The sequence below is a fragment of the Haematobia irritans genome, chromosome 5 (assembly GCF_050003625.1).
Source record: "Haematobia irritans isolate KBUSLIRL chromosome 5, ASM5000362v1, whole genome shotgun sequence".
Taxonomy (NCBI): Eukaryota; Metazoa; Arthropoda; class Insecta; order Diptera; family Muscidae; genus Haematobia; species Haematobia irritans.
Window position 1 is genome coordinate 118,267,208 of NC_134401.1, and position 135,804 is coordinate 118,403,011.

The 135,804-nt window shown below is 32.2% G+C and overlaps 6 protein-coding genes and 3 long non-coding RNA genes across 9 annotated transcripts; 5 read left to right on the forward strand and 4 right to left on the reverse strand.

Annotated features, from left to right (window-relative positions):
- Positions 1-5,821: 5,821 nt before the first annotated feature.
- On the forward strand, positions 5,822-62,545 carry LOC142238801 (uncharacterized). Its single transcript, XM_075310523.1, has 4 exons — positions 5,822-6,123; positions 54,298-54,735; positions 60,931-61,270; positions 61,330-62,545. The coding sequence occupies exons 1-4, from the start codon at positions 6,119-6,121 to the stop codon at positions 61,801-61,803; spliced, it is 1,257 nt and encodes a 418-aa protein (XP_075166638.1). The 5' UTR covers positions 5,822-6,118; the 3' UTR covers positions 61,804-62,545.
- LOC142241396 (uncharacterized) lies at positions 22,194-23,114 on the reverse strand. The gene is made up of 3 exons (XR_012723615.1): positions 23,003-23,114; positions 22,568-22,939; positions 22,194-22,399 (listed from the first exon to the last, which is right to left on the reverse strand). It is a non-coding gene; the product is annotated as an uncharacterized LOC142241396 (long non-coding RNA).
- Positions 62,546-68,677: 6,132 nt separating the features above from the next.
- LOC142240654 (KH domain-containing, RNA-binding, signal transduction-associated protein 3-like) lies at positions 68,678-69,918 on the reverse strand. The gene is made up of 4 exons (XM_075312359.1): positions 69,707-69,918; positions 69,159-69,639; positions 69,032-69,085; positions 68,678-68,959 (listed from the first exon to the last, which is right to left on the reverse strand). The coding sequence occupies exons 1-4, from the start codon at positions 69,846-69,848 to the stop codon at positions 68,821-68,823; spliced, it is 816 nt and encodes a 271-aa protein (XP_075168474.1). The 5' UTR covers positions 69,849-69,918; the 3' UTR covers positions 68,678-68,820.
- A 1,218-nt stretch (positions 69,919-71,136) lies between these two features.
- LOC142241304 (uncharacterized) lies at positions 71,137-71,624 on the reverse strand. Its single transcript, XR_012723567.1, has 2 exons — positions 71,392-71,624; positions 71,137-71,334 (listed from the first exon to the last, which is right to left on the reverse strand). It is a non-coding gene; the product is annotated as an uncharacterized LOC142241304 (long non-coding RNA).
- A 1,028-nt stretch (positions 71,625-72,652) lies between these two features.
- Positions 72,653-73,024, forward strand: LOC142237664 (uncharacterized). Its single transcript, XR_012722541.1, has 2 exons — positions 72,653-72,745; positions 72,813-73,024. It is a non-coding gene; the product is annotated as an uncharacterized LOC142237664 (long non-coding RNA).
- Positions 73,025-74,055: 1,031 nt separating this feature from the next.
- On the forward strand, positions 74,056-80,252 carry LOC142237782 (KH domain-containing, RNA-binding, signal transduction-associated protein 2-like). Its single transcript, XM_075309193.1, has 5 exons — positions 74,056-74,276; positions 76,836-77,322; positions 77,402-77,449; positions 78,086-78,165; positions 79,833-80,252. Exons 1-5 carry the CDS (start codon positions 74,138-74,140, stop codon positions 79,928-79,930), a joined length of 852 nt encoding a protein of 283 aa, XP_075165308.1. The 5' UTR covers positions 74,056-74,137; the 3' UTR covers positions 79,931-80,252.
- A 3,191-nt stretch (positions 80,253-83,443) lies between these two features.
- On the forward strand, positions 83,444-85,783 carry eIF2Bgamma (eukaryotic translation initiation factor 2B subunit gamma). Its single transcript, XM_075309194.1, has 6 exons — positions 83,444-83,683; positions 83,744-84,252; positions 84,418-84,570; positions 84,641-84,817; positions 85,222-85,448; positions 85,515-85,783. The coding sequence occupies exons 1-6, from the start codon at positions 83,527-83,529 to the stop codon at positions 85,678-85,680; spliced, it is 1,389 nt and encodes a 462-aa protein (XP_075165309.1). The 5' UTR covers positions 83,444-83,526; the 3' UTR covers positions 85,681-85,783.
- Positions 85,784-86,539: 756 nt separating this feature from the next.
- On the forward strand, positions 86,540-111,478 carry Atg7 (Autophagy-related 7). The gene is made up of 11 exons (XM_075309470.1): positions 86,540-86,806; positions 90,194-90,389; positions 90,459-90,799; positions 90,886-91,098; positions 92,592-92,736; positions 94,676-94,834; positions 94,951-95,139; positions 95,210-95,389; positions 110,554-110,850; positions 110,911-111,027; positions 111,227-111,478. The coding sequence occupies exons 1-11, from the start codon at positions 86,607-86,609 to the stop codon at positions 111,269-111,271; spliced, it is 2,082 nt and encodes a 693-aa protein (XP_075165585.1). The 5' UTR covers positions 86,540-86,606; the 3' UTR covers positions 111,272-111,478.
- LOC142237987 (32 kDa beta-galactoside-binding lectin) lies at positions 95,391-100,348 on the reverse strand. Its single transcript, XM_075309471.1, has 3 exons — positions 99,626-100,348; positions 95,852-96,439; positions 95,391-95,783 (listed from the first exon to the last, which is right to left on the reverse strand). Exons 1-3 carry the CDS (start codon positions 99,715-99,717, stop codon positions 95,498-95,500), a joined length of 966 nt encoding a protein of 321 aa, XP_075165586.1. The 5' UTR covers positions 99,718-100,348; the 3' UTR covers positions 95,391-95,497.
- Positions 111,479-135,804: the final 24,326 nt, after the last annotated feature.

Below are 135,804 nucleotides of genomic sequence, written 5' to 3' on the forward strand. Positions count from 1 at the left end.
CTATTTTAGTTCTTGGAATTATTACGTTTGAAGAAAGTTTCTATGACTTTAATAATTGTTTGCGTACGTTAACTAAAACAAAAAAAAAATTACACAAATGAAGTATAAAGATTAACTAAACTCGTGTCTCTCACAAAATAGTTCAGAATTTCTGAAAAATTTGTAAATTTTACCAATAATGTACTCATCTTAAATTTCGTATGGAATTAAAGACATTTGTGCAATTTTGAGCTCAATTTTTTTGTCATCAAACTACGAAATTTTCTTTAAAAAATTAAAAATAATTTTGTCTAATAAAATTTCTTGAATTTGTCGAAAATTATTTACTTATTTTTGTGAAATCGGCATTAGCGTTTCTAATACAGTTTAGTTAAAATTTTCTAAAATTAATCTATTTTTTTTCTAAAATTAATAAAAAGGTTATATCAGGCTCACTTAGACTATTCAGTCCATTGTGATACCACATTGGTGAACTTCTCTCTTATCACTAAGTGCTACCGATTCCATGTTAAGCTCAATGACAAGGGAGCTCCTTTTTATAGTCCGAGTCCGAACGGCGTTCCACATTGCAGTGAAACCACTTAGAGAAGTTTCGAAACCCTCAGAAATGACACCAGCATTACTGAGGTGGGATAATCCACCGCTGAAAAACTTTTTGGTGTTCGGTCGAAGCAGGAATCGAACCCACGAACTTGTGTATGCAAGGCGAGCATGCTAACCATTGCACCACGGTAGCTCCACTGTTTTTTCAGTGTGAGTGATTTGAAAGCTTCTTCAAGTGGTTTCACCGGATTGTGAAATGAGGTTCAGACTCGTATATAAAATACAAGGACGCAATACATATATTGCGTCCTTGTTAATCATTGCCATTTTATTCATACTGTAGTTCATTCCCTACGGGAAATGGATCAACCACAGGTGCGGTACAGGACTAGTCCGTGGTGTGTAAAAACGTAAGGGAGGGACCGATCACTTTAACATGGGTTTGTCATTGATGGGATAGATTTACACTTTAGGACACGTCTTGGACTCATTCCAGAGGACACGGCCTGGGACAATTTAGCAGGAGTACCCTATATACAGGTCCTCACGAACCAGTTTCGGACAAACTCTTAGAAATCTGTTTCATTTTGGGCATCCGAATCGCACCCACAATAAAAAACTTTTGAAATATGTCGAACAATAGGTTAGTTTGATAATATTATTTCAGTCAATGTGTAGATCCAATAAGATTTTAATATCAAGCGAGTACGGAAATCAATAAATTTCGACTATTATTGGAGCACCGGTACCAGTTCTGTGATAGGTCCGTCAGTGGCAATTTGCATCAATTTCCCGTAGATTTCTTACTATTTTTGAGAATCGTACTAAAATTTTCTTTTGCTTTAGTTCATATTGAACTTATGTGTACGGCCATTGAACTTTATACCCACGTTTAGTTCATAAAATGTTTTAGACATACTTAAAAAAAGAAAATGTAATTGTCCACAGCCCAAATTTCGAAAATATAATAAAACTTGCGTAACCCGGCCCGTTTCGCTGCGCCTCTCGAAGCATATTTTCGTTAACTTAGTCAACCATATCCTACGTTCTGAAAACAAATTCGAAAATATTTGAACTCTTTTAAAGAGTAGGGTCAGGGGAAGTCTGACACAACAACTGAAGTACTGGTTTCCACACACGTTTCCCGTACATTTCAAAAAAATCTGACTACTTGCTTTTTCGTTTATATACAGAAATAGAGCGGTTATGCAGATGCAAAACGGACCGGCTTAACAAACGTCGGTTAGGGGGTGTTCCCTTTCAATCAATTCTTTTTTTATTGTTCTGTATTAATATCGTTGGACAATATTCTACATTTTCTGTGAATTTCAAGCAAGGTTTGTTAAGGGGAGGTATACTTCACCTCAACATACCATCCAATAAATCGGAAAAAGTAAAAGTACTTAAAAATTTACCATATTAATATTTGTTAATATGTTGGACACGGAGAACATGCCTTTCCCAAACATATGCCGGAAAATGAAGCAGCCTCTACGTTGCCTGTCGACTTCACGTAAATTTAAGTTTTTTTACTTAAAAAAGTCCGACAGAGGCCTGTGGAAAAGTCATAAAATTATGTACCGAGTTCCCATTTATCGACAATCCTCTACTTTCTATTTTCAAAAAATCAGGCAAAAGGGAATTCCCCTCCTTCGCTCCTGCCCGACCAGATATCGTAAACTCACCTACCCTATATTCACTTCACAAACTACCCAACTTCACTATTCCTCTTCCCCAACCAGACATCGAAAAATCATGTACCCTGTATAAATTTAATCATCTTCTCCCAATTTCAAGTAAACCGCAGAAGCTTAGAGCTTTGCTCTAGTAAACGGACGTCACTTTCCCTGCAAATTCCACGAAAATCTATAAACTTTCCTTCAAGTTTCATAATGTGTGGCAATGGGAAGGTTCCCGTCCAAATACCCAAAAACCAAAAACACCATATTAATTAGAGGAGGTTTCCCTCACCGTCCCAATATCGACAAATGATATAGCGTATATTGTGTAGACATCCCAGAAAATCTCAAGCAAATTATAAACCCAATTTTTATACAGCAGGGCAAGGGGAGGCTCCTCCTTCACTTCCGAATATCACAAAATCAGAAATATCGAAAAATAAAGTAGCTGTTCTTTGCCTAGACGCCCCCTTCAACCTTCCTTGAAAATGTCAAGCAAATCGTATAATTTTGTTCCAATCTTTAAAAAGTCGGGCAAAGGAGAGGTCCCCCTTTCCATCCAAATATTAAAAAATCAGGTACCCCATAATAAATTCATAACCTCATGGCGTGTTCTCTGTAAATTTCAAGTAAATCAGAGAACTTTTGTTTTTTTTACTATACTTTAAACAAAAATCGTATAAAGGGGTGGTCCACCTCCGCGATCAAATATCAAAAAAAAAAGTCTATACATAACCACTAACCTTCTTTGGAAATTTCACCCATATCGGAGAACTTTGCCCCAACTTTGAAAAAGTCGGGCAAGGGGGATGTCCCCCTCCCCCGCCAGATGTCAAAAAATGAGGTACCTTATTTTCCCCACATGATTACCCTCTACGTTCTCCGAACATTTTTCATGTAAAAAAAAAACAATATTTTATAACAAAAGCAACTGGAACACCCAAAAAAAAAGTGAACACACCATGAAAAATTTTGTAGGTTTATTTTAGAAAATTTTAACTAAAATAGTTTTCTAATTGCAACAAGTTACAAGTTTATAGTTTTTGTCAAATTGTAGAAAATTTATTAAAACTAATTAAATTTTTTCTGATGTTTAAGAAAATTTCATATGTTGAAAGAAAAAATTGGATTTAAAAATTGTTAAAATGTCTTTAGCGCTGTACGAAATTCAAGACAGGTATAATTTTAGTAAAATTTACTCATTTGAGAGACGTATGAACTCAATTTAAGCAAACTTCTGCCATTTTAGTAAAATATGAACTAATTTATTTTTTAGTAAAATTGTGCACTGTATACAACTTTTTTTCTTGTTTTTAGTTCACGTCATTAAAGTTAGAAAAAAATTATTCAAATAGGGAAATTTGCTCATATTGTGCAAAATCTAACTAAAATCAACTAATCTTCATGAACTAAAATAAAGTTCACTTGGCTTTAGCGCCCCTTTTTTTTTGGGTGAATGAATTCAAATTATAAATTTTTGTAATGTGCGCTGTATGCAAAAAAAAATATTTTTCCCTTTTTCGGGTGAAATTTTTCTTGAATTTTGCATAAATATAAACCTCATAGAGCCCGAGACATTTCCAATGAATGCAAAACCGTGGAAATCGGTTCGTGCGTTATGAAATTGCATCAGAGATGGCCCTGTATGTAAAATATAGGGCCATTGAACTTCCATTGAAACTTTTCTTGAATTTTATTTTCTATAAACCTCACGGAGCCTGAGACCTTTCCAACGAATGCGAAACCGTGAAAATCGGTTCGTGCGTTCTGGAGTTATTGCGTCAGGAAGGAAAACCCTACTTATTTTTATATATTAGATTTAATTAACTATGTTACAAACAAATAATATTCTTGCAATAAAAATAAATTAAATTTATCGTAAGTTTAAATACGGATTTTTTTCGGTACTGTACCCTTGGTACTCATGGACCTGGAAATTGCAAAGCGGCAAGACCACAAACAAGCTTAATAATTCCAATCCATGGTAGGCGGTACACGGAAAAAAATTTCCGTAGTTAAACTAACGCTAAATTTAACTTATTTTTATTGGAATAAAATTATTTACTAGTAATTAAATTTTATTATTTTTTTCGAAATTTTCTACAGCTTAATGAAATCTTACTTTTTTTAAGTATGTCTCAAAAATTTTATGAACTAAAAGTGGGTATAAAGTTCAATGACCGTACACATAAGTTCAATATGAACTTAAGCGAGCGAAGATTTTCGTACACAGAAAAAAATTCATGAAAATTTTTCCAATTAAAATTTTAATTGAGTTTTAAAAAATATTCAATTAAAAATTTAATTGATTCAACAAATTTTTTAATTGAAACAAAAATCAATCACAAAAATTAATAGTATCAATTAATTTTTTAATTGGATCAATTAAGTTTTTAATTGACCTTCAATTAATTTTTTAATTGATACTATCATTTCTGTGATTGAAGACATTTCAATTAAAAAATTAATTGGATCAACTAATTTCGTGATTGAACCAGAAAAAAATTTTTTTATGTGTACGATTCCCAAAAATAGTAAGAATGAACTACTGTATGGTTAAAATGGTGATGATTTGGCGCCAATGATTTTCTTCTTTACTTTTAGTTCACTTTTTCTTCTATGAGAGGATGGTTTTAACAACGCTTTGTGGAAATCTCAAAATGTGGAGTAGTTCATTCTTTCTATAAAACAATTCACTTTTTTCGGTGTATAGTGATTCGTATTTGCCCCGTTTCTACTAATTTCTCATGTACAAACAATTCCAACAAACATATTGATGGATCATTGAACATATTTGTTACACGAATGGCAATCAAAAGATTTAAGACACAAACAAATATGATGTACAAAGTTAAAAGCAACCAGATCACTCCACTATATAAAATCATGAGCCATAATACAATACATAAGGGAAAAAACATTGCGTTTCCTACAACTTCGGCAAAGAACTTCATTTCCAATGTTAGCAGATTCAATATGGAGCCACTTCAACTCAACATCCCTTGGAAGACAGTGAATTGTGGGAGAGACAAGCCAAATGCTGTTATACACTAAATTTGCCAACTTCACTCTCTTCTCTTTAACAAAGTGGAAACTTTTCTCTGAATAGCAGTGTAGAGAAAAACTCTCAATTTTCTTAAACAAAAGAGACAATAATCACAACTCTATTTTGATTTTCTTGAGTCGCCTATTCTCAGCTCTCTCCTGCTCTCTTTGTTATAAGTTGACTGTCAGCCATTGGTTTTGCATTTTGTCTTTGTACTTAATTGTTAAAAACAATTACAATTGTGACTAAAATATAATACATAAATTTTGTTTATGCCAAGCAGACAGATACACTAACAAGAAATCAAACAACAATAACATTAACTATGGGGGGGGGTATAGTAGTGGAGTCAATAGACCGACACACAAATGGACAAACAAATGTTGGGATTTTTCTTGGAGGTGTTTTCTTGTGTATGCGCGTGTGTGTGTGTGTATGGGTATTTTTCTTTTTCTCCACTAGCTTTTATGCTATGACTTTTGCGTTTTTGTATTTTCATAATGTTTTTGCAGTATAAAATACAATAAGTTTCAATGAAACCGTTTCATTTAAAGAGCAGAGCTCAATTGTTGAATATCAATTGGACATAAAGCGCGCGTTAGTTTGACAATCGAAAAAACCCCTATTTTCGAAAAAAAAACAATAATTGGGTTTTCAAAAAAAACTCATAATAAATAATAAAAAAAATTTAAGTGTTAAACAAAAAGTATAAAATAAAAAAACAGTGATTCTAGATATCTTAAAATCAAGAACTGAGATTTTTTAAATCTCCCCTTCAAATCAAATATTAAAGGATTAAAACTTAACCAACCACTTGTGGATTAACAACGAAAAGCGAAAAATACAAATCATGAAGTAAGTCAAACCAAAAAAAAGAAAAAACGTAAAACTCTGGACTCTTACAACTCTATCATTATGGACAATTAACGTGTGTTGCAATTCATTCTTAGTCTTTGTGGCTTTGGCCACAAAGGCATTTAGCTGACTCATGTTTTACTTAAACCTTAAGGGTCTCTAATGAGATGGTGTTTTGCAAATGGGTTCAAAAAGTGCACAAAGAAATATATCAAAGTGTTATTTTTACAAATTGCAGTGAAGACGACAGCCTTCCCATTTTTGTGGATTAAATGTTAACCATGACGTTAACTGGTATATGCAAATTCTGTACTGCAAACAAATGATTTTTTTGCTTTTGGTTCGCCTCAATGAGTTGCAAAACCAAAACAACCAAAATCGAAATCTTAAAACAGCTAACATCAAATCATATTGGAACTTTCTGTCTTGATTCCTTTGCAAGTATTTAATACAGTGGTATACATGGATAATAATATGAAATATTAGAAAAAAATTTTCTACTCATTATATTGATTTTTGAAATTTATTCAAGGGAAATAATAATGGCTGCAATTATGAACTTGATCTAATTAGATTGGAATTGAAGTTGCTCCTACAACGAAAATTATAATATCCATCACCGTTATCATTTAAAATATTAATTGATGCAAAAGATTTTTTTAAATATAATTTTATATAAATCTAATTGCTACAATTCTACACACAAAAAAAATTTTCTGATTCAATCACGAATTTAATTGATCCAATTAATTTTTAATTGAAATGTCTTCAATCACAGAAATGATAGTATCAATTAAAAAATTATTGAAGGTCAATTAAAAAGTTAATTGATCCAATTAAAAAATTAATTGATACTATTATTTTTGTGATTGATTTTTGTTTCAATTAAAAAAATTGTTGAATCAATTAAATTTTTAATTGAATATTTTTTAAAACTCAATTAAAATTTTAATTGGAAAAATTTTCGTGAAATTTTTTTTTGTGTGTATATTAACGACCATATTCATGTAGCTCCGTTAGGCTTTAACTGCCAGTTAACAGAAAGTAAATTGCAAATATCTTCTCTTCGGTTAACTTTAACTGAAAAATTTTCAGCAGTTAAATTCCTAACTGACATCTGACAGATATGTTCATTGTGCGGTTTAAAAGTTCGTTAGCTGACGTAGCACTAACGGAGCTTCATGAAAATGGATGTAAATATGTTTGTTTTGATTAAAAAACAAGTATATACAGCAGTAAGTTCGGCCGGGCCGAATCTTAAATACCCACCACCATGAACCAAATATTAGGGTTTCCTTTGAAATTTCAGGAGGGCTTGAGGACTTGAGGACACAACCCGAAGATAAATTTAAAGATTTCACCTATGAGGACTATATCAGATTCTGGATTTATAAGAACCATTTTTGTTTGAGGTTTAGAGGAATCATTAACATCTCTTGTAAGTGTGCAAGAAAATTATAAAATAACGTCTTGATTTGAAATCTTAAATCTGTAGAAGTAAAATCTGGAAATTTTACATTGAGTTTCAAACAATTTTCATGATCAGTGCGCCTTCTACACCCTCAAGAAGTGAAGTCGGTCTATATGGAGGCATTACCAAATGGACCGATAAAAACTTAATCCGATACACGTTTTTGTGAGCCTAAAATACCAGAATATTTACAATTTCAGGCATATCAGATAAAAACTACGGTTTCTAGAAACCCAAGGAGTTAAATCGGGAGATCGTTCTTATGGGGGCTATACTAAAATATGGACCGATACGCACCATTTTCGGCACACCTCTTTGTGACCCGAAAATACCTCTAGATTTCCAATTTCAGGCAAATTGAATAAAAACTGCGTTTTCTATAAGCCCAAGAAGTAAAATCGGGAGATCGGTCTATATGGAGGCTATACCAAAATATGGACCGATACTCACAATTTTTGGCACACGTATTTGTGGTCCTACAATACCTCTAGATTTCAAATTTCAGGTAAATTGAATAAAAACTGCGGTTTCTATAAGCCCAGGAAGTAAAATCAGGAGATCGGTCTATATGGGGGCTATACCAAAACGTGGACCGATACTCACCATTTTTGGCACATCTCTTTATGGTCATAAAATACCTCCAGATTTCAAATTTCAGGCAAATTGGATAAAAATTACGATTTCTATAAGCCCAAGACCCCAAATCGGGAGGTCGATTTATATGGGGACTATATCAAAACCTGGACCGATATAGCCCATCTTCGAACTTGACCTGCCTGCAGACAAAAGACGAGCTTGTGCAAAATTTCAGCACGATTGCTTCATTATTGAAGTCTGTAGCGTGATTACAACAGACAGACAGACAGACAGACAGACGGACAGACGGACATCGTTATATCGTCTTAGAATTTCTCTCTGATCAAGAATATATATACTTTATATAGTCGGAAATCGATATTTCGATGCGTTACAAACGGAATGACAAACTTATTATACCCCCGTCACCATTCTATGGTGGTGGGTATAATTAAAGCTTTAATTGAATATTTTTTTGTTTTTCAAATGCAGTTAAGATTAAAAAAAAATTTAAAAAAAATTATTGATTTGTTTTCTATGTGATATCGAAGAGAAGTGTAAAAAACTTAATTTTTAACTGATGATCTACTCTTATCGTAATTTTTTTATTCTTGTCTAAAACTAAACTTCAATTACTAAAAATCCTGACCATATTGGAAAAAACTTTTATTACAAAATTAAGGCTTTAATTGAATATTTTTTTTTTTTTTTTCAAATGCAGTTAAGATTAAAAAAAATATTGATTTGTTTTCTATGTGATATCGACGAGAAGTGTAAAAAATTTGATTTTTATCTGATGATCATAATTTTACTCTTATCGTAATTTTTTTATTCTTGTCTAAAACTAAACTTCAATTACTAAAAATCCTGACCATATTGGAAAAGTTTTATTTTTATAAATTAATATTCATAATTATTCTTTTGCTTTCCAACTCCCCAATCATTAAACATTTCTCGGTTATTTTTCTTTTAAATACACTCAAAAAAAGTGAACTCTCTATTTCACTAAAGCCAATTTAACTTTATTTTAGTTCATAGAATTATTATGTTTGGAGAAAGTTTCCTTTACTCTAATAATATTTTTTCGTACGATAGTTAAATTAATTAAAACCGAGGGAAAACATATACACAAATTAAGCATAAAGATTAACTAAATTCGTGTCTTCTACAAAATGGTTCATTATTTCTTTAAATTTGCAAATTTTAATACAAATGCGTTCATCATTAACTACGTATGTCCCTAAAGACATTCTTGCAATTTGTAACTCCAATTTTTTCCTTAAAACAAAAAATTTTTCTTTAACAAATGAAAAAACTTAATTACGTCTAATAAATTTTCTTGAATTTGTCGAAAAATATTTACTTATTTTAATGACATCGGCGTGATGCCAGCGTTTGTAATACTGTTTAGTTCAAATTTTCTAAAAATATTCAAAATTTTCTAAAATTAACCGAATGTTTTCTTCCTGGTGGGTTCACTGTTTTTTTTTCAGTGTATTATCAAAATAAATTTCAGCATATTTATTGCACCCACCATTACGATGTTTTTTTTTGAAAATTTATGATGTAAAATAGATATTTTATCCAAAATACCCAAAGATATTTTTATCCAAAATACCCAAAGATATTTTTTCAAAAAAATTTCCCATTAATTTTGAATTGAATTTAATTTTCACATTCTTTTCTATTCCGTCATTTTTTTTTTTTAGAAAATTGTACCAAAAATTAATATTTGAAGATTTTTTTCAAATACACTCAAAAAAAGTGAACCCTATATTTTACTAAAGCTGATTTAATTCTATTTTAGTTGACGTAATTATTACATTTTAAGAAAGTTTCCATGACTTTAATATTTTTTGCTTACTTTAGGTAAATTAACTAAAGCAGGGGGAAAAATTATACACAAAGGAAGCATAAAGATTAACTAAATTTGTAAATTTTATCAATAATGCGCCCATCATGAACTTCGTATGGCACTAGGTTAGATTAGGTTAGGTTAGGTAAGGTGGCAGCCCGATGTATCAGGCTCACTTAGACTATTAAGTCCATTGTGATACCACATTGGTGAACTTTTATCACTGAGTGCTGCCCGATTCCATGTTAAGCTCAATGACAAGGGACCTCGTATGGCACTAAAGACATTCTTGCAATTATGAACACTAATTTTTTCCTTCAAACTACAAAATTTTCTTTAAGAAGTGAAAAAAATTTATTATGTCTAATAAATTTTCTTGAATTTGTCGAAAAATATTAACTTATTTTTGTGATATCGGAGTGGTGTCAGCGTTTGTAATACTGTTCAGTTAAAAATTTCCAAAAAATATTCAAAATTTTCTAAAACTAACCAAATTTTTTCTTTATGATGGGTTCACTGTTTTTTCATTGTACCAAAATATACTTGCCAAATATTTTTCTTGAAGGGTATTTTTCCATTAAAAAAAAAACTTGCATAAATTTGGTTCCCTATGCAAATATTTGGAAAATGTGTTCCAATTATTATTATATTATTATTATTTACTTATTTATTGTTGTTTTATGCAAATTTTATTTCCTAGCTAACCTTGTGATGTTTGAAAGTTTTAAAAATTTTATTTCTATATAAATTGTCAAATATTTCATTAAAAATTTGTTAAATTTAAATAATTACTGACATTTTGATTTCAGGACAAAATAACAATCACAAAGTATCCTTCAATAGACATTTTTGTAAAAATTTTGTTGTCATGGAAAATTTGGCAAAATTTTATTCTATGAAAGATTCTCGCCAATATTGACTTTCTATAGAAAAAAATGTATAGAAATAGTTTCTTCAGAAAAATAATTTGTTGAAATTTCCTAAAATAGTTTATACCGAATATTTTTTAACCCTCTAATGCCCCAATTTTCCTGACCACCTGATTAAATTTTCAATGTTAACGACACAAAAGCAAGAAAACTAAACAAGATAAATTTATACGGTAAAATTCAGTATATGCTGCAAAGCCTCTTGAACAGTTTAAGTTTTCTCTTTATTTTACCCATTTTTGTTGTCTTAAGGTGCGTTTTACTAAAAGCTTCCTTATTAAATGAAGCCCGCCTAAAGGCGGGATTGGGCATTAGAGGGTTAAAATTATTGATTCCCTAAAAAACTGTAGTAAAAATGTCGTTATAGGAAATATTATGAAAATATCATTTCCAAAAATATGTTGGTCCAATTTTGGTTTTCAACAAAAAAAAATTAGAAAAAAATCTTTTTACCAAATTATGTCAAATTTGTTTTGCAATTTTATTTCTAAACATTTTTTTGTGATGGGCTGTTTTTGGTCAATTTTTTTAAGATGCAAATAGAACAAATTTATTTCATAATTTCCTGGACGTTTCGTCGACTTTTTTCCGACTTTTTCAACAGGGTTTTTTTAATCTGTTGAAAAAGTCGGAAAAACCCGACGAAACGTTCAGGAAATGATAAAATAAATTTGTTTTATTTGTTAAAAAAAATTCCTGTTGAAAAAGTTAAAATTGTTGATTCCCTAAAAAACTGTAGTAAAAATGTCTTATAGGAAATATTATCAAAATATCATTTCCAAAAAATGTTGGTCCAATTTTGGTTTTCAAAAAAAAAAAATTAGAAAAAAAATCTTTTTAACAAATTATGTCAAATTTGTTTGTAATATTTTGTTATTTCTAAACATTTTTTTTAAGTTTTTAATTCTTTGTGATGGGCTGTTTTTGGTCAATTTTTTGAAGATGCAAATAGAAAAAATTTATTTCATCATTTCCTGGACGTTTCGTCGGCTTTTTTCCGACTTTTTCAACAGGGTTTTTTAACCTTTTGAAAAAGTCGGAAAAACCGACAAAACGTCCAGGAAATGATAAAATAAATTTGTTTTATTTATTTATTAAAAAAACTCCTGTTTAAAAAGTTAAAATTATTGCTTCCCTCAAAAACTGTAGTAAAAATGTCGTTATAGGAAATATTATGAAAATATCATTTCCAAAAAAATGTTGGTCTAATTTTGGTTTTCAACAAAAAAAATTAGAAAAAAATCTTTTTAACAAATTATGTCAAATTTGATTTTAATATTTATTTCTAAACATTTTTTTAAGTTTTTAATTCTTTGGGCAGTTTTTGGTCAATTTTTTGAAGATGCAAATAGAATAAATTTATTTCATCATTTCCTGGACGTTTCGTCGGCTTTTTTCCAACTTTTTCAACAGGAGCTTTTTTTATAATAAATAAAACAAATTTATTTTATCTTATTCAACAGGTTAAAAAAAACCTGTTGAAAAAGTCGGAAAAAGGCCGACGAAACGTCCAGGAAATGATGAAATAAATTTGTTTTATTTGCATCTACAAAAAATTTACCAAAAATAGCCCATCACAAAGAATTCAAAACTTAAATCTTACATTGGTCATTACAGACAAATAATAATAATAATAATAATCGGAGGGCCAGCCGAAAAAGAAAGTCAGTAACATCTACGAATAAACTACGGAGGAACAATAACAAATACGAAGGATTTTTTTAAGATTTTGTTATAAATAATTTATAAACATTTTGTAATAATACAATTCCATAAATATTGTTCCCTAAAATTGTACTCCACAATTTGAGATTTCCACAAAGCATTATTAATAAAACCTGTAAAATATAATGTCCTGTAGTAGTTTTCAACTGTAGTTCACGAAATTAAATCTTCTCAATTTAGCTACAAACAAATAATTATTTTGCAATAAAAAATATGTTAAATTTAGCGTTAGGTTTTTTTTCTGTGTACGGACAACATTCCGTTTGTAATAAAATACTGACAATATGGTTTTTGCAAACTCCTCTGAACATTGAAAGTATTGAAATATTTTTATATAAAATAAAATGTTTATAAAAACAAGTTGTAACCAAATTTTCTGTCAAAGCAAATTTTTAAAATTTGTTTGAATAAAAATTCTACAAAAATATCACAAATATTCAATAGAGGAAAATATTCAAAATTTTTAAATATAAATTTTGGTAATTTTAAAAACTATGTTTCCTTATTAAATTATTTTCGATATTTTATCAGACTTGTTTTTGTACAGAATATTTTATCGAAATAATTTTCTCTGCGAATATAAACTTTTCTATCCAAAACAAACTTCCAAAATATTTTCGGTACCAGGGTAAAATTTTTCTCTACCCAATACCTTCACCGCTTTAAAGATATTTGTTGGATATATTTCTTAAACCTCTCTATGTATGTAACAAAAACAAACTATAAAATCATCTTTATTACAGTTTTATAGATTGTATGAGTAAATTCCATTTGCTAATTCTCAAGTGTTTTTCTTGGCTAATCACATCATAATTCAAAATGAGTTAAGTAGTCTAGACCCAGTCTCAGTGATGTCTAGCATGAGCTCCTCTTCAATTTCGATATTGAAGTGTCATTATAAGATAGATATTCAAGAGTATTATTGTTATTTTAATACATTCATGCATTTTATGAGTTGGTGTAAAGTTAGTCTTTTGCAGTCTCCTCTGCATCTGACAATGTCAATCAATTGTTCACATACAAAAACCACAATCATCGAAAAGTTTCCTTGTATATCATAGAAGACACAGTTTGTTTTTTTATTATAGATACAGATTGTGTCAAAATGTTAGATGTTAGTTGGAGACTTTGTGGCTGTCATGTGGGTTTATGTCTTAAGTCTTTTGTTTTGCTATCAGCAATACAGTAAATGTTCTGGGGGTTTCCTTCTTTTTTTTTGATATTTGTTTTTGTTTTATTAAGCCAGTGAAATCCTCTCAAAGAACATCTTTAATGACATATAATTATATGTATGGAGGCTATACGCCCCCTAAAGCCACCAGGGCAAGTGTTGTGCAAAGGAAGCAGAATAATTGTATTTTTTTTTTAGATAATATTTGTAATTCCCCCTATGACTATTGTGATAAATGTATTTCATTGGCAATTGTGATTTATTGAATAAAATCAGTAGCTGTTTCTAAATTATGTATCTATCTCAAACGGAAATGACAAATGCCTAACAAAAACGGATTTGTAAAATATAAAATTGTAATGTTGTGACATTTAGAACAATATGAAGTCATTACTTATTCCCAATGGGCAAAAGTGTAGGTGACTCACAGGCGTGGGCAAGAAATATATTACTTTAGTGATGGTGTCTTGTAACTACTGGTTTAAAATGACCACAAATTATAGTAGTTGGAATTACAAAATAGGGAAAGTAAAAGTCATCGATGATAATATCACAAATTTATGGTTTCATTCAAATTTACCGAAGTCCAACATTTAGAATATTTATCTGAATTTTTGAAGAAACATAGAAATCCAGCAAAAAAAAGCGTCACCAAAAAAGTAATGAAAATGTTCTTGTTGGATCCGGAAGTGGTGCAAAATTGACGCAGAAGCGATGAATTTAACATGGGTTTGTCATATGACGAAAATTCTCCATTTCAACAGCCGTTGCACTGAATTTGCATCACTTCTTTAGGTGTGATCCGAATTCAATGCTTTGGATGTAAATTAAAAAAATTATGATATTTTGTCAAATAAATAATTTTTATAATTTTGATGGATTCTAAAGCTAGTCAGAAACGTTTGACCTCAAATATTTCAAAAATTCAAAATTTTTCAGATTGGTTTTAGCATTTTTTCGACAAAATTTAAATAATTTGTACCATTTCATGAATTCTTACTCTGTTTTTAACCTCTTTGAAACAAAAAAGTTAATACAAAATTAAAAGAACTTCTTGTGAAGTTAAAATAAAGAACATCATTGGGAGTAAATCTACTGGAAGTGCATTTAGAGTTGTGCCTTTGGAAGAACTTCCATAGATTCCATGTCCTTAAAATACGAATACAAATTTAGCTTAGCATTAGAAGACGTATTTCTCTAATATAAAGTTTTTTCCCTTGTCCAAAAGTCGATAAACTTTTCACTAAAGTCGTATTGTCCTTATAATTAAGTGATTTCACTTAAAAATGGGTATCATAACATGAAACAGAAAACTTTTTTGGGGTAAGGTCAACTTGACTTTTAATAATTCAGAAAAATTCTTGAAATTTAATTAAATTGTCTTTAAATTTGTTGTCTTTTTGCATCTTGACTTCAAAGCAAAAAATCGTTCAAAAATAGGACATTTTTTCAACACTTTATTTTAAAGACGGCTTTTACTTGAAACATAGCATAATTTCTACTGAAATAATAATTTTCGACACTGAATTTGGAAAATAAAGTTGTCGTTAACTCGTTTTTAAAGTATTTTGATAGCATATGAAGAAAAAAATCTGAAAAACCCAAAAGTTCAAATTTGCTTCCTAGAAGCAAGTACACAAAACGAAAATTTTAAAGAGAATTGTGTCTTAAAAGTATCCTTACTTGTATTCTTCGCTTCTTTGGCTCGGAATCAATACCAAAAATGTTAAAGTAAAGACAAAATCTTTGGAACCGGGCATGCTTTTTTCAGTGTAGTTTTATAGGCCGATTTTCATTGCAATAGCTTGGAAATTTTAAGAATTGCCGACCGACTTCTCAAAATTTGATAAAAAAAATCAAACTTCGAATTTTTAAAGGTTGACTTTTGAAGTCTTTGAAATTTTAAGAGACGCCTTCTTGATTTTTAGGTTATTTATCATTAAGCTTTTACATACACTGGTCCTGACTTTTTTCATTGCGATATTGAAAGTCGTATTTGGCCAAAAATGAAAAGTAAATTTTTTGCAAATGATGAAAATTAGAAAAATCGAATTTGTAGCCGGCAAACTTTGAAAAGGCTTTAATGTACATAAATGGAAACCTTTTGTCTTCTTAAAAAATGAAATTATCCATCATTTACCGGCTGCAAGAAATTCTCTTCTTAACCGCTTTACTTCTATAATGTTTAGGAATTGCAGCTTCAATTGCTCTAAACTGCATTCTACATTGAAAATTGGTTACCATGGAGATTATAGTAAATTTTAGACCTATGAATAACAAACTTACTATGGATGTCAAATGGATTTGCGAAGGTGGTCCGATAATCGGCTACTGTAAGGATATCGGCGTTTTTCTCAACAACTGCCAGTTCTGACTCGAACATTATGTTTTTACGCAAATTCCAGAAAACTGATAAATGGATCCCATCAGACGCTGATTCCATTTTTGTTCTCGGAAGGTATATCGAACATCAAAATAAAACCGATAGAGTGTCGACAATGAAGACCATACATGGGTCCAATAGTAAATACCTGCTACAAAGAAAAAGTCGAAACAGTTGTATGCATCCTTTCCTGGCATACAACTCCGAATTGGAGAAACCGTGATGTTTCACCATTCTAGTGCCGTGACATTTATCTCACCAGAGATACGATGTTCGAAAATTCATACAACCCTTTTTGTGAAAACTTTTGTCGTATAATATTGTGAAAAATGTTTATGCCTTTTTGATAAGACTGTACCTTAAATTTCCAATATTTTCAGGTCAGGAGCCATTTTTTTTGTCACTATAGCATGTTTCACCATTCTAGTGCCGTGACATTTATCTCACCAGAGATACGATGTTCGAAAATTCGTACAACCCTTTTTGTGAAAACTTTTGTCGTATAATATTGTGAAAAATGTTTATGCCTTTTTGATAAGACTGTACCTTAAATTTCCAATATTTTCAGGTCAGGAGCCATTTTTTTTTGTCACTATAGCATGGATTTCGTGGAATTCAATTATTAAATCGCCAAATTATGTTTAATATTGCAGCAGTCTTATTTGGACCATAGCGTTTCGCTGCGCTACCACTCACTGAAAAAAATATTGTCGTGAGGTCCTTATAACATAATTAAGTGATTTCACTTAAAAATGGGTATCATAACATCAAAGAAAAAATGTTGGGCTAAGGTCAACTTGACTTTTAATAATTCAGAAAAATGCTTGAAATTTAATGAAATTGTCTTTAAATTTGTTGTCTTTTTGCATCTAGACTACAAAGCAAAATATCGTTCAAATATAGGATATGTCTTTCAACACTTTATTTTAAAGACTTTTTTACTTGAAACATAGCATAATTTCTACTGGAAGTCGAGTCTTAATTTGGAAAATAAAGTTGTCGTTAACTCGTTTTTAAAGGACTTTGATAGCATATGAAGAAAAAAAGCTGAAAAACGAAAAATTAAAATTTGCTTCCTAGTACACAAGTGCACAAAACCCAAATTTCAAAGAGAATTGTGTCTTAAAAGTATCCTTAATACTTTTATTCTCCGCTTCTTTGGCTCGGAATCAAAACCCAAAATTTTTAAAGTAAAGACAAAATCATTGGATTCGGGCATACTTTTTTTACAGTGCAATAATTTCTTTTTTGATACAAGAACATTTTGTTCACATTGAGATGCTTGAGATCTCCAAATCTTTCGAAAATCGATTTATCGTTTTATAATTATTTTTGATTTCAAAAGAATCAGATTCGTCGAAATTTAAGATCACCAAATTAAGGCTTCGATTCTTTTTCTAAAAATGTCGATTGGGTGAAATGTCAACTTTGAACTTTTTAATCCCTTATAATTCCAAAACATGGTACATAAATTACGATCCAACCGTACTTGGGGACATTGTCGCTTGTTTTGCTATGCGTTAAAATCATAGTTTTATATATAGTTTTACCTTCTGAATGTATTACATAATGTTTGATATAGTTTGATAGACAAGGCTATTATGTCTTGAGCGTAAGAAGACAAAACCCTTTATCACAGGCTTAACATTGAAATAATTTTTAGGCATCAAATTGGGATCAACTGTGTGATTCGTTTTAACTTCAATTCAAAGAGTTTTTTTCACAAAAATAAATACTTACATTATATATTATAAGACTATAAGGTCATGTCAGAATCTTAATAGAAATTAGATGACCTTATACCATCTTAGTTGTAGCTTTTGAAATAGAAACGCAAACTGAACACACCTATTTATGGCTATAGCTTAAATATGATATGAACTTCAGGGTGTAAAGCAAGTTGACTTTAAAAAATATGATTTAATTAATTGTTTTAGTTAGTTTTTTTTTTTGTAAGAATATATTAATCAAATAAAAAATTTATAAAAGCTAAATAAACTTTTGATGTGGATAATTTAGATAATCTTAGATTTTATATGATACATTATGGTACATCCCCATTATTTATTATTATTTTGTAGTTTTTTTTTTCTTCTGCTCCAATTTTAACCTTCTTCAAAGAATTATAATACTTTAATTTAATTTAAAATTTAAATGAATACATTAAACAATACAAATTGCTACATGATATTGTATATAGACATGAACAATGTAGCGAGAAAATTATTATTCGTCAGAAATAAAATTGTTGCAATTTAGACTGACAGACCGACAGACAAATAAACAAATTAATTAATGCTGTTTCATTCTCATTGCTTCACTCTATGGTTCTCCCCCAAAAAACAGCCAATAAATTTATCCAAAACTGAACACACCCTTGCCTTGTTTTAATTGTAAGAGTGTAAATGTTTATTCGTAAATATCTTTGCCATTTTTTTTTCTTTCGTCTTTTTTTTACTTTATTTTCATTGGCATATGTCAAGGTTAGATTGTCAGTTTATGAAATGAACACAATTCAGAAATAAATGCCTTATGTTCACGAACCAAAGTGTTGGCGTTTTTTTTTTGGCTAGATAGCCGGTCGTCTTTGAGTAAACATCAAAGCCAAAAATGTAGATTTTTTGGTCTATTGTTGCAAGTACCAGAAACGGAAAACACGTTTTTATTTAGCAGTAGCCACTTTGATTTTTTTCTGGGATGGTAATGGTTTTAATTGTTTTTTTGTTTGTTTTCTATATTGTTAAAAAGGTTTTTGGCTTTTTTAACCATGCAAGGGTATTACACATGAAAAATTTTCCACACAGTCATTTACCCAAGTAATAATTAATTAAATGAAAAAAAACGATCCTAAAAACTAACGCACATGCAAGACTAACATTGTTTTTGGTGTAACGGCTTGTAAAGCCCATTCAAGTATTTAATCGTGAAAAAAAACCAAGCAAAAAAATACACGCATTCAAAAAACCAAAAAATAATGCACACATAAAATAATTGTTCACATCGAATTATGGTGCTACAGGGTCGTTAATGTTATTTAATTTAATTAAATGGTGCAAACTATCTCAAAAATGGACAAAAAGTTGATGGTGTAATCTTAGAGTATTGCACTAATAAGCCCAGAAATAAAAAACTAAACAAAAGACTTAAGCAACAAACTTGTTTGTTGTCATTATTTCGGCTTGTCACATCTGATCAAATTTCTGTTAGAATCTCAACTGAATCATTCTCTCTCCTCTTATCTCTCTCTCTCTCTCTCTCTTTAGTTTCGACAAATGATTTCCACACATGTTACCGCCTTTTGGTTTTTGTCGTAATCGTATTAAGACGATTGCACATTGAGTAACTAAGATTTAAGATTCTATAAAGAACACCTACAGAGCATATCGGAAGTGTGTCTATTGTGTAAATATACAGCCACTGATATTTGATAGGTTACAGGTAATCTAAGAACTTTTGGAAAACTTTTATATTGTCTTTGCATATGATTACGCTTTGAAGCCATGGTTCAAGAAATTACAATTTGTGGTAAAGAATCCATGATATTTTTACAAACTTTACCATAGTTTATTAAATCAAATCATACAAATAAAATATATAAATAAAATATATTTCATAAAATTTATATAGTTTCATATTCACACGAGGTATTCCACTTTTCCATAATACAATTTTCTTCTTTCTGTTTATGGCATGCCGAGAGGTAAAAACTCTTGGAAATTTTGTCAAAATTTTATTTCTATAGAAATTTGTATCAAAATTTAATTTCTACACAAAATTTTGTCCCAATTTTATTTCAATAGAACATTTTGTCCATTTTTTATTACTTTAAAAAATTTTTTGTAAAATGTCATTTCTGTAAACAAGTTTGTCAAAATTTTATTCTGTAAAAAATTTTGTTAAAATTTTATTCTACAGAAAATTTTGTTACAATTTTATTTCTATAAAAATTTTGTCAAAATTTTATTTCTATAGAAAATATTGTCAAAATTTTCTTTCTTTAGAAAATTTTGTCAAAAAGATAGTTTTATAGAAAATTTTGTCAAAATTGTATTTCTATAGAAAATTTTGTCCAAATTTTATTTTTATTGAAAATTTTGCCAAAATTTTATTTCTATAGGAAATTTTATCAAAATTTTATTTCTATAGAAAATTTTGTCAACATTTTATTTCTATAGAAAATTTTGTCAAAATTTTATTTCTTTAGAAAATTTTGTCAAAATTTTTTTCTATAGAACAATTTTATTTCTATAGAAAATTTTGTCAAAATTTTCTTGCTTTAGAAAATTTTGTCAAAAAGATAGTTTTATAGAAAATTTTGTCCAAATTTTATTTTTATTGAAAATTTTGCCAAAATTTTATTTCTATAGGAAATTTTATCAAAATTTTATTTCTATAGAAAATTTTGTCAAAATTTTATTTCTATAGAAAATTTTGTCAAAATTTTATTTCTATAGAAAATTTTGTCAAAATTTTATTTCTTTAGAAAATTTTGTCAAAATTTTCTTCTATAGAAAATTTTATCAAAATTTTATTTCTATAGGAAATTTTGTTAAAATTTTAATTATATAGAAAATTTTGTTAAAATTTTATTTTTATAGAAAATTTTGTCAAAATTTTATTTCCATAGAAAATTTTGTCAAAATTTTATTTCTATAGAAAACTTTGTCAAAATTGCATTTCTATAGAAAATTTTGTCAAAATTGCATTTCTATAGAAAATTTTGTCAAAACATTATTTCTACACAATATTTTCCCAAATTTTATTTATATTGAAATATTTTGTCAAAATTTTATTTCTATCGAAAATTTTTAATTATATAGAAAATTTGTGAAGAACCTTTTCGTTGAAGAGGAACAATTTAAAACGTACCAAGACATCAAAAATTTTACCAATCTACCAAACAGTACAAATCTATCATTTTTGGTAGAATTCTACCAACTCTGGCAACCATGGGCGGAACCCTTCTATAAAAAAACTTGTGAATCAATAAAAACGATGGCGGTCGCATAGATGAAAACCCAACTTTTATCAAAATTTTATTTGTATAGAAAATTTTGTCAAAATTTTATTTCTATAGAAAATTTTGTCAAAATTTTATTTCTTTAGAAGATTTTTTCAAAATTTTATTTCTTTAAAAAAATTTTGTCAAAATTTTATTTCTTTAAAAAAATTTTTTCAATATTTTATTTTTATAAAAATTTTGTCAACATTGTATTTCTAAAGAAAATTTCGTCAAAATTGTATTTCTATAGAAAATTTTGTCAAAATTGTATTTCTATAGAAAATTTCGTCAAAATTTTATTTCTATAGAAAATTTTGTCAAAATTTTATTTCTATAGAAAATTTTGTCAATATTTTATTTCTATAGAAAATTTCGTCAAAATTGTATTTCTGTAGAAAATGTTGTCAAAATTGTATTTCTATAGAAAATGTTGTCAAAATTGTATTGAAAATTTTGTCCAAATTTTAATTCTGTAGAAAATTTTGTCAATATTTTATTTCTATAGAAAATTTTGTCAACATTTTATTTCTATAGAAAATTTTGTCAAAATTTTATTTCTATAGAAAATTTTGTCAAAATTTTATTTCTATAGAAAATTTTGCCAAAATTTTATTTCTATAGAAAATTTTGTCAAAATTTTATTTCTGTAGAAAATTTTGTCAAAATTTTATTTCTACAGAAAATTTTGTCAAAATTTTATATCTACCCGTGTAAAAATTGGGGGATCTGATTTGATATGGTTAAATCTGAGCCAAGATATGGTCAGATCTGAGCAGATCCGAAAAATGGTTATATCTGGTCAGATCTAAATACTATGAAATTGGATCTGATCAGATCTCAAAAATGAGACACATCTAATCAGATCTAATTTGATATAATTGTATATTATTTGATACAATTGTATATTATTTGATACAATTGTATCTTTCGAGATCTTTCAACACATAAAAGCCCATAATTTGTATATCAAATGAGATCAATTGTTTTATTTAATAATACAGACAAAAAGTATGTGCATAATAAATATGTTTAATTTAAATTGATCCATCAAAGCTATTTAAGAGTATTGACAGTTGAGTTAGAGTGTTGTCCAAGGGTTTTTTCTTTTGTTTCTTCTGCTTTGGACTTAGACACGCGAATAAAGTATTACAGCGTTAAGGCAATCTGCAATGAAATTAAGTAAAAAAAAAACAATTATTAAACAAATATATGAATAAACAAATATGGGAATATATTGAACTATGTAAGCAAGTATTAGTATTGTTTTGGATCATTCTTCTTTAAGTTGCAATAAAAATTGCCATATAATTTTATGTTGCTTTTAATACTCACATTTAAAGTGTATTCGGGATTAGGTTAGGTATAGCGATAGGCTGTTGTTTTAGGCTCATACATACTATTCAGACCATCATGACATCACAGTGATCAACATCTCACTTATCACTGACTGCTGCTCGATTCAATAATTAGCTCAATAACATGGGACCTCCTTGTTGTAATCGAGTCCTATCGGCATTTCACGTTGCGCTGAAACAACTTAGAGAATCTTTGAAGCAGAAATGTCACCAACATTACTGCGAGGAGATAATCCACCGCCGAAATAATTTTTGGTGTTGATCGGAACTGGGATTGAACCCGTGACCTTTTGAATGCAAGGCGGGCATGTTAACCAGTACACCACTGAGGTTTTCTTTTTTTCCAAATCTAGAAAATAGTAAAACAATATGAAAATGACTACTAAGGAAATAACAAATACAATCTACTTACCTACATAATCTCCGCAATAAAGGAAACGATATACACTTTATCAAAGGAACACATTTAAAACAAATATATTAAATTTATTAATTTTCTCAGCTAGTCTTGCGTTAAATTTGTTTAGAAGTGATGCCCCTGACGGCGTTGACATTTGACATAATGACATTGAGGTTGTTGTTAAAACTGATGGATCGTTCACACTAAAAACATGAAGCACTTTTATAATGTATAGAACCCATTTATTAGAACGTATGATAGATGAAACAAGAAGAAACTTTTGTTGTTTGAAATTTTAAATTAAATTTACTATATGAATATTAAAATCATCTTGACTAATGAGGCTCATTTCACTCGGTGCCTGCGTCACCTTCTTGCTTAGAAAACCAAGAAGGTATTGAAGCACCCATCCTCAAGGTACGACTTTTTGGTGATCTGGGCAACGTTTACTTTTTACAATTACGACAAGCAACAAAACCATTGCTCTTTTGAAGGAAACGTTTCCCGCGATTAAAAATGTTTTAAATAAAATGTAAATTACTATCTCCGAGTGGGACATATATTAAAAAGGGCGACTTGTTCAGAAATGTTATTGCATAATCAAAATCTACTAAACGTTTTTTTAATGTTTGAAGTTCTATTAATTAAGCAAACTACTAACTTTTGGGCAGTATGTCTGTTATTCCAAACTAACAGATTGTACTTTCGCAGAAAAACTGCGAAAACAGCACTTTTTTGTTTACCAAAAAAACAGCAGTCAATGTTTCCTACAGCAGTCTTTTTATATGAGTATATTTCAAAATAAAAATTCATTTTGTAATCTACTTAGGATACTAAATAATGCTTTGGATGAAAGGTTAATTAAACTCCAAGCGCATGGGAACGACAAATACTAAATGAGTGTTTTGATGAAACCCACATTTTTCTTACTACTCGAGGTGTCAAGTGGATAGAAATATCTACACATCCCTTTTATATAAAAATACCAAAACTAATATCTATACTGTACAATTAATAAAAAAAGGCGTTTCTTTGCGCATTTTCAACAATTTATTTTTATTACTCTTTTTGACGTCAACCAGCAGTATGCGATAAAACATTTAAAAACTGGCGCTGATTATTATATCCATTTCCAAAACTGACTGTTTTAGATTGTTAAACCATCTGAAGTGAAGGAGCTCAACCATGTTCTGAAACTCGAAAAACATGTTTATAAACTGCCAAATACTTTAAGATGTATTATGTAAGTTCGTTAAATAAACAAAAGTTATTTTTCCATCTGTAACTTTGTGTATATATCTCGAATAGTTTTTTAGACGTGTATTTCAAAAATCTTTTTAACTTATTCATGATTTTTTTTATTATATTTTGGACCGTATTTAACCCCATATATAGTCAGATATGATGTTATATCTACCATATCTTATTAGATATAGTGCTATATATGGTCCTATCTAAGCATATATTATTAGATATGCCAGATATAATTAGATATTATACTATACATGATGAGATCTGCAATTATATCTAACCAGATCTAGCACCATATATAGCATATCTGTGCATATCTATTTATGTCTGAACCAATATCTGAACAGATCCAATTAGATCCAATTTTATATTATTAGATAGGATTGGATCCTCCAATTTTTACACGGGTATAGAAAATTTTGTCAAAATTGTATTTCTATAGAAAATTTCGTCAAAATTTTATATCTATAGAAAATTTTGTTAAAATTTTAATTATATAGAAAATTTTGCTAAAATTTTATTTTTATAGGAAATTTTGTCAAAATTTTATTTCCATAGAAAATTTTGTCAAAATTTTATTTCTATAGAAAACTTTGTCAAAATTACATTTCTATAGAAAATTTTGTCAAAATTGCATTTCTATAGAAAATTTTGTCAAAACATTATTTCTACACAATATTTTCCCAAATTTTATTTATATTGAAATATTTTGTCAAAATTTTATTTCTATAGAAAATTTTGTAAAAATTTTAATTATATAGAACATTTTGTAAAAAGTTTAATTATATAGAAAATTTTGTTAAAATTTTAATTATATAGAAAATTTGTGAAGAACCTTTTAGTTGGAGAGGAACAATTTAAAACGTACCAAGACATCAAAAATTTTACCAATCTACCAAACAGTACAAATCTATCATTTTTGGTAGAATTCTACCAACTCTGGCAACCATGGGCGGAACCCTTCTATAAAAAAACTTGTGAATCAATAAAAACGATGGCGGTCACATAGATGAAAACCCAACGTACCACCTTGAATAGCATCAAACCGAATACCAAACAAAAAAAAATGTATTGCTATAGAAAATTTTGTTTCCTTTGAAAATTTTGTCAACATTTTATTTCCATTGAAAATTTTGTTAAAATTTTATTTCCTTTGAAAATTTTGTCAACATTTTATTTCCATTGAAAATTTTGTCAAAATTTTATTTCCATTGAAAATTTTATCAAAATTTTATTTCTATTGAAAATTTTGTCAAAATTTTATTTCTATGGACAATTTTGTCAAAATTTTATTTCTATAGAAAATTTTGTCAAAATTTTATTTCTATAGAAAATTTATTTATTTATCTATAGAAAATTAGTTAAGAGGTAGTTAGTTGAAGAGGAATAATTTGAAAAATCTACCAAAACATCAAGAACTCTATCAATCTACCAAACAGTAAAAAAATCTAACATTTTTTGTAGAATTCTGCCAAAAGTTGGTGGGACCCTTCTGTAACATAAATCTAATCTTGTGAATTATAAAAAAACAATGGCGGAAGCATAGATGAAAACCCAACATATGACCATCTTGAATAGCATGTGTGATCGTAGGTATCGAAGGAAAAGAGCACCTTGCACAGAACGCAAACGCTATTTACCATACAAATACAGGATATTGTTTCTATTTCATTTTTAAGAAAACTTCTACAGCAGGAGTGTCCACATTTGGTAAAATAAGCAAATACAATCTGGATGTGACTCCGATAGTAGCATTTTATTGAAGTAAATTGTTGTTGCCCGTTGAGAATAAAATGATATTCCTACCGCCCTTGTATATCGCATCGAGTTCCTCCGTCTGGCTCACTGATTGATGTAGACAAGGACTCCTAGAGACATCCATCCATGGACATAAATTATAAATTTATCCATATTGTGTAATTCGCATATTTATTCAATTCCTTCTATTTATTGGACTCTTTTTGGAATTATGTCACTTGACATAACTTTACTTTCAACCGTGAAAGCAAAAATAAGGAACCAATTTCATATTGGGTAAAAATATTGCCCTTAACACAATACGCCCAGAGGTATTAAGGCAAACATCCAAACGATGCCGTTGAATCTTTTAGGGAAATGTGGATTTTTAGGAAATGTGGATTTTGATTCTAAGTCAAAGTTATGAACAGATTTTGATGGAAATATACATATCCTCAGAAAAATGTCGACGAAAATTTCGATGGCCGATTTTATTTTGGTTCATGGTAATTAGTTGATCTTTGTTACATTTTTCTAAAATGAGTACATTTTCTTTGAAATAACTAAAATTAATTTGATTTAAAATTTTCTAAAATAAACCCACATTTTCTTTTTCATGGTGAGGTAACTTTTATGTGTGTAGGGTCTTCAGTCACTCCATTTGTTAAAACCTATGAAGAACACTTGGAGATTTAGCAATATATGAACAAATACCTACACAACACAAATACCTATATATACTGTGTGAAATCACAATTGGCTTATATAACTTAATATTTTATATGTACTGTAAATGAATTGACAAATTTTCTATATTATGTATCTTATAGGCAAAAGCAAAAAATATTTCCAATATTGGACGTCAATACTTTCTAATTTTATGTTAGACACACGTGGTCCAATCTTAAATCATGATTTCCATAATATCCATATTATTGCCGCTTATTTTTCACATTTGTTTTTTTGCTCACTCTATATTTAACAAATCACATATTTCAATTAACATGTCAACTACACATATATGGACATGTTATCCAATAGCCCAATTTTTAAATTTTTCCTCTACAAGGCGGTGATCCAGGCACAATATACTCCAGTTACATCATACAATTACACACACAAAAAAATTGTAAGATAAATTTTAGCATTTATCCACTTCAGTGAATAGTCAGATAGTCAGCCGTTTATGCGAATGGGTGGAGTGTCATAGCAAATATCAAAAATCAAACATTCTCACTCTTGGTTTCTATCATTTATCTCAACACTTTGGCTGGACATAAAATCAACAGAAAACTGCACGCAGACATTCTCTGACCGAGTTGCATAAAAATAAAAATGGTAATCAAATTAATTGGTGATTTGAAATCATTGAATCAGTGAAAAATACGCAGGCATAAACAAAAGACTTAAGAGACAAACTTGAATAGCAGCTGTTACTTTGTACCATGGCTGCCAAACTCGGGTCGAGGTCATGCACGCATTGAACAAGAATTTCAGAAACGTATTTAAATTAAAAAAAAATGTTTTATTTTTTTCCATGGCGATTTATTATAAAAAAATCGACTGGAATGGAATAATTTCTGTGGCCTAAATGACGCTTACGAATTTTATATGGATTTCTGTGTATGAATTGGGTAATGTTTTATGAATCAAATAGAGAACTTTTCGACATTTTTAAAATTTAAAAAAGTCGATTTCGGATCGATTTTCAAAAAAAAAAGAAAATGTGTCGATTAATGGATTTGAAGATTAAAAAAGTCGAGCTCGACAAGTTTATACATACCCGATGGAAATTTCAGCCGGGTTGTATCCATTGTTTATGCAAATGGATGGAGTGTCATGGCAAAATATTAATCAAACACTCACTTTTGTTTTCTATCATTTATCTGAAAACTTTGGCTTTACATAAAATCAACGGAAAACTGCACGCAGACATAAAATAAAAATAAAAATGGTAATCAAATTAATTGGTGATTGGAAATCATTGAATTCTATAACAACAAATAATATTTAAATGTTTCTCGTAGTCGCTATGAAAAATATCCAAGCACAAACAAAAGACTTAAGAAACAAATTTGAATGGCAGCTGTTACTTTGTACCATGGCTGCCAAACTCGGGTCGAGGTCACGCACGCATTGAACAAGAATTACAGATCCGTATTCAAATTGGAAAAAAGGTTTTATTTTTTCCATGGACATTTATTAAAAATTGATTTTTGAAATAAATCGACTAGAATGTTATGATTTCAGTGCCCTAAATATTGCTTGTGAATTTTGTATCGTTTCTTGGGTAACAATTATGCATTGTTATAAAATGCAAAAGGTGAACTTTTCGATATGTTTCAATATTTCTAAAAATCAATGTACAATTTGGAAAAGCTCAAACAATTGCAATTGCTAAATAAAAATCGATTTTTGACGTCCCGACTTGGCACTTTTTGATTGAGCATTGTTATAAGAAGCAAAAGTTTTAGACATTTTTCAAATTTTAAAAAGTCTATTTTTCTAAATTAAAATAAAAACAATTTATAGATTATTTATTTAAAGCTATATGGGTTCCTTGATTACAATTTTTTTTGGTGTGAATTTGAATTTTAAACTTTATTGAAAATGAAATAATTAATAATTCTTCAATCTTTTTTATTTATGAACATAAGCAATCAAAATGCCATTAACAAAATGATTTATACACAAAAAATATATCTCACTCTACCAGGTGCCATAATGTCTCAATCATTCATTCATTCAGAAATCCGTTCATATGCCACATTTTAAATTAATTATGAAATGAATTTTTCATAAAAATGTTAAGCCCATAAACAAAATCACCCATAAGTCTTTGTGGCCAATGTAATAAAATTCTTTTATATGATTTTCTAATTTATAACCACAAATTAATTGTAAATATACTTAGCTAACTAGCACCATACAAAAGATTTAAGCAACGAACGTTTGAACGCAATTACTTTGTCGGATGACGTGCGTAAAACCAAAAATTGGCCTCAATACTTTGCATATCAGCCACAGGGGAGGGAATAACATGACAGCCTCTCATGTCATAAGGCATGAAAAATCTATAATACTATTTTTTTCTTTTCGATTTTTCAAGCTTTTAAATAGTTTCTGTAATGGTTGCGTACCAAGCATAACTAAAAATATCCAGTTACCCCCCAAAATCTCAAGAAAAGAAAAAAAAACGAAGAATGGCATATTCCATAGACGACCATTCACTCATTTGGCCATTAAGAAAAGATAGCCAGACACTGCGAGAAGCTTAGTTAGCCTAGATTTTTCCCCATTTTTTTTTTTTGTCTCTTCTGTATCCTAAAGCTGTAAGTGAGCCAGCCACTTGCAATGAATGCTTTTGGAATTTAATTCAACTGAATTATCATTTCTGTTACTATTTTGCCATTACTAGTATCTGGGAAAATATTGCGTATACGCCTTTTGCTCTGTTGATGCAATTTGGCATAGCATCATGGTTGAAAACTTTTAAACTCGATATGCCATCAATTGAAAGTGATCAAATATAGAGACAACATCAGGTTGCAACTAATGGAACCAACGCCTGTTATGGTTTGAATGGTGCAACGACAGCTAAACGGGTATACTAAAAGGGTTATTACAAAATGGTTTTATAAAAAATATATAGTGTTATGTGGATTAAAGAGAATTGATTTAAGTCAAATGAAACTAAATTAAATTGCAACAACTTACTTAAATTAAATTATAGTATCAAAAAATAAATTAAACTTAATTATTAATTTAAACTAAAAAAATCTATAAAATTAAAATAAAATAATTTAAATAAGATCTTATCAGAGAGTAAAGTTTTTACGATTTTCCTAAATTGAGGAAATTTTTTTATACCCTTCACCATAGGATGGGGGGGGGGGGGGTATTAACTTTGTCATCCCGTTTGTAACACATCGAAATATTGCTCTAAGACCCCTTAAAGTATTTATATTCTGAGTCGTGGTGAAATTCTTAGTCGATATAAGCATGTCCGTTCGTCCGTCGGTTGAAATCACGCTAACTTCCGAACGAAACAAGCTATCGACTTGAAACTTGGGACAAGTAGTTGCTATTGATGTAGGTCGGATGGTATTGCAAATGGGCCATATCGGTCCACTTTTACGTATAGCCCCCACGGGAGCCACCGTGGTGCAATGGTTAGCATGCCCGCCTTGCATACACAAGGTCGTGGGTTCGATTCCTGCTTCGACCGAACACCAAAAAGTTTTTCAGCGGTGGATTATCCCACCTCAGTAATGCTGGTGACATTTCTGAGGATTTCAAAGCTTCTCTAAGTGGTTTCACTGTAATGTGAAACGCCGTTCGGACTCGGCTATAAAAAGAAGGTCCCTTGTCATTGAGTTTAACATGGAATCGGGCAGCACTCAGTGATAAGAGAGAAGTTCACCAATGTGGTATCACAATGGACTGAATAGTCTAAGTGAGCCTGATACATCGGGCTGCCACCTAACCTAACCTAACGTATAGCCCCCATATAAACCGACGTTCAGATTTGGCTTGCGGAGCCTCTTAGAGGAGCAAAATTCATCCGATCTGGTTAAAATTTGGTACATGGTGTTAGTATATGGTATCTAACAACCATGCAAAAATTTGTCCATATCGGTCCATAATTATATATAGCCTCCATATAAACCGATCCCCAGGTTTGAACTCCGGAGCCTCTTGTAGGAGCAAACTTCATCCGATCCGGTTGGAATATGGTACGTGGTGTTGGTATATGGTCTCTAACAACCATGCAAAAATTGGTCCACATCGGCCTATAATTATATATAGCTCCCATATAAATCGATCCCCAGATCTGAGCTCCGGAGCCTCTTGGAGGAGCAAAATTCATCCGATCCGGTAGAAATTTGGTTCGTGGTGTTAGTATATGGTCTCTAATAACAATGCCAGAATTGGTCGATATCGGTCAATAATTATATAAAGCCCCCATATAAACCGATCCCCAGATATGACCTCCGGAGCTTCTTGTAGGAGCAAAATTCATCCGATCCGGTTGAAATTTGGTACATGGTGTTAGTATATGGTCTCTAACAACCATGCAAAAATTGGTCCATATCGGTCCCATATAAACCGAACCCCAGATTTGACCTCCGGAGCCTCTTGGAGGAGCAAAATTCACCCGATACGGTGGAAATTTGGTACATGGTGTTAGTATATGGTCTTTAATAACCATGCAAAAATTGGTCCATATCGGTCCATAATTATATATAGCCCTCATTTAAACCGATCCCCAGATTTGACCTTCGGAGCCCCTTGGAGGACCGAACCCCAGATTTGACCTCCGGAGCCTCTTGGAGGAGCAAAATTCATCCGATCCGGTGGAAATTTGGTACATGGTGTTAGTATATGGTCTTTAATAACCATGCAAAAATTGGTCCATATCGGTCCATAATTATATATAGCCCTCATTTAAACCGATCCCCAGATTTGACCTTCGGAGCCCCTTGGAGGAGCAAACTTCATCCGATCCGGTTGAAATTTGGTTCGTGGTGTTAGTATACGGTCTCTAACAACCATGCAAAAATTGGTCAATATCGGTCCATAATTATATATAGCCCCCATATAAACCGATCCCCAGATTTGAACTCCGGAGCCTCTTGTAGGAGCAAACTTCTTCCGATCCGGTTGAAATATGGTACGTGGTGTTGGTATATGGTCTCTAACAGCCATGCAAAAATTGGTCCATATCGGTCCATAATTATATATAGCCCTCATATAAACCGATCCCCAGATTTGACCTTCGGAGTCCCTTGGAGGAGCAAACTTCATCCGATCCGGTCGAAATTTGGTTCGTGGTGTTACTATATGATCTCTAACAACCATGCAAAAATTGGTCGATATCGGTCCATAATTATATATAGCCCCATATAAACCGATCCCCAGATTTGAACTCCGAAGCTTCTTGTAGGACCAAACTTCATCCGATCCGGTTGAAATATGGTACGTGGTGTTAGTATATGGTCTCTAATAACAAAGCAAGAATTGGTCGATATCGGTCCATAATTATATATAGCCCCCATATAAACCGAACCCCAGAGTTGACCTCCGGAGCCTCTTGGAGGAGCAAAATTCATCCGGTCGAAATTTGGTTCGTGGTGTTAGTATATGATCTCTAACAACCATGCAAAAATTGGTCGATATCGGTCCATAATTATATATAGCCCCATATAAACCGATCCCCAGATTTGAACTCCGAAGCTTCTTGTAGGACCAAACTTCATCCGATGCGGTTGAAATATGGTACGTGGTGTTAGTATATGGTCTCTAATAACAAAGCAAGAATTGGTCGATATCGGTCCATAATTATATATAGCCCCCATATAAACCGAACCCCAGAGTTGACCTCCGGAGCCTCTTGGAGGAGCAAAATTCATCCGATCCGGTCGAAATTTGGCACGTGGTGTTAGTATATGGTCTCTAAAAACAATGCAAGAATTGGTCGATATCGGTCCGTAATTATATAAAGCCCCCATATAAACCGATCCCCAGATATGACCTCCCGAGCTTCTTGTAGGAGCAAACTTCATCCGATCCGGTTGAAATTTGGTACATGGTGTTAGTATATGGTCTCTAACAACCATGCAAAAATTGGTCCATATCGGTCCCATATAAACCAATCCCCAGATTTGACCTTCGGAGCCTCTTGGAGGAGCAAAATTCATTCGATCCGGTTGAAATTTGGTACGTGGTGTTAGTATATGGTCTCTAACAACCATGCAAGAATTGGTCGATATCGGTCCATAATTATATATAGCCCCATATAAACCGAACCCCAGATTTGACCTCCGGAGCCTCTTGGAGGAGCAAAATTCATCCGATCCGGCTGAAATTTGGTACATGGTTTTAGTATATGGTCTCTAATAACTATGCAAAAATTGGTCCATATCGGTCCATAATTATATATAGCCCTCATATAAACCGATCCCCAGATTTGACCTTCGGAGCCCCCTTGGAGGAGCAACATTCATCCGATCCGGTTGAAATTTGGTACGTGGTGTTAGTATATGGTCTCTAACAACCATGCAAAAATTGGTCCATATCGGTCTATAATTATATATAGCTCCCATATAAACCGATCCCCAGATTTAACCTACGGAGCCTCTTGGAGGAGCAAAATTCCGATCCCCAGATTTGAACTCCGGAGCCTCTTGTAGGAGCAAACTTCATCCGGTTGAAATTTGGTACATGGTGTTGGTATATATTCTCTAACAACAATGCAAAAATTGCTCCCTATCGGTCCATAATTATATATAGCCCCCATATAAACCGATCCCCAGATTTGAACTCCGGAGCCTCTTGTAGGAGCAAACTTCATCCGATCCGGTTGAATCCGTTCCGGTTGAAAAAAACAATCTACCAAAATTTTATTTCTATAGAAATTTTTGTCAAAATTTAATTTCTATGGAAAATTTTGTCAAACTGAATTATATACGTATTTAATACGCCTTTTTTGTTTAATATATACCCCGTATGGACTAACTTACAATTTAGAAAACGGTGTAAAGAAGTTTTAAGATACTTTGCCATCGACAAGTGTTACCGCAACCCAAGCAATTCGATTGTGGACGACTGTCTTTAGTACAAGTTTCTACGCAGTCCATGGTGGAGGGTACATAAGATTCGGCCTGGCCGAACTTACTGGCGTTCTTGTTCTAATTTAATTTTCTTGAACTGAAATAAATTGGCTCTTGTAATTTTCATTTACTTTTCCTTTGAGAGTAAGTCCTATTTCAGAATAGTCTAGATCGAATACTCTCCTAGACTAGATCGAATGTTTATCTCCTCTCAATATTTATGGTGTTTTTATTTTACTGTTCATTTTTTTTTTTGGTTTATAATATTCCATCATAAAAGTTAAGCTCCAACATTATATCCCAATATGCCTAACCATGATAACTAACATCTTGAGGCAGTCATTCAGAAAAATTCAAGTTGCAGCATCTATCCATCATGCATCTGTTCAGCCAGCATTATTGTGTGATTTTTTTTTCTTTCGGAGTAAGTCTGTCCGAAATACAAGAATTCACGTTTTGCTTTTATTTACCAAAGAAATTGCACAATACTTTGGTATTTGTTACAAATTTTATTACAGTGAACAGACACCTCTTTATCGTTGGTACAGACTGTGTGTAATATGAATAAAATAAAAGTGAAGGCAATTATCTGGGACACACTTTTACATGGCCTGGATATTTTCAACGCCAACAGGTGAATTTCCCGGACAACATTTCTACTATGGTTTTAATTAAGATTCCTTTTTTCTATTAAATAATTGCATTTTTATTTTTTTTTATAAATCAAATCGAAGATCAAACCATCTGCCATTACCACAGAGATATGGATCACATTTATCAATATCTTTCATATATGTCATGTTTAAGGTCATTGTAATTGCAATGTCTTTGGCTATTATAGATGAAGTTTGTTTTGAGAAAAATTCATGGTGATTCGTTACATTAAGCAGATCATTAAAAACCATCACTTTTTTGTAATTATCGTCATTTTTATGGTGAATTTGTCACCAGTAGCCACTTCACGCAATTAACTTTAATTGGCACTTTTAGTGTACAATTTTCAGCTTAGGCTTGGAGTTCACAAATGCCGTTTTGGCTAAAACATGATTTCATAGAAATTATGTGCATAAAAAATTTGGCTATTTGTATAGTTTGGACTGAAGTCATAACTTTAAGATTTATGGAAAGCAAATCCATGGTTTTACATTGAAAATATATTTTAGTGTAAATAATTAAGCAATTTTGTTATTACCCCAAAAAAACAAAGACAACAAAGAATTGATGCAAATGTCTTACTTTGGAAAGAGATATTAATGTAATTTTCACCCGACCTCCTTACCAGTATTTCATGCAAATGCAGAGTTAAAAGTTGTGGCATAAATATTAGGGCGATGCATATATGGGCTATATCTACGCTATAGTAAACTGCTATGTTAAATTTCAGTTAGATTAGGTACATATTTTTATAACATGTAGAACACAAAATCACTAAGTTCTAAATCTCATTTAGTTTAGTCGGCAGGGGAGAGTCATCCATTTGAAATATTATAAAATGATTTTTCAATTGTTATAAGATAGTTAATTGAAAATTTTAAGTTGGTCCTTAACTATATCTTTTGAGCGCAGTTATGATTTCGTCATGCTAATAAATACTGATTATTGTGATACCACAAGTGGTGACCTTCTCTCTTATCAACGATTCTATGTGTAGCTCAATGAATAACAAGTGGTACTGTGAGACCATTTCAACTAGAATCCAAAGTTGTTTCTGTGTCGTAAAATTGTGACATAATTTTCTATAGAAATAAAATTTTGACAAAATTTTCTATAGAAATAAAATTTTGACAAAATTTTCTATAGCAATAAAATTTTGACAAAATTTTCTAAAGAAATAAAATTTGGCAAAATTGTCTATAGAAATAAAATTTTGACAAAATTTTCTATAGCAATAAAATTTTGACAAAATTTTCTAAAGAAATAAAATTTTGACAAAATTTTCTATAGGAATACAATTTTGACAAAAATTTTTATAGAAATAAAGTTTTGGCAAAATTTTCTATAGAAATAAAATTTTGACAAAATTTTCTATAGAAATAAAATTTTGACAAAATTTTCTATAGAAATAAAATTTTGACAAAATTTTCTATAGAAATAAAATTTTGACAAAATTTTCTATAGAAATAAAACTTTGGCAGAATTTTCCTAGAAGTAAAATTTGGCAAAATTTTCTATACAAATAAAGCTTTGACAAAATTTTTTATACAAATAAAATTTTGACAAAATTTTCTATACAAATAAAATTTTTACAAAATTTTCTATAAAAATAAAATTGTGACGAAATTTTCTACAGAAATAAAATTTTGACAAAGTTTTCTACAGAAATAAAATTCTGACAAAATTTTTAATAGAAATAAAATTTTGACAAAATTTTCAGTAGAAATAAAGTTTAGACAAAAACTTATATATAAATAAAATTTTGACAAAATTTTCTATAGAAATAAAACTTTGGCAGAATTTTCCTTAGAAATAAAATTTGGCAAAATTTTCTATAGAAATAAAAATTTTCTATACAAATAAAATTTTGACAAAATTTTCTATAGAAATAAAATTTTGACAAAATTTTCTATAGAAATAAAATTTTGACAAAATTATCTATAGAAATAAAATTTTGACAACATTTTCTATAGAAATAAAATTTTGACAAAATTTTCTATAGAAATAAAATTTTGACAAAATTATCTATAGAAATAAAATTTTGAATTTTCTATACAAATAAAATTTTGACAAAATTTTCTATAGAAATAAAATTTTGTCAAAATGTTCTACAGAAATAACGTTTTGACAAAATTTTCTATAGAAATAAAATTGTGAAAAAATTTTCAATAGAAATAAAATTTTGTCAAAATGTTCTACAGAAATAACGTTTTGACAAAATTTTCAGTAGAAATAAAGTTTTGACAAAAACTTCTCTAGAAATAAAACTTTGACAAAATTTTCTATAAATATAAAATGTTTACAAAATTTTCTATAGAAATAAAATGTTTACAAAATTTTCTATAGAAATAAAATTGTGACGAAATTTTTTATAGAAATGAAATGTTGACAAAATTTTCTATAGAAATAAAATTTTGACAAAATTTTCTATAGCAATAAAATTTTGACAAAATTTTCTACAGAACTAAAATTTTGACAAAATTTTCTATAGAAATAAAATTTTGACAAAATTTTCTATAGAAATAAAATTTTGACAAAATTTTCTACAGAAATAAAATTTTGACAAAATTTTCTATAGAAATAAAATTTTGACAAAATTTTCTTTAGAAATAAAATTTAGACAAAATTTTCTATAGAAATAAAATTTTGACAAAATTTTCTATAGAAATAAAATTTTGACAAATTTTTCTATAGAAATAAAATTTTGACAAAATTTTCTATAGCAATAAAATTTTTACAAAATTTTCTATAGCAATAAAATTTTGTCAAAATTTTCTACAGAAATAAAATTTTGACAAAATTTTCTATAGCAATAAAATTTTGACAAAATTTTCTATAGCAATAAAATTTTGACAAAATTTTCTACAGAAATAAAATTTTGACTAAATTTTCTATAGCAATAAAATTTTGACAAAATTTTCTATAGAAATAAAATTTTGAGAAAATTTTCTATAGAAATAAAATTTTGAAAAATTTTCAATAGAAATAAAATTTTGACAAAATTTTCAGTAAAAATAAAATGTTGACAAAATTTTCAGTAGAAATAAAATGTTGACAAAATTTTCAGTAGAAATAAAATTTTGACAAAAGTTTCAATACATTCAATATCTTTAAAAATGTTTCATACTATCAAAGTCCATTGTAAGTTCTCCCTTTTTGTAGAAGTTGTAAATTTCCCTTGTTGGTGCAAGCTAAAATCGTTAAAACATTTAAAATTCGAAACATTTACAATTCAAGGGATATTTATACACCCATACTATTAGCGACAGGATCATAATATATAATAGTGCAAATATTGAAATAAAGTGCTAATATAAAAAAAAATAAAACATTTCTTTCGGAAATAAAAACAGTTTTTTCATAATATCCAAAAAATTGATCACAATTTTCAAAAAAAAAATATTTTTTACATTTGGTAGATGTTTGGTGAAAATTTCTTTAAATTTTGGTAGATTATTGTTGGCACGAGTGGCAACGTGGTTGTGATCTATCCCGAAAACCTGGATGTTCCACGTAGAATTGAAGAAGTCTACAAACTGCGGCCCTACAAACAACAAAAAAATGCTTTCCTCCTGAACGAAATTTTAGACAAACAAAATTCATCTTAGTTATTATGAACTATTGTCATTAAAAGCAACTTGGCCCGATTGTAGATAATCTCTTTTATTTGCCTAACAGGAATTTTTTTTAAAACGGAAAGAAATCGTAGATTGTCTCAAATATTGTTCCCCAGAAAAGAAAACTCTTCTTTCAGTGTATATATAGAAATAAATTTTTGACAAAACTTTCTATGGAAACAAAATGTTGACAAAATGTTCTATAGAAATAAAATGTTGACAAAATTTCCTATAGAAATAAAATTTTGTCAAAATTTTTTATAGAAACAAAGTTTGACAACATTTTTATAGAAATAAAATTTTGACAAAATTTCCTATAGAAATAAAATTTTTTCAAAATTTTCTATAGAAACAAAATTTGACAACATTTGTATAGAAATAAAATGTTGACAAAAATTCCTATAAAAATAAAATTTTGTCAAAAATTTCTATAGAAGAAAAAACATTTTTTTCATACTAACCACAAAATTTAGATCAAAAATTTCAAAATAAAATTAAAAGGGGAATAAATTGACGCTTTTTAAAAAAATCTTTCGTGGCAGGCTAAATGTTTATCGTAGACTAATGAAAGACAACCATTGCTTCGCTATGGAGAAAATATATTATTTTTTTTGCATAGATATGAAATATTTAATTTTAATTTTTGTTATACCACTAGTTGGCATATAAATGACATAATTCTTCAAACATTTCATCCCATTTCCTTATTATTTTATTTAATGCCTTAAAACAGTACCACAAAGCTGATACTAAAAAATTATATTTCAAGTTGGCAGCAATGCCCATTGAAAATGTTAAATATCATTAACAGTGACAGTGATATGGTTAATACAACTATACTGACATACAAACGATGTCATTTAAATGAATGAACCATTTACAAAATCCTCCTCAAAACATATTTATGTCGATCATTTCAAGTGGTCGGCCACAGAGATAATAATGGATACATTATTGCTATTATCATTTGTATAACTATTGGCTGTTATTCCTCTATATTGACCACAAGTCTCGGTCATAATGCGTAATTGGCACCATCAGGAGTAGCTACCGTCTGTAGTAGGTAGCAATCGCCAGAGTACAACAGAAATATGATTGAGGTCATTTGGAATAGCGTTTAAACGATTGAAAGTGAAGCAGACCGCTACCGTGTGTATGATTCCAATTTTTGTATACTCACTTTTACTTTTGTGGCTTTTGATCGTTTAACTGATCACTGAATGTTGATGATTGGATATTTAACGGATTTGGATATGATCCAATAACATACGTGTATTTTGAATACTGACGCGTGCTTTTAAAAATTGAAAAAAAAAGTGAAAAAATGAGTGGGTAAAAGTTAGATAGAGCAGGTGAATAAATATTGTTTTTGGCTGATTCAGGATTTCCTCCTGAAATAAGGAAGCTCTAGAAATCTGTCCGTCCATCCAAACGTCCAACCGTTTGTCTATCCCTTTTTTGTTCACAAAAAAATGTCGCAGTTTTTGATCGATCTCCAGGGAAGTTTTATGGTTCAAGGACAAATTCTATCGAAATTTAGCGATTTTCTATAGAATTACAATTTTGACAAAATTTTCTATAGAAATAAAATATTGACAAAATTTTGTATGGCAATAAAATTTTGAAAAATTTTTTTATAGAAATAAAATTTTGACAAAATTTTCTATAGAAATAAAATGTTGGTAGATTATTTTTGGGGATCGGCTATATATAACTATAGACCGATATGGACCAATTTTGGCATGGTTGTTAGCGGCTATATACTAGCGCAATGTACCAAATTCCACCACGTTCCAAATTTCAACCGAATCGGATGAATTTTGCTCTTCCAAGAGCTCCGGAGGTCAAATGGGCGTTATTATAATTAAGACCGGTATGGGCCCAATTTTGTATGGTTGTTAGAGACCATATACTAACACCACGTACCAAATTTCAACCGGATCGGGTGAATTTTACTTTTCCAAGGGGCTCCGGAGGTCAAATCTGGGGATCGGTTTATATGGTGGCTACATATAATTATAGACCGATATCGGCCAATTCCTGCATGGTTGTTTGAGACCATATACTAACACCAAGTACCAAATTTCAAACGGATCGGATGAAATTTGCTTCTCTTAAAGGCTCCGCAAGCTAAATCTGGGGATCGGTTTATATGAGGGCTATATATAATTATGGAGCGAAATGGACCAATTTTTGCATGGTTGTTAGATACCACCATGTAGTAACACCATGTACCAAATTTCAACCGGATCGGATGAATTTTGCTCCTCTAATAGGTTCCGCAAGCCAAATCTGAGCGTCGGTTTATATGGGGGCTATACGTAAAAGCGGTCCGATATGGTCCATTTGCAATACCATCCGACCTACATCAATAACAACTACTTGTGCCAAGTTTCAAGTCGATAGCTTTTTTCGTTCGGAAGTTAGCGTGATTTCAACAGACGGACCGACATGCTTAGATCGACTCAGAATTTCACCACGACCCAGACTTAGTCTTAGTCTTATGGGGTCTTAGAGCAATATTTCGATGTGTTATAAACGGAATGACAAAGTTAATATATCCCCATCCTATGGTGGAGGGTATAAAAATTATGTGAATGTACTTTCACTTGTATGGAGATTTTTTCACTAGATAATTGGTTTTGGGTGTAATTGCAAATTATATATAAGCTTTGCATATTTAAATTATATAACGTCTATAAAACGAGAGCCCTATTGCTCATAATCATAAACAAGCGCTTATGATAACAGAGCACAAAGAGAGAGAGAGAGAACTAACAACAAAGAAATATTCTGAAAGTATGTGTCTTAAGTCTTTTGTTTTTATGCAGGCAAACTTAGTTCATATCAAACAAGAGCTTATGATAACAGAGTACAAAGAGAGAGAGAGAGAGATCTAACAACAAAGAAATATTCTGAAAGTATGTCTCTTAAGTCTTTTGTTTTTATGCAGGCAAACTTAGTTCATATCAACTAAAAGGATTTTTATTGCAATTTTTCATCATATGTGACTATGTAACAAATAATAAAAACCTGCTACAAGAAAAACAGTGACGACATTTCATTAGAAATTTCCTTTTGAATATTTTTAACCTGCTCTCAAAATAGCCATTATTTAACTAGGACTTTGGTATGTTTAACCTGCTGGTCTACATAACGGATAACCAGTTCCACAGTCAATACATATCACCCAAATAGTCTCCGCCACCACTACTACAACTACTCTATATGGTCTTCATATTTCCTAGTCATCTATAAATGGCCCCAGGTAAATACCTGTAATCATAGTGCGTTTTTGTTATAGCGGCAACTTTTTGTCTTGCCTTTTATTTCTGACCATGGCTTTATGCAATATTTGGTAAATTTCAGTTTCGATTTGCAAAATTTCGCTACATTTCAAACATAAATTGCCATAGTTTAGTTGACAGGCCAACGGCAGGCCAATGATTTTTGCAATTTGGACATTTATTTGCAATTTTTCCAAGTCTTTCTTTTGACTTTACTATGGGGGATTTATTTTTTGTTTAAGTTGCATGTTTTTGTTTTTGTTCGGAGCAAATGATGAAAACTACATTTGTATTATGTTGCAAATTACATCACCAATGGCTTACTTATGTAGGCTTATTTATTCATTGGACCATAGGTGGTACAAATATTTAAGGAATTTCTGATATGAAATGATAATCTAGTGATTATTATAAAAAAATCACTTAGTAAGATCAATATTTAACGCTTACCTTTGTTAATATTTTAAGAGATCATGCAGAGAAACTGAAAAAACCCAAAAAAGTGTGATTAAATAAATATTTGGGAAAGACAATTTTGTTTAAGAACTAAGCACTACAGATATTAGAAGATTTAGAAAATTGGACTGTAACTTTGGACGATATCCAAATTGGGCAGTTTCCAACTCGTAAAATTTTATTTCTATAGAAAATTTTGTCAAAATTGTATTTCTATAGAAAATTTTGTCAAAATTGTATTTCTATAGAAAATTTTGTTAAAAATTTATTTCTATAGAAAATTTTGTCAAAATTTTATTTCTATAGAAAATTTTGTCAACATTTTATTTCTCTAGAAAATTTTGTCAAAATTTTATTTCTCTAGAAAATTTTGTCAAAATTTTATTTCTATAGAAAATTTTGTCAAAATTCTATTTGTATAGAAAATTTTGTCAAAATTTTATTTTATAGAAAATTTTGTCAAAATTTTATTTCTATAGGATTTTTTTTTTCAAAATTTTATTTCTATACAAATTTTTGTCAATATTTTATTTCTACTAAATGTATTCAAAAATGTTCTTCTATAGGAAATTTTGTAAAAATTTTATTTCTATAGAAAATTTTGTCAAAATTTTAATTCTATAGAAAATTTTGTCAAAATTTTATTTCTCTAGAAAATTTTGTCAACATTTTATTTCTCTAGAAAATTTTGTCAAAATTTTATTTCTCTAGAAAATTTTGACAAAATTTTATTTCTATAGAAAATTTTGTCAAAATTTTATTTGTATAGAAAATTTTGTCAAAATTTTATTTCTATAGATTTTTTTTTTTCAAAATTTTATATCTATACAAATTTTTGTCAATATTTTATTTCTACTAAATGTATTCAAAAATGTTCTTCTATAGAAAATTTTGTCAAAATTTTATTTCTATAGAAAATTTTGTCAAAATTTTATTTCTATAGAAAGTTTTGTCAAAATTTTATTTCTATAAAAAAATTTTGTCAAAATTTTATTTCTATAGAAAATTTTGTCAAAATTTTATTTCTATAGAAAATTTTGTAAGAATTTTATTTCTATAGAAAATTTTGTCAAAATTTTATTTCTCTAGAAAATTTTGTCAAAATTTTATTTGTATAGAAAATTTTGTCAAAGTTTTATTTCTATAGAAAATTTTGTCAAAATTTTATTTCTATAGGATTTTTTTTTTCAAAATTTTATTTCTATACAAATTTTTGTCAATATTTTATTTCTACTAAATGTATTCAAAAATTTTCTTCTATAGAAAATTTTGTAAAAATTTTATTTCTATAGAAAATTTTGTAAAAATTTTATTTCTATAGAAAATTTTGTCACAATTTTATTTCTATAGAAAATTTTGTCAAAATTGTATTTCTCTAGAAAATTTTGTAAACATTCTATTTCTCTAGAAAATTTTGTCAAAATTTTATTTCTCTAGAAAATTTTGACAAAATTTTATTTCTATAGAAAATTTTGTCAAAATTTTATTTGTATAGAAAATTTTGTCAAAATTTTATTTCTATAGATTTTTTTTTTTCAAAATTTTATATCTATACAAATTTTTGTCAATATTTTATTTCTACTAAATGTATTCAAAAATGTTCTTCTATAGAAAATTTTGTCAAAATTTTATTTCTATAGAAAATTTTGTCAAAATTTTATTTCTATAGAAAGTTATGTCAAAATTTTATTTCTATAAAAAAAATTTGTCAAAATTTTATTTCTATAGAAAATTTTGTCAAAATTTTATTTCTATAGAAAATTTTGTCAAAATTTTATTTGTATAGAAATTTTTGTCAAAATTTTATTTGTATAGAAAATTTTGTCAAAATTTTATTTGTATAGAAAATTTTGTCAAAGTTTTATTTCTATAGAAAATTTTGTCAAAATTTTATTTCTATAGGATTTTTTTTTTCAAAATTTTATTTCTATACAAATTTTTGTCAATATTTTATTTCTACTAAATGTATTCAAAAATTTTCTTCTATAGAAAATTTTGTAAAAATTTTATTTCTATAGAAAATTTTGTAAAAATTTTATTTCTATAGAAAATTTTGTCACAATTTTATTTCTATAGAAAATTTTGTCAAAATTGTATTTCTCTAGAAAATTTTGTCAACATTCTATTTCTCTAGAAAATTTTGTCAAAATTTTATTTCTCTAGAAAATTTTGACAAAATTTTATTTCTATAGAAAATTTTGTCAAAATTTTATTTGTATAGAAAATTTCGTCAAAATTTTATTTCTATAGATTTTTTTTTTTTTCAAAATTTTATATCTATACAAATTTTTGTCAATATTTTATTTCTACTAAATGTATTCAAAAATGTTCTTCTATAGAAAATTTTGTCAAAATTTTATTTCTATAGAAAATTTTGTCAAAATTTTATTTCTATAGAAAGTTTTGTCAAAATTTTATTTCTATAGAAAATTTTGTCAAAATTTTATTTCTATAGAAAATTTTGTCAAAATTTTATTTGTATAGAAATTTTTGTCAAAATTTTATTTGTATAGAAAATTTTGTCTTTCTGCACTGAAAAAAAGCATACCCGGTTCCAAAGATTTTGTCTTCACTTTAAAAAAATTTGGTATTGATTCCGAGCCAAAGAAGCGGAGAATACCAGTAAGGATACTTTTAAGACACAATTCTCTTTTAAAATCGGGTTTTATTTTCCAAATTAAGACTCGACTTCTAGTAGAAATTATGATGTGTTTCAAGTAAAAAACGTCTTTAAAATAAAGTGTTGAAAAACATGTCCTATATTTGAACGATTTTTTGCTTTGTAGTCAAGATGCAAAAAGACAAAAAATTTAAAGACAATTTCATTAAATTTAAAGATTTTTTCTAAATTTTTAAAGTCAAGTTGACCTTAGCCCAAACATATTTTCTTTCATGTTATGATACCCATTTTTAAGTCAAATCACTTAATTATAAGGACAATACAACTTCATTGCAAAGTTTATCAACTTTTGGACAAGGAGAAAAACTTTATATTAGAGAAATGCGTCTTCTATGCTAAGCAAAATTTGCATTCGTATTTTAAAGACATGAAATCTTTGACCTCACTACAATATTTTTTTCAGTGTGTGAATATGAAAATTCTACATTCGATTTCTGTATTTCTAGCTTTTGCATAACTATGGCAGCGAATGAAATTGAAAGAAAAAAACAAAATACAAAGTTTTATTTTACACAAAATTTCACCTTACCCTCATATAATTCACCTTACAGTAGTAAGATATCATATAATCATATCCGCTCAACATGAGCCCTTTCCAATTTAACTAAAATATTATTAACTATATATTAGTTGAAAATTTAATCGTGAAAATACTAACACCATTACAAATATGGTTTGCTTTAACCAACTTTTCGTGTGGCCAATTCCACTTATCGCATTATGGTAGGTAATTCAAAGTCAATGTAAAACCAATTGCAGTATCATTGTTATGGTTCAACCAACTTTTTAAGTTATTCACACACCATATGTAAGGGGAAATAGGTAACGGAAGCATTCACCATTTACCATACAAGAGAAATTAATACAACCAGTTGTAATTACAGCAACACCTCAGCTACCATTGCATTATTAACAAAGTTGAAACATTGCTATGTCATCATCATCAACAGCTTGAGAAAAAGAGTATTAATTAAAAAGTGTCCACAACTCATTAACAAGAGTTCAACATGCACAAAATATTCACCCATTTAATAGTTTAAGTAAAATAATAAATCACTAACAGCGACAAGAAGATGAAAAACATGTTTTGGAAAAAATAAAAAAAAAATACAACGATAAAAACAAAAGACTTAAGACACAAACCCCCTATAGGCAAATATGTATTGACCGGCTAACTGGCTAGTTCTTGTTTTTACAAATGCTGCATCTTCATATTTCTCACAGTCACTTGATTTGATGGAAAAATCAGCTTCTGCTGATTTCCTTTTGAAATGTCTTTTTTCCATCATCGCCAAGCAATATAGACTTCTATATCTTCTACCAGTTCTTGTACATGATCATCCTCACTACAAGCAATACCATCTTCTTTTATACATTGGCTACGATCATTTACTTTTACTTAACGGTTAAGATATATTTCCCAGATATACCCCATGGGCATGTGTACATGTTTTTGTTTCTCCAATATTTTTAAAAAAAATTTTTTTCCTTGTTATGTCTGTCCAAGCACTTGCAACTGACCTTTTAAATATTGACAAAACAAATGCGTTACAAAGTGAAATATGTTAACTACTCGCAGACCTTTTGTGGTGTTGTTGTTGTTGTCATCGTTGGTGAAGATACCGCCAACGCTTGCTTTTATGAAACTTTTGCCGGTATCGGATTTATAACGTCACAATACTATACACAGTTGCAATTGCAATTGTATGGCATAGCTTGGCATGCATTATGTCCAAGTTGGCAACAGAGAATGAAGACTACAACGACATATCACCAAACACAGAAAATTACCGCTATACAGAGAAGATGCACCAACAATCGATGACTACGTCAAAAAATAAATTTATTTTACATAGACAGTTTAGAGCTCATCTTTTGGTTTAACAAATAGTGACTTGGAGGTGTGGAAAAATGGAAGCAATGTGAGAATAGGAAGGCCTTCTCATACTCTAGCGCATAGGAATGGGGTTACAGATAAATTAATGTGATGAAAATTGGATACATATATTTTCAATTAGAGGTGTGCACGTGAGTAATATTTTACTCAGGATATTGTTTTGTAGGACTCACGCACACTCACGAAAAGAAAATTTGTACGCAAAATTTGCACGCACGAAATATCGTGACTCAAGAATAATTTTATGACTAATTTGCCTTAGGGATGTGTTTGAAAACATGAGCATGGTTACTAAAATTGTAAATGAATTCGTCTCGTAAGCGTTTTATATCCGTGGGCGGTATTGTTTTCGTGAGCGTATTTTTCCGAAATTCGTTACTCACACACACTCACGAAGAAATTATTTTCGTGACTCACGCACGACTTTTGGTTTGTTAACCATGCACACACACGCCGTTGCCATCAGCGTGACTCACGACTCACGCGTGAGTCACAAAATTATTGCTCACCTCTATTTTCAATATACAATCGGGGCCGATCACAGCCTTCCACGACTTTTCAAAAATTCTGATTTTCTTTAAACTTTCATGGATGGTGCAATGAGGCTGTGAGAAATTTTTATATTTGAACCAGAATGCGAACCTCTCAACTTTTTTTAAATATTCTTAAAAATTGTATACCTTATATTTTAGCGTCAATTTTGACAAAGTTTTCTTTAGAAATAAAATTTTGACAAAATTTACTATAGAAATAAAATTTTGACAAAATTTACTATAGAAATAAAATTTTGACAAAATTTTCTATAGAAATAAAATTTTGACAATATTTTCTATAGAAATAAAATTTGGACAAAATTTTCTATAGAATTAACATGTTGACAAAATTTTCCATAGAAATAAAATTTTCTATAGAAATAAAATGTTGACACAATTTTCCATAGAAATAAAATTTTGACAAAATTTTCTATAGAAATAAAACATTGACAATAGTTTTTTTTCTATAGAAATACAATAAAAATAAAATTTCCTTAAAATTCATAAAACACACTTATTTAGTCATGTCCATTTCACGACTTTTTAATGTGCTTTTAAAAACTTGCTTTGACTGAACTAAATGCAATTTGTCGGGTATTTTTTATTTTATGTATGGCTTTCCAAAAACTCAATGTAAGGTTTCCGATTTATTGTAAATTTATCAAGACCTTGAGAGGTAGTCTTGCAAAAAAAAAAATGGAAGTAATAGTAAGGTCACTGGGATCCCTCAGCTATAGAACACCCGTATTAAAACGTTGTACCCAATCGATGCGACACCACCTTGGGATGGCCACCATTGTCAAATCCTGGCAGAATATTGTCCCAAAAACAATTCCCTACCATAGTGAAGAAGATCACAATATCATATAAGAAGAAGATTATTCAAATCAGAAGACGACAAAAAATAAACCTGGGCAAAAACCGTCTGCTCACAACAACAACAGCAGTATAGTGACGTTGAAACAAACATTTACAATTGTTTTATTATGGGAATTGTCTTTTCGCATTTGCATGGAAAAGAGGAAAAATCATAGACAAGTTTCAGTAGAGAAAATATGGTACAATAAAATAAATTGTTAAATCTTTTAATATGTTTTTCTATTTTTGTATTATTGCTAAATTAACCCATTGTAAGCATAGTTATTTATTTAAGTAAAGAAATTTACTGTGCATATATGTGAAACATATATGCACATACATTACCACCACCTTTATTCGTAATCGTATTAGAAGTCAAAAGTTAAATTAGGTACTTGTCAAAGCTGCTCGATAATTAAAGGAATTATTTGTGTAAGAGACTAGCCCATGGAATAATATGCGTGCGAAATATTAACATTCAATGGACGAAAATGAAGAATTTCTGGGGTATTGATTCATTGAGATTTAATGAGAAGGGACCTCAGTTTATAGACGAGTCCAAATCTTAAGCACTTAAGAATGTTGTACAAACCCAGAAATGTCGACAGTTTTGCTGAAGTTTTAAATAATAATAATATATTTTTTTTGTAATCTACAACAAGCATATGTGAATAACACAAAAATATTTCAATGAAAATTGTATTAAAATTCGATTGTGCTTAAATAAATATAAAAAATAGAAATTTTTCTATAGAAATAAAATTTTGAGAAAAATTTCTATAAAAATACAATTTTGAGAAAACTTTCTGTAGAAATTAAAATTAAAAAAATCTATAGAAATAAAATTTTTACAAAATTTTCTACAGAAATAAATTTTCTATAGAAATAAAATTTTGACAAAATTTTCTATAGAAATAAAATTTTGACAAAATTTTCTATAGAAATAAAATTTTGACAAAATTTTCTACAGAAATAATAAATTGATAAAATTTTCTATAGAAATAAAATTTTGATAAAATTTTCTATAGAAATACAATTTTGATAAAATTTTCTATAGAAATAAAATTTTGATAAAATTTTCTATAGAAATAAAATTTGGACAACATTTTCTATAGAAATAAAATTTTGACAAAATTTTCTATAGAAATAAAATTTTGACAAAACTTTCTATAGAAATAAAATTTTGGCAAAATTTTATATAGAAATAAAATTTTGACAAAATTTTCTATATAAATAATGATTTGATAAAATTTTCTATAGAAATAATAATTTGATCAAATTTTCTATAGAAATAAAATTTTGATAAAATTTTCTATAGAAACAAAATTTTAACAAAATTTTCTAAAGGAATAAAATTTTGACAAAAATTTCTACAGCAATATTTGTTTGATAGATTTGTGGTAAGATATTCTCCAAACTTTGGTAGATTTTTTTTTGCACGAGTAGTAACCGTGGTTACCACACATTGTTAAAGATCAAGCCTGGCCGGCTTTTAATATACTCCTCCATAGCCACAAAAATTAAAAAATTGTGTTGAGTGAAAAAGTCCCTACATTGTGCCCCTAAGTCCTTAAAAGACAAAAAACCTACATGTAGGGAATTTCCCCTACATCTGGCAATACTAATACCTGAAGGCATTGGTTTACGAAATACGCCCTCAAATTCTTGAAAAGTCGAAAATTGAATGACATTTTCTATAGAAATAAAATTTTGACAAAATTTTCTATATAAATAATAATTTGATAAAATTTTCTATAGAAATAAAATTTCGACAAAATTTTCTATAGAAATAAAATTTTTACAAAATTTTCTATAGAAATAAAATTTTTACAAAATTTTCTATAGAAATAAAATTTTGACAACATTTTCTATATAAATAATAATTTGACAAAATTTTCTATAGAAAAAAATGTTGACAAAATTTTCTATAGAAATAAAATTTTGACAAAATTATCTACCAAATAATTTTTTTGCCATTTTATAATGTGGCATGTGTTTTATTTAAATTTCAAATCAGCAAGCTCTTAGGAAAACACCCTTTATATTGGTTCAGAATAGAACCCTATTCATTTGGGAAGTAATGGGTTCAGATTTAGATATAACTCCCAAGGTTTTGCTCCGATTTACGTGAAAGAAGAAGTTATCCTTCTCTGATACTCTTACTATACATGTCAATTTTTTGATATTTATCGGTTCAGATTTAGATATAGCTCCCACATTACACTCATATGCACACAGAGGCCAAAGTTTTACTCCCATTTATATGAAATTTTGCACCGAGAGTAGAATTAGCATTCCAGCTATGTAAGCCATAATTGGTTGAAATCGGTTGAGATTTAGATTAGCTCCCATATATATGTTCCGTTCGATCTTTACTCATATGACCACAGAGGCCAAAAGTTTACTCCCATTTACGTGATCTATTTACAATTTTTACGCTACATTATCATAGCAGTCAGATGGACAACAATCATCTTTGCAACTTGCACATTTTTTCTAATACATAGATTTAAATAGATTTTAATCAATTTGTAAATTTTCCTTAAAACATGATTATCTAAGTCTATATGCCAAGTAAGTTCGTTTCTTGAGTCTTTTTTGGAATCAAACTATTGAGTTTATGTCTTAAGTCTTTAGATTTAGTTTATGTAAAAAGAAATGAGATGACTTCTTCTCACTGATTCTTCTAACTCTTTGTTATTTATCTTTGTACATTTTTTCTAATACATATATTTGGTAATAAAATTTGTAAATTGGCCTTAAAACATGATTATCTAAGTCTATCAGCCAAGTAAGTTTGTTTCTTGAGTCTTTTTGTGGAATCAAAATATTGAGTTTATGTCTTAAGTCTTTAGTTGTAGTTTATGTATAAAGAAATGAGATGACTTCTTCTCACTGATTCTTCTAAGTGTTTGTTATTTATCTTAGAATCTATTTTGTCAGCTTATTACTTAAGTATTTTGTTTTATGGTTAAATAACACTAAACTATAATGAATGCAAAGACTCCTTAGCAAGTTACTGAACCTTTTAACTCACGATTAGTGTCGTTAAGTGTTAAACGTTTATCAAACCTATAGATTAACACCATTTAAATAAATAAATTCTGGTTAATGCTGGTAAATTACAGCACCAATTTACCATCCTGATTGACTATTAACTCCCAATTATCATTTATTGAAGGCCTTTAGAGTTTCGTTTTGCCACCAAATGTCTTTCGCATCTAATCAATGACTGGTAGCATCCATTTACGTTTAAATTATTTAAACTATAAAATTCTTTAAAATCACCTTCTATAGTTCTATGGCAGAAGGCCACAAGGTAAATAGACCATTAAATAAAAAGAAGTTTCAAACACTTGCGGTGTTTCATTTGTTTATAAGAGTTTGAGGGGAAAAACTTCCCAGGCGAAATGCCGTTTGGAAGGTAATAAAATAAAATATAATGTCTAGTAAGTGGCAGACTAAGAAGAGAAGATGTTAAAGAAAAGCATCAACACTAGCAACTCACTGATCCACGAAGTAGCATTGTATGGCCCTAGTCAACAGGCAATTTTTATGTCAGCCATTGCATAATCGCCTGAAGGCAACTACAGCACTCGACTATGACTTTGAGAGACTGGCGGATTTAAAAGAAAACAAATGGAGAAGAACCAAAAAAAAAGTCACACAATTCCATGATAATGTGGTTAGACTTCTTTTATTTATTTTTTTTTTATTTGCCAATTTTGTTGGTGTCATCTTCAGTACTAGGCATTTTATTTTGATCTGCGGTTAGAGAAGTGAGGAGTCGACCAAAAGCACAGGGATTTGCCTAAGGGAAAATCATCATCTTTACCACAACCACTACAGTTTCCGTCCACCCGCTCTATCCTATCCCAATACTGTACAACAATGAAAAATCTTCAGAAAATCTCAGTGCAATTTTCCCGCGCACTTTTTTATGCTTGAATTTTTTGTTGTGTCTCTAGTTTTTTTTGTGTTTTTCTTTTTCGATAAATTTACTTTGAGATTTTTCCCATATCATAAAGATGTTCCATTGATTTCATTTTAAGCTATTGCATAGTGCTGTTTAAAAGCTTTTACACCACAAAACTAAAATTAAAGAAGAAGACTCTTCATACGTGAGAATAAACTATAAAGGAGGCTTTCAATCAATTCATGGTTAGTACAGCTTAAATATTGATATCGACTAACACTATTACTCGTGGCTATGCTAATACCAAAAATAGGGAACTTTTCTTATATCTAAAAGAGATTTTACTTTTTAGTGATTACTTGTTCAGTGATTACACTGTAACGCAAAATTAAACTTCTTGACTCCAAACAAAAAATCACTTATCACAGTCCAAAGGACTCGATGAGAGAAGAAAACTCATTTCTGGATTTTGCTAGATTGGTTGCCGTTCGTCTTTTATGAGCTTCTAAAATTATGTCGCCAAATTCGATTTTTCTCGAAAATTGCTGTGAATTCATTTTTGAATTGCTCGTGACTCGGCCAACAAAAGTGCAGAATATATTAATTCGAAAAATGTTCATATCATTCTCAAAATCGCAAAAATATCGAAAAAATTACCCCTTTTATCACCGATTTTTTTCGTTTTTCGACTACAGTTTTTGAACTGTTCAATAGTTCAAGAACTGTATTAATTAATATATTCTGCACTTTTGTTGGCCGAGTCAAGAGCTACAAATTTGCTAAATGCATTTAAAATGAATTCATAGCATTTTTCGAGATATGGCGACAAAACTTTAGAGGCTCATAAAAGACGAAACTTGAGAAACCCAGAAATTATTATACCCTCCACCATAGGATGGGGGGTATATTAACTTTGTCATTCCGTTTGTAACACATCGAAATATTGCTCTAAGACCCCATAAAGTATATATATTCTGGGTCGTGGTGAAATTCTGAGTCGATCTGAGCATGTCCGTCCGTCCGTCCGTCCGTCTGTTGAAATCACGCTAACTTCCGAACGAAACAAGCTATCGACTTGAAACTTGGCACAAGTAGTTGTTATTGATGTAGGTCGGATGGTATTGCAAATGGGCCATATCGGTCCACTTTTACGTATAGCCCCCATATAAACGGACCCCCAAATTTGGCTTGCGAGGCCTCTAAGAGAAGCAAATTTCATCCGATCCGGCTGAAAATTGGTACATGGTGTTAGTATATGGTCTCTAATAACCGTGCAAAAATTGGTCCACATCGCTCCATAATTATATATAGCCCCCATATAAACCGATCCCCCGATTTGGCTTGCGAGGCCTCTAAGAGAAGCAAATTTCATCCGATCCGGCTGAAATTTGGTACATGGTGTTAGTATATGTTCTCTTATAACCGTGCAAAAATTGGTCCACATCGGTCCATAATTATATATAGCCCCCATATAAACCGATCACCAGATTTGACCTCCGGAGCCTCTTGGAAGACCAAAATTCATCTGATTCAGTTGAAATTTGGTATGTGGTGTTAATATATGGCCTCAAACTCCCATGCAAAAATTGGTCGAAATCGGTCCATAATTACATATATATAGGCCCCATATAAACCGATCCCCAGATTTTACCTCCAGAGCCCGTTGGAAGAGCAAAATTCTTCCCATTCGGTTGAAATTTGGTACGTGATGTTAGCATATGGTATCCAACAACCATGCAGGAATTGGTTCCTATCAGTCCATAATTATATATAGTTCCCATATAAACCGATCCCCAGATTTGACCTCCGGTGCCTTTGGTGAAGCAAAATTCATCCCATCTGCTTGAAATTTGGTACGTGGTGATAGTATATGATATTTAACAACCATGCCAAAAGTGGTCCATATCAGTCCATAATCATATATAGCCCCATATAAACCGATCCCGAGATTTGGTTTTGGAGCATCTTTGAGGAGCAAATTTCATCCGAGTGAGTTGAAATTTGGTACATTGTGCTAGTATATGGTCATTAACAACCATACCTAACTAGGTCCATATCGGTCTATAGTTATATATATATATATATATCCCTCAGATAAATCGATTTCCAATCACACAAAAATTGGTCCATATCAAGTTCATAATTGTATATAGCCCCCATATAAGCAATTCTGGCTCTCTACGTACCGTGTAAAAAGTCCATATCGATTCGTAATTATTTGTAGACTTAACTATACATAACTTTTTGTATAATATATACCACGTATGGACTTACTCACAATTTAGAAAACGATGTTAAGAAGTAATTCGATTGTGGATGACAGTCTTTCGTAGAAGTTTCTACGCAATCCATGGTGGAGGGTACATAAGATTCGGCCTGGCCGAACTTACGGCCGTATATACTTGTTTTTCTCCTCTCATCGAGTACTTTCGGCTGGGATAAGTGATTTTTTGTTTGGATTTTTAGTGTTTCACTGTGTTATGAAATAAAGTGGAAGTGGACTTTTCGAAGATTATAAAATGTCGAAAGATTTCATTTTGAAAACGTCGTAAACTCAAATTTTGAAAAAGTCGAAAGGTCGAAACAAATTAAACAATTGACCAAAATTGACCAGTTGTTGACTCCATCATGCATATAAGTCAGAGACAAAATTGTCACAAACGATTTGAAATAATGGGACTTTATATGAAATGCAACTACACCAAACATTCACCAGTTATTGACTCCATCGTGTATTCGATATTGATTTCAACAAAACAAAAAAAAAGACACTAATATTTCCCTTTCCTTTTCTTTCATTTCCGTTAGTTTGTATCTCTTACTACTAGTCTCCTTGACCTGTTTTGTCGGCTCCAGTCATACAACGGCAAAGGCGGCGTCAACAACCAATAGTTTGACAGCCACTACCGCCAAACCTCAAGGTTTTCAATCACGCTCCATAGAGGCCAGTGACAATGAAGACGATGACTTTGAAACGCAGGCCCAAACCCACTTAGGCTACAGGCATCAACAACAACAACAGCAACAACCACTCTACGATTATTCTCAATCGGAGGAAGATCAAGAGGAACCTCCACGTCCGGTCTATCAGACGCGTAAACAACAACAAAATAGCTATCAAGGTATTGGAAAGGGTTCGAAGAAACAATCCAGCGAAGAGGAAATCGAGGAGGAGGAGGAGGAACCAGATCGTTTGTCATTATTGTTGGCTCAATCGAAATTCAATTGTCAGGGAAAGACAACTGGGTAAGTAAGCTAATGTGAATTTCTGCAATTGGTTTCACGAATATGAATATGAAAGAATTAAATCGTCAAGGCAAATAGAAAAACTTAATGTTACTACTTGAATTGACTTTGCACAGTGGGATGAAATAAAAATATGTCCAAAAGTCTGTTTTTAAGTATCGAATATCTCCAAAAATTGCAGAGATATTGTATACATCAGATGAACGTTTTTGTACGATTTCTAACACTTGGAAATCGGGCCACAAATAAAAATTTAGCAGCCCAAACAAATATTCGCAAAGCCAATGAGACCAATTTTAGAGGAACGCCACTGAGATCTTACACTAATCAGTGCATTCTAGCAAGCACCGCATCTCTAAGAGTTCAAAATTGGAAAGAATCATCTACATAATTTTTTATTTCATGGCAATACACAATGTAATAAGTACCATGAATTTCTGGTGGTGGTACAACTATCGTCCATTGTGGAATGAGGAATTGTGCTAAAAACACAAAACGGCTCAATCAAATAGTGGTTTAACACACCACACCCAAGGAAAAATCGTGGATGACGTCACGTTACTACTACATCCATTATAGAAAGTGAGTCAACATAGGTTGGCTGATAAGTCCCCGGTCTAACAAAGAAAAACACATTTTTTATCAAAATTCGTTTTTATTATTCAACATAGTTCCCTTCAAGAGCGATACAACGACCTTCCAATTTTTTGATACCATTTTGGTAGTACTCCTACGGTTTTGTCTCAAAATAGGCCTCAGTTTCGGCGATCACCTCTTCATTGCAGCCAAATTTTTTTCCCTGCGAGCATCCTTTTGAGGTCTGAGAACAAGAAAAAGTCGCTGGGGGCCAGATCTGGAGAATACGGTGGGTGGGGAAGCAATTCGAGGCCCAATTCATGAATTTTTGCCATCGTTCTCAATGACTTGTGGCACGGTGCGTTGTCTTGGTTGAACAACACTTTTCTTCTTCATATGGGGTCGTTTTGCCGCGATTTCGACCTTGAAACGTTCCAATAACGCCATATAATAGTCACTGTGGATGGTTTTTCCCTTCTCAAGATAATCGATAAAAATTATTCCATGCGCATCCCAAAAAACAGAGGCCATTACTTTGCCAGCGGACCTTTGAGTCTTTCCACGCTTCGGAGACGGTTCACCGGTCGCTGTTCACTCAGCCGACTGTCGATTGGACTCAGAAGTGTAGTGATGGAGCCATGTTTCATCCATTGTCACATATCGACGGAAAAACTCGGGTGTATTACGAGTTAACAGCTGCAAACACCGCTCAGAATCATCAACACGTTGTTTTTTTTTTTTTTTGGTCAAATGTGAGCTCCCGCGGCACCCATTTTGCACAGAGCTTCCGCATATCCAAATATTGATGAATAATATGACCAACACGTTCCTTTGATATCTTTAAGGCCTCTGCTATCTCGATCAACTTCATTTTACGGTCATTAAAATCATTTTGTGGATTTTTTTGATGTTTTCGTCGGTAACCACCTCTTTCGGGCGTCCAGTGCGTTCACCGTCCTCCGTGCTCATTTCACCACGCTTGAATTTTGCATACCAATCAATTATTGTTGATTTCCCTGGGGCAGATCCGGAAACTCATTATCAAGCCAATTTATTGCTTCCACCGTATTTTTTCCCTTCAGAAAATCGCATTTTATCAAAACACGAAATTCCTTTTTTCCATTTTTTTCATTTTTCCATAACAAAAGTTGCTTCACAAAAGACATTCTATCTCACAAACTAATTGACTTACAGACGTCAAATTTTGACTCGAATCATTTGAAGGTTGGTACTATATACAAATAATATGCATTTAATAGTAGCGACGCCATCTATGTGTCAGACCGGGGACTTATCAGCCAACCGTTATTGTATGGGAAGAAGAACGGCCGTTGTCATAATCACTACGACAACATGGTCGCAACCTCTCTGTCCCATTTGGATAGACCAACATCTAAACCCGCAGTTGGGTTGTTGTGCCCTCTAATACCTACCATCTTTCCGTTCTATATTTATTTTTGCCGCTTAGGTTATCAGTCTCCTCTATCAATTCCCTATGTTTTGTCTAAATTCTTTCCTCCCAAAATGTCTATATCTTGCAAAATCAGGACATTAACAGGAGAATTACTCCAAAACATCGTCGTCATGGGCTCTATATTCACTTTCGGTAGTAACACCTATTCGACACCAATCATTCTCTCGGGGCATACACACCCAAAAAAAAAAATACTATCCTCCGGAACGAAATTTTAGACAAACGAAATTCTACTTTCTTATAAACCGGAGCGAATAAACCGGAATTTATGATAAGTAATTCGAGGATTGTCTCTAAACTTGTTTATTTGAATTTTCTTTAAATTTTTTGGCGTCAAACGAAAACTTCGCAAGTCTGAAATTTCGTTCCTCAGAAAACTCTTCTTTCAGTGTAGAGTTAAGACCGTACTTTTTTTTGGAAATGCATGGTTTGGATCACGTTTGGTTCCCACATAGTTATTCCGTCCGTTTCCCTGTTAAGGCCGGTACTCTGTTCGGTTTTCGCGTTGAAACTCCATACAAAATTAAAAAATGCGAAAAACTAGCGAAATTTTTCCATTTGTGGTACTTTGTTTTTTTCGAGTTGAAAAACTGACGTTTATAGCATGGCGCCATTTGCAATGTGAATTGAGAAATAATTTATTTATTAAAACTATTTTTGTGGGTTTATAACACAAACACGGATTATATTTTTGTTCCGAAACTATACAAAGGATCAAAGGAGCAGCAGATCAATTGCTCTAGGAAAATAAAATGTTAATTTTGTAATAACAAACAGCAACCACCAACTTAATTCAATATCGCTCCCTTTAAATAGCGCTCCAAGTTACCTAAATAAACACCGCTTTCTATATGGGAAATAATGGTTTCTATAAAAAATTTTCGCAAGAATGAACATAGTACCGGCCGGTACTCTGTTCGGTTTTCGCTTTGAAACTCCATACAAAATTAAAAAATGCGAAAAACTAGCGAAATTTTTCCATTTGTGGTACTTTGTTTTTTTCGAGTTGAAAAACTGACTTTTATAGCATGGCGCCATTTGCAATGTGAATTAAGAAATAATTTATTTATTAAAACTATTTGTGTGGGTTTATAACACAAACACGGATAATATTTTTGTTCCGAAACTATACAAAGGATCAAAGGAGTAGCAGATCAATTGCCCAAGGAAAATAAAATGTTAATTTTGTAATAGCAAGCAGCAACCACCAACTTAATTCAATATCGCTCCCTGTAAAATAGCGCTCCAAGTTACCTAAATAAACACCGCTTTCTATGTGCGAAATAATGGTTTCTATAAAAATTTTTCGCAAGAATGAACATAGTACCGGCCTTTACATACTAAATTTCTATATGAGTGTCCAGCTCCTATTTCTGTAACTCAAACTAGTGGACGCTAACGATTTTGCATCACAATACATATTCTGCCGTGATTCATACTGTCCAGTTATAGCCTAATTCGATTCACCTTAGCCCATCAGGTCCTTGCACTTAAATAAAGATAATCCTCTGGCATTTAAGAAAGTTTCATGGTTGTAATGCATCTTCTGATATTGTTCTCATTGCCATTCGGATATCCGCATTTATTCGTGGCGAGCAGGCAGACGGAACAGCATATCGATTTGTGGCAAAATTTTTATCATTTGAAAAGTGTTCTGGGATTTAATTAGTTAATAATCATGAATGAACACTCAACGCTCAGGCCCTCTTATTTTGTCCGATCAAATACTAATTATTGAATTAGTTACATCTCCCGTCATTACCTCGAATATCCTTGTATTGTTTGTTTTTACTCGATCGTAATATAATAGCCCCAAATCTCTTGTCTCTTACCTCTAATATCCTGTGATGGTTCGCCTTTTCTTGGTCCACTCTTCAATCGATCGTAATCTAGTCACGCCATTGCTCTCCTCTCTCTTAATTTGATAATCTGTTAGTTTTGTTAGGTCTCAATGTGTTTACCTCCTGTAGGGCCCTACATTGGCTATTTCATTTCCTCTTATTCCGGTAGGCCCTTACACTAAAATGGTAAAAACCGTGCTCCTACTGCATCTTATAATATTGTTCTCATAGCCATTCAGATATCCGCAATTATCCTCATCCTTGGGGACCTCGTATTAGTGTTGAATCGACAGACGGAAAAGAATATCGGCGCCTGAGCTCACCACGTAGACTACCTTTCTACTCGGCCATAACAAGGGTCTCTTAAGGTATCCGGCCAAGTATTCCTGTTAAGTTAGTTACATCTTCAAACTTTACCTCGGTGGTCAAGACAGAGTCTTCAGTATATAAACTGCATACCTCACAACCAGTCATCAGTTAAAAGTTCTTTGGTCTTCTCCCTTAGGGTTTTCAATATGGATTCTGCACTGGGGGAAAACGAAGCAGTTCATAGGTTGGATTCGATATGGGGATTGTGTGCTGTTACAGACAGACTGTCTTCTCCGTTATGCTACCACAAGAACTCACCATCTCTCTTATTTATGAGTATTTTTATTGAAATAATTATGAGAGATTTCAGTAACGCCCAAGGTATAACATATGAAATCTCCTAGAATATGTACACTAAAATATGGGGGCTGACGAAGACAGAAGTGAAAAATCAAGCAGTCACCAACTATGTTGATATTATAGAAATTCATTTATAACCAATATGACTAAAGGGTGATACGGTCATATGTACACTAAATAGAATATGTACACTAAAATATGGGGGCTGACGAAGACAGAAGTGAAAAATCAAGCAGTCACCAACTATGTTGATATTATAGAAATTCATTTATAACCAATATGACTAAAGGGTGATACGGTCAAAATTTGGTAAAGGGAAAACGCATGTAAATCGGTGAAATCGTTTATTTAAAAAATCAAATTATTTTTTTTTTTCAAGTTCAATTAGTATAAAATTCAGGAAAAATATTCAGTTAGACTTTCGCTTTTCCAAATCCGAATTGCCGGACCTCACGCTTGACACCTGCCATCAGATTTTGTACAGCCACCTTGTCCACCTTCTTCGCCCCAGAAAGCCAGTTTGCCTTGAACTGCTGCTCGTCCTTAGCAGTTTTTTTTTTTGGTTTTCTTTAGGTTCCGCTTGACAATAGCCCAGTATTTCTCAATTGGGCGGAGCTCTGGCGTGTTGGGAGGGTTCTTGTCCTTGGGAACCACCTGCACGTTGTTGGCGGCGTACCACTCCATGGCCTTTTTACCGTAATGGCAAGATGCCAAATCCGGCCAAAACAGTACGGAACAGCCGTGCTTCTTCAGGCAGCAGACGTTTATTCAAACACTCTTTCACGTAAATTTCTTGGTTGACAGTCCCGGAAGCTATGAAAATGCTGCTTTTCAAGCCACAGGTACAGATGGCTTGCCAAACCAGATATTTCTTTGCGAACTTTGACAGTTTTATGTGCTTGAAAATATCTGCTACCTTTCCCCTTCCTTTTGCCGTATAAAACTCCTGTCCCGGAAGCTGCTTGTAGTCGGCTTTGACGTAGGTTTCTTCGTCCATTACCACGCAGTCAAACTTCGTCAGCATCGTCGTGTACAGCATCCGGGATCGCGCTTTGGCAGTCGTATTTTGTTTCTCATCGCGATTTGGAGTCACTACCTTCTTGTAAGTCGATAGTCCGGCTCGTTTTTGGCTCGATGCACGGTTGTATACGATACACCCAGCTTATTTGCGGCATCTCGGAGAGAGAGGTTAGGGTTTCGCTTGAAACTACCGGCAACTCTCTTTGTCGTCTCAGCGGCTTCCGGTTTTCGATTTCCCCCCGATCCAGACTTTCTGGCTGCCAAACACTTTAATTACATTTGTAACGGTTGATTTGGCAACTTTTAACGATTTTGCCAGCTTTGCGTGCGAGTAGCTCGGATTTTCGCGATGCGCGAGCAAAATTTTGATACGCTGCTCTTCTTGCTTGGACGGCATTTTGACAACTGAAGAGTGAATTACAAAATCAAAATAGGAGCAACATTCTACATACACACACCTTCAAAATGAGAGGTGTTCAGGTTTTTTAAATGCAAAAATGAAAAAAATACGTCAAGTTTTTATTGACCAAAGTTTTACCGTATCACCCTTTATCCATCTCCAAATTAAAATAAACTATCATTTATGCTTCTTTATGTATTCCAATATTATTTCAGTTACTACGCCGATGATACACTCAACTGCGAAGTATTCCATTATTGTCAAGAAAACCAACGTCACTCGTGGATATGCCCAGAAGGTTTTACTTTCCATCAAATTCATTTGATCTGTATGCCACCATCCAATGATAATAATTGTCAACAATCTTCCAAATACCATATTGTCAATGAGTATTTGTATAAACCAGTGAATTTACAAGAGCATCAGAGTAAACCCAATGTAACGCTACGCTATTCAGAACGCTATTATCCAGAGAACTATTACGATCAAGATCGTGATCGTTATGATGAAGAAGATGATGCACCCAGACAACGTGTCCAACATCATAGACAACCGGTAAGACAATGAAATTAAATAACCAAAGCTGGATATAATGGCGCATTTCTTATTTTCAGATTCAAGTTGGTTTCCATCAACAACAACAACAACAACAACAGCAGCAGCATCAGCAACAGCAACAACAACATGTTCAACCCCAATACCAAAGGGCCCCAACACAGGCTACTCCATTGCAACAGCCCGCTATCCGTCATCAACCCACACATCATCAGCAACAGTACAATCAGCCCCAACAAACGACTGTTTATCGCAAACCAGTGCCAGTAACCACAATTCAACCTCAGATTCAACCGCAAATTCAACAGATTCGAACACAACCAACTCTGGCAACGGTGACTCAATCACCGTATCGCTTTTTCACAGCTACTCCTCAACTGCATCACCTGCAGCAACATCACCAGCAAACACAGCAGGTATACCGAACACCCGAAGAGATCAATATATCGTTGCAACAAAGGCGTCCACAGATTTTCATAGCCAGTACAACACCGCGTTATTATGAAGATGAATATTTGTATGAGAGAAAGTAAAGAACAATAAAATTTTGAAGCATATGTGAGAAGAAGATAGTGGACCGGGTTTGCTTAATTAAACCCAGTCGGAAGGAACCTCAAGCAAATTCACCACTACCACATTTCAATGGGCTCTTGGTAAACATTGTCATTTTTGATAGCTCTTTGTTTTGATTTTCATGGCTTCTTGACAAAGCGAAACATGTTTCTTCATCCTTCTCCCACGCCACTCCCCGTCCCTTCGTTATCGGACTCCTATAATGGATGTATATTTAATTTAAATTGTACTTTGTTTACTACTCTGCTTTATAATTACTTTATACTATTTTTCTTTAGAGTTTTAAGTTTAATTTAATTTTTATAACATGGGTCCTTGTCACACACACACACACAAATAAATCGTTCATACTCTTCAAACTGTTCAAACAAATAATTGTTTCCTACGAGATAATACAATTATAGGTTTAGGCTTTTCCGAATTTTATTAGAATGTTCAACATCTTTTTATTTAGCACGTGTGAAGGACCCATAACAAAATACTGCGAATAGTCCCATACAGAAGAAAAATCATCTACCATTAATCATAAACCATACAAACAACAAATGAGATTTACTTTTTATCATAACTTTAAAAAAAAAACACACACACATACACAAGAGGATAAGTTTTGATTCTAGTACGATTAGATGTCATTATTAGTTATTGTTGTAAAGAAACTAATTACGAAATAAATGATTAAAAAATATACAATGAAAAATACCTATTTGGATGTTTTATTATATGCATGTAGATCGTTGGACTCCCCATGATTGTGCCTCAATCAAAAATTATCATTGGCTGGTGCAAATTACACAACGATCAATACAATACGATATGCGCCGTGCAGACTATAAGTTTATCCGGACGACAGTGCTCGTGTCGAACATATTCCATATATTGGCCACATTATAAGTTAAGACTAAATCTTTATCGAAACGATAATTTGCCGTTTAATTTATAGATTTGCACACTACGAAACACACGCTGTTCCTCGGGTAGCAACTCTAATAGATCCTAGTTTAAAAAAAAATGGTTTTAAATCAATTTAAAATGCTGATCAGGCAGTTAAAGCTTTGAAGCAAGAGATGCACACCGTTTTGTTAAAAACTCCACTGGAACAGCCAATGCCAAACACATCTTCCCATAACCGAATTTTTCGGTTTTACAAAACAAAATTAAAGCGAAAGTAAAATCATCTCGAGCAGATTCTATAATAATTTTGAGGCAGCACCTAGAAACTATAAACGAACTGGTAGAATGCGATCCACTTTCGGTTTGGAAAATAAATATAAAATAATTTAGCTAAAAAATATTTATGTGTGGCGGCAACTTCCTGCAAATCAGAACGAATGTTCGATAAAATGATGTTTATTAATAAAAATCAGCAAATTTTCGAAAAATTTTTATCTAAATTTATTTTAAATATGATATTTTTATAACTAAATTTATTTTATTTTATTTTTTTGGCAATTTTTATACCCACCACCATAGAATGGTGACGGGGTATAATAAGTTTGTCATTCCGTTTGTAACGCATCGAAATATCGATTTCCGACTATATAAAGTATATATATTCTTGATCAGGGAGAAATTCTAAGACGATATAAGCATGTCCGTCTGTCCGTCTGTCTGTCTGGCTGTCTGTTGTAATCATGCTACAGCATTCAATAATGGAGCTATCGTCCTGAAATTTGGCACAGAATCGTCTTTTGTCTGCGCGCAGGTCAAGTTCGAAGATGGGCTATATCGGGCCATGTTTTGGTATAGCCCCCATATAAACCGACCTCCCGATTTGGGGTCTTTCGCTTATAGAAACCGTAGTTTTCATCCAATTTGCGCGAAATTGAAAATCTAGAGATATTTTGGGACCTTGAAGAGGTGTGCCAAAAATGGTGAGTGTCGGTCCATGTTTTGGTATAGCCCCCATATAAACCGACCTCCCGATTTGGGGTCTTTCGCTTATAGAAACCGTAGTTTTCATCCAATTTGCGCGAAATTGAAAATCTAGAGGTATTTTGGGACCTTGAAGAGGTGTGCCAAAAATGGTGAGTGTCGGTCCATGGTTTGGTATAGCCCCCATATAAACCGACCTCCCAATTTGGGGTCTTTCGCTTATAGAAACCGTAGTTTTCATCCAATTTGCGCGAAATTGAAAATCTAGAGATATTTTGGGACCTTGAAGAGGTGTGCCAAAAATGGTGAGTGTCGGTCCATGGTTTGGTATAGCCCCCATATAAACCGACCTCCCGATTTGGGGTCTTTCGCTTATAGAAACCGTAGTTTTCATCCAATTTGCGCGAAATTGAAAATCTAGAGGTATTTTGGAACCTTGAAGAGGTGTGCCAAAAATGGTGAGTATCGGTCCATATTTTGGTATAGCCCCCATATAGACCGATTTCCCGATTTTACTTCTTGGGCTTCTAGAATCCGAAGTTTTTATCCTATTTGCCTGAAATTGGAAATCTAGAGGTATTTTCGGGTCATAAAGAGGTGTGCCGAAAACGGTGAGTATCGGTCCATATTTTAGTATAGCCCCCAAAAGAACGATCTCCCGATTTAACTCCTTGGGTTTCTAGAAATCGTACTTTTCATCTGATTGTAAATATTCTGGTATTTTAGGCTCACAAAAACGTGTATCTGATTAAGTTTTTATCGGTCCATTTGGTAATGCCTCCATATAGACCGACTTCACTTCGTGAGGGTGTAGAAGGCGCACTGATCATGAAAATTGCTTGAAACTCAATGTAAAATTTCCAGATTTTACTTCTACAGATTTAAGATTTCAAATCAAGACGTTATTTTATAATTTTCTTGCACACTTACAAGAGATGTTAATGATTCCTCTAAAACTCAAACAAAAATGTTTCTTATAAATCCAGAGTCTGATATAGTCCTCTTAGGTGAAATCTTTAAATTTATCTTCGGGAAGTGTCCTCAAGCCCTCCTGAAATTTCAAAGGAAACCCTAATATTTGGTTCATGGTGGTGGGTATTTAACTTAGTGCTGTATATACTTGTTTTATTTATTTTTTTTTTTGTGTTAGTTCAGACCATGAATTAAAATGTTTTTTTTTTTTGTTTTAATGAGTAGGAATTATAGTTTTTTAATCAATAAATACAAATATGTCTTTATTATTTTATATTATTATTTCATTTATTAAAGTTACTATAATGTTTAAATATGCGGTTTATATAATTTGCCCCTGCATCTTAGGTTAGGTTAGGTTATGTGGCAGCCCAATGTATCAGGCTCACTTAGACTATTCAGTCCATTGTGATACCACAGTGGTGAACTTCTCTCTTATCACTGAGTGCTGCCCGATTCCATGTTAAGCTGAATGACAAGGGACCTCCTTTTTATATCCGAGTCCGAACGGCGTTCCACATTGCAGTGAAACCACTTAGAGAAGCTTTGTAACCCTCAGAAATGTCACCAGCATTACTGAGGTGGGATAATCCACCGCTGAAAAACTTTTTGGTGTTCGGTCGTAGCAGGAATCGAACCCACGACCTTGTGTATGCAAGGCGGGCATGCTAACCATTGCACCACGGTGGCCCCTGCATCTTACATGCTTTATTTTTTCAGAAACATCGATGTTTGATTTAAAAACATCGAAAACATCGATGGTTGCAAACATCGATGTTTCTCCCCCTCTAGAGTAGAGAAATATCAATCAAATCGTCAGCTAAGATTGTACAATCTTGTATTGCCGCAATACAGTCATCAATTACAAGATTGTACAACCTTAGCTGATTGATATTTCTCTACTCACCAATTCCAAGATTGAGCAATTATCATTATATGACTGCGCAACCATTAATGATCTGATTGCACAATCTCAGAATACTGTTTTTTACCTATCAACCTTATTTAACCTATGAAAATCCTCAATAAACGCAAGGATGACCAATTTGAGAGTGAACACCAACCTCAACATAAATTCAACTTGCCTTACACATGAAGAGTGTATATCGAGGGAATGTATTGAATTCTACTGTTGTTTTTTTTATTAAAAACACGATTTTCGCAAAATGTTTCCAAATTGTATTCTATTTTAATAAAAAATAATAAAATGGTTTGAGATTTGTGTTTGAGCGTAAACTCCATCCTTAACATAAATTTAACTAAACCTACAAATTGCTTACCTTCAACACATTTTTCACTATAGTTCGGTGTAGTGGCAGCCCATTGCCCCGTGTCGGGCTATTTTTATGCCATACGTGGTGAACTTCTCTCTTAGAGATTTTAGGATTCCATGTTTAGCTCAACGGAAAGGAACTTCCGTTTTTTAGCCAACTCCGAAAGGTGTTACAGTTTACCATGAACCACTTAGATCAGTTATGAAACACTCAAAACCGCCACCAGCATTACTTATATTCTCAAGGTTGCTACTCGAGCCAAATATATTCTACAAAAATTTGGAGAAAATTTTATCAAAAAAGTATTAAAAAAAGCCTTATTTTGTCAAAATTTTATTTCTATAGAAAATTTTCTAAAAATTTTATTTCTATAGAAAATTTTCTCAAAATTTTATTTCTATAGAACATGTTCTCAAAATTTTATTTCTATAGAAAATTTCCCCATAATTTTATTTCTATAGGAAATTTTCTCAAAATTTTATTTCTATAGAAAATTTTCTCAAAATTTTATTTCTATAGAAAATTTCCCCACAATTTTATTTCTATAGGAAATTTTCTCAACATTTTATTTCTATAGAAAATTTTCTCAAAATTTTATTTCTATAGAATTTTTGTCAAAATTTCATTTCTATAGAATTTTTGTCAAATTTTCATATCTATAGGAAAATTTTCTCAACATTTAATCCTCTAATGCCCAAATTTTTTTGCCAGATGAATAAGTATTCAATGTTTACGACACAATAGCAAGAAATCGAAACAAGAAAAGTGTATACGATAAAATTCAGTATATGCTACAAAGCCTCTTGAACAGTTTTAACTACGTTTTCTTTTTATTTTAACCATTTTTATTGTCTTAAGATATGTTTTACTAAAAGCTTCCTGATTTAACGAAGCCCGCCTAAAGGCGGGATTGGGCATTGGAGGGTTAATTTCTATAGGAAGTTTTGTCAATCGTTTATTTCTATAGAAAAATTTCTCACACTTTTATTTCTATAGAAAATTTTGTTAAAATGTTATTTCTATAGAAAATTTTCTCAAAATTTCATTTCAACAGAAAATTTTCTCAAAATTTTATTTCTATAAAAATTTTTCTCAAAATATCATTTTTATAGGAAATTTTCTCAAAATTTCATTTCTATAGAAAATGTTCTCAAAATTTCATTTTTATAGGAAATTTTCTCAAAATTTCATTTCTATAGAATATATTGTCAAAATTTTATTTCTATAAAAAAAAAATTCTAAAAATTTCATTTCTATAGAAAATTTTCTCAAAATTTCATTTCAACAGAAAATTTTCTCAAAATTTCATTTCAACAGAAAATTTTCTCAAAATTTTATTTCTATAGAAAATGTTCTCAAAATTTCATTTTTATAGGAAATGTTCTCAAAATTTCTTTTCTATAGAATATATTGTCAAAATTTTATTTCTATAAAAAAATTTCATTTCTATAGAAAATTTTGTCAAAATTTTATTTCTATTGAAAATTTTGTCAAAATTTTATTTTTATAGACAATGTTTTCAAAATTTTATTTCTATAGAAAATGTTCTCAAAATTTCATTTTTATAGGAAATGTTCTCAAAATTTCTTTTCTATAGAATATATTGTCAAAATTTTATTTCTATAAAAAAAATCCTAAAAATTTCATTTATTTATTTATTTAATCAACAAACGCCCTTCTGGACAACATGTTGATAGAAATTCAATCAATAGAGCTCTAGTATTCTATAGAAAAGTTTCTCAAAATTTCATTTTTATAGGAAATTTTCTCAAAATTTCATTTCTATAGAATATATTGTCAAAATTTTATTTCTATAAAAAAAATTTCTAAAAATTTCATTTCTATAGAAAATTATGTCAAAATTTTATTTCTATAGGAAATTTTTCAAAATTTCATTTCTATAGGAAATTTTGTCAAAATTTCATTTCTATAGAAAATTTTCTCAAAATTTTATTTCTACAGAATATATCGTCAAAATTTTGTTTTTTAGAAAGTTTTTTCAAAATTTTATTTCTATAGAAAATTATGTCAAAATTGTATTTATATAGGAAATTTTGTCAAAATTTCATTTCTATAGAAAATTTTCTCAAAATTGTAGTTTTATAGAAAATTTCCCCACAATTTTATTTCTATAGAAAATTTTCTCAAAATTTTATTTCCATAGAAAATTTTCTCAAAATTTTATTTCTATAGAATATTTTTATTCTATAGAAAATTTTCTCAAGATTTTATTTGAATAGAAAATTTGTGAAGTACCTACCTCTTACTTGAAAGGAATATTTTGCAAAATCTATCAAACCATCAAAAATTCTCCCAATCTGCCATACAGTAAAAACACTACCATTTTTGGTAGAATTCTATCAATTGTGGATATACTAATGCTAAAAAACGTTTTGGTGTTCGGCAGAGACTAGGATTAAACCCCTGGCCATTTGTAAACCAAAAATATGCCTTTAAAGGTCTAAGTACTGCTATATACAGTCACATCACACTATCCGATTTTAGTCCTAAATGTATTCCATTTGGTTTTTACATTCCTATGTATGCTTTTATCTTCTTCTTCTGTGTTCCCTTTCTGTGCATTGGAGATCTTTTTATTTCACTGTAGTTCTTTTCAATATGTAGCCGTATTTTCAATGAGTTCTATCAAGTGGCACAAATTTACCTGTAATGATGCAACAACGTTGATTAGTAATATTTCATCTAAGGCATATTTACAGTCTTTAGCGTTAATAACAAGAATGTATTTTTAATATTTGTATTATATTCGATTATATTAATAATTAATACATAAAAAATACAATGTTCCATTTTTGGATTACACCCACTGCATATGGACCATCAAATATTCAAAAACTACACTTTCCTGTAACCATTCTTCTGTGTAAATTTCCGCTGGTTACCATAATTCTGTCTTGAGGATGTAGTTGGCTGGGCGTATTTTTTCGAAGGTGGTGGTGGATGTACAGCTTCATATTCGTCGTATTCTTCATACCTAGTGGCAAGATTGTACAGATCAAATAGAGATCTAATAGACTTTCAATTTATCCCCATATTAAAGACTTACTCAGATCTCATGGTTCTTGGAAAATCGCAATTTTGTAATTTGCTAAATACCGATCTATCAAATAAATTAGGATTTTAGAAAATGCATTAATGAATAAAAATCGGTATCAGTATTCTCTCTTAATTACCTATACATAGTATGTGGTTTGATTCTTGCCGCATATTCCGGATGTGTTTCCATTAGTTCACGATATTGTTCCTGAGAGATTTCATCATTCTTATCGGGTATAATGTACTTACGAATTTCTGCCAAGGCGTAGCTAATACGAGCATAGGCCTCTGCCGGAGGAGCTAATGTACTTATTTCTACATACAAATTTTTGTTAAGATGATTAAATGCAGGATTTCCCGATTGCCTCAAAGCTTCCTCTTTCTCTTCGTCACGCAAGCTAGTACGACCCTTAATACCAAAATTACACATGGTCTCCTGTGTCAAATGTTTTAGCGTATTGCCTTTGGGTCCAATTAACTTTCCCATAAAATTGAATTTGGGGTACTGTTTAACAGGTAAGTGAACATTTTGACTGACTTTTATTGGAAGCTGTTTATAAACATCAGCATGTAATTCTTTTCCAGGAACTCGTCCAGTTGCGTATATACGATCAATTGCTATATTGCGAGATATGGAATGAAAATGAAACATTGTTGATCCTTCTTTGTACTTGACCAGACTTACCATCGTCAATAACTTGGATACATAAGGGGAAATCCTTTGGAAGTCTTGCCTTTTCCTCCAAAAGTTCATCTACGTACTTCTGGGCAATTTCATTGATTTTAGGAATGTATGTTTCAAAAGTTGGATCATTGTTGTTAGCCATTTTTTCAAGAAATTTAATGGATACCTTTCACCGGCTGCTTTGACATGAATTGAACGGAGTTTGTAATGAAGGTATTTCCCTAAATCAAATATAAAGCGTCGCGATACTTTTACTTTTAAGGGCACCTTACACGGTCGGATAAACATTATAACACAACATGTTGCGGCGACAAATCAGCTGGTATAAGGTCATGTTTGCGTGGTGCGCGTACGTGTTGGCATAAAATCAAAACAACTTTGATTTTTTCTGGTTGGGGCGGACACATCTTTAAGTGTGAGGGGATGTTCGCCCAACATTATGAAAAAGAAATTTATTTTTATTATAAAAAAAAACATTTCTGTAATGGAATTAATTCTCTATCTCCAATTATGGTTCACCCATAGAAAAATTATTACCATACGTGATTAAATCAATACCGTACATTATTACCAACCCCGTATGGTACAATATCAATACCGAACGGTACAGACGGTACACAAAGCATGAAAGTACCATACGGTATTATGAGAATACCAAAATGGTATTAAAAATAATACCTAAAGGCCGGTATGCACCTCTGGCGAAAAATTTCATTCCCATAAGAAATGCATTGCTATTTATGGTAACGAAATTTTCGGTAGCGTTCAATTTCGTAAGCTGGTACGCACCTCTAATGAAAATAACAGAGTTGTCAAAAGCATATTTTGGCAGCAAACATTTAATTTATTACAATCATTGTGTGCGTAAAAGTTTTAAACGGTCTGTAAATAATAAACAATTTATTTTTGGAATATTTGGAACATATATTAAAAATTTTTAAAAGCGATTAGCTGGTTTAAAATTTGTGTACACAGCCCTGTTTTTTTGTTGTAGACTTAAATAAATTTTTGCTGCCGAAAATTTCGCTAGAGGTGCATACCGGCCTTAAGCGGTATTAATATTTATACCATTAAGTTATTGATGTATAACAGTGTGGTATTACCAAATAATACCAAAACGGTATTGGGTTTAATCCAAACCCTGTATTTATTCTTATAACCCTGCCAACATTTTTTGAATTTGGGGACTCTTTTGAGAATCCCCACTACGTCGAAAACAAGCATATACGACATCAAAAACTCGTCGGAAAAGCGCCGTCACTATTGAGAAGTTGTACCACGCCAAGTTACTACAAAAATGTTTCGCATGAGTGCAATTATTAGGTGCCTTTATAGATCAATTTAGAACGACGCCAATAAGGGACCCTCCAAACAATCAGAAAAAGTGCATTTTAAGATAGTTGTAAAAGAATCATTGTGGTCGAGTAAAACACGTTTGTTTAGATATTTATTAATTTGATTAAACATTTACAAATTCTTAAAAATATAACATTTATACCACTATCACATTACATTTAACATAATTTTTGGCATTAATGATGATGTTGAGTTACAAGTAGCGAGTTACATGTTGCTGCGTCTATCAACCAGTGTTTTAATTCCATGGAGGCAGCGTGTCTGTAAAATATCTGAAAAACAATCACTTTATTCCATTTGGAAAATCACCAAATTGTTCACCAATATACCTTTCACAATTTTAAGCGTATAATCTATGTTTTCAGAACTTTATTTTCGTTTTTATTTAATTAAAATATAACAAGCTGGTTGCGCTTGGCGTTTCACAAAAAAAAATGGCTTTTTTAACAGTAGGGATGGCAAATTACTTGCATGTACTTTTTGATGTACCTTTTCATGATGGTTGAAGTGACATTTACGAGTCTGTGGTAACGATGAGGTTGAAATGGAACTTTGAAATGCTGGCAGGGAATACATATTAGTTCAGTAAAACACACGTAACAATGACTTTTCCTTTAATACATATATAAAATACATAGTACATACACTTCACCACTTTTTTCATGCAAAATTAATCTTTGAATTGTATGTCCCATCACAGGCTCTGTATGCCTCAAGCTGCCTGTCGTGAGATTTGGAAAGCTTTTGTATGTCTCTTATGCGCTTTACAGATAATCAGTTATTCCGGACGACAATGCTCGTTTCGAAAATATCCCATATATTGTGCACATTATAAGTTAAGTCCGAAGGCATAACCGATACTAGGGCTGTTTTCTTTTTGCACTGGATGCAACATTTGTATGGGCTATCCAGAACATCTTTCCACTGGTGTTCTATCCAGAACATCTCATCAGTGCAAGTCGCGCCGATGTTACCAGATTGTATTTGGATAAAGTGACGCTTCTTCGATTCACAATAGCAATTTATTGTGACTATTTTATCGAAAAACATGAAATTCAAAGTGATACAGTGTCATAAATAATCGCAGCAGTAAATATTTATTACTAATTGAAGCATTTCATACATTAAAAATGCAAGATTTCACTTCTTTTCTGTGATTGTTTTTAAACATCTGATGACATATTTTTGGAGATGTCCTGGATAAACGAGTACTCTGTTTTATTTTAGTCCTTAACGGCTTAGCATAATATCCAGTGCTAAAAGAAAACAGCCCTATTGCTGCATGTTTATGGAATCGATAACACATTAACCGATTATTTAGTCATGGCCGACAAGTCGTATCGATGTGACACACTGCAAAGGGCACCTTATACCGTCGGATAAACCCTGCGAGACAACACATTGCGGCGACAAATCCGCTAGTATAAGCCCTGCCAGCATTTCAAAGTTTCATTTCATCATCATCGCTACCACAGACTCGTAAATGTCACCACAACCATCGCGAACTGTTATGGGGGAAGCATATCAAAAAGTACAAAATGTACATGAAATATTTTGCCATCACTAGAAGAGCCATTTTATTTTTTGTGAAACGCCAAGCGCAACCAGCTTGTTATATTTCATTTAAATAAAAACGAAAATAAAGTTCTGAAAACATAGATATTACGCTTAAAATTGTGAAAGGTATATGGTGAACAATTTTCGACTTTCCAAATAGAATAAAGTGATCGTTTTTCAAATATTTTTCCAGGCACGCTGTCTCCATTGAAAATAAACAAACTGGCTGATAGACGCTGCAATATGTAACTTGCTACTTAAAACTCAACATCATTCTTTTATTAATGCAAAAAATTATGTTAAATGTGATGAGATAAACCGAAAAATGTTATATATATATAAGAAATTATAAATGTTTAATCAAATCAATAAACATCTACACAATCGTGTTTTACTTGACCACAATGATTCTTCTACAATTACCTTAAAATGCACTTTTTCTGATAGTTTGCAGGGGTTCTTATTGGCGTCCTTCGAAATTGATCTAAATAGGCACCTAATAATTGCACTGATGAGAAACTTTTTCGTAGTAACTTGGCGTGGTACAACTTCTCAATAGTGACGGCGCTTTTCCGACGAGTTTTTGATGTCGTATATGATTGTTTTCGACGTAGTGGGGATTCTCAGAAGCGCCCCCAAATTCAAAAAATGTTGGCAGGGAGGTCATGTTCGTGTGTTGCGGGGACGTGTTGGCATAAAATCAAAACAACTGTAATTTTTTCCGGTTGGGAGGAACAAATCTTCATGTGTAATGCGCTTTACAGACTATCGGTTATTCCGGACGACAGTGCTCGTGTCGAACAGATCCCATATATTGTGCACATTATAAGTTAAGTCCGAAGGCATAATCGATAGTGCTGCATGTTTATGGGATCGATAGCACATTTACCGATTATTTAGTCATCGCCGACAAGTCGTATCGATCCGACACAATGTAAGATTCTTTACAAACACCGACATTCCGTCCGGAATAACTGATAGTCTGTAAAGCGCATAAGGGGATGTTCGCCAAACATTAGCATTATTTTCATAATTAAACCAAGCATTTCTGCAATTAAATTAATGAGGGATCGCTAATTCAGCTTGGAATTTTTATTGTTTCTTCCATTTGTACTAAAAAATGGCTTTACACCTAACTTTTCGTCCATCTTCATTGGTTGTATTTATGCTTCTTCTTATTTCTTCATGTTGTTATCATAATTGTTCGTGTAGTGTGAGGGTAAAACTTGAACGAACACACAACAAATAGGCGAACCTCTGTCGGAGTGTTTATCCGACCGTCTAAGGTCCGCTTAAGATTCTTAACAAACATCGACATTCCGTCCGGAATAATTGATAGTCTGTAAAGCGCATAAGGGAGCTCACAGTCAACAAATACGGTATTTAGGTTTGCCTACACAATTCGAATTTAACTAATCTGGCATCACTCTTTATCTGGCCACCATTATTTTTTTAGCTATTCGGCGAAGTGGATCGTTAATTGTGAAAAAATTAAATTGAAATAAAACAAAAAGAAAAATGAGTACCGAGCATGATAAACAAGATCTCCATTGTCCCAGAGTTAATCAAGTGGCTCAAGAATATATTGACGAATTACTAAAGGAGGAAGCAAGATTACCTAAAGATTTTCCCGTTGTTGCGGCATTAATCAAAGATAGTGAGTATTTGGTGCATTCTTTCTTTGGGCTTGGGAGGATTTTTTATGTATACCAAGTTTTTAATATGTGTGTGTGTGTTCGAAAACGAATCGAATATGAGACATTTTGTCAATCAGGGGAAAGAGGATTATAATTTTGGATCATATAATTATTCAATAAACCACGTCAGAGGTAGGAATAACCCAGCAAAAACTCTCATTACCCGGTAATCTTGTAGGTAAGCCTATTTAAAAATTAATAACCACTTATTAATTGGCATCGTTTCGGATTACATTTACATACGCATGTCCTAGGAGGAAAGTACTTCTCCCCAGGCATACTTTCGGCCATAAAATAAGTAGTGCATTTAAAGCATATAATCACCTAATATGTAATGACTTATTCGTAGATACACCAAAGCTTGCAAAATAGCCACTTATAGTCTCAGGCAACCAAATCTCGAAAATATTGATTTCTATCGCCGATTACAATGGATCAAAATATGGCGAGTGGTGCTGTAATAGGAGAACTACTGAATAGAAATAGAATATTGTATAAATAAACAAAAAATCTAATAAATAATCTAAATACGATTACACTCAAATTAATGTCACACTTAAAATAGAAATAAATGTAGGTTGTTTAAGGGAGTTGGATTCGTGAATTACGTTATAATATATCCAATAGCCAATTCACATAAGGTTCGAAATCTACTAAAAGTGGATTTTAAGTCTCTTTTTTTATAAGGCAAATGGCATTTGATTTATTTATTTATTTATTATTGTAAAACTAGTACAACAAGATTTGATATCTTATAAATTACAGTACTAGCTGGTATTTGGCAATACAAATGATTTGAAATTATTATTAGAATTATACTTAGTATTTATATAAATTTTAATATAATTTTAAGATTTTAAATAACACTAGCCAACAACCATTTTGTGAATTGTTTCTAGCATATTTTTTATTATTGATTATGACCTACTGAACACGAAAATGATTTTTAAAAAATTTTCTGTCGATTGGTTTTCGAGATATAATTTTGCCGTTAAAATGCCGTTATATTTTATATGAATTTTTATATGTTTTTTTGCCACATTTTTACTTAAAAAACGCCGTTTTTTTTACCTTTTTAAGCCGCTAACATCCAAACTACTTACCCGATTTGAAAATTTTCTGAGAATGAGAATGAGAATGAGTTGTAGACGGCTCAATTTTCTTTAATTTGAGTAGTATTCGGATCAAAAAGGTCAAAGAAAACGAAAGATATGCTCAAAATTGTAGGTGTACCTCCAAAAATTAAAAAAAAAAAATTATATCTCGAAAACCAATCGACAGAAAATTTTTTAAAAATCATTTTCGTGTTTAGTAGGTCATAATCAATAAGAAAAAATATGCTAGAAACAATTCACAGAGAAAAGCTTGTGATTTGTTGCCTAGTGTAATTGAACATAACAAAAAAAATTGAAATTTAGTTTAAGCGCATTTTGGATTATTATCATATTATGTTTATTTAAAACATAATATGATAATGTCATTAAACACAATTATTATGAAATATTTGTGATAAAGAATTCTTAACGGAAAAATCTTCAGAATTACCGTTACATTACATATTCTTTTTGATTTTTTATGTAAGTGCTCGATTATGTGAATACTTATATTAACTACAACTGCCTAAAAATTTGAGAATAGCAATTCGAAAATTACCGAGAAGTATTTATTTTTGTCATTACAAGTTAGTCATTATAACTCGCCGCAATGTAATGCAACGTGTAATGACAGCTTTACTCCTGGTAATGTCAATTGTAATGAGATGTGGTTACCTAGTTTTTGCTGGGTAATTTATTGTATATCGATTACAGGCTTACGGTGGCGTTTGCCTATTGTTTAATTCTCAAATTGAGTTAAAGCAGAAGAGTAAAAGCAACCCTTTATCTTTGATGAATAAAGTGCTTTACTTTTCATCAGTGCATTTATGAAACCACAAGTTGTCATCTGTTCATCTTTGTCAGTCCGTTTATCCATAGGTTAGGTCGATATTTCAGGCTCACTTAGACTATTCAGTACATTGTGATACCACAGTGGTGTACTTCTCTCTTATCACTGAGTGCTGCCCGATTCTATGTTAAGCTCAATGACAAGGGGCCTCCTTTTTATAGCCGAGTCCGAACGGTGTTCCACATTGCAGTGAAACCACTTAGAGAAGCTTTGAAACGCTCAGAAATGTCACCAGCATTACTGAGGTGGGATAATCCACTTTTTGGTGTTTGGTCGAACATAGGTTTGGATCCACGATCCTGTGTATGCAAGACGGGCATGTTAACCATTGCACCATGCATTTTATCGTCCATTTTTTTGTGTAGATAAGTTAATGTTTGACCTATGTTGTTCAATAAATTATTTTACCCAAAGGCCAAAGGACAGATTGAAGTGAGTATGGCTTTGGCGTGGTTGTTGTTCAGAGGTAACATTTAAAATGTTATTTTACATAGTGTGTCTGCGGCTGATAAAGGCAAAACTAATAGTATTGATTCCATTTACTAATTTAAAACACATTTTAATTATTTTCTCAGCTATTGATCGAATCTATCTAACTGGACGCATCCCTGGAAAAGAACTCAAAGCAGATGTCTTTCAACAGAAGCCTATTAAACTTACTCAGACAGTTTACTTGCCCATCAAACAGTATCCGCATTTTAACTTCCAGGGTAAAATTTTGGGACCTAAAGGCAATACCCTCAAACGCCTTCATCAAGAGACAATGTGCAGTATAGCAATTAGAGGACGAAACTCAATGCGTGATGCCGATCGCGAAGAAGAACTTCGACAATCTGGTGATCCAGCCTTTAATCACTTGCATAAAAATCTGTATGTTGAAATATCAACAGTTGCCGCTCCAGCCGAAGCATATGCTCGAATTGCATACGCATTGAGTGAAATTCGCAAATACATTATTCCCGATAAGAATGATGAGATTTCACAGGAACAATTCCGTGAACTCATGGAAATCGATCCGAAATTGGCAAAAGCTGGTTTTGGCAATAAAACAATGCCCCAAAAGTATGTATATTTTCTAGAGATGTTTTATTTTTTTTTTTGTTGGTTAACTGTAATTAATTTCCTTTACAAAATTTTTCAGATCTATATTTCAAAAATTGGCGGCTATAGGCGGTGCTTATGGAAATGAGTAAGTCCTTATATAAATGTTATTATCTTTTGTTGGTCATCGTCAACGATGTTTCGTCCACATGTTGATGAAAACTTCAATATTTTTAAATTTCAAACCTATTGCTGCAAAGAAATGCCGATGTCCATGTTATATGCATTTACATCTTCATCATTTGTGATAACTGGAAATATTTTTGGCAGGCATTATTCAATTACCTGGCCTATAAATCTTCAATATGTGGGATTGACCAAATTAGAATATACCATTATTATTGCCGATAGATTATAATACAAATGTTCCAAATATTTTTCCCTTTGATAATAAAAAAATTGTATTCATAGAACTGTGCTCCCATATATTTTAAATAAAATGTTCAATGTAAAATGTCTATACATTACATTAGCACAAAAGGAATATCTCCATAATATAATATATAAAATTTAACATGGCATTCATTTTTCGAATATACTCAAACGACTGATAGCTAGTCGCCCTTTTTGGCATTTGAAATCTCTCTTTTTGTATGAGAAAGGCGCGTTCAATTATGCGATTCATAGTGTAATCTCATAGGTCAAATGTAGTATAAAAAACATTCACCGCTTATCGTATAACTCCTTTATTATTAACTTATAATTTCCTATTTTAATTTTCCAGGGATGAAGAAGATGAACCTGCATCACCTCCTCCACAAAGACCACCTCAGACATATGGTGCTTATAAGAAATTTACAGGAGGTAAGATATTTGAATCGATATTCTGGCAAAATAATATATATTTTTCATAATATGCCTTTACATTTTCAAGCTCATTTTCATTTCACATAGAATTATGTTTACCATGTTCGCTCTATTATAGGATGCAGGTCTTAATATCTATGTGATATGTTTTTGACATACTACCCGGAAGTGGTGCACATATCCGGGTAGCTGTTTATTTTTTTTAGTCGCTAACGAAACCATGAATAATATTGTTTTAATCTCTTTGGGAATGTCGGCGAATCTTTCGACAAAACTTAACGATAAATTAACCCGGGCTGTACTAGCGTGACATATGGTCACGGACATTAGACCATCACTAAATCTTCTCGTGTTGATCGCTGATAAACATACCATTGACATTTCAAAATTTGAAAAAAATAATTACAGCACAATTCGGGTTAAAAAAATTAACATTTCGTCAATTTCAATTTTGAAGTACCATATTAAGCTGAGTACTATGTTCAGTTTTCAAGCTGAAAACCAGCTTTATTCACTGTTACTTTTCTTAAATAATTAATTTAGAAATATAAAATGATTATCAATCAATTCATTGGATCTTTTCCATCCATTATTTGATAAGACTTGATAAAAATATAATAGTCTTCATAAAAATTTTTGTACTTTTAATTCAGTGTTTTGGTGAAAAAACCGAACATAGTACTCACCTTTAAGCTGAGTACTATGTTCCGTTTTCAAGCTGAAAACCAGCCAGTTTTCACGGTTACTTTTTTAAATTAATTAGTTCAGAAATATAAAATGCATCGCAATTAATTCCTTGTATATTTTCCATACACTATTTGACAAGACTTGATAAAAATATAATCGTCTTCATATATATTTTTGTACTTTTAATTTAGTGTTTTGGTGAAAAAACCGAACATAGTACTCACCTTTACTTGGGATTTTTTCCACTCTTTCACTTTTTTCTGATGGTGATAGTTGATGGATGGTCAACATCGAAAACCCGTTAACATTTTGATAAATAACAATCCAAATTTTCTTTTGAATCAACCTTTATCGTATTATTAAACAATAATTAGTTTAATACATTTTAAAAATGTTAGAAACTTATTTGATAAAGTATGAAGAAAATACATATTTGTTGAAAATATTGGCTATGCTAGATTTACAGAAAAACATTGTTTTAAATCAAAGTTTTCTTTTTTATGATTCAAAATGGAATCAAATGTTTCTTATATATTGGACGATATTTTCATAAAACTGCCATTGGTACGAACGAATTGAATTTATTTTTGCTTAAATCAAAAATATTAAAATTATTTGGTTATAATTTCGTCTAAAACGTTTCGAAATTTTAGAAGTATCGTTCGACCTCCCCATGTACAATTTTTATTTGCGAATTTACTTTTTTAAATTTTTTGTTATTAGGAAGTTATAGAACTTTAGGGATAAAGTTGAAAATCTATAGGAAATTGTACAATCTTTTTTATTGTTGTTCATTTACCAAGAACAATTTGTATATTGCGTATAATTCTTTCAATAAACTCCAATTAAAATATAAAAAAAAAACATAAAGCTATAAAATGACAAAGGAAATCAAAATAAATAATTAAAAATAATTTATTAAAAACATAAAACTAATATAGAAAAATAACATATGTAACCATTTCGAATTATTTTAGCCCCTAAAAGGAATGAACCTTCACCATTTGCTGCAAAATATAAACAAGTGCGCACGCAACCCTATACGCGTGGCACACCGTTCCAAAACAGGAAATAAATATTCAAAATAACATAACAAACAAAAAATAAGTATTTACTTTATATTTTATGCATAAAACAAAACAAAATCAATTAATATGTTTTATAAATAAGCACATAATGGATGTATGCTGCTCCGAAATTTAATTCAAATTTCCTGTAAAATTTGGGATATAATAAATTCCCTACTATAAATGTAAAAGTACTTCAAAAACTTAACAACATTTTTGGAAATAAAATTTAAAAAAAAAAAACAACAAATATAATACTAATCATAATATATATAACTAAGTTTTTTTAATATAAAAATAAAACAAAAGCAAAAGATATATAACATATAATTTAAGTTTTTTTTTGAAATAAAATTAAAACGAGAAGAAAAAATATAAAATTGAACTCATATATATCACTTGAATAAAATTTAAACAGAAATCGTATAAAAAAGAAATGATAAAGACACAACATATAAAGTGTAATAACAAATATGATGCACTAATATCTCTGTGACTTTCTAACGATACTATTCTCAATTTGTTTTTCCATCCAAAAAAAAACTTTGTTTCTAAAATTTATCGTTTCTAAATGATCATTTCAAATATTTTCCTTTTTGTTTTAAGATTTATTAACAATGAAAATATAATTTACCTTTCATGTCTATATTGTATAAGTTTCTTTAGAAAGTCATAGATTTAAAACGTTAATTGTGGTGAAAATCGAAACAAAATTAACTTTGGATTCAAAAAACACACTCGATATAGACTGGGTTTAAAATATGAGCAACATTTGTGTGAATTGTTTTTGTATAATGATCTTTTCGTAATCATGAAATTAATTCAATTAATATTTAATCCATGAAAATTTTAATATCGGTCACCAAAGTTAATTAAAAAATAATTTATTTATTCAATTCAATTAAAATTTTAATCGATTCGATTAATCGATGCATAATAATTTTAAAGCTAGTAAATAAAAAAGAATTGTCTTTTTTTACCTATTTTTTACCAAGAGATAGTCGGTGCTCTATGCCTAAGTTTTGTTTGATTTCCACCCAATATAAATATCTCCGATTGGTTATAGTTTTTTAATTTAAATAGTCCATAATGGACGTTTTTCAATTATAATTTTTTTGTATTTAACTTTTTATAAGAAAAACAAATTCAAACAAATTAACCATTTATCATTGCAATGTATACCTATGGAAAACGGAGAAAATCTGAATGCAACTTTCAACTGACGGAAAGATCAGGATTCTGTATAGCATCTTCATCTGACTTCAGTGCTGCCAGTATATTGGGTAAGTTTGGAGTTTGTAAATCCTTTGTCATGTATGCAGAATTTATAATAATAAATAAAGAATTAAAAAAAAACAATAATTAACTTAATTTTACTTATGGTTCGCTTGATTGGTTTGTCGAGCTAATTGTTTTTTTTTTAAGTTTATTTGGTTTATCGGCCTTTTTCCTTATTCAATTCAATTCAAACATTTATTTAATCAATTAAGCCCTCTTGGACCATACATTGATATCTTAAAAAAAAAGTACAACAAGCTTTATTAGCTTTTGTTATTCAAGAAATATGTCTTTGTATTAGTTTTGACTTTTTAAAATCCGTTCAAATCGGCTTATCATTTTGGCTAAAGTCGGCTTGTCAAGATCGACTAAACGGATTCGAACGTTTTTATATTGAAAAGTGATCGTTAAAACAAAAATATATTTTCCTTACCTGTGAAACCACAACATATGCGTCGCCAGGTGTTGGTCATTGTTTTCCTTGTTCTCCGATGTATTCTTGGACCCTTTGGTCCCTTGAACCATAGACCAAAGGTCAACAACTATACTCTACTTTCCTAACCGATGCGCTGTGATGAAAAGAGAAAATTTGCTTTGTGTTTTAAATATTTGTCCCCAGATTAGAAATTCGAATTATGGCTTTTTCTGTCCCAAAAATCTATAAATCGAATTTCGCAAAAGCCTTTATGGCGCAGAGACAAACATTTCTTTGTAAATATTGAATTATTGAATAAAATAAATAAATAAAAAAATTGGGAACATATGATCCTATCATTTTTAGCACTAAATTAATGAATTTCAAGTAGGTTACGCTAAACTTAGCGGCAGCACTTTATTTTAGGCTCACTAGGCTATTAAGACCATTGTGATAATATAGGAAGTGAACTTATCTTATAAATGAGAATGGCCTATTTTAGCTCAATGACAATGGACCTCCTATTTATAGACGGAGTCAAAGAGAAATTCATAACACTGTGAAATCACTTAGAGAAGCTTTGAACCACTTTAAATTATTCGGGAAATTGGTGTTAAACCCACGATGCTTTTTTGTCCAGTATCTTGTTCCTCCTGAAAGATAGTGCTGGAAGATTCATTTCACAAGAAGTGAAATGAATCTTCCGTAGCCTCGGGGTCCAGACACCACCTGCAAATATCATTATTCGCTAGACCGATCCTTACCATATGTTTTCCCAGAGTGTTGTGTCCTGTTATGATGCCTATTATCGGCCTCCTCTCTTTGCAATGACATCAGAATTTCAGAGATCCTAATATTATTTTCGTCCCATATTAGTTTCGTTTGTTCACGGCCCACACAAGAAGCCCATCGTCTCTTCCATAAAACTTCATATTTGCTATTGATCCTGTAAATAAAAAAGAAAGCGGAGGAAAAACGTCCGAGTTGACGTTATCTGTGCCACCTGCGCATTCCTTAGCCAGTACATCTGCCTCTTCATTCCTAGTTATGCCATATTGTCCAGGTACCCAGCACAGAGTTACATTATGCTGTTCAGTGAGAACCGTAAGCTCTCTACGACAGTGGCTGACTACCTTGGACCTTACGTTCGCATTGCCCAGGGCCTGACTATCGATGAAAATGCTGATATCGCATCTAAATAACGGCATCATCGATAGAAGTTCTGCAGCTTTTGCAATAGCAAATATCTCCGCCTGAAAAATGCTGCATTTATCGTCCAACTTAAGCACCAACTCCTTGCAGTATATTCCGCTGCCTGTACCCTCGGCCATTTTCGAGCCGTTAGTATAAATGTTGAGATCACCAAAGTGTTTCGCCCAGTCCTTTATGCTCGGGATAATTGAGTCCAGGTTACTCTCATACATATGCCGCGTCGCCATATAGTCAGTTCTCATATGTCGTCCGGCATAGACTATCAGTTGTGGCTTATGTTAGATTTATTGGCAGCTCATTTTTGTTTTACTAGAGTTTAGTGACTAGACTCATTGGCAGTGAATTTCTCTATTATAAATGGGGGTTGTATTTTTTTTTTCAACGATTCATATAACGTTGAAACCACTTAGAGAAGCTTTGGAACACTTCGAAATATTCAATAGAAACTGGGATTAGACCCACGACTCTATATATACAAGGCGGGCATCCACAGCTCCACAGAAAACTGAAGGCGTTTCTAAAATCGAATTCATAATGACTTGAATGAAAATCTAGATTTTCAAATTGCCGAACAACCCTATTAAACTACATCATCCACATCGTCAGCAAACAGCTGATTCTGACATTAGCCGACGTAAACACATTGTGGGGAGAATAGATTCCATTGCAAACCCAAGTTACTGGAAACAATTCAATAAAATGGTCACTCAGGAATTTCAAGCTGTGGTATTAGCGGCTGGTCGTGGTACACGCTTGCCCGAAGTATTGGGTAAAACCCCTAAATGTCTTTTACCCATTGGACCATATCCTCTACTATGGTACCCTTTGAATTTATTACAACAACACAATTTTTCGGGTGAGTTGTAGGAATTATGAATGAAGTTGAAGGAGTTCTCATACACATTTTCCTTTCCAGAGGCCATTGTTATTGTTTTGGAGAGTGAAAGATCTGAAATACAAGTTGCTTTGGAGAAAACTTCCATCAAAATGAAACTGGATTTCGTTTGCATACCCACAGACAGTGATTTTGGTACAGCGGACAGTTTACGCTATGTCCACGATAAAATTCAATCGGATTTTCTTGTACTCAGTTGTGACATAGTATCGAATGTTAGCCTGTTTCCTTTGATCAACAAATTCCGTCAACATGATGCTTCATTGACGGCATTGTTATTTAAGAGTGGTTTCGAGTCGGATGTTACACTGCCAGGACCAAAGACAAAACATAAACCAGAAAGAGATTTGATTGGTATTCACCCAGAGACTAGACGTTTGTTATTTTTAGCATCGGCTAGTGATTTCGAAGAAGTAATGAATGTAAACGCCCATCTCTTGCGTAAAAATGGTAAAATGACCATCTATTCGAGACAAACAGATTCACATATTTATGTTATGAAGAAATGGGTGCTGGAATTTTTGAAGAAGGTAATTCCAATTAAATTTACTTGAAAATATATAACGTCGTGCTTATGAAAACCGAACGAATCGTCTCTGTTTTTTTATAACCTTCTTCTCTATTTCCAATAACGATTTATTCTTTATTTACCAATGTCTTTTCAATTTGTTAAATTTTCATTTTCCTATTTTTAGAATGAAAATTTTTCTACGCTAAAAGGTGAATTCTTGCCCTACCTAATCAAGAAGCAAATGGCAAAATCGAGTGGACACTCAACAACAAATCCTGTATCGGATACACAATCAGAGCTAGGCTTAGGTACTAAACAAAGTGAGAATATATTCGATGTAAGTGGTCATATAAAGAACTAAATAGATGTTTACTACTATCGATATTACATTTTCTATATTTTTGTAGTTTATTTCGCAATCGAATTTGGAGCAGCAAATTTTCAAAGCTACGCTATACAACGACAATAGGACTAAGCCTTTGTACAATGGAGATCTCTTGAGATGTTATGCTTTAGAAGCTCCAAAAGAAACTATAGGAGTTCGTGTTAATACCACATTAAGTTTCTTTGCTGTTAATCAGAAGGTAAGTATTGTCATGTGCTAAAAGGGTTGGGTCATACGGAAAAGGCTGCTGTAATGTAAGCTAAATATTGAAGAAAGATACTATTATCTTTGGCCTCAGTGATACCATTAGCTTTGGTCTCATACATAAACATAATATCGAAAAAGTGGCGACAAAAGCGAGAATTTTATGTGGCCTTTAAAAACCAACCAGTTTTTGAAAAATATATCGACTGGCTTTTTTGAGTACCTTAAGCTAATTTAGTAACGCTGGTGCAGATACCCTTAATTACATACCGAATCTACTGACTTAAGATATATTGATATCTCCACATGCTAATTTGTTGCACATAATTCTTACACTACAATAAATTTCTGACACCATACTTAATAGTATTTTTCTAATTCTTTATAAACCCCATTTAGCTTTCTATTATTTGGCCTTTAATATGTGGTGGCCAAGAATTACCTCTCATTTCACCAAATGCCACCGTTAACTCCACACAAACAAAAGAGATTGCCGTTTCCGACAATGCCAAACTTTCGGAGAAGACATCATTAAATTTCAGTGTTTTTGGTCCCAACTGTTTTATTAATCCCAAAAATATTGTAAATAAGTCACTAATTATGGCCCATGCCGTTATCGAAGAGGGGTAAGTAAATTTTTCCAGCCTATATTTCGAGAAGTATTTTTTTTATAATGTTTTCTCCCATTGCAGTTGTAACATTGATAATTGCATTATTGGACCAAAGGCGGTTGTGAAAAAAGGAACAAAACTTAAAAATTGTCTAGTTGGTGCCAATTTTATAGTCGAAGAAGGTTCTCAATTGGAAGCTAAACATTTGACTCATGCCGATGGTTATATGGAAATTGATATACAATAAATACATGATTTCTGAAAAAATTAAATTAAATCATCCAACAAATTTTTGTAATTGGAAAAAAAAACATATTTATCATCAATAAAACAAGTGACTTGAATAAAAACATTTTTCTATTTCTAATGACACCAATAAACACTAGATTTAAGGGTCAATAAATAAACCTTGCCATTCGATGCCTTAAGGTGGATATTAAGTTCGAGTTTAGCCGCTTAAATCGAAAACAAATCGGTAAATACAGTATCAAAGTAGTCAAGAAGATACTTGATGTCAATTTTATTAAAACATAATGGGGAATACCCCAAGCAACTTTTCATAATGTTTATAATATTTATAATGGATTATTAGAGAAAAATAGTCGTGAAAAATTGGCGATGTCATGGTGGGTATTAAGTACGAATTTAGCCGCTAAAGTTGTCATTTTTTCACGATTAATTTTCTCTATTAATCCATTTTATAGAAGAAAAACTTTATAAAAAGTTGATTTGGGCTATTCCCCCATCAAGTTATCAAGTTAATTTGCATCAAAGAATTATAATTTTGTACTTGATTTACAGATTCAATTTTGATTTTAGCGGCTAAACTCGAACTTAATACCCACCTTTAAGGGTTAATACTTTTTAATAGAAATCTCTATTTGCTCTTAAGCGCAACATATTTCAAATCTTGGAAAGCGGGATTTCAAGCATAGTGTGAGAATTTGCTTTTATCAGTTTTCGAACGTTTCAAAATTCAAAAATCTGTTGTATGCAGAATAACTAGGAAAAATTCGTTACGTTACGTCGATACGTCATCGCCGTTGTTTTCACTTTGATGGGACTCTGTGTTTACTAAACTTGTAAGCAGTCAGCTGTTTTTGTTTATCCTATGCATTTTTGTTCAATGGCCATAAACTTTCGCCATATACTGGAAATAAATAACATCTAATCATGTCTACTGCCTCCGGGAAAGAAATTTTACAATTTGCTCCACTGCAATCATTTGTAAGTCCGACTTTTTGGCATAAATTGGCCGAAATCAAATTAGATTTGGATCGTTTAGATGATAAACCCAAGACAATTTATGGTTACTATACAAATCGAAATGCAAAATCTTGTCTACTGGAAGTGGACTACACAGCATTTAATTGGTAAGCAATCCAATAGAATATTTTGGAATAATAATTAAAATGATTTGTGTTTGAAACATTTTAATAAAATACACAGCTTTTAGTAAATCATCTAGAACAAAGACTTTCGCTTCGCCTTGATACGTCATCGTCTTGGTGATACTGGTGCTGTTGAGAGGGGCGTTGGTATCTATCTCTCGTCACTTGTTTTTGGCACTAACATTTTCATATAGGCATATTCGTAGCTGATACGATTTTTTGGTAAAGATATTCATTATTATTTATACTGCAATTTAGATGCCTTCTGTTTCATGCATTACCAATTTAAAAGGCAAGAAATGTCAATTAGACTTCAATTCTTTGTCCGAAATAGCCGAAAATTCCACGTAGACTTTTTGTAATCTTCATACTAGCCAGAAAGATTTTTGATGTTGACCGAGATCCGTTTGGAAGCCCCTAGGAAACTCCTCAGTTTGTTGGGTATTTTAGCAGTCTGATATAAGGAGTTCCCTTATCATTGAAATGAGAATAAAATCACAATAAATTCCAAACTAATGCAATGAAAGTTCTGGCTTTTACATGCCGCAAAATTAATTCGAAGCACTTGCACAATCTATTATACTACTTTTTTAATCCATCTCAAATATATGTTGGTGTCTGCGGTTAAGTTTTAAAATAAAGTGAAATTATAAGGTGCCAATTAAGGAGAATACGGAGGATTAGACAGCAGTTTGTAGACGACTTTAATTAGGGTAGTTTTAATGGGAAAAGAAGTTTAGTCGAATAGGCGCAATAATTCGCTATAGTATAGTTTACGTTTTACACTTTCCCAATCGATGTGGATCATAGCCTTTGAGTCGCAACAAGTATATGCGGCCGTAAGTTCGGCGAGGCTGAATCTTATGTACCCTCCACCATGGATTGCGTAGAAACTTCTACGAAAGAATGTCATCCACAATCGAATTACTTGGGTTGTGTTAGGTTAGGTTAGGTTAAAGTGGCAGCCCGATTAAGATTCAGGCTCACTTAGACTATTCAGTCCATTGTGATACCACATTAACTAAAAGTACCTATTACATATGGGCACTTCTAGTTTTAGTTTTGACCGCTTAACCTTCTTGATTATTTTTCTTTGTTGAACCAACCAGATTGTTCCAAAAACATTAGCAGACTGCTTAAGTTAACGTTTTCCAGATCCGCCAGTAATCTGAAGCTATATGCTCCTAAAAGTTGCTTGCGCTTTACACAAAATGCAGGACACTCACACAAGAGGTGTTTAATTGATTCTTTTTCCTCCGCATCATGACAGCTCATACAATAGTCATTATACTTCGCGCCAATAGTTTTTGCAAAATCTCCTATCAGGCAGCGACCCGTTATAGCAGATATCAGGAGTGATATCTGACGTCTCGAGAACATTAGCATATCTAGTGTGCGGTTTAAGTTGAAATGGGGCCATATTTGCTTGGTGTCGTTACAACCCTTGCAATTCTCCCATCGAACATTTGCCATCATAATGTTCGAATGCAAGGTATTTTAAAGCTTTTGAACATTGTCTTGTAAATTGTAAGTTATTCCATACGTGGTATATATTTGACTAAAAAGGGTATATATAGCTAAGTCTACAAATAATTACGAATCGATGTGGACTTTTGCGCGGTAATTAGAGAGCCAGAATTAAAATATGGGGGCTTTATACAATTATGAACCGACATGGACCAATTATTGTGTGATTGGAGATCGGTTTATCTGAGGGCTATATATAACTAAAGACCGACATGGACCTAGTTTGACATGGTTGTTAGCGGCCATATACTAGCACAATGTACCAAATTTCAACTGAATCGGGTGAAATTTGCTCCTCCAAGAGGCTCCAAAACCAAATCTGGGGTTCGGTTTATATGGGGGCTATATATGATTATGGACCAATAAGGACTAATTTTGGCTTGATTGTTAAAGAGCATATACTAAAACCACGTACCAAATTTCAACCGGATCGGATAAATTTTGCTTCTCCAAAAGGCTCCGGAGGTCAAATCTGGGGACCGGCTTATATGGGGTCTATATATAATTATGGACTGATATGGACCAATTTTTGCATGGTTATTAGAGTCTATAAACTTACACCACGTACCAAATTTCAACTGGATCGGATGATTTTGCTCCTCCAAGAGGCTCCGGAGGTCAAATCCATAGAGGCGTTGGTTGATTAAATGAATAAATTAAAAAAAATAGGATAAAATTTGCTCCTCCAATAGGAGGATAGGATAAAATTGGCTCCTCCAAGAGGCTTCGGAGGTAAAATCTGTAGATTGGTTTTTATGAGGGCTATATAACTAAGGACCTATGTGGACCAATTCATCCATGGTTACTAGAGACCATATACTAACACCACGTACCAAATTTCAACCGGATCGGATGAATTCTGCTCCTCCAAGAGGCTCCGGAGGTCATATCTGGGGATCGGTTTATATGGGGGCTATTTATAATTATAGACCGATATGGACCAAGTTTTGTATGATTGTTAAAGACAATATACTAACACCACGTTCCAAGTTTCAACTGGATCGGATGAATTTTGCTCCTCCAAGAGGCTCCGGAGGTCAAATCCATAGAGGCGTTGGTTGATTAAATGAGGCGTTGGTTGATTAAATGAATAAATTAAAAAAAAAAAATAAATAAATTGTAAATCTGGGCATCGGTTTATATGGGGGCTATATATAATTATGGACATATATGGACCAATTTTTGCATGATTGTTAGAGACAATACACTAACACCACGTACCAAATTTCAACCGGATCGGATGAAATTTGCTTTTCTAAGATCCTCCACAAGCCAAATCTGGGGGATCGGTTTATATGGGGACTTATGACAAGTTTCAAGTCGATAGCTTTCGGAAGTTAGCGTGATTTCAACAGACGGATATGCTTAGATCGACTCAGAATTTCACCACGACGCAGACTATATAAAGTTTATGAGGTCTTAGACCAATATTTCGATGTGTTACAAACGGAATGACAATGTTAATATACCCCCCATCCTATGGTGGAGGGTATAAAAATGGTAGCCACCACCGTTCCGGCCGACAGATTTCGCCTTTTCTGTGGGCATTCCCCGAGCACGGGACTACAGTCTGGATCCATGTTTCCTAGAAAGTCTACATTGTAGAAAATTGTAATGTAACATTAATTGATTACCATTTGCATTTTATAGTATGACTCGGAAACCTACACATTTTCATGTAAGGGAAAATAAATCCGTATATCTTTGGTTAAAATTTGGTAGTATTATATCGCAAAAAAATTGTATTCCTATATAACTAATTTTTTAAACATATAGTTGGCGCTGAAACGATTCTCCCATACATCACATATTAATAATTTTGATTAACTTTTTTCTTTACAGCGATTTTAAAGCACCAAAATTTTGTTTCCAGTCCCATGGGACCATTTTCAATAAAAACACCATTGAAGATTTCAAAAATTGTGATAAAAATGCGCTCTTGAGAGAAGAAGGTTTAAAACTTGTACAAGATATGCAATCCGATGCCATTCTAGAAAATCCAAGTTTAATGGCTAGATTTTACATACTATCATTTGCTGTATGTATTCGCGATGATGCATTTTTTTTTGAAATATATTTTAATTAATTTATATAATTTTTGTTGTAGGATTTAAAAAATCACAACTATTATTATTGGTTTGCATTTCCGTGCCCATTGACACCAACATTGGCGTTCGACAAGCCTGTTGAAAAATTAAAAGATCATACAGACTTTGAAAATATAAAAGAAGCTTTGAAATCATGTGCTTTGACCGATACATTACAGAATTTCTTCGTTGTGAATATGGAAGAAGGTCAATCGAAATGCATTTCGTTAAAGGAATTTGTAATGAATTACAAAGAGATAACGGATATCGATAAAATCTATTTCTGTTTTGCGGACAATAGTGAACATGAACATCCATCATGGTTAATGAGAATATTTACGGCCTTTATATTGTATAAATGGTACGTATGTGCATGTAATGAATGTAGAAACTTAACTGGAGCATCTCTAACCATCATCCTTACTATGATTTTCTTTTGCATCTTAGTGATTCTCTGGTTGGAAAATCATTAAAATTCCTGAGTGTACGTTATGATAATCACATGAATTTGGATTTATCACTGATTTGGAATGTTCAACAAAATCAAGCTTCGAATTTTGATGATACAATCGAGATGAAATTTGTTGGCTGGGAGTTAAACAAAAACCAGAAACCACAACCACGCATGGTATCGATGCGTGAAAGTATGGATCCACAATTGTAAGTAGCAGACAAATTACAGCGATAGTATGTATATCTTTCGTAAAAATATTGTTTTATTATTTTTGTAAACAGAGTGGGAGGAGTGGTATAACTAATTTGTCATTCCATTCTATCGCTCTGCGACTTCTAAAGTATATTATAGTGTGACCATTCGGTTAGTCGTTAAATTAGTTAATCGCGGTCTTTAGAGGGCGACAATCCTTCTAGATATTCGGGAATTTTAATAACGTGGTCCCTAAAATCATGCTAAAACATAGTTAAATAAATCTACCGCCTTGATGTAAATGATATTAACAAAGAATATCCACAGGTACAAAATCTGATAGAATCTGATCTCCAGAATCGATGTCTTGAATTTGTGTAAAGGTCAGTATTAAGTTGGCATTATCGCGCTAAAACAGCCATTTTTTTACAATTACTTTTTTCTAATAATTCATTTTAAAGAAAATAAACTTTTTCAATTACTGCTTTGGACATTTCCCCACCGAGTTATATAATGAAATTTACCAAAAAAGTTATAATGTTACTCTGCTTTAATAGAGTTATTTTTTATTTTAGCGGCTAAACTCGAACTTAGTACTCACCTTAAGGCTCCACTTTCTTACGAATTATTTCTAATTTGGAACGAGAATTTTGTTTTGTGTTCCCTTTGCCAATAAACTAAGGAAATCGAAATACGATTAACATGAGTTCAATTTCGATAAAATTCCTTTCTATCCATGACAAATTATTTTCAGTTTTAGGAAAATCGACTTTTAGAATTTTTTTGCTATTTTTTAAATTTTAACTTATTTTTGGAAAATATTTTGATCTTATTTTAAAATTTTGATTTTATTAATTTGGAATAATAGCTTTCACTAGACTACCCTAATTCTCTCCGGTCTTTCGGCTGCATTTGTGCTACTTCATTTATAGGAAAAAAACATCAACTGTCTGCAATTTGAATATGATAGACAGAAGTTTTTTATTTCATCTTATTATGGACCTATAAGAAATCTATCCATATTTAGAAAGAGGACATTTGACCTAGATTGCCTGGAATTAAAAATCGAGCAATCTCGTGGATTCAAACTGAGACGAATATGGTTCATAGCAAACGTAAGCTTTTCTAAATCATCACTATATGAAGGCAAATTTTACTATATATAGTCATTAGGTCACTTTGATACTTTGATTTGCTGGGAATTAATTAAAATTTTAAAAATGTTTTTACTTTTTTCTTGACCCATATTGTATAGGTTAGGCTCCCACTCGACACAAAATATTAAGTGACTTTGGAAATAAAAGAACCGAAATCAATTTCTTTCTTTTGAAATACGAATTAAAACTTTCGTAGGAGATAGGGTAACATGGCAGGAGTTGAAATGTGGTTCCATTTTAGAACCTTAATCTTAATTATCTAATATTAGCCTTATAAATATTTCTTTTAGAAAATTTATTTTTTGGATATACCAGACTTAACCACCTATATATTTTGTATTTCTTTCTAGACTTACAGAGAATACCATAAATCTCAATTTGAAATTAATGAAGTGGCGTTTGTTGCCCGATTTGAAATTAGATATTATTGCCAATACAAAATGTTTACTATTTGGAGCTGGAACTTTGGGCTGCGCGGTATCTAGAATGTTATTGGTAAGATTTCTCTATTCAAGAAATAACAAGTATATACAGCAGTAAGTTCGGCCGGGCCGAATCTTAAATACCCACCACCATGAGTGAAATATACTAGTTTCCTTTGAAAATTTCAGGGGGTTTGATGACAGATATTTTCCCAAGCAGATCAGTTCAACTAGTACGCTTACCACAGATAAATGTAAAGATTTTACCTATGAAGACTAGATTATATTCTGAACCATTTTTGTTTGAGTTTTAGAGGAATCGTAAACATCTCTTGTAAGTGTGCAAGAAAATGATGAAATAACGCGTTGATTTGAAATCTAAAATCTGTAGATTTTCATCCCAATTATTTAAATGATTACGATAAGTAAAATCTGGAAATTTTGCATTCAGTTTCAAGCAATTTTCATGTTCAGTGCGCCTTCTATACCCTCAATAAGTGAAATCGGTCTTACCAAATGGTCCGAAAAAACTAAATCAGATACACTTTGTTATGGGTTTAAAATGCCAGTATATTTTCAATTTGTGGCAAATCGGATAAAAACTACAATTTTTAGGAACCCTAGCAGTTAAATCGGGAGTTCGGTGTAATGGAGGCATACCAAAACATGGAAGGATACACACAGTATTCAGCACATTTAATTGTAGTTCTAGAATCTAGACCCCAAATCGGAGGGCCGGTTTATAAGGGGCCTATGTCAAAAACTGTACCGATACTAAATATATTCAGCACACCTCTTTCTGGTCCTAGAATACCTCTAGATTTCCAATTTCAGGCAAATTGGATAAAAACTACGGATTCTAGAAGTCCAAGAAGTAAAATCGGGAGATCGGTCTAAATGAGGGCTATATCAAAACATGAACCGATAATCACCATTTTCGACACATCTCTTTATTTTCCTAGAATACCTATAGATTTCCAATTTCAGGTAAATTGGGTAAAAACTACGGATTCTAGAAGCCCAAGAAGTAAAGTCGGGAGATCGTTCTATATGGGGGCTATATCAAAACATGGACCAGTACTCACCATTTTACGGTCCTAGAATACCTCTAGATTCCAAATTTGAGGCAAATTGGATAAAAACTACGGATTCTAGAATCTCAAGAAGTAAAATCGGGAGATCGGTCTATACGGAGGCTATATCAAAACATGGACCGATACATACCATTTTCGGCACACGTCTTTATGGTCCTTGAATACCTCTAGATTCCAAATTTGAGGCAAATTGGATAAAAACTACGGATTCTAGAATCCCAAGAAGTAAAATCGGGAGATCGGTCTAAATGAGGGCTATATCAAAACATGAACCGATACACCCCATTTTCGGCACACCTCTTTATGGTTCTAGAAAAACTCTACATTTCCAATTTTAGGCAAAACGGATAGAAAATACACTTTCTAGACGCCCAAGAAGCAAAATCGGTACATATGGGGGCTATACCAAAACATGGACCGATAGGCACCATTTTCGGTACACTTTTTGATTGTCCTAAAATATCTCTAGATTTCCAATTTCAGGCAAATTGGATAAAAACTACAGTTTTTATAAGCCCAAGACCCCAAATCGGGAAGTTGGTTTATATGGGGACTATATCAAAACTTGGACCGATATTGCCCATCTTCGAACTTGACTTGCTTGCAAACAAAAGACGAATCTGTGCCAAATTTCAGGACGATAGCGCCATTATTGAAGGCTGTAGCGTGATTACAACATACAGACAGACGGAGATGCTTATATCGTCTTAGAATTTCTGCCTGATCAAGAATATATATGCTTTATATAGTCGGAAATCGATATTTCGATGTGTTACAAACGGAATGACAAACTTATTATACCCCCGTCACCATTCTATGGTGGTGGGTATAAAAACATACAAAAATTCTAAACATTTTGCACGATGATACTCCAATTAAGCCATAACTTACAAATGTAACTATTATATGCTTTTATAGGGATGGGGCTTTAAACAAATAACGTTTATAGATAATGGAAAAGTCGGCTTGGCTAATCCTGTTCGCCAATATTTGTATACATTTGAGGATGCTGTGAAAGGAAATGTTATGAAAGCAGATGCGGCTGCTGCATGTATGAAGAAAATCAATCCAGGAACGGTATGTTTAATACAAGTTATTGCAAAATTGTTTTTAGACAAATCTTTGATTACAAATATTTGTTTTGTATTTATTTGATTTTCATGAAGATTGTTTTTTATATTTTGTGTCTATAGATATCAACTGGTCATGTTATGCAAATACCCATGCCTGGACACACAGTTGGAGATTCTCTTCGAGAGCAAACCGAAAAAGATTTAAATAAATTAAAGGAATTGGTAAAAGAACACGATGTCTTATTTCTTCTTACCGATTCGAGAGAAAGTCGTTGGTTACCTACAATTCTAGGAGCAGCATATGAAAAAGTTAGTATCAGAAATAGTAACCCAAATTTTAAACGATATACATCTATGAAACCCTATTTTAATTTTTTAGATAGTGATTAATTCAGCTTTAGGCTTTGACAGTTATTTAGTGCAAAGGCATGGAGGAACCCGACCAGCAGAATCACAAAAACTAGAGGTTGATGAAACTATGGTAATAGATAACCTAAAATGTATACCAGGTCAACAATTGGGTTGTTATTTTTGTAATGATGTCACAGCACCAGGAAATGTAAGTAAAAAAAGTGGGTCAACTCCATTTTATTTATGAAAATGCTTGATAACCTAAATTTGGCATACAGTAAAGAACTTAAAAACAAAGTACATAATCTACAACAATCTATGCACATTCATAATCAAATCTAGTATATTTTTCAAAGCCCGTACATAATGGTTCACCCATTTGAACATGATCCACTCCTGTTACATGCATATGTAAACCCTTTGTACAGGCAATTTTAAATCCAACTAATTTCTGTAGAATATTGGGAGTACGATAGGTATAACTACAAAAATTATAACCATCCACAGCTGTAAGGAATTCGTGTTCTGTAAATGCAATAGCCATTTTGAATTGTTGATTAAAGGCAAATGGGAAACCACCGTGACGTTCCTCTTGGCCAAATCTGCAAGGAAGGAATAATTCAAAATTATTTCCTCGTCCATTAATAATCATGTGAGCTGAAATACTTACTCAAATTTTGTATTATGACTATTACGTACTACGGCTTTCTCATCAAATCTAACACTAAAATGTAGATCTTCTCTTTTCGTATCGGAATCCATAAATTTAATGATGAATTGTCCTTTTTTGTTGTTAAAACATCTTGCTGTTATTACAATAACATGGCCGGGACTAAATAGTATGGGTGCATCATTACTAAATGCCTTAAAATAATCACTTGCATGTATTGGTGGCCATGGATTCGGAAATACAGATCGATGATCAATTTGTTTTATAGCTTGTATTTGATCTTTCAATTCTATGACACGCAATGATTCCAAAGGTAGTCGATAGTTGAATGTACAATACGGTATACTATTAATGGAAATATGAAATTTATCTTCGCATGCCAATATATAGATCATGAAAAAATCACCCGAGGGTATAGGATTTGGTTGGGAAAACTTGGAGATATTCTCCACTTCTTCCTCACCCCATTGACCATTTATGCGAGCATTACGCACTATACAATTTTCCCGAAAATATACCGAAATGCGTAAGCCAATATCAGCCTCGGGATTAATAATTGTTTTGCTTGTCATCAGTGATAGATTGAATCTGAAAAATTGAGAAAAGAATTTAAGATGATTAATACACTCAAAGAAATGTGATAACCCAAAAAATTAGAAAAAAAGTAGAAAACACAATTTTTTATCTACTACTTTATAACTTTATTTGAGAAAAATGTCTATAGAAATAAAATTTAAAATTTGGTTAAGCTAATCTTGTAGTTTAGTCAACACATTGGTTTTAAAGCTGAGATCAAAACAAGAAGTATGATGGAAGTACAAACCAACAATAAAAACAAAACACGAATGAAGTAAGAGGAAGGCACGCTCAAAATAAACCCAGCCAACTTCACTCAAATCGATGATTTGATGGTGGCAAAGAAAAAAGAGATGTTTGTATGAATTTATTTCGGCATAAGCCGGCTATCATAAACCTTTTTTCGGAGGGTTCAATTGTGGTTCACTTTGGGTTTAGTGAACAGCCTGAATTTATTCTGATAATTGGTTGATAGTTTTGCTGCAAGTAGAGGGTGCTGATGAGGAATGTGGTAATTCCGAAACGTGCGTCCATCCAACCATCTTGCAGTCTGTAGGGCTTTGCCAAAATAAATTTGACAAACATTTTTTTCCTCTGTTGGTTAAGCCACTCTTGTAGTTTAGTCAACACAATGGGTTTAAAGCTGAGATCAAACCAACAAATAAAATTTTGACAAAATTTTCTATAAAAATGAAATTTTGAGAAAATTTTCTATCGAAATAAAATTTTGACAAAATTTTCTATAGAAATAAAATATCACAAAATTGTCTATAGAAATAAGATTTTGATAAAATTTTCTATAGAAATAAAATGTTGACAAAATTTTCTATAGAAATAAAATTTGGAAAAAAATTTCTATAGAAATAAAATTTTGACAAAATTTTCTATAGAAATAAAATTCTGACAAAATTTTCTATAGAATTAAATTTGGAGAAAATTTTCTATAGAAATAAAATTTTGATAAAATTTTCTATAGAAATAAAATTTTGACAAAATCTTCTATAGAAATAAAATTTTGATAAAATTGACAAAATTTTCTATAGAAATAAAATTTCCATACAATTTTCTATAGAAATAAAATTTTGACAAAATTATCTATAGAAATAAAATTTTGACAAAGTCTTCTATAGAAATAAAATTTTGATAAAATTTTCTATAAAAAAAATCGACAAAATTCTCTATAGAAATAAAATTTTGATAAAATTTTCTGTAGAAAGAAATTTTGACAAAATTTTCTATAAAACTAAAATTTTAAGAAAATTGTCTATAAAAATACAACTTTGAAAAAATTTTGTATAGTAATAAAATTTTGACAAAATCTCCTATAGAAATAACATTTTGAAAAAAATTTTGTATAGAAATAAAATTTGGAGAAAAATTTCTATGAGAATAAAATTTGGAGAACATTTTTATAGAAATAAAATTTCACAACATTTTCTATAGAAATAAAACATCACAAAATTTTCTATAGAAATAAAATTTTGATAAAATTTTCTATAGAAATAAAATTTTGATAAAATTTTCTATAAAAATAAAATTTGGAAAAAATTTTCTATTGAAATAAAATTTGGAAAAAAATTTATATAGAAATAAAATTCTGACAAAATTTTCTATAGTAATAAAATTCTGACAAAATTTTCTATATAAATAAAATTTTGAAAAAATTTTGTATAGAAATAAAATTTTGACAAAATCTTCTATAGAAATAACATTTTGACAAAATTTTCTATAGAAATAAAATTTGGAGAAAATTTTCTGTAGAAATAAAATTTTGACAAAAATTTCTATAGAAATAAAATTTTGACAACATTTTCTATAGAAATAAAATTTTGACAACATTTTCTATAGAAATAAAATTTTTATTAGAATAAAATTTGGAGAACATTTTTATAGAAATAAAATTTCACAAAATTTTCTATAGATATAAAATTTCACAAAATTTTCTATAAAAATAAGATTTTGATCAAATTTTCTATAGAAATAAAATTTTGACAAAATTTTCTATACAAAATTTTGTATAGAAATAAAATTTGGAGAAGAATTTCTATAAGAATAAAATTTGAAGAACATTTTTATAGAAATAAAATTTCACAAAATTTTCTATAGAAATAAAATTTCACAAAATTTTCTATAGAAATAAAATTTCACAAAATTTTCTATAGAAATAAGATTTTGATAAAATTTTCTATAAAAATAAAATTTGGAAAAAATTTTCTATTGAAATAAAATTTGGAAAAAAATTTATATAGAAATAAAATTCTGACAAAATTTTCTATAGTAATAAAATTCTGACAAAATTTTCTATATAAATAAGACTTTGATAAAATTTTCTATAGAAATAAAATTTTGACAAAATTTTCTATAGAAAGAAATTTTGGCAAAATTTTCTATAAATATAAAATTTTGAGAAAATTTTCTATAAAAATAAAATTGTGAAAAAATTTTGTATAGAAATACAATTTTGACAAAATCTTCTATAGAAATAAAATTTTGATAAAATTGACAAAATTTTCTATAGAAATAAAATTTCTATACAATTTTCTATAGAAATAAAATTTTGACAAAGTCTTCTATAGAAATAAAATTTTGATAAAATTTTCTATAAAAAAATTGACAAAATTCTCTATAGAAATAAAATTTTCTATAGAAATAAAACTTTGATAAAATTTTCTATAGAAATAAAATTTTGACAAAATTTTCTATAGAAATAAAATTTTGACAAAATTTTCTATAGAGATAAAATTTTGACAAAATTTTCTATAGAAATAAAATTTTGACAAATTTTTCTATAGAAATAAAATTTTGACAACATTTTCTATAGAAATACAATTTTGAAAATTTTTTCTATAGAAATAAAATTTTGAGACTGCTACTGAAAAACATGCTGACCATTGCACCATAGTGGCTCCCACGATGCCATGAGCAGTAACGCCAATTTTCGGTTTTTTGAAAGAAAGCATCAGTTGGGTGGTAGATCGTTTTGATTCCCACCTTTGGTGAGGGTATACATGCGTGTACCTTAATTTTCAGGCAACGACAATCAATTCCTATAGATGTCACTTATAACAGATACTGCTTGGCTATTACTCATGCACGACATACATATATCTTTATCAGTGATTATAACTCTGATTCAATCACCTTAACACAATTCTCTCCATAACGTCGGAAATCATACAACACTATGTCATACTTTACCTGGAAGCTCCATCGATTGTTTTACCGACAATTTCCAAGGCATGACCAAACTCCAAATGGTGGGCTAAATTTCCAGCAAAATCTGTTAACATTTTTCTTTGGTGTTTCTCCACAAGTATCGGTTGATTTAGTGAAATTATTAAGGCATTTATTCCAAAGTAATGGGAATTGCTGAATATTCGCTTGTGTATGCTCTATATTAATTCACTCCTTTAAGATTACATTTAATGCACACTTTTCCCATGGAACATCTGAATGAATACTGAGCGAAACACTTTGAAATTACTATTTGTGACGATTTATTTGTATTTTTTAGTAGTTTTTCTTTTGTATTTATTGACTAGAAATTTTTGTTGTTATCAGCAGTGTGGTATTTGTGTTCCATTTGAAGAAGAATTGTTGTTGTCCCTGTTAAACTTTGAGTTTTTTATCTAATCGTCATGGTGAGAAAGCCAATAAATTCGTCTAATTATTATTTTTTTGAGAATAAAGGCTTGCTTGATGGTCTCACTTTTTAATAATATGTACAGGAGAAGCAAAGTAATGGTATCAGATAATTTCAAAATTGGGAAATATCAACGAAATCCATTCAATATTTGTTTACTTTTGTATGTTAGAGAGTTGTCTGGTTTGGCGATTTGTTTTTTGTTGTATATTTCCAGTGCTGTTTTAGTTGTTAAAAGTTTCTTGACTCTCAAATCTATGTCGTCGTCGTTGTCTGGTTCATTAAACAATATTTAAACATTAATAAATTTGTCTCTTAATTACACATTGACTCAGTATGTATATACTATAGAATGCTAGTGGCCCACTAGTAGAGGGCTTCTTTGACTATCTCTCTCGTTTCTCTTTAACTCTCTGTAATTCTCTTTTTGATCATTCGTTTGTTTAGCATTTTTATTTTAAATGATTGTTTTGACTGTGATGTCCTAACCCTGTGCGTGAGGAGGGCCAGAAAACGAACGCATAGACATTTTGAACAAAATTCAAAATATGAAACAAACAAAATTCGTCGACTTTTGCAAGGAGATAATTCTAGTTTTTGCTAACATCGATTTGAAGTTTTCAAAATTCGACTAAGATTTTTTTTGAGAAAGAGCCGAAAGTAGTGTAACCCTATGGTTACACATTTTCACTGATTTGAAATCACATTAAATTTTCATTCATCCATGTAATTCCAACTACCCTACGGGAAATGGATCAACCACAGGACCGATACAGGACTAGTCCCTGGTGTGCATGGACCTGTCCTAGTTCTGGTCAAGACGTATGGAAGGGACCGGTCACTTTAACATGGGTTTGTCATTGACGGGGATAATTTTACACTTTAGGACACGTCTTGGACTCGTTCCTTAGGACACGTCCTGGGATTGTTTTGTAGTAGCACTCCATAGACAGGTCCTCATGAACCAGTCTCTGACAAACTCTTAGGAATCTATTTCAGTTTGGTTATCCGAAGCGCACCAGAACTGAAAACCTTTTGAAATATATTGAACAATATGTTATTCTGGTAATTCTACTTCACTAAATGTGCAGATCCAATAAGATTTTTATATCAAGCGAGTATGAAAATCATTAAATTATAACTATTTAATTATAACGTCTTCTAAATGGTAAGTTAGTCCATATGTTAGACTAAAAAGGCAGATTAAATACCTATATAATTCAGTTTTTGACCCGTCTATATAGGGGAGTCTACACTGAAAAAACAGTGAACCCACCAGGAAGAAAACTTTCGTTTAATTTTAGAAAATCTTGATTATTTTTAGAACATTTTAACTAAAGAGTATTACAAACGCTAGCATCACGCCGAAATAAGAAAATATTTTTCGACAAATTCAAGCAAATTTATTAGACATAATTAAGTTTTTTTTCACTTGTTAAAGAAAATTTTGTAGTTTGAAGGAAAAAATTGGAGTTCAAAATTGCAAGAATGTCTTTAGTGATATACGAAGTTCATGATGAACGCATTAGTAGTAAAATTTACAAATTTAAAAAAATAATGAACTATGTTGTGAGAAATACGAATTTAGTAAATCTTTATGCTTAATTTGTGTATAATTTTGTCCCGTGTTTTAGTTAATTTAACTAACGCACGCAAAACAAAAAATTAGTGTAAAGGAAACTTTCTCTAAACGTAATAATTCCATGAACTAAAATAAAGTTAAATTGGCTTTAGTGAAATATAGAGTTCACTTTTTTCTGGGTGTATAAATAATTACGAACCGGTATGAACAAATTTTTATCTGTAATTTTCTGCCACTTTAATTACCACAATGGACTGAATAGTCTAAGTGAGCCTGACACTTAATCGGGCTGTCACTTTTAACCTTATATATACTTATGAACCGATATGGACCAATTTTTGAGTGATTTGTACCAAATTTTAACAGGATCAGATGAAATTTGCTTATCCAAATTTAAATCTGATCGGATGAAACTTGCTCCTCCAAGAGGCTCCGAAAGCCAAATCTGGGGATCAGCTTATATGAGGGCTATATATAATTATGGGCTGATATGAATCAATTTTCGAATCATTGTTAGAGGCCACATACTAACTTGGGAAGTTAGCTTGATTTTAACAGACGGACGGACATGCTAGATCGACTCAGAATATTACCATGACCCAAAATATATATAATTGGGATCTTAGACCAATATTCCGTTCATACCGTTTGTAACACATCCTATGGTGGAGGGTATAAAAAGATGTTGGATCAGTTTATGACTTTTGGGCAACATTTTGCGTTTACCGAATTCAGAAACCACAACAATGGGAATAACCCCCTAGACTAGAGGGTATAATAAGTTTGGGTTTCTCCTAAAGGTTGGTTTATATATCATGAGTTAATCCGTGCGTTGATGGAAGGGTTGATTTTTTTCAGTTTGAAGCACTCTAACAAAAACTGCTTTTAAAGAGAAAATGCAACTCTTCAATCAACTGACGCATTAACGCATGGTATGTAACTCAACCTTAAGGATAAAAATCGTCTTTTCATTTATCAAAAAAATCGTAGTCAATTGTTTGTAATGTGAAAATCGACTAATCATCCTTCAGCATTTTTTGCTACTTTTGATGATGCCATCGACCTTTGGCGAAAAGGATTCGGTTTTCCAAATTTTGAAAATGTTAGAAAACTGGAATAGTCGACTTTTCCAATTTTTTTTCATTCTGACTTTTTGATTTTGATTTTCCTCGTGCCACATGTTGGCGATCGAGTGTTGCCTCTCTACGAAACAAGTTTCTCATTTTAAATATGTTGACTTACATTTCAGTGTTGCCAGGTTGGGGATTTCCCCCCCAAATTTAGGGGTTTTTTACACGTTTAGGGGGATTTTTAGGGGTAACATTTATTTGGGGGGATTTTTGGGGGTAAAAAAATATCTTAGCCCTTATAAAGTGGAGCAATTCTCAACAAAATTTGGAAAAATTCTGGCATGAATTTTGAGAAAAAATTAGGGAAGTCAACCCATGTTCCTAAATACAAGCAAGTATGCAATGACATTCTTTTTTAAACGCATCTGTTGAAGGGGCATTTTTAATATTTGATACAATTAAAAACAAGGTTAGGTTAGGTTAGGCGAGCCGATGTATCAGGCTCACTTAGACTATTCAGTCCGTTGTGATGCAACATTGGTGAACTTCTCTCTTATCACTGCCCGATTCCATGTTAAGGAATCGTAAAGGGACCTGCTTTTTATAGCCGAGTCCGAAAGGCGTTCCACATTCCAGTGCAACCACTTAGAGAAGCTTTGAAACCCTGAAAGAAATGTCACCAGAATTACTGAGGTGCGATAATCCACCGCTGAAAAACTTTTTGGTGTTCGGTCCACGCAGGAATCGAACCCAAATTTGTGACAAGTGGTGTAATAATTTTATGTAATGATTTTTATTTTAAAAATTTTAACGAAATTTTGGGCCTTTTTGTACCATGTACGTTCTTAAAATTTTTGGGGGTTTTGTAAAAAGTCTAGACCAATTTAGGGGTTTTTTCCTAAGATTTGGGGGAAAGAATCAAAAATTACCTGGCAACACTGTTACATTTGTTTACATTAGCGGGAGATATTCGTGACCAGTGTTGCCGTTTAAAAAATTTAATACAACAATTTGGGAATAATTTTATAATCTAAATTTAAATATTTTTCCTTCTTGGACATTTTGTGCTTCTTGAAGGTCGATCTGTAGCTTAGTTTTAATTTTCTAAATCCTACATTTAAAGCTAGATAGCTTCCTAAAATATGTGTTAAAGAAGTGTCATCTATGGCTCGGAATCAATACCAAAATAATTAAGGGAAGTTTAAAGACTTTGGATCCAAGTAAACTTTTTTTGAGAGCATAAAAAAAGCAATGGACTTAAAAAAGGTGGACATAAAGCCAATTTAACTTTATTTTGGTTCATGGAAATTATTATATTTTACTTAAGATATCTCTAGCACGAGAAAATCATTCACTTTAATAATTTTTTGTTTACTTCAAAAAGTTATAGACAAATGAAGCTACAATTTTATCAAATTGGAATTTCTTACAAAATAACTCAGAATTTCCTAAAATTCGTAAATTTTTACAAACCCATTTTGAAATAGATATGGGGTCAACGACAGTTTTGCAATTGCCACCTCCAATTTTTTCCTTAAAAATAAGAAATTACCTTTAGCTGGTGGAAAAAATAATTATCTGTAACTAATTTTATTGAATCGAAAAATATTTATTTATTTTAGTGATATCGCTGTTTCTAATAGGGATTAGTAGATTTTCCTAAAAATCTATCATATATTTCATGGTTGGGATAGTAAAAATATGAAATGGCAACACTGCCTGAGAGAGAATATTTATCAAGTTTTATTAGGCCTTTTTAATCTCAATTAGTTACATTTCTCCCAATAACTGGTATATCTTGTAATGACGTAATTATTTACTAAGGGATGCCAATTCAAGTCTGAATATTTGAACACATCAAAAACGATTGTCGATAATCTACACTTAAAAACCATGAACCCACCAGGAAGAAAACTTTTGATTAATTTTAGAAAATTTTGAATAGTTTTAGAAATTTTTAACTAAACAGTATTACAAGCGCTGGCATCACGCCGATATCACAAAAATAAGTAAATATTTTTCGACAAATTCAAGAAAATTTATTAGACATAAATAATTTTTTTCACTTTTTAAAGAAAATTTTGCAGTTTGAAGGAAAAAATTGGAGTTCAAAATTGCAAGAATGTCTTTAGTGACATACGAAGTTCATGATGGACGCTGTTGTAGTAAAATTTACAAATTTAAAGAAATAATGAACTATTTTGTGAGAATTACGAATTTAGTAAAACTTTTTACTTCATTTGTGTATAATTTTTTCCCGTCTTTTAGTTCATTTAACTAACGTACGCAAAAAATTTACAATTACACAAATTTATTTAGGCAAATACCGACTATCAAAAACCCTTTTTTTTAGGAAAGTTCAAGTGTAATTTACTTTGGGTTTAGTGAATTACCCGAATGTATTCTCATAATTGCCCGATAGTTTTGGTGCAAGTAGAGGATCCCAGAAAAAAAAAAATGTGGAAGTTCTTCTAAAGGTACAACATTAAAAGCATTTCCAAAAATATACTCCCAAAGATGTTCTTTATTTTACCTACAGAGGAAGTTCTTTTGATTCATTTTTTATAACTCGCTTTTTTATATTTCTAATCAGTAATTTTATTTTTTATACCATAGGATGGGGGGTATATTAACTTGGTCATTCCGTTTGTAACACATCGAAATATTGCTCTAAGACCCCATAAAGTGTATATATTCCGGGTCGTGGTGAAATTCTGAGTCGTTCTAAGCAAGTCCGTCTGTTGAAATCACGCTAACTTCCGAACGAAACAAGATATCGACTTGAAACTTGGTATAAGAAGTTGTTGTTGATGTAGGTCGGATAGTATTGCAAATGAGACATATCGGACCACTTTTACGTATAGCTCCCATATAAACGGACCCCCAGATTTGGCTTGCGGAGCCTCTAAGAGAAGCATATTTCATCCGATCTGGCTGAAATTTGGTACATAGTGTTGGTATATGGTCTCTAACAACCATGCAAAAATTGGTCCACATCGGTTCATAATTATATATAGCCCCCATATAAACCGATCCCCAGATTTGGCTTGCGGAGCCTCAAAGAGAAGCAAATTGGATCCGATCCGGCTTAAATTTTGTACATGGTATTAGTATATGGTCTCCAACAACCTAGTAAAAATTGGTTTACATCGGTCCTTAATTATATATAGCCCTCATATAAACTGATCCCCAGATGTGGCTTATGGAGCCTCAAAGAGACGCAAATTGGATCCGATCCGGCTGAAATTTTGTACATAGTGTTGGTATATGGTCTCTTACAACCATACAAAAATTGGTCCACATCGGTCCATAACTATATATAGCCCCCATATAAACCGATCCCCAGATTTGGCTTGCGGATCCTCTAAGAGAAGCAAATTTCATCCGATCCGGCTGGTATATGGTCGGCAAATTTCATGGTATTAGTATATGGTCGCCAATAACCTAGTAAAAATTGGCTTACATCGGTCCATAATTATATATAGCCCCATATAAACCGATCCCCAGATTTGGCTGGCGGAGCCTCAAAGAGACGCAAATTGGATCCGATCCGGCTGAAATTTTGTACATAGTGTTGGTATATGGTCTCTAACAATCAGGAAAAAATTGGGCCATATTGGTTCATAATTATATATAGCCCCCATATAAACCGATCCCCAGATTTTACCACTGGAGCCTCTTGAAGGAACAAAATTCATCCGATCCGGTTGAACATACAAAATTTTGTCAAAATTTTATTTCTATAGAATTTTTTTTCAGAATTGAATTTTGTCAAAATTGTATTTCTATAGGAAATTTATGAAGTTGGAGAGGAATATATTGCATGATCTTCCAAAACATCAAGAATTCTACCAATCCACAATGGGGCAAATGACCGGATTCTGCGGCATAAAGTCAGTTTTTCGGTAGTTTAAATTGGAAAAACTGATAACGTCATTCTGTTTCAGAGATCCCAGTAGCTCGAAATACAAAATATTAGAAACATATGGCAACTCATTGCTTTTAAAACAAGCTGGCAAAGTAGGCTGTTTTTAGATAGTTTAGTCAAAAAAACACATTGTAGAAAATTGGCTGTACAGAATAAACTAATAAGCGAATCTACATTATATAAAATGGAGAATAGTACTACAAGTACGTAAAATAATATAAAAAATATTAAAAATTCGTTTGTGTTTACTTTCGTTTGTGGTACTTTCTGTATTCACGTGTATTCACCGACATTTTGGTATGGGAAGAAAGGTTATTGTGTGTACTTTCATGTGGTTTTAAGTTTAATTCCGGCAGCGTCCGGCTCATAATGAAAAAATTCAAAAAATTCAGTGTTTCTAAAAATAAAAAAAATGAACTCGTAATATTTTGACTGCAAAAACGTCGGAAATCTTTTGGTGTCGTATTCCAAATTTTAACCCTCTAATGCCCCAATTTTTTGCCAGCTGATTACATTTTCAATGTTAACGACACAAAAGCAAGAGAACTAAGCAAAAAAAATTATAGCGTAAAATTGGGTTAGGTGGCAGCCCGATGTATCAGTCTCACTTAGACTATTCAGTCCATTGTGATACCACATTGGTGAACTTCTCTCTTATCACTGAGTGCTGCCCGATTCCATGTTAAGCTCAATGACAAGGGACCTCCTTTTTATAGCCGAGTCCGAACGGCGTTCCACATTGCAGTGAAACCACTTACAGAAGCTTTGAAACCCTCAGAAATGTCACCAGCATTACTGAGGTGGGATAATCCACCGCTGAAAAACTTTTTGGTGTTCGGTCGAAGCAGGAATCAAACCCACGACCTTTTGTATGCAAGGCGGGCATGCTAACCATTGCACCACGCTGGCTCCCTGTGTTTTACTAAAATCTTCCGTTTTAAATGGAAAATTTAAAACGGAAGATTTTGCAAAATTTCACGTAAATCGCAGTAAAACTTTGGTCTCTGTGGTAACATTTGTGTAAATCGGACGAAGCATATATATGGGAGCTATATCTAAATCTGAACCGATTTCAACCAAATTTAGCACACTTGCAAATATTATCAATTTTACCCTTTGTGCAAAATTTGAAGAAAATTGGGATGAAACTATGGCTTCTTGAGCCTTTCATGTGCGTACCGGGCGTAAGATATATATGGGAGCTAGATCTAAATCTCAACCGATTTCCTCCAAAATCAATAGAGCTCTATCCTGACCCAATACAAATACGTGTGCAAAATTTTACGTCAATTGGTCTAACATTGCGACCTAGACATTGAATACAAAACCACAGTCTAGTGCAGGTTATAAATATTAAAGGTTTCAGTGGGCGTGTCTGTGGGCGGATCGATCTGAAAATTTCTATGAGCTCTTCTGACGTTATGCACAACATGTGTTCCAAATTTTAAACCGTTAAGTGCATTTTTGTAGTTTTTGCCTCAAAATCCGGTCGTTGGCCCCATAGTGCAATCTACCAAACAGTAAAAAATCTGCCATTTTTGGTAGAATCGTGTTCATAATTGTATATAGCCCCCATATAAAGCCTATATTTCAATTCTGGCTTTATAATTACCGCACAAAAGTTCATATCGCTTCGTGATTATTTGTAGATTTCCCTATATAACAGGTTGGCTGATAAGTCCCCGGTCTGACGCATAGATGGCGTCGCTAGTATTAAATGCATATTATTTTTATATAGTACCAACCTTCAAATGATTCGTGTCAAAATTTGACATCTGTAAGTCAATTAGTTTGTGAGATAGAGCGTCTTTTGTGAAGCAACTTTTGTTATTGTGAAAAAAATGAAAAAAAAAGGAATTTCGTGTTTTGATAAAATACTGTTTTTTGAAGGGAAAAAATACGGTGGAAGCAAAAACTTGGCTTGATGATGAGTTTCCGGACTCTGCCCCAGGGAAATCAACAATAATTGATTGGTATGCAAAATTCAAGCGTGGTGAAATGAGCACGGAGGATGGTGAACGCAGTGGACGCCCGAAAGAGGTGGTTACCGACGAAAACATCAAAAAATCCACAAAATGATTTTAAATGACCGTAAAATGAAGTTGATCGAGATAGCAGAGGCCTTAAAGATATCACAAGAACGAGTTGGTCATATCATTCATCAATATTTGGATATGCGGAAGCTCTGTGCAAAATGGGCGCCGCGCGAGCTCACATTTGACCAAAAACAACAACGTGTTGATGATTCTGAGCGGTATTTGCAGCTGTTAACTCGTAATACACCCGAGTTTTTCCGTCGATATGTGACAATGGATGAAACATGGCTCCATCACTACACTCCTGAGTCCAATCGACAGTCGGCTGAGTGGGCAGCGACCGGTGAACCGTTTCCGAAGCGTGGTAAGACTCAAAAGTCCGTTGGCAAAGTAATGGCCTCTGTTTTTTGGGATGCGCATGGAATAATTTTTATCGATTATCTTGAGAAGGGAAAAATCAAAATCAAAATCAAAATTTGGCTGTGAAGAGGTGATCGCCGAAACTGAGGCCTATTTTGAGGCAAAACCGAAGGAGTACTACCAAAATGGTATCAAAAAATTGGAAGGTCGTTATAATTGTTGGAAGGTCGTCGTATCGCTCTTGAAGGGAACTATGTTGAATAATAAAAACGAATTATGACAAAAAAAATGTGTTTTTCTTTGTTAGACCGGGGACTTATCAGCCAACCTGTTAGAAAATTTTGTCCAAATTTTATTTCTATAGGAAATTTATGAAGTTGGAGAAGAATATTTTGCATGATCTTCCAAAACATCAAGAATTCTACCAAACAGTAAAAAATCTGCAATTTTTGTTACAATCATGTTCATAATTGTATATAGCCCCGATATAAAGCGACCCCTATATTTCAATTCTGGCTTTATAATTACCGCACAAAAGTTCATATCGAGTCGTGATTATTTGTAGATTTTCCTATACTGAATTTATACGTATTTAATCGGCCTTCGTTAAGAAGTTTTAAGATGCTTTGCCATCGGCCGCAACCCAAGTAATTCAATTGTGGATGACCGTCTTTAGTAGAAGTTTCTATGCAATCCATGGTGGAGGGTACATAAGATTCGGCCTGGCGGAACCTACGGCCGTATATACTTGTTTTATTGATAATTGAAATTATTAAAATTTTGTCGAAAAAAATGCAACATCAATTCCAGAAAATTGCGAATTTTTGAAAATTTTGGAAGTTAAACGTTACAAAAAGCGTTAGAGTGCATTAGAAATCATAAAAAAAATTATTTATTTATCAAAATATCAAAAATTTTTTAATTCACATCCAAAACACTGGATTCGTATCACACCTTTAGAAGTTATGCAAATTCAGTTAAATCAGTCCTATGACAAGCCCATGTTAAATTCATCGCTTCTGCCCCAATTTTCCACCACTTCCGGATCCAAAACGAACATTTTCACTGCTTTTTTGGCGACGCTTTTTTTGTTGGGATGCTGATGAGGAATGTGGTAATTCCGAAACGGCCGTCCATCCAACTATCTTGCAGCCTACAGGGCTTTGCCCAAATAAATTTGACAAACATACTTTTACTCTGTTGGTTAAGCTACACTTGGAGTTTAGTCAACGCATGGTTTTAAGCTGAAATCAAAACAATAATGATTGAAGAATGAACCAACAAATAATAACTATTAACGATTATCATTGTTTAATTGAAGTTTTTTTCTTATTTTATGAAAACCATAATTTTTCAATTTAATTACATTTATTTAACAAAACTCTAAGCTTTTTTATCCATTTTAGTTACAAACCCAAATAAAACAGTTTGCATTTCGACTCCCATGTGTTCACATTTTAAATATTTTCGTCGAAAGTATAAGACATTAATTTTCCTATCTTTTCAGTCCCTTAAGGATCGTACATTAGACCAACAATGTACGGTAACACGTCCTGGAGTATCCAACATTGCCGCAAGTTATGCAGTTGAACTTCTAGTATCTTTATTGCAGCATCCCCTAAAGGAGTTAGCCCCAGCCTATTATGCCACCACTGGTAATTTGGCATCTGCCATTGATTCCTCGTCAAGAATACCAGAAGGCATATTGGGAGTAATTCCCCATTCGATTAGAGGAATGCTAAGTAATTTTGAAAATATTTTACCAGCCACTGAAAAGTTTGCACAGTGCATTGCATGTTCAGAGGTATGTAGTTTTAATGCAATTTGTTAAAGGTAAATTCTAAAATTATTCGTATTTTTACAGAAAGTTTTAAATGAGTTCCGTAATGAAGACAATGCATTTTTGTTTAAAGTTTTCGAGTCTGCCAAATTCTTGGAAGATTTAACTGGAATTTCCGATTATAAAGATTTAAAAAATGAGGTGAGTTTGTAAATAATATATAGTAGATGAAATCCTAATTGGGAAAATTTATTTTCATCACAATGTGGCAATGGTGTTTCTTTGAAACGCTATGAAGAAAGCATTAACGTTCCAATACAGTTTTCTCAGTATGGACTATAGCCATTTTATTTTAAAACTTGTAAACAAGATTTTGACAACCGTTTCTTATTTTTTACAGATTATAGATTTTAATGATTCGGATATGGAATTATCTGATGACTAAGCGAGACATTATGTATTTTTCTCGGTTTGCAGCGTAAATAATTTAACCAAACCAAATTGTAGTGCATTTATTATAAGCAAAAAATACATACACTCATATTTGTAATTTATTTGATAATATTTATACTCATGTCTTTATATTTGTTTATGAAATGGCTTATATTATATTAAGAAATAAAAATGCAATAAATTCCGTATTTAAAACTTATTGGTAAATTGGATTTATTTTTTACTATTTGTAAAATTAGTGAGTTAAAATGATGAGAAGAAATGGTGATTGATTGCATTGAATGCATGCATATGAAGCATTTTTTCTTCAAATGAAACCTTTTATATTTTAAATGAAACTTTTTTAAATAAGAATGAAAACGTTTTCAAACCAAATGACACCCTTTTCAATGCAAATAATTCGTCAAAATTCGATTTGAATAGAATTTCGAAAATATCGAATTTTAAGAACATTAAAATTAAATGTAAAAACCGAATTTTAAAAATATGGCCATGATACCTTCATCGTTATCCAATACCCTGAAAAGAGCCACACTTTCATTATAGCTGTATTCAAATGTATCGCCCGACTTTCACGAATTCACCTTCTTCACTACTCAGCAAAAAAATAGCGCAGCCAAAATTGCAATGAAACATTTTTTTTTGATCCGGAAGTGGTTCAAAATTGGCTCAGAAGCAATGAATTTTACATGGGCTTGTCATCGGGCGGAAGTCATCTTTCTAAGTATCTATTTCATTGATTTCGCATTAATTCTAAAGATGTGATTGGGAACAACTCAAAGATGTTTATTATTGTTTTGATTTCAGCTTAAAACCATACGTTGACTAAGCCACAAGAGTAGCATAACCAACATTATTTGTATACCCTCCACCATAGGATGGGTATTGATATTGATCTAAGACCCCATAAAGTATATATATTCTGGGTCGTAGTGAAATTCTGAGTCGATCTGAGCATGTCCGTCCGTCCGTCCGTCTGTTGCAATCACGCTAATTTCCGAACGAAACAAGCTATCGACTTGAAACTCGGCACAAGTAGTTGTTATTGATGTAGGTCGGATGGTATTACCAATGGACCATATCGGTCCACTTTTACGTATAGCCCCCATATAAACGGACCCCCAAATTTGGCTTGCGAGGCCTCTAAGAGAAGCAAATTTCGTCCGATCCGACTGAAATTTGGTACATGGTCTCTAACAACCATGCAAAAATTGGTCCACATCGGTCCATAATTATATATAGCCCCCATATAAACCGATCTCCCGATTTGACTTGCGGAGCCTCTAAGAGAAGCAAATTTCATCCCATCCGTCTGAAATTTTGTACATGGTGTTAGTATATGGTCTCTAACAACCATGCAAAAATTGGTCCACATCGGTCCACAATTATATATAGCCCCCATATAAACCGATCCCTCGATTTGGCTTGCAGAGCCTCTAAGAGAAACAAATTTCATCCGATCCGGCTGAAATTTGGTACATGATGTTAGTATATGGTCTCTAATGACCATGCAAAAATTGGTCTAAATCGGTCCATAATTATATATAGCCCCCATATAAACCGATCACCAGATTTGACCTCCGGAGCCTCTTGGAAGACCAAAATTCATCTGATTCAGATGAAATTTGGTACGTGATGTTAATATATGGCCTCAAACACCCATGCAAAAATTGGTCGATATCGGTTCATAATTATATATAGGCCCCATATAAACCGATCCCCAGATTTGACCTCCGGAGCATCTTGGAAGAGCAAAATTCTTCCCATTCGGTTGAAATTTGGTACGTGATGTTAGTATATGGTATCCAACAACCATGCAGGAATTGGTTCCTATCAGTCCATAATTTTATATACAGCTCCCATATAAACCGATCGCCAGATTTGACCTCTGGTGCCTTTTGGAGAAGTAAAATTCATCCGATCTGGTTGAAATTTGGTACGTGGTGGTAGTATATGGACTCTAACAACCATGCAAAAATTGGTCCATATCAGTCCATAATCATTTATAGCCCCCATATAAACCGATCCCGAGATTTGGTTTTGGAGCCTCTTGGAGGAGCAAATTTCATCCGAGTGAGTTGAAATTTGTGGATGACAGTCTTTCGTAGAAGTTTCTACGCCATCCATGGTGGAGGGTACATAAGATTCGGCCTGGCCGAACTTACGGCCGTATATACTTGTTTTTTTTTTCTTAACATTTTCGAATTTTATCTCTATGTAAAGATGTTTTGAATAAAACTTGTAAATCTTTTATCACAAATTCCACATCTGACATGAAATGGATCGGTACACTTTTCAAAATATTTTTTTTTTTGAATAATTTCAGAAATTTATTGCGAAAACTAAGTAAATGAAACGATTTTTATATCACTTCAAAAGAAATTCTTTCTAAGTGAAAATTAAGTCCGCCTTTAAGGTGAGTACTAAGTTTGAGTTTAGCCCCTAAAGTGGAAACTAAATCAGTAAACAAGTATATACAGCAGTAAGTTCGGCCGGGCCGAATATTAAATTCCCATGAATACACCATGAATCAAATCTAATAGTTTCATGTCTTCGTCGTAACGGGTTACTTATAATATATAGCATTTTAGGGGGTTTGGTGACAAATCTTCTCCCAAGCAAATCAGTTCAACCAGTACGCTTCCCGAAGAAAAAAATTAAACATTCTATCTATGAAGACCAGATCCGATACTGGATTTATGAGAACCAATTTTGTTTGAGTTTTTGAGAAATCATAAACATATCGTGTATATGATGAAATAACGCCTTGATATCAAATCTTAAATATGTAGATTTTTCCCGCCATTATTTAAATGAATACGATGATTAAAATCTGGAAATTTTACTTTCAGTTTCAAGCAATTTTCATAATCAGTGCGCCTGCTATACCCTGAAAGAAGTGTTTTCTTTTCTGAGGAACGAAATTTTAGACAAGTAAAGTTTTCTTTTGACACCAATTTTAGAGACAATCGTTGAATCGCTTATCAAAAATTCAGATTAGTTTGCTCTAAACGAAAATACTTTATACGAAAGGGGAATTTCGTTTGTCTAAAATTTCATTCCGGAGGAAAATATTATTTCTTTGGGTGCACCCTCAAAAAAAATCGCTTCTTTAACATATGTTCCAAACATATTTTGCAGGAAGCACATATATTATTGGATACTGCCGAAACATTAATATGTTTGTTTTATGTGAACATATTATATGTTTGGAAGCATTTTGAGCCCAAAAATATTATATGCTTGGAAGAATTTTTCCCAAAGACGATTGTGCTCATTCCCTAACATACTCGTTATTTTCACTTCCACGAAATATTTTAATTCTTGGCACCTTTTTCTGTAATACAAATAATGTTGAAGAAATTATTCACTTTTATAAATTTTTTAAATTTTACCTTTCGCCTGCACGGAGAATCGAACCGAGGACCATACAGTTTGTACGCCAACACACTATCCACTGGGCTACGTAGCTGTTATGGTCACCAGCAGATAATTATCGTTATAAGTTACATTTATATAGCATAGTTTGCAGCGCCCACGAGCCCATGCAAACATAACATTATTTAACAGAAACATACATTTGTTTGCCACGTGGAGCAGTGGTTAGCATGTCTGCCTTGAATGCAAAGGGTCGTGGGTTCAATCCCTGCTCCGACCGAACACTTTTTTTTTTTAATTTACACATTTATATTTATACTATATAAAATTTTTATAATGAAACTTCGAAATGTGGGTTATTAAAGATTTATAGTCATTAACAGTGCTTGATATAAACGAAATTGACTGATTTTTGGATAAAATATTATTTTTTATTGCAAAAATAACAATTTTGTAACAAAAAACTGTTTTTGGTACAAAACTTTAAAATTTGGAAGGAATTCAAAAACTCTAACAAAAGAAGAACGTGGAGTCGTCCATATTTTATATACAGCTCCCATATAAACCGATCGCCAGATTTGACCTCTGGTGCCTTTTGGAGAAGTAAAATTCATCCGACGTGGAGTCGAGTAGTAACATACATAAATAATTTTATAATATAAACATAAATTTATTTAGGCGTGAACAGTTTTTTACTAGCATTTAACACCATCGGTCTAAAATGGCTTTTATTTTTCTTTAATAATTCATTTTAAAGAAAATAAACTTTTTAAATTGTTTTAGCTGCAAAACTAGAACTTAATGCCCGCTTTTATATTTGAAGGTGTCCGTCAACTCCTCTGGGACAACTTATTAATAAAGAGGAACTAAACTTTGTTTTTATACATTTTACTGTGTAATTTTTCACTATTTCCTCCTTATTTCATTTTACTGTCCCAACTCTAAAAAGTGTATAGTGCCCTTTCGATATTTTTATGAAGACCCCTGATTTCTTTTAACGCACCAAGAAAAAAATTGTTCCCATAATGCCAAAATGATAAACAAAACACATGTCCACACATACATAAAATGCTGCTCTCAAGGCGAAAACACATGCTTTTTTTCAAATGTCTATTCTCTTGGTTCCGAATGTCCATTCTCTTTATTCAAATTAAATAATATTTAGACATAAGCATATCAAATTTTTGGCCTTATCATAAAACAGTTTTCCGAAACAACATACAAGCAGTTTCACAAAAATTTCTCTCTTTGGATTCTTTCGCTGTGTTATGTTGATATCTTTCGTCAACTCTCCCGGTTTCCATCTCTACTTCTTTCTCTATTCTCTCTCTGTCGCTTTGGATAAAATATCACAACATATGTATGTTTAGTCGAAATTTGTAAATTTATATATGTTTGCATTCACACACGTGATTTTTATGAAACATTTATGCCCCAAACATAATATATTTTAACATATTAACATAGATGTCCCAAACATTTAGTGGTAGTTTAGGAACATTACATGTTTGCACTTAAATATATTGTGTTTTAAAATTGTGCCTGAAACACACTTTTCTATATCGGAACATATGAAAAACATATTTTTCTAAGAGTGTATAATTCCAATCGTATAAAAATTGCGATGTCTATAAGCCTAAGAAGTCTAATCGGGAGATCGGTCTTTATGCAGGCTATATATGTACCACACATATACCATGGTCTATAGGTCTATATATGTATGACTGGCAAATACAAGACAAATTCTTAATAGATTGTTTTGCTTGTTTTAGCCAAACTAAAATATGTTTTTATATTATTCCAGGATATTATTCTTTGCTTATAAAAATGTAAATTTTACTTAATTACTTTAGCCGAAAGAAAGTTTATAGAAATTCTTTTGTAGATAACAAATTATGCCATTAATAAGATATGAAACGGAAAGTGGGTTACAACCTATAAGATTTCATGCCACTATATGACATATTTACTACAAGTGTGTAAAGTTCATTAATAAAACATAACGTTTCTCTAAATTCTATATCATAAGCAAATATTGGCTGATGTAATTTGAGTGAAGTTTAAAAATATTTGGCATAAAATCGTATTGATTTTGACTCCATTTAAAACCTGAGCGCTATCAGATTCACTCAATTTGCATTTTGAGACAAAAATCGTTGACCCAATAACAAAATGCCTAGAAGCATAGATTTCATCGGCTGGTATTTCGACTCTGCTCAAGTGTCGAAGATGAATTGTTAATTTTCAGCATACAATTTGGAAGTATAGAATTGGGAGAAAGGCATTCATAATATTGTTTGTTTTTTTTTTACACTCATAGAAAAAAATCTCCCAAAAGCAATGATCGTTGTCTGCTGTTATATTTTTGTACTTTGTGGTCTAGCGCACAATAATACGTAAAATGGGTTTATTGAAATGTCTCAATATATGAAAGATATCCACAATTGTCTCAAGGTTACTATTATCCATTTTCTGCAGTGAGTCATGAGTCTACTCAGGTCAAAAGTGATGTAAAACTAAATTATCAAGGGACCGCAGTTTTTCAATGGAAAATCTACCCCTAACTAACGCACAGACAAGAAATGAAATTTCATTGTTTATTATCAAATCTTTTTGAAGTCTTAATCCTCAAAAAGATTTCATTCGGTTTCTGTAGTTTTGAAGAAGGTGCATTATTGAATGCTATTTCAAAACGTTCACCTTTTCACTTGATGCAGGTGTTTGCTCGAGAAAGGAATTATGAATAGGATGAAAAATCTAGAATCCTATAAGAAAAAAATCCACAAATGGTGATTTCGAATTTAGGATCATTCCCAACTCTGGAATGACACTATCATATGAAGGAAAAATAGTAGAAATCCCTCTACGATTTTTTTTTTGGGAATTGAAGGGATTTTGTATATGTAGCAGAGAAGATAAATTCTATACATAGAGCTAGTATCCATTTGAGAGATGTTGAGAAACTAAGATTATGGATATTTTTTTGTCAAGAAAGACGAAGAAGTAGTTAGACTGTAATATATATGACCGATTCCGAAAGTTCAATACCCAGTGAAAGCTCTCATTACCAAATAATTGTGGAGGTAAATTAGTTCAAAATTGGTAACCAATTACTATTAAAGGGAAATCTTGTTTACTTTCCCATGGAATGTCCTACGAGGAATGTACTTCTTTGCAGCATTACCACGAGCTATACTGTAAGCATGGAGAACAAATTAATTTGTACGTGGGAATACTCATGCAAATCTCATATATGGTAATCAAAATCGTCCTGTGGTAGTTAGTCATTGCTCTCAGGCATACGGTATTGTTGGGTGTATGATACAAAAAACATATTGTCGTGAGACCAACAATTTCATGTCCTTTCATGTCCTCGGGAGCCACCGTGGTGCAATTGTTAGAATGCCCGCCATGCATACACAAGGTCGTGGGTTCGATTCCTGCTTCGACCGAACACCAAAAAGTTTTTCAGCGGTGGATTATCCCACCTCGGTAATGCTGGTGGCATTTCTGAGGGTTTCAAAGCTTCTCTAAGTGGTTTCACTACAATGTGGAACGCCGTTCGGACTCGGCTATAAAAAGGAGGTCCCTTGTCATTGAGCTTAACATGGAATCGGGCAGCACTCAGTGATAAGAGAGAAGTTCATCAATGTGTTATTACAATGGACTGAATAGTCTAAGTGAGCCTGATATATCGGGCTGCCACCTAACCTAACCTATCATATGTCCTTAAAATAAGAATACCGCGTTTGCTTAGCATAGAAGACGCAATATTCAACTTTTTGACTCCAAACAAGAAATCACTTATCCCAGCCGAAAGTACCCGATGAGAGGAGAAAATTATTTTCTGGATTTTGCTAGATTGATTACCGTCTATTTTTTATGTTTAGTTGTACTAGAAAGTTGTCCATAATTTTATAGGCTACATTTCTTTCCTTGATTATTTGGTAAAATGTTCAATAGTTCAAGAATTGCATTTTTGAGCTATACACTCAGAAAAATAAGTTTATTTGGATCCAAAGATTTTGACCTTCCTTTAAGGATTTTGGTATTGATTCCGAGCCAAAGATTCTTAAAAATAAGGAATTTTTTTGCGACCTATCTGGCTTTAAATCTAGGTTAGGTTAGGTTAGGTTAAGTTAAAGTGGCAGCCCGATTAAGATTCAGGCTCAATTAGACTATTCAGTCCATTGTGATACCACATTAACTAAAAGTACCTATTACATATGGGCACTTCTAGTTTTAACCGTTGAACCTTCTCGATTATTTTCTTCTGTTGAACCAACCAGATTGTTCCAAAAACATTAGCAGACTGCTTAAGTTAACGTTTTCCAGGTCCGCCAGTAATCTGATGCTATATGCCCCTAAAATTTGCTTACGCCTTACACAAAATGCAGGACACTCACACAAGAGGTGTTTTATTGATTCCTTTTCCTCCGCATCATGACAGCTCATACAATAGTCATTATACTTCGCACCAATAGTTTTTGCAAAATCGCCTATCAGGCAGCGACCCGTTATAGCAGATATCAGGAGTGAAATCTGGCGTCTCGAGAACACTAGCATATCTAGTGTGCGGTTTAAGTTTACATGGGGTCATATTTGCTTGGTGTCGTTACAACCCTTACAATTCTACCATCGAACATTTGCCATCATGACAGCCTTCTCACGCAGTAAGAGCTTGCAGGTAGCCAGAGGCACACCAACAGATTCTAGTTCCCCTGGAATATGTAAGGTAGTTCCTAGCCTTGCTAGCTCATCTGCTTCGCAGTTCCCCGGTATGTTCCTGTGGCCAGGCACCCATATTAGGTGAATATTGTGCTGCTCAGCCATCTCATTGAGGGATTTGCGGCAGTCGATGGCCGTTTTCGAGTTGAGGAACACAGAGTCCAAGGATTTTATTGCAGGTTGACTGTCTGAGTATATATTAATGCCAATATTGCGTGGAGCATTACTTCTCAGCCAATTCACCACTTCTCTTATTGCTAATATTTCAGCCTGAAAAACACTACAGTGATCAGGTAATCTTTTCGCTATTCGAAGTTCCAGATCTTTAGAATATACTCCAAAACCCACTTGGCCATCCAATTTGGAGCCATCAGTGTAGAAATCTATATATCTTTTATTCCCCGGGGTCCGTGTACACCACGCCTCACTGTTGGGAATTAGAGTCTCAAACTTTTTGTCGAAAAGTGGACTCGCCAAAGTGTAATCCACTACGTTAGGCACATCTGGCATTATTTTGAGGACCGAACTGTGACCGTAACTTTTTTCCGACCACAGCGATAGCTCGCGCAACCGCACAGCCGTTGTTGCAGCTGACTGTTTGGCCAAAATGTCTAAAGGCAATAGATGCAGCGTGACATTAAGGGAGTTTGTTCCTGTCTTGCTGAATGCACCTGAGATACACAAGCACGTCATACGCTGAACTTTGTCTAAACTTGTTGGCTGGTGAAGTGCCGGCCACCAGACTACAACACCATATAGCATTATAGGTCTAACCACTGTCGTGTATAGCCAATGTACAATTTTTGGTTTTAGACCCCACTTTTTCCCTATTGCCTTTTTGCACGAGTATAAAGCTACCGTTGCTTTCCTCGCCCTTTCTTCAATATTAAGCTTAAAGTTCAGCTTCCTGTCCAAAATAACGCCAAGGTATTTTGAACACTCCCTAAAGGGAATTTCAATACCCCCTAAGGAAATGGGCCTAACCGTGGGAGTTTTGCGATCTTTGCAGTACATGACTAGTTCTGTCTTTGCAGGATTTACCCCAAGACCATTATCTTTCGCCCATTTCTCAGTCATCCGGAGGGCTCTCTGTATAATATCTCTAACTGTTGATGGGAATTTTCCCCTGACTGCTAGCGCCACATCATCTGCGTATGCCACCACTTGTATCCTTTCGTTTTCTAGGGAAACCAGAAGGTCGTTTATAGCAACATTCCAAAGAAGAGGTGATAGAACTCCTCCTTGAGGAGTGCCTCTGTTCACATACCTTTGTATGTTTGCTTGTCCTAGTGTGGCTGAAATGCGTCTCTTCCTTAGAAGTTCGTCTAACAGCCTAAGTATACCTGGATCAACATTCAGAGTTGTCAGTCCATTTAATATCGAGCTCGGATGGACGTTATTGAACGCCCCTTCGATGTCTAGAAACGCCACGATTGTGTATTCTTTGACAGATAGTGAGCTTTCAATAAAGCTGACTAGCTCATGTAATGCGGTCTCAGTAGACCTGCCCTTCGAGTATGCATGTTGTCGTTTCGAGAGCAAACTTGAATCGACGCTAGTTCTAAGATAAATATCTATCATCCTCTCCAGAGTCTTAAGTAGGAATGATGATAAGCTGATTGGTCGGAAATCCTTCGCATTCGAGTGAGAGGCTTTTCCCGCTTTAGGTATGAAAACGACTTTTGATTCCCTCCACTTTCGTGGAATGTATGCTAAGTTGATACATCCTATATATATCACCGACAACCAGGGGATAATTCTGTCAGCCACCGCTTGTAACTCCGCCGGAGTAATTCCATCAGGTCCGGGGGATTTGAATGATCCAAAGCTATTTAACGCCCATTTTATTCTAGATTCTGATACAATTTCCTCGATAGGAAACAACCGCTGAGCCACTGTGGCACCGCCATTGCATGGTTCAACCGTCTGATTTCCGGGAAAATGTGTGTCCAATAGTACCTCCAGCGTCTCCTCACTGGACGTTGTCCAATTGCCCTCCGATGTTTTAATGAAACCTGGAGCGGAGCTCGTGGATGCTAGCACCTTCCGTAGTCTGGAAGCCTCGGACGTATTCTCAATGCTGCTGCAGTAATCATTCCAAGAGTTATTCTGAGCCTTTCTCTGTTCTCGCTTGTATCCTCTCAGATTCTTCTTGTAAGCGTCCCAATCCACAGGAGCTCTGGTGGACTTTGCTTTAAATCTAGGATCTATAAAATTAAAATTAGGATACAGATCTCATTTATCGAATTTTCATTCTATTTTTTCGCTATATTAATAAAGCTATTCACGTACAAACAAATGCCAGTTTTAAAATTATGACGGATACTTCGAATTAAAAAATATTTTCTTAATTTCAAAAGCATTTTAAACCAAAGATGCTAGATACTCAAGATAAGTTAATTTGTTTCTTTACTTTAAGGAAAATTTGCCTCAGTTTAAAGACATGCAACTTTAACGAAGGGACGGAAATTACCAAGATTTGTGTCCTAAATTTAATGAACAAAATTTATGAAGCAAATGTTATAAACTTTCTTATAATTAAAATTTCATTAAGAAATTTGTCCTTAATATTATGTAAATTGCGTGTTTTAAAATTTAGGTGGCATAATCTTTCATATTACCTCAATATGTCAGCTCTGCTATTTGGGTGGTCCAAAAGGTATCATGGACGGTTACTGTCTAAATTTAGAACACCTAACGAGAACCCTTTATCATTGATATAACCATCTGCATAACAATAATATATTCCTTCAGAACGAAATTTGTCATAAAAGAAATTCCCATTTTTTGTATAAAATGTTTTCTTGAGTAGCAAATAAACTAGAAACAAAAAAAGCCACATCCATTCTGGAAAAAATGCGATTTTTTTGAAAATATTTGATGTCAAACGTTCCACACAAGCGTAAGAATGCATTAAAACTCATAAATAATTTGAAAAATTATTTATTTCTTAATTCTTAATTCACATCCAAAACACTGAATTCGCATCATACCTTAAGAAGTGATGCAAATTCAGTGCAACGGCTACTAAATTGGTGGACATCCGTCCTATGACAAGGCCATGTTAAATTCATCGCTTCTGCGTCAATTTTGGACCACTTCTGGATACAAAAAGAATATTTTTACTACATTTTTGGCGACGCTTTTTTTGCTGGGATACTAATTGGCAACTCCCAAAATGTACCAAAGATAACGAAAACGAACGTATTTTACCATACACAGGGTTGGCCTGTTACAAACTGTGACTTTTGCGACATACGTTTGCGACGGTATAATACGTATGTCGCAAAAGTCGTAAACCTACTGTAGAAAACCAAATTTTGAATAGAAGAAATCCTGAACATTTTTTAATTTAGTTTGACAGCATTCGCTGTGAGTTTCTGCAGAAATTTGTGAAAGTTTTCCCATGGTCAAGCCTATTTTCTTAGGTGGTATCGTTAGTGAGTGTGTAAAATACTTTGGAGTTATATTGGACAGGAGACTGAACTTAAAGCTAAGAAAGGACGAGAAAATCCACGGTTACCCTGTACTCGTGCAAAAGGCAATAACGAAAATGTGGGGACTAGAAGAAACTTCTTCGCAGCTACCATCGTCTTGGATATCATCGAATTCGCTGCCTAGCCGACACGACTAAAGTATTTTCAGTTTGCGACTTTTGTTACTTTTTCTACATTTACGACGCGTATGTGACGTTTACAACTTTGCGACAGTCGCAAACCTAAAAAAGTTTGATACAGACCATCTCTGACCATACATGAGTTTTTCATGAGTACATCGTACCATGTAGCAAATTCTCCTATCACTTCTCCTATAATTTTTTGTCCGTGTTTTTTTTTTTGGCTCTCACCTAATTTAGGTTTACACCCAGCATCAAACATAGATTATTAATTAAAAATTAAAAATGTAAAACGATAAGCTTTAGTTTTCATTTCCGAATATAGCCTATGGGTATTTATGAAATGATCAGAGCAACAATGCGTGTGAGGGGTGATTTTAATCTGAGTGTCTTTTTCGAGAGTGTCTTTTTCGAGATGCACTCAATGTAGCAAACAGGCACGGCTAACGAAATTATAGAAATTGTGGATTTAAAAGAAATTGCTTAGAAAATAGGGTTGCCAACTTTGATGTCGTTTCTAAAAACTAAGAATTGCTGATTTGAAAATGTACACTGAAAAAAATATTTACGTGATATTAAAGATTACGCAACCTAAATTTTAGAATGCGAAATTTACAAAATATTAAGGGCAAATTTCTTTAAAATAATGACATTTTAATTAACATAAAGTTTACAACAGGTTGGCTGATAAATCCCCGGTCTAACAAAGAAAAACACATTTTTTTGTCAAAATTCGTTTTTATTATTCAACATAGTTCCCTTCAAGAGCGATACAACGATTATAACGACCTTCCAATTTTTTGATACCATTTTGGCAGTACTCCTCCGGTTTTGCCTCAAAATAGGCCTTAGTTTCGGCGATCACCTCTTTATTGCAGCCAAATTTTTTCCCTGCGAGCATCCTTTTGAGGTCTGAGAACAAGAAAAAGTCGCTGGGGGCCAGATCTGGAGAATACGGTGGGTGGGGAAGCAATTCGAAGCCCAATTCAAGAATTTTTGCCATCGTTCTCAGTGACTTGTGGCACGCTGCGTTGTCTTGGTGGAACAACACTTTTTTCTTCTTCATATGGGGCCGTTTTGCCGCGATTTCGACCTTCAAACGCTCCAATAACGCCATATAATAGTCACTGTTGATGATTTTTCCCTTCTCAAGATAATCGATAAAAATTATTCCATGCGCATCCCAAAAACCAGAGGCCATTACTTTGCCAGCGGACTTTTGAGTCTTTCCACGCTTCGGAGACGGTTCACCGGTCGCTGTCCACTCAGCCGACTGTCGATTGGACTCAGGAGTGTAGTGATGGAGCCATGTTTCATCCATTGTCACATATCGACGGAAAAACTCGGGTGTATTACGAGTTAACAGCTGCAAACACCGCTCATAATCATCAACACGTTGTTGTTTTTGGTCAAATGCAGCGTTGCCAGAATTGTTTCACAAAAAACCGCTAGATTTGTCCAAAAACCTAGCCAAAAAAAGCAAAAAAATTTTAAAAAATAGCTAGAAAAAAAGCTAAAATGTTTTGTATCAAAAGTCACATTTTTGATTGAAATTTAACAAACTTAAAGGCTTTATTTCACTTAAAATGCATATTATTTTAATTGTATTCATTTTATTTCAATTTCTGTGAGACTGTAAGAAAATTTAAGTCATATTAGCTCTGTTTGCATACTCGATACATTTTGATTACTATCACAAATTTTTACTGGAAGTGCTTCGTTTATATTTCCTAGTAAAAACATTTTTCCCAGTAAACTTGCAATTGTCAGCTGGTTAATCATTAACAAGTCCAATGTGTGATATATTGCACAATGTCACATAGAACTGCATAAGAAAATATCAATATATTTCGTTTTAACTGAATTAATGATAAATTCGTGAACGTGTACACTTCTCCTAATTTTACCCATGAGAATAAAACCCATTCTAACTGTCTTGCAAGTTTATATTGAATAACTTTTATTCGAAAATTTCCCATACAAACCTATTGCTGTCTAATTTTCGTAAATGTAAATCCATTCCATTAATATATAGCAGATTTGTTTTTATCCTATCACTACGAATTTTTTCATTGCATTTTTTTGATGTTAAAAAAAATAATACCACATTCAAAACTTTATTTCCTTAATTATTTCTATGTTCGGTTCCAAAGATTTTGTACACTAATGATTTTGGTATTGATTCCGAGTCAAATTTGAATTTATTCGTTTTGTCAGCTTTTTCTTCATGAGCTATCACAGTGCTTTAAAAACGTGCTAACGACAACTTAAATTTCCAAATTCAGACTCGACTTTAAGTAGAAATTATTCTATGTATACGTTTTTAAAATAAAATGTTGAAAAACCTCTTCTATTTTTGAACGCTATTTTGGTTTGTGGTCAAGATACAAAAACTCCACAAATTTAAAGACTATTTCATTAATTTTAAGAATTTTTTAGAATTGACCCTAGCCTTCTTTCATGAAAAAATACCCATTTTTAAGTTGAATCACTTAACTATAAGGACAAAAAGAATTTATCGGCTATTGAAGAAGAGAAATTCACAAATGCTATTATAACCAAATTATAATAACATAAAAAGGATAAACGAGTCAAATGCTAATATTCCTAATAATTTACTGACAGTTTATATAAGGAATTGAAATATGTGGAAAACCTTATTCTGGCAGCAAGGCTTAGATAAAAACGAAGTTTTATCCATATTTCAATAGGAACATGTCGAAAATAAAAAAAAGCCAAAATTAGCTAAAAGGGTCATGAAAAAAAACCAGAAAAAAAGCTAAAAGCTAAATGCATTTTTTCCCCGCTAAACGTCTTCAAAAAAAGCCAAATCTAGCGGGAAAAAGCTAAATTGGCAACGCTGGTCAAATGTGAGCTCGCGCGGCACCCATTTTGCACAGAGCTTCCGCCTATCCAAATATTGTTGAATGATCTGCTATCTCGATCAACTTCATTTTACGGTCATTCAAAATCATTTTGTGGATTTTTTTGATGTTTTCGTCGGTAACCACCTCTTTCGGGCGTCCACTGCGTTCACCGTCCTCCGTGCTCATTTCACCACGCTTGAATTTTGCATACCAATCAATTATTGTTGATTTCCCTGGGGCAGAGTCCGGAAATTCATTATCAAGCCAAGTTTTTGCTTTCACCGTATTTTTTCCCTTCAGAAACCAGTATTTTATCAAAATACGAAATTCCTTTTTTTTTCATTTTTTCACAATAAAAAAAGTTGCTTCACAAAAGACGCTCTATCTCACAAACTAATTGACTTACAGATTGACACGAATCATTTGAAGGTTGGTGCTATATAAAAATAATATGCATTTAATACTAGCGACGCCATCTATGTGTCAGACCGGGAACTTATCAGCCAACCTGTTAACATTTTGACATCTTTTTCTGTAAAAATAAATTTTTAACAAAATTTTCTATAAATTCCATATAAAACATTTATTTCGAATAAAACAAAATTTTTGTATATACTAACCACAACAACTTGATCAACAACTTCAAGATATTTTTATTATTTGGTAGATTTTTGATAAAATTTTCTTTAAATTTTGGTGGATTATTTTTAGCAACCGTGATACTAACATAATACTGTAGGTGTAAAATGAGGTATGTATGAAGTCTCTAGCAAAAACTTGCAATTTCTCTATCAGACTATTGTCAAATCTATTCTATCTTTTGCTGACTCTTAATGTGTAAACCAAGTGCTTCTAGTCCAAATTTTTGAACCGAGCTAATATCGTCTTTTTGGGGCTAAAATCGGAAAATGTGCATTTGCTATTTTTTTTAGTAAAAAATTGGCAAAATTGGCAGCTCTGTCTGCAGCAAACAAAAAAACTAAGCTCCCATAAGGTCAAGATCTATTATAAAGTACTAATTGTCTAAATGATACTTTCGATTTAGACTTCAATTTAGTTTAATTTGTTCCCTACACGGATGAAAAAGGTTGTTTTTCATATGTTTGGCTATAAACATTATATGTTTGGAACACAAATTTTTAAACACAATATTTTTGAGTGCAAGCATATAATGTTCATAAACTAGCATAACATGTTTGGGACATATATGTTAATATGTTAGAAAATATTATGTTTGGGACATAAAATGTTTGTAAATATAATATGCTTGGATGCAAACATATATTAATTTAGAAATAGCCTATAAACATATATGTGTTTAGTAGCTTGGAGCGCTATTTAACAGGGAGCGATATTGAATTAAGTTGGTGGTTGTTGCTTGTTATTACAAAATTAACATTTTATTTTCCCTTGGGCAATTGATCAGCTACTTCTTTGATCCTTACAAACTGTGTGGTCCGCTGTTCGAATCCCCGTCCGGCAAAAGGTAAAATTAAAATAAAAAAAAATCATACAATTGAATAATTTCTTCTACAATGTTTGTATTACAGAAAAAGGTGCTAAGAACTAAAAAATCTCGTGGAAGTGAGCAAGATGTGGGGGAATATACAATTGGGCAGAAACAAAATTTAGAGCATTCAGGTCGAAAACCTATGTTGTTAGCACCTATATTACCTGTTTATTTTCATAATTCGTTATGATTGTAAATATATAAATAAATAAATAAAATTTTGAGCACAATATTGTTTGGGAGAATTTTTTTAAGCATATAATATTTTTGGGTGCAAAATGCTTCCAAACATATTATATGTTCACATAATAACATATTGTTTTTTGGAAGACAACATTATTGAATTTGGATGCAAAAATACAAAATGTTTGGAACTTAGACTACCCAAACATATATTGTTTAGACTAATATGCTTTCAAACATATTATATATTGGAAGAGATCAAACATATAAATGTTTGGGCAATACCCAAAAATGTATATGCTTGAAGCAAAATATGTTTGGGAGTATATGTTACGGAAGCGATTTTTTGTGAGCGTGTATATACAATGTTTTTCTTTCCATGTAAGAAATTGATGAAATAAACATTTTTTAGAAACTGACTATCATAAATCAAATACATGGCACCGTCCATTAACCATCCCTTTTGAAAACTAACGTAAACAAGTTATCTCTGGAATAATTTAGCGAAAGGGTTGATAAGTTCTTGCTTATGGTTTTATTGCTATTATTCACTTTTATTACCCTCAAAGCCGACCACGAAACAGTTTGTTTTTAATAATTACAAGAGTTGTTTTTTTTTGTTTATTATATCACTATTTGATCAATGGAAAAATGTAGAAACGACTTAGCTTCATTTGGTTAATACTATTTAGTCATTTTGAAAATTGCAATTGTAAGATTAGTTTTGTAATAATGCAACTGAATTGTAATAATTATAAAATAATATTAGAGATATTCATTTGATTTATTTTTTCTAGTTTTGTCCAGTTGTCTTTGGTTCCTGAGGGTGTGTTATTTCCAAATTTTACATAATCTGGAATAGAGATGTATACATGAGTAACAATATTTTTACTCACTTTCACGTTTGAAAATTTCTTCTTTACCGCCATATAAAGGATAACTTTCTTAGGTTAGGTTAGGTAAGGTGGCAGCCCGATGTATCAGGCTCACTTAGACTATTCAGTCCTTATCTTATCACTGAGTGCTGCCCGATTTCCTGTTAAGGTCAATGACAAGGGACCTCCTTTTTATAGCCGAGTCCGAACGGCGTTCCACATTGCAGTGAAACCACTTAGAGAAGCTTTGAAACCTCCGAAATGTCACCAGCATTACTGAGGTGGGATAATCCACCGCTGAAAAACTTTTTGGTGTTCGGTCGAAGCAGGAATCGAACCCACGATCTTGTGTATGCAAGGCGGGCATGCTAACCATTGCACCACGGTGGCTAACTTACTTGCTCATAAAGGTATTTTAAATTAGCCCATTACCGCCCTCTGTCCCCAAATAAGGACATCTGTTTAAAGTGAAATAACTATGAGCTACCCGTTAATTTTGTAATTTTAAACACACGTATGACTAGCTCTATACTGCATCTGATCTATAGTGATCAAAAATCTACAATTCTTCGCATATACTCGTAATACCTCTATTATATGTAGATAAAACTGTTAACGGTTATTTTTTAAAAAAAGTTTAAAATTGTACTACCAGGCAATGGAGATTTTTGGAAAGTTTCATAGTTAATCTGTCCATTGTCCCCATGTGGGGACACCTTTTTTTCTAAAAAGTGTCAGGTTTTTATACCCTCCACCATAGGATGGGGTTATATTAAATTTTTCATTCCATTTGTAACACATCGTAATATTGCTCTAAGATCCCATAAAGTATATATTCTTGGTCGTGGTGAGATTCTGAGTCGATCTAAGCATGTCCTTGCGTCCGTCTGTTGAAATCAGACTAACTTTCGAACGAAACAAACTATCGACTTGAAACTTGGCATACGCAGTTGTTATTGATGTAGGTCGGATGCTATTGCAAATGGGCCATATTGCATCACTTTTACGTATAGCCCCTATATAAAGCGACCCCCCAGATTTGTCTTGCGGAGCCTCTTAGAGAAGCAAATTTCATCCGATCTGGTTGAAATTTGGTATATGGTCTCTAAAACCCATGCAAGAATTGGTCCATACCGGTACATAATTATATATAGCTCACATATAAACCGATCCCCAGATTTGAGCTCCGGAGCCTCTTGAAGGAGCAAATTTCATCCGATCTGGTTGAAATTTGGTACGTGGCGTTAGTATATGGTCTCTAACACCCACGCAAGAATTGGTCCATATCGGTCCATAATTATATATAGGCCCCATATAAACCGATTTGACGTCCGGAGCCTCTTGGAGGAGCAAACTTCATCCGACACGGTTGAAACTTGGTAGGTGGAGTTAGCATATGGTCTCTAACATTCATGCCAAAATTGGTCCATATAGGTCCAAAATTATAGTATATAGCCCCCATATAAACCGATACCCAGATTTGACCTCCGAAGCCTGATGGATGAGCACAATTCATCCGATTTGGTTGAAATTTTGTACGTTATATTCGTATATGGTCTCTAACAACTATGCAAAAATTGGTACATATAGGTCTATAATTGTATATAGCCCCATATAAACCGAAGGGCAAATTTATTGGAGGCGCCAAATTCATCCGATTCGGCTGAAATTTTGTACGTTGTGTTAGTATATGCACGGATGAAAAAGACTGTTTTTCATATGTTTGGCTATAAATATTATATGTTTGGAACACAAATTTTTAAACACAATATTTTTGAGTGCAAGTATATAATGTTCATAAACTAGCATAACATGTTTGGGACATATATGTTAATATATTAGAACATATTATGTTTGGGACATAAAATGTTTGTAAATATAATATGCTTGGATGCAAACATATATTAATTTCGAAATAGCCTATAAACATATATGTGTTTAGTAGCTTGGAGCGCTATTTTACAGGGAGCGATATTGAATTAAGTTGGTGGTTGTTGCTTGTTATTACAAAATTAACATTTTATTTTTCCTTGGGCAATTGATCAGCTACTTCTTTGATCCTTACAAACTGTGTGGTCCGCTGTTCGAATTCCTGTCCGGCAAAAGGTAAAATTAAAATAAAAAAAATCATACAATTGAATAATTTCTTCTACAATGTTTGTATTACAGAAAAAGGTGCTAAGAACTAAAAAATCTCGTGGAAGTGAGAAAGATGTGGGGGAATATACAATTGGGCAGAAACCAAATTTTGAGCATTCAGGTCGAAAACCTATGTTGTTAGCACCTATATTACCTGTTTATTTTCATAATTCATTATGATTGTAAATATATAAATAAATAAATAAATTTTTGAGCACAATATTGTTTGGGAGATTTTTTTTAAGCATATAATATTTTTGGGTGCAAAATGCTTCCAAACATATTATATGTTCACATAATAACATATTGTTTTTTGGAAGACAACATTATTGAATTTGGATGCAAAAATACAAAATGTTTGGAACTTAGACTACCCAAACATATATTGTTTAGACCAATATGCTTTCAAACATATTATATATTGGAAGAGATCAAACATATAAATGTTTGGGCAATACCCAAAAATGTATATGCTTGAAGCAAAATATGTTTGGGAGTATATGTTACAGAAGCGATTTTTTGTGAGCGTGTGGTCGCTAAAAACCATCCCAAAAGTGGTTCATATCGGTCCAATGTTATAAAGGGTGATTCTTTTGAGGTTAGGATTTTCATGCATTAGTATTTGACAGATCACGTGGGATTTCAGACATGGTGTCAAAGAGAAATATGCTCAGTATGCTTTGACATTTCATCATGAATAGACTTACGATCTGCCACAACGTCGAATTTTCAGTGAATGGGCTCTAGAAAAGTTGGCAGAAAATCCGCTTTTTTATCGACAAATTTTGTTCAGCGATGAGGCTCATTTCTGGTTGAATGGCTACGTAAATAAGCAAAATTGCCGCATTTGGAGTGAAGAGCAACCAGAAGCCGTTCAAGAACTGCCCATGCATCCCGAAAAATGCACTGTTTGGTGTGGTTTGTACGCTGGTGGAATCATTGGACCGTATTTTTTCAAAGATGCTGTTGGACGCAACGTTACGGTGAATGGCGATCGCTATCGTTCGATGCTAACAAACTTTTTGTTGCCAAAAATGGAAGAACTGAACTTGGTTGACATGTGGTTTCAACAAGATGGCGCTACATGCCACACAGCTCGCGATTCTATGGCCATTTTGAGGGAAAACTTCGGAGAACAATTCATCTCAAGAAATGGACCGGTAAGTTGGCCACCAAGATCATGCGATTTGACGCCTTTAGACTATTTTTTGTGGGGCTACGTCAAGTCTAAAGTCTACAGAAATAAGCCAGCAACTATTCCAGCTTTGGAAGACAACATTTCCGAAGAAATTCGGGCTATTCCGGCCGAAATGCTCGAAAAAGTTGCCCAAAACCCCCAGATAAACCGATCCTCAGATTTTACTTCTTCCTGGATAAGTAAATTTCATTTGATCTTGCCAAAATTTGGTACTAACACAAATTGGACCATATTGGTTCATAATTGTATAGAGCCCCTATATAAACCGAGCCCCATATTTCACTACTGCCTCTCTTTTAGCGCTCAAAAATTCATACCGCTCAAGAACTGAATTAAACCTATATAATTCAGTTCACAGTGTTGCCAACTCCCCAAGGCCAAAAAGCACCAAAAATATATTATAAATTCTAACATACCCCTTTCCACCACTAAATCGAAAATTAAATGCTCTACAAAAAAAAAAAAAAAAAAAAAAAAAAAAAAAAAAAAAAAAAAACTTCCGAAGATGTAGTATAGAACTTTTGTGAATTGAATTTTATGAAGTTAAGGTGGGTATTAAGATCGAGTTTAGCTGCTAAAATAGTCATTTTTTCACAATTACTTTTCTTTAATACTTCATTTTAAGGAATACAAACTTTGTGGAAATTTGCTTTTGGCTATACCCCATCAAGTTATAATAAAATTTGCAGCAAATATGCATAATTTTATGCATTTTTTTACTGACATAGTTTCCACTCTAGCGGCAAAACTCAAACTTAGTACTCACCATTATGAACCGCTATTCACGTATACACCTTGATCAGTTTTAATGCTTTCGTCCAATTCATTTTGATCAGTGATGTTTTTTAAGTAACAATATTAATTAAAAAATAATCAATACCAACTTCATAACAATCAAATTCTATATTTGGCAATAAATTTGAGTTTCTTCAGCTCTTGAAAGTCTAATCAAAATTTTTGTATCAATTACTTAATACTGTTCAAAATAAAAAAGCACCAAAAGCACTAAATGAAAATTCCAGAAAGCACCAAGTTGGTGCTTTTTTTGAAAAGGCACCAAAAAGGCAATTTGGTGCTTTTTAGAAATCAAAAAGCACTAAATTTGGTGCTAAAAGCACCAAATTGGCAACACTGTCAGTTCATGACCGGTAATTTTAATCTGCCTCTTTTGCCTAATATATACCCCGTATGGACTAACTTCCAATTTAGAAGACGATGTTAAGGAGTTTTAAGATTAGAGGTGTGCACGTGACACGAAATTGTCGTGACTCACGAAAATTTTCGTGATTCGTGCGTGAGTCGTGAGTCACGCTCATGACAACAGCGTGAGTGTTCGTGAGCGTGATTAACAAACCAAAATGTCGTGCGTGAGCGTGAGTCACGAAAATAATATATTCGTGAGTGTGCGTGAGTAACGAATTACACTCACGAAAATATTCCTGCTCACCAACATAACACGCTTAAGAGTTAAATTCAATTACAATTTTAGTGACACCTGGGATGTTAAGAGTTTAATAACACTCTCGATTTTAATAATGCTCATGTTTTCAGACACACTTCGGTAAGGTAAATTAATCAAAAAATTATTCGTGAGTCACGATATTTTTCGTGAGTCTCGATATTTTTTTCGTGAGTCACGACGTTTTCGTGCGTGAGTGTGCGTGAGTACAAATTCTCTTTTCGTGAATGTGCGTGAGTCCTACCAAAAATATCGTGCGTGAGTATGATTTTTCAGTCGTGAGTGTGCGTGAGCGTTAGTAAACTATTACTCACGTGCACACCTCTATTTAAGATACCTTGCCATCGGCAAGTATTACCACAACCTAAGTAATTCGAATGTGGGAGCCACCGTGGTGCAATGGTTAGCATGCCCGCCTTGCATACACATGGTTCGATTCCTGCTTCGACCGAACACCAAAAAGTTTTTCAGCCGTGGATTATCCCACCTCAGTAATGCTGGTGACATTTCTGAGGTTTCAAAGCTTCTCTAAGTGGTTTCACTGCAATGTGGAACGCCGTTCGGACTCGGCTATAAAAAGCCTTGTCATTGAGCTTAACATGGAATCGGACAGCACTCAGTAATAAGAGAGAAGTACACCAATGTGGTATCACAATGGACTGAATAGTCTAAGTGAGCCTGATACATCGGGCTGCCACCTAACCTAATTCGATTGTGGATGACAGTCTTTAGTAGAAGTTTCTACGCAATTCATGGTGGAGGGTACATAAGTTTCGGCCTGGCCGAACTTACGGCCGTATATACTTGTTTTATATAAATCTTTTTATTTAGTCGTTACTGAGTTAATGAAAACCCTTAACATCAAGTTTTGTCCGGCAGTTTCATTTTGGGTGTCAATGGGTTAAAATAATGTTTATAAACTTCGAGATCAAGAATTTCCTCACTAAAGATTTGACACTCGGTTTTGAGATTTGCATTTTACACTAAATTATATAATGTACGGTAAAATGTCGTTAATATAAAGAAATATTCTCTAAATTAACTGTGCATCTTCCTTCCGTTAGAAAATAGTAACTAAACTGTATTACAAATGGTGATATCAAGATCCGGTATCATAAAAATGAGCAAAATTTTTTCCACAAATTCAAGAAAATTTTTTAGACATAATCATTTTTTTCACCTGTTAGAGAAAATTTTGTAATTTGGAGAAAAAACTGAAATTCTAAATTGCAAAAATTATGTTCAAAATTAATGCATTAGGTTAGGTTAGGTGGCAGCCCGATATATCAGGCTCACTAGACTATTCAGTCCATTGTGATACCACATTGGTGAACTTCTCTCTTATCACTGAGTGCTGCCCGATTCCATGTTAAGCTCAATGACAAGGGACCTCCTTTTTATAGCCGAGTCCGAACGGCGTTACCCATTGCAGTGAAACCACTTAGAGAAGTTTTGAAACCCTCAGAAATGTCATCAGTATTACTGAGGTGGGATAATCCACCGCTGAAAAACTTTTTGGTGTTCGGTCAAAGCAGGAATCGAACCCACGACCTGGCGGGCATGCTAACCATTACACCACGGTGGCATTTAAAAATTTTAATAAATTCTGAACTATTTTGTGAGAAAAACGAATTTAGTAAATCTTTATGCTTCACTGGTGTATAATTTTTAATCAATTTATTTAACGTACACAAAAAAAATGATTAAAGTCAAGAAAACTTTCTCATGTTGGGGAAATTTAACTAAAACAAAATAAAGAAAAATAATAAGGACAAGAGCATTAAATATCGAATTTAAATTATATCATCGTATATTCTGATTTATGGACTTTTGATCGGATTAAATACTTGCCAATTCTAATGAAAGAATTACACTCATTTTGCCCCTATACACGTGATAACTCAAACGAACAAAGAAAATTCCTCGATACAATAAATGTAGAAATATATCGGCCTATTAAATTATTGATTTGAGTAGGCTCATGTCATTACTATAATCTATTATTTATAACAGTTGGGATTCTCCCACTATAAGGTAGTGGTATTTGATTGGAGCACAAAAAAATTGGTCTTCGTTATCGTTAAATATTAGGCTATTATGATATTATTGTCAATGTGGAAATCTCAGAGTTAGACTGTGTTACCTAAATGGCTGGTAGTGATCTTCTACCTACAATAGGACATTTTTAAGGGAGCTCTCTAGATTTATATGTAGGCTCTATAAGTTTAAAATTAGGATACAGATCTCATTTATCGAATTTTTGTACTCTCTTTGAGATTATCGACAAAGGTACAAATAAATTCGATTTATAACAAAGCAAAACTTATTTTCTTAACTAAAAAATAGCTTTAAAACAAAGATGCAAAATCCTCAAAATAAGTATTAGCCTATTTTTTTACCTGTAATCCAAAAGTCAATATATCACTTAATTTAAAGATTATTTCTTGAAATTAAAAATGTGTTTCTTTACTTTAAGGAAAAACTGCTGCACTTTAAAGATATACGACTTTAACAGAGGGACGTAAATGTCAAAGATTTGTGTCCTTAATTTAAAGAAAAAAATTCTTAAAGC

Bases quoted from the DNA above. Each gene is read 5' to 3' on its own strand.
- LOC142238801 (XM_075310523.1), top strand. The intron at 54,736-60,930 runs GTAAGTAAGCTA...ATATTATTTCAG, and splicing joins TGTCAGGGAAAGACAACTGG to TTACTACGCCGATGATACAC. The intron at 61,271-61,329 runs GTAAGACAATGA...TCTTATTTTCAG, and splicing joins TCCAACATCATAGACAACCG to ATTCAAGTTGGTTTCCATCA.
- LOC142237987 (XM_075309471.1), bottom strand. From the start codon at position 99,717: ATGTTAACAGATTTTGCTGGAAATTTAGCCCACCATTTGGAGTTTGGT. The intron at 96,440-99,625 runs GTAAAGTATGAC...TCAATTTTTCAG, and splicing joins ACAATCGATGGAGCTTCCAG to ATTCAATCTATCACTGATGA. The intron at 95,784-95,851 runs GTAAGTATTTCA...CCTTCCTTGCAG, and splicing joins AGTCATAATACAAAATTTGA to ATTTGGCCAAGAGGAACGTC.
- eIF2Bgamma (XM_075309194.1), top strand. From the start codon at position 83,527: ATGGTCACTCAGGAATTTCAAGCTGTGGTATTAGCGGCTGGTCGTGGT. The intron at 84,253-84,417 runs GTAATTCCAATT...TCCTATTTTTAG, and splicing joins TGCTGGAATTTTTGAAGAAG to AATGAAAATTTTTCTACGCT. The intron at 84,818-85,221 runs GTAAGTATTGTC...AACCCCATTTAG, and splicing joins TCTTTGCTGTTAATCAGAAG to CTTTCTATTATTTGGCCTTT.
- Atg7 (XM_075309470.1), top strand. From the start codon at position 86,607: ATGTCTACTGCCTCCGGGAAAGAAATTTTACAATTTGCTCCACTGCAA. The intron at 95,390-110,553 runs GTAAGTAAAAAA...CTATCTTTTCAG, and splicing joins ATGTCACAGCACCAGGAAAT to TCCCTTAAGGATCGTACATT. The intron at 111,028-111,226 runs GTGAGTTTGTAA...TATTTTTTACAG, and splicing joins ATAAAGATTTAAAAAATGAG to ATTATAGATTTTAATGATTC.
- LOC142240654 (XM_075312359.1), bottom strand. From the start codon at position 69,848: ATGGCTAACAACAATGATCCAACTTTTGAAACATACATTCCTAAAATC. The intron at 69,640-69,706 runs GTAAGTCTGGTC...CTCGCAATATAG, and splicing joins TATCCAAGTTATTGACGATG to CAATTGATCGTATATACGCA. The intron at 68,960-69,031 runs GTAAGTCTTTAA...TCTTGCCACTAG, and splicing joins CCAAGAACCATGAGATCTGA to GTATGAAGAATACGACGAAT.
- LOC142237782 (XM_075309193.1), top strand. From the start codon at position 74,138: ATGAGTACCGAGCATGATAAACAAGATCTCCATTGTCCCAGAGTTAAT. The intron at 77,323-77,401 runs GTATGTATATTT...AAAATTTTTCAG, and splicing joins AATAAAACAATGCCCCAAAA to ATCTATATTTCAAAAATTGG. The intron at 78,166-79,832 runs GTAAGATATTTG...GAATTATTTTAG, and splicing joins TTATAAGAAATTTACAGGAG to CCCCTAAAAGGAATGAACCT.